General features: G+C 43.6%; 3 protein-coding genes and 2 non-coding genes across 5 annotated transcripts; 2 read left to right on the plus strand and 3 right to left on the minus strand.

The window, feature by feature from the left end:
- The first annotated feature begins 14,793 nt into the window (after nt 1-14,793).
- On the plus strand, nt 14,794-61,679 carry LYN (LYN proto-oncogene, Src family tyrosine kinase). Its single transcript, XM_052651415.1, has 12 exons — nt 14,794-14,925; nt 18,508-18,553; nt 19,694-19,799; nt 21,945-22,043; nt 22,166-22,269; nt 22,658-22,807; nt 24,214-24,366; nt 33,829-34,011; nt 36,269-36,345; nt 54,967-55,120; nt 56,960-57,091; nt 60,290-61,679. Exons 1-12 carry the CDS (start codon nt 14,794-14,796, stop codon nt 60,490-60,492), a joined length of 1,539 nt encoding a protein of 512 aa, XP_052507375.1. The 3' UTR covers nt 60,493-61,679.
- Nucleotides 61,680-94,095: 32,416 nt separating this feature from the next.
- On the minus strand, nt 94,096-95,637 carry RPS20 (ribosomal protein S20). Its single transcript, XM_052651755.1, has 4 exons — nt 95,480-95,637; nt 95,198-95,297; nt 94,867-94,940; nt 94,096-94,313 (listed from the first exon to the last, which is right to left on the minus strand). Exons 1-4 carry the CDS (start codon nt 95,480-95,482, stop codon nt 94,131-94,133), a joined length of 360 nt encoding a protein of 119 aa, XP_052507715.1. The 5' UTR covers nt 95,483-95,637; the 3' UTR covers nt 94,096-94,130.
- On the minus strand, nt 95,011-95,077 carry LOC128059674 (small nucleolar RNA U54). The gene has a single exon (XR_008200605.1). It is a non-coding gene; the product is annotated as a small nucleolar RNA U54 (small nucleolar RNA).
- A 14,167-nt stretch (nt 95,638-109,804) lies between the features above and the next one.
- Nucleotides 109,805-109,969, plus strand: LOC128059675 (U1 spliceosomal RNA). The gene has a single exon (XR_008200606.1). It is a non-coding gene; the product is annotated as a U1 spliceosomal RNA (small nuclear RNA).
- A 5,560-nt stretch (nt 109,970-115,529) lies between these two features.
- On the minus strand, nt 115,530-116,552 carry MOS (MOS proto-oncogene, serine/threonine kinase). Its single transcript, XM_052652061.1, has one exon. It carries the CDS (start codon nt 116,550-116,552, stop codon nt 115,530-115,532), a length of 1,023 nt encoding a protein of 340 aa, XP_052508021.1.
- Between the last annotated feature and the right edge of the window lie 27,627 nt (nt 116,553-144,179).

Consider the following 144,179-nt stretch of genomic DNA (forward strand, 5'->3'; position numbering starts at 1 on the left):
ATAACCGTCTACATGATTGACATTTCATTTCCAAGTGATCTTAGCAAATGTAGATGGACGATGGCTTCAGCTGGAGTCTCCCCAAGTTCTTTCCTCCTACAGATTCTCTGGGTTTAAAGGACCTTAGGTTATGGGTTCAGATTCTCTTGTTTTAAAATTTCCATCCATTTTTGTACAAGTTTATGTATATGTGTGCATATTATATGTTATATATATATACTTATATATAATAGAGACATTGCATATGTATGTATAATTTACACAAAATAAAAACATCTTTTAAAATTTTAGATTAAGGGTAATTAAACACATGACCTAAGGTTCTTCAAACTCTGATATGTGTGTGTATGCATATATATATATGAATAGGAAATTATATATATGCCCTATATATATATATATATATATATATATATACACACACACACACACACACACACACACACGTAGGGCTTCCCAGGTGGTGCTAGTGGTAAAGAACCCGCCTGCCAGTGTAGGAGACATAAGAGACACAGGTTCCATCCCTGGGTCTTGAAAATCCCCTGGAGGAGGGCATGGCAATCCACTCCAGTATTATTGCCTAGAGAATCCCCGTGGACAGAGGAACCTGGTGGGCTATAGTCCATGGGGTCACAAAGAGTCAGACACGATTGAAGCAACTTAGCACATATGTACACATACATGTAAATATATATACATATATGATAAGAAAAAGGCAAACCCCAAAATACCTGCAAAACTCATCACCTGTAGATGAGCATTGTGATATTTTAGGATATTTCTTCCTAGACACTTTTCCTACCTGTTTATATCATTTCTCCTCACAAAAAAAATAGCATCTGGCTATATGTGTTGCTTTTTAACTTAAATATATTATGAATATCTTTTATGTCAACAGATATAATGTACAATGTTTTAATGACTACTAGTATTCTTTTTTGTTGAGGTATCATGTTCTAGACCAGTTTTACAAAACTCAGTTGCCTGAAGGCCAGTTTGATGAACTTATCAAATGTTCTAATTTACCAGAAGACATGCTTCTTTGAACTATTTGAATATTCTTTCTATTTTTAAAGAAACTTTAAGCATTTTAATGTTCTCCTGCTAGTTCTTCAAATGGCATATCAACTCTGAGAGTTGTGAAATTAAAAACTTAGAATTTTAAGTTTAAATTTAAATTTAGAAGGATCAGAAAGTAATTGGAAGTGATCAAACATTCTCAACACAGGGACTGCCCTGGTGGTCCAGTGGCTAAGACTCCTCATTCCCAATGCAGGGGGCCCAGGTTCGATCCCTGGCTGGGAACTAGATGCCACATGTCACAACTGAAGATCCCGCATCCCAGAACTAAGACCTGGTGCAGCCAAATAAATGAATGAATATTTTTAAAAAAACATTCCCAACACATATGGCATGATAAATCTCTGGATTCTAAGGATAAGTAAGGCTGTGTTGATCTGTCTGCTGTTTGTAAAATCAGTTGACATGAAAGGATAGAAGAATCTTGAGATATGGAAAGGAAGTGAGGATGTATAGAGGAATTTGTAGAAAGAAGCAGAAGACTTGAGCCTCAGACAGCAAAAAACATGCCACTATGACCCACTCCAGTATTCTTGCCTGGAGAATCCCATGGACAGAAAAGCCTGGTAGGGTACAGTCCATTGGACTGAGCAACTTCACTTTCACTTTCACTTTCAAGGGCTTCCCTTGTAGCTCAGTCGGTAAAGAATCTGCCTGCAGTGCAGGAGACCCGGGTTTGATCCCTGGGTTGGGAAGAGCCCCTGGAGAAGGAAATGGCAACCCACTCCAGTATCCTTGCCTGGGAAATCTCATGGACAGAGGAGCCTGGTGGGCTGCAGTCCATTGGGTTGCAAAGAGTTGGGCACAACTGAGTGATTAACACTTACACTTATATAAGTTAAGAAATGAAGTAGGAAACTACAGAAAAATCACATCCCCTATTGTGTGTTAGTTGCTCAGTCATGTCTGAAAGAATTTTTAAAAGTTAGCTTGTCCTAAAAGTTAAGAAATGAAGTAGGAAACTATAGGAAAATTCGTATCTCCCATTGTGTGTTAGTTGCTCAGTCGTGTCCGACTCTTTGCGACCCCATGGGCTGTAGCCCGCCAGACTCCTCTGTCCACGGGATTCTCCAGGCAAGAATACTGGAGTGGGTTGCCATTCCCTTCTCCAGTATATCTCCTATTACACTGAAGCTAATTAGTTTCCAAAATTACATCCATCAATATTTCAATTTTAATCTCTAAAAGATAAAGAATCACATTTTCAAATAAGTTTAATACCATTATTAAACATAAAAGTTATAATTCTTTATCATCAAATATTCAATAAATGATCAAATTTTTCCAGTTATCTCATCATTATTCTTAATAATTTGTCTACCAATTACTATTAATCAAGGCTAATATGGTAGCCCACTCCAGTATTCTTGGCTGGAAAATCGCATGAACAGAGGAGCCTGATAGGCTACAGTCCATGGGATTGCAGAGTCGGAGATGATTGAATGGTTGAGCACGCAAGCACAAGACTAATATAGTTCCACGAAGACTCAACAAGTCTTTGTTTCTAAAAATAGAACATTCCTTTAAAAAAGCATCATAGAAATCTTCAAAAGCTTTTAAAACAATTACATTGGATAATAATTATTATACCCTTAAGCTATTGAATACTAACACAAACCAGCAGTAAACTTTAGCTGTTAAAACATCACATCAAATATGAAATTATATACACTACACAAAGAGTTAAAAGATACAAAACTTGGTAAATTTGTCATCTTGTAAGGTAAAAATCTTCAGAGAATTGGTTTTGTGTGAAATGAATTTCAAGAGCTAGTCTCCATTTATTTAACCATTGACCTATTATCTGGCAAACAAATCTGTTTTTCTTTTTTTTTAATTGAAGTATAGTTAATTTACTATGTTGTGTTAGTTTCAGGTGTACAGCAAAGCGATTCAGTTATATGTAGTTTTACATACACGTACACACACACACATATATATATGGGCTTCCCTGGTGGCTTAGTGGCAAAGAATCCACCTGCCAACGCAGAAGACACAGGTTCTATCCCTGGGTCAGGAAGATCCGCTGGAGATGGAAACTGCAACCCACTCCAGTATTCTTGCCTGGGAAATCCCATGGACTGAGGAGCCTGGTGGGCTGCAGTCCATGAGGTCACAAAGAGTCAGACACAACTTAGCAACTAAATGACAGTGACATATAGTCTACATTTACATTCTCTTTCATTATAAGTTATTTCAAAATCCTGAGTATAGTTCCCTATGCTATACAGTAGATCCAGTTGATTATCTATTTTATATACAGTAGTGTGTGTATGTTACTCCCAAACTCCTAATTTGTCCATCACCTTTCTTCTTTGTTAACCATAAAGTGCGTTTTCTATTTCTCTTTTCCTGTTTTGTAAATAAGTTCATTTGTGTCCTTTTTTCAGATTACACATATAAGTGATGTGTGATATTTGTCTGTTTCTGCCTAGCTTACTTCACTGAGTATGATCATCTCTAGGTACATTTGTGTTGCTGTAAATGACATTGTCTCATGCTTTCTATGGTTGAGTAATATTTATTCTATATATATAATATTCCACTTGCATATATATGGTGTGTGTATATATATATATGCACATGTGTACCACATGTTCTTTATCCATTCGTCTGTTGATGGACATTAGGTTTCTTACACATTAAACAAGCCTATTTCTGATTGGATGGTATTATAATACAAACAGTCTCACAATAAAAATCCCTTTCTTAGAGCTTTGTGTAACTACCCAGTTATTTTCTTAGAAATCTCTTATTGGGAGAGGTGTGGGCGTTGTGTTGAGAAGTGGATATGTTTTAAAGGCCCTTGTTACCTGCTGTCAAGGTGAAGAGTATCACATACTCTCTCCCACCACACCCACCGATTTCATTTCATGGTGAGAAGATTAGAATCCTGAGACCGGCTTAGTCTTGTCCATATACAGGACTGTCCAGGCCAGACCTGCAGCTAGACACCCAGATTCCTAACTTCCCCACACCTTTGTCACTTCTCCACTCTCTTCCAGGCAAGAGCTAGATTTCTCTTCCACTTTCTCTGTGCTGGACACCAAACCTCCAAGTGTCTGAATTTCATCTACCTCTGAAACTGTCTTGCATTTCTTTTCTGGACTCACTCTAATTAATGTAGTGATAAAAATTGTACCAGGTTATTAAAGTTCCCAAAACACGGTCAGTTTGCTGTCTTTCGTATTTGACTGTTATTTCGAAAGATCTCTGTGTCAGGTTAGGTTCACATTTTTATGCCACACATTGATGTTATAGTTCATTGCCCGATCCCTGGGTCTTCCTGAAGCCGCACCTGGGTCTTAGAGCACAAAATAAAGAAGTGGTTTCAAACTGGATAAAGACATCAGCAAACGTGAGTAAATTAAAATAGGTCAGATTTTTATTTCAAAGGCTTGAAGAAGAGTTAATGAAGAGGGAATCAGCCGTAATGCACTGGAGTCTCTCATTTCAGTATGACGGGGGTGGGGAGGTGCTTTTTTAAATTGATTTTTTATTGATACACTTTTAGTATACTCATGAGTTGTAAAACCATCACCACTCTCTAATTCCGAAAACTGATGCATCTTCTGTGAAACAGGCTTGCAGATTTTGCACACTGCAGTTCAACTATGCAAAAAAAAAAAAAAAAAGGAAAGAAAGGAAAAAGGAGGGAAAAGAAATCTTCGCATTGTCTAACTCTTCTCTCTCCAGCGCTCTGAGTAGCAGTAGGTGGGAAAACAACCTTAAGTTGACCAACAGGGGTCAAATTATTTTCCATTTTAAACAGTCTGTTTTCCATTGTGACTGCACCTTCAAGATAAGAGTTGTCCTTGTTTCTTCTGCTCTCTTCCAAGATGTAGATAGATGCAGGTTTCTCTTGTGTTATTTGGGGAGAAAGAAGCCATCCCCCACCTCAAGCAAATGGTTGATATTAGAACACGTGGAAATGCCTATTGTTGTTTAGTCACTAAGTCATGTCCGACTCGTGGACTGCAGCACACCAGGCTCCTCTGTCCTTCTCTTTCTCCCAGAATTTGCACACTCATGTCCATTGAGTCAGTGATGCCATCCAACCATCTCAACCTCTGTTAACCCCTTCTCCTCCTGTCCTAAATCTTTCCCAGCATCAGGGTCTTTTCCTATGAGACGTCTCTTCACATCAGGTGGCCAAAGTGTTGGAGCTTCAGCATCAGTCTTTCCAATGAGTATTCAAGGTTGATTTCCTTTTGTTTTGACTGGTTGGATCTCCTTGCTGTCCAAGGGACTCTCAAGAGCCTTCTCCAGCACGACAGTTCAAAAGCATCAATTCTTGGGCACTCAGCCTTCTTTATGGTCCAGTTTTCACATCTGTACATGACTGCTGGAAAAACCATAGCTGTAACTAAATGGACCTTTATTCAAAAAGTAATGTCAGTCTAAAGTGATTTAGACCTTAGCGGGGGCTTTATAGTAGAGAAAGACAGCTACTTAAGCTGGAATTGATGGTGCTGGTCATGCAGTTGAGTTCTGATGCTCCCTCCTCTTCTGTCCCCCTCCTTCCCCAGGACACCCAGGAGGCTTTTCTGACCCCTTTCTCTCTTATAAGCAGTTTGGAGAAAAGATCCCAATGCCTCCCTAGGCTTTGCATCTCTAAAAAAGCCTCCAAAGTCTCATTCTTGAAAGTAAAGGAAAAAGGAAAACAGTCAAAGGGCATCTGAAAGGTTTCTATTTGGGCAGGCAAGGTACATCTCTCAGGCTACATAACCAGTACCAAGTGGCCCAGATAAGAATTGTCCTGGGGATGAGTCCCTGTGAATGATCCTGGTACCAAGCTCAACCTGCTTTGCAAGCTCAAGACCACTTTTGTCTGGGATCGTAGGTACCCATCCCTATGTTCCTGGGGCTTCCTTTCTCTCCTGAGGCTCCCTCACTCAGCTCTTCTGGAGGTGAGCTCCTTGCATGGTCAGGCAAGAGGCCTTGGGTGGTTGGAAGTGCAACTCCAAGGCCATTGGGCTCAGGGACCTTTGATCACTAGGCATGGGTCCATCTCTGGTAGTGTCTTCCTGGTCTGCACTGTGCCAGTCACAGAGCAAGCAAGTCCTCATCTTCCTCTCATTTCCCATGCTGTCTATCTCCTGCCCTAGAGATGCTTCTGGTCACTCCAGAATGACCACTTACATTTTGCAATGTCAGGCCAAAGTGGGCCAGGAGGGAGACTTCAGAACCTCTGGATGCGTTATTCACTAGCTCCTGGGAAAGCGCAGTGCAAATGTACACATTCAGTCTGGGAAGACGCAGTGAAGTGAAAAAAAAAAAAAAAAAAAGTTTTTGTTGAGTTTCTGTGTGGCTGCTGGAATAAAGGCATCAGTCTTTAAAGAAAGCAAATACATCGGTCATCATAAAAAGAAAATGCTGTCATAATAAAAACAAAACAAAGCAAAAAAAAACACAATTTCTTTGGTAGCACTGTATAAAGGCAAGAAATTTATGTTCTCAGGGGTTAAATTCTAGTAGCTTTGTTTTTTGATTTTAAGATCTAGGATTCTGAACATAAATGTGTGAAATAGCTGTTAAAATGTGGGTTCAGATTTTATAGGGGAAGTAGCAATCCAATTTCCTGTTTTTATTTCTTTTAGCTCTCAGAATAGGAGAAATTGGTGATTTAAAAATCTTTCTATAGCCGAGAGGTGAATTTATATGAACTTCAGGCTGAAATGGACATGATGGAATATCTTTTAAATTTGTGAAACTTATGGTGAAAAACAAAATATTACCTGAATGGTATATTATATAAATCCAAGCTCAGGAACCTCTTTCATTGCAGAATTCCTTCCCCTCAAAGGTCCATCTAGTCAAAGCTATGGTTTTTCCAGTAGTCTTATATGGATATGAGAGTTGGACTATAAAGAAAGCTGAGCACTGAAGAATTGATGCTTTTGAACTATGGTGTTGGAGAAGACTCTTGAGAGTCCCTTGGACTGCAAGGAGATCCAACCAGTCCATTCTGAAGGAGATCAACCCTGAGATTTCTTTGGAAGGACTGATGCTGAAGCTGAAACTCCAATACTGTGGCCACCTCATGCAAAGAGTTGACTCGGTGGAAAAGACCCTGATGTTGGGAGGGATTGGGGGCAGGAGGAGAAGGGGACAACAGAGGATGAGATAGTTGGATGGCATCACCGACTCGATGGACATGAGTTTGAGTAAGCTCTGGGAGTTGGTGATGGACAGGGAAGCCTGGCGTGCTGCAGTCCACGGGGTCGCAGAGAGTCAGACATGACTGAGCGACTGAACTGAACTGAATACACACATTTATGTTCACATCATCATGTTATTAAAGTGGACAGCAGGGCTTCCCTGGTGGCTCAGTGGTAAAGGATTCACCTGCCAACGCAGGAGACATGGATTTGATCGCTGATCAAGGCAGATCCCACATGCTGCGTAGCTACTCAGCCCGTGCACCACAACTATTGAGCCTGTGCTCTAGGGCCCAGGAGCCACAACTACCGAGCCCTCAAGCTGCAACTACTGAAGTCTGAGCACCCACAACAAGAGAAGCCACCACAGTGAGAAGCCACCACAGTGAGAAGCCCGAGCATGGCAACTGGAGACTGGCCCCAGCTCCCAGCAACTAGAGAAAAGCCCATGCAGCCACAAAGACTCAGCACAGCCAAAACTAAATAAATATAATTTTTTTAAAAAAAGTAGACAACAGAGTGACCTGACGTCTAGGTTACCTTGCCTAACAGAGGGGAGGAGGGAGAGGGGAGAAAAGCTCCGTTTAGAAGGTGTAAGTGGAACTCCAGCACTTTGGCCACCTCATGCGAAGAGTTGATCACTGGAAAAGACTCTGATGCTGGGAGGGATTGGGGGCAGGAGGAGAAGGGGACGACAGAGGATGAGATGGCTGGATGGCAGCGCTGACTCGATGGATGTGAGTCTGAGTGAGCTCCGGAAGTTGGTGATGGACAGGGAGGCCTGGCGTGCTGCGATTCATGGGGTCGAAAAGAGTTGGACACAACTGAGCGACTGAACTGAACTGAACTGAAGTGGGGCATGTGCCAGCCAGAAGCTGATTTGGGAAGTGTGCTGCTGTGGGTCCCTCTTTGGGGTGAAATGGGGTTTCCTTATGCTTCTCATCATGAATTCTCTCTCTCCCAGTAATGGAGGGAAACCTAGCCTTTGGGCTACATTTATTTATGTATTATTTAGCAGAGATGTATATAGCTCTTACTATGCGCTGCTTAAGTACACTTCAAAGCACTTTACAAATATTACTGATTTAAGGCACGTCACCCTCATAACAAACTGATGAGCTAGATGAAGTGATCTCCATTTTTTTCAGAAGGAAACTGAAGCCCAGAGGTTAGGTTGCTTGCCAAGATCACACAGTTATAATTGAGGGGTGCAGGATTGAGTTTAGCAAGCTGACTTCACAGTTCTTTTCTCCAAAATATTTTGCAAATTGTGTTGTCTTCCTTAGGAAATTTTAAAACTATATATATTTTGGCTGTACCGTGGGGTTTGTGGGATCTCAGTTCCTGGGCCAGGGATGGAACCCGAGTAACTACAGTGACAGCACCAAATCCTAACCACTAGGCCACCAGGAAACTCCCTTCCTTAGACATTTTTAAGAGAAAATTTCTTTATGGGCTGTTGCATCTTACAAGTGAACTTCAGAACCTAAGCAACATGATGGTGGGATCCTTTCAGACTATTTTCTGTGCACATTAATTATATATGGATGTGTACACGTGCATGCACATGTATGTGTATGTGCTGATTGATTACATAAATTGATGGATATATGAATTTTTTTCAATTCATAATGATTGGTGGTCAAGAGCATCCAAGTTATGCAAATCTCTCTTTTTAACCCGCCTCACTCTTATAATATGCTCAGTTCAGTTCAGTTTAATTGCTCAGTTGTGTCTGACTCTTTGCGACCCCATGTACTGCAGTACACCAGGCTTCCCTGTCCATCACCAACTCCCAGAGTTTACCCAAACTCATGTCCATTGAGTTGGTGATCCCATCCAACCATCTCATCCTCTGTCATCCCCCTCTCCTTCTGCTTTCATAGGGTTCTCAAGGCAAGAATACTGAAGTGGTTTGCCATTCCCTTCTCCAGTGGACCACATTTTGTCAGAACTCTCTACCATAACCCATCCATTTTGGGTGGCCCTACACGGCATGGCTTAGTTTCACTGAGTTAGACAAGGCTGTGATCCATGTGATGTAATATGTTAGTTTGGCTTAATTTAATGAACTCTCCCCTATCAGGCTTCCCTGGTGGATCAGATGGTAAAGAATCTGCCTGCAATGTAGGAAACCTGGGTTCATTTCCTGGATTGGGAAGATCCCCTAGAGCAGGGAATGGCAACCCACTCCAGTATTCTTGCGTGGAGAATGAAATAGACAGAGGAGCCTGGCAGGCTACAGCCCATGGGGTGACAAAGAGTCAGACATAACTAAACAACTAACACACAACAACACAACCCCTATTGATGGACATCTAGATTGTCTGTGTGTCTGTCATATAAATAACACCAGTATGAACATCCTTTTGCTCTGTGTAAGCATATCTAAAGAACAAATTCTCTACAAGTTTTCACCATAAAAAACAAACAAACAACAACAAAAACCCCTAAAAATGTGAAGTGATGAATGTGTTAACTGTTTTGAGGTAACCGTTTCGCAATATGAAAGTATATCGAAGCATCACATTGTACACCTTAAGCTTATACAGTGGTATATGTCAATTATATCTCAATAAAGCTGGAGAGAGAGACTTTCCTGGTGATCCACTGGTAAAGAACCTACCCTCCAATGCAGAGAACGGGGGTTTGAGCCCTGGTCGGGAAGCTAGGATCCCACTTGACACAGGGCCACTAAGCCCAAGCACTGCAACTAGAGAGGCCCACATGCTGCAACGAAGACCCAGCAAAGCCAGTAAATCAATAAGATTGTAAAAAAAAAAAAAAAGCTGGAGAGAGAGGAAAAAGAACAGCCTTTCAGAAGTGCAATTCCAGGTGGACAGCTGCTTCCTTGCTGAGCATGTCGATAACTGTGGGACATTATTTGGTCTGACCATGAGCAGCCTGATGATAAACGAGGAGTCATAATTAGCCTTTTATCCCAGAGTTTCTTCCGGTTTTTCTTTTTTAAACAAAGATTTTGGTATTCGAAGGCCCTTCAGTGAGGATGAGGCACCACTAATGGATATTTGCCCCAGTGAACGTCTGTACAGAAAAGTCGCCCAATCCTGATTTCTGGATATGTTGGTGGAGGTCCCTTTGTGACAGAGGGTCACCTGCTGTCTGTGTCTGGTTAGATCATCCACTTGAGCTTCTATGATGAACAACATCCTAGGGGTGTATTTGCATGTGAGGCCCTCAGGTATTATCATGATTAATTCATATCTGCTGGGAAAGATTGAGAGCAGGAGGAAAAGGGGTCAGCAGAGGATGAGATGGTTGGATGGCATCACTGACTCAATGGATATGAGTTTGAGCAAACTCCGGGAGATGGTGAAGGACAGCGCAGCCTGATGTTCTGCAGTCCATGGGGTCACAAAGAATCAGACATGACTGAACAACTGAACAACAACAGAGTCCACATGTAAAATGTGCTTTCATTTACTGTTAAAAAAGAAATATCGAAGACATTGCCAACAGCACTTTAAGTGAAGCCCATCCTATGAAACTTTAGATATTTATGCCGGGGCGTGCCCGTCCACTGTGGACCCAGGTCGGCTTCCTTTCTCCCAGGAGAGCGCCCTGTGATGCTGGCTCTGGCTCTTCCTGCCAGAAAGCTCCTGCTGCAAATCTGGGTCCACATTTGCCTTGTCTTCTTTTCCTCGCCTAGAGTTTTCTATTTCCAATTTGTTAAACTCACTTTTTGGTAAAAGCATTTCAAATCCTTTTTGAGAAAGAAGCAGGCTATAAAGAACAGTGTCTTTAGCATCATTAATAATGAGATAAAACACGTTTCAAAATAGCCATTGTTTGGCAAAAGGGTAAGGAAAAAAAAGCACGTACTTCAGGTGAAAGCTGTGTGAGTCCACCGTTCCCTTGTGCAATGGTTTGAGGCCAGCCATGTAATCTCTGCATGCCTCCATTTACTCCTCTGTAAAATGGGATTAATAATACCTGGGTCATGGGGTTTCTTCAAGGATTAGATGAGATGCTCAGAAAATTACAGATATTTAATTGAAAAATAAATACTAAGGTGTAAATGCTTATAAAGCGTAGCTCCTGTCACTTGCAAATGTGTAACTGGGCTCTTAGTTTTTGTTGGGAGTGCACTGGGTTTTGTGTTTTTCTGGTACCGTGGCTCAGTGAAAAGAATTGAAGACCTGGCAGTGTTTATCCTCTGATGCAACAGGATGCTCTCTGAGCTCTTTTGCTGGAATGTTTGAACTGCAGGGACCCAAACTCAAAGCTCAGTGGTAGTGAGTTAGGGTTTTTGTCTCCAGTGTGCACATGGGTGTCTCAGTTATCTGTGTGATGAAAAATGAAAGTTACTCGGTGGTATCTGACTCTTTGTGACCCCATGAACTGTAGCTCACCAAGCTCCTCTTTCCTTGGAATTTTCCAGGCAAGAATACTGGAGTGGGTTGCCACCCCTTCTCTACGGGGGCTTCCCAACCCAGGGATTGAACCCAGGTCTCCTGCACTGCAGGCGGATTCTGTATCATCTGAGCCACCAGGGAAGCCCATGTGATGGGGAGAGGGAAATCATGAAATATGCATAAATAAATAACACTGCAGATTAGACAACCCCTCACACATCCTCCCACTTTTTATTTTCATTCTCTGTTTTCCTTCCCACGGCCACGGCCTTCAGACGATTGCCATCACCCCTTCAGAGGACCAAAGCACCAATTCCCCAATCTGTGCCATATCACTAACACCTACAAAGTGACTTTCTAATCACATCTGCCTTCACACACAAATGTGTGTGCACACACACACACTACAGTGGTAGCTAATATTTTCCTGGGAATTTTTTGGCATTAAGTCGTTTATACTGTCCTTCTATGTTCTCCCTTATCCAACTTTTTATTTTGAAAATGTCAAATCTACAGAAAAAAAAAAATCCTCACCTAGAGTCACTAATTTTTTTTAAAGCTATTTTGCCACATTTGTCCTCTCCTCTTGCTCCCTTGTCCCCCTTTTTTCTTTTTCATTTTGGTGAAAATGTTGACAGCTGGCAGATACCCCGAGCCCACATCCCTACCCGCCTCATGAGCATCCTCTCAGATGTAGACCTTCCCCTGCATGACCACAGTACCATCATCACATCAATGAAATGTGTAATCCCCCGGGATCAAGTCCACATGTATTCAGATATCTCCAATGATCCCCACCACGTGTCCTCCCCCACTCACCTATTCATTCAAAGCTCATTCACCTTTTGACACATCATGGACCTGTCTGATTATTTTGACCATTTAACCTCTGTTTCCTATGAACTAGTAGTTAGTTCTACAGGTCTCTATGCCTCTATCTCCAATACAACAACAACGACTGGGGCAGGGATGTCCCCTTTCCCTTTCCTTGTCTGTCTTGAGCGGGAGGGGCTGGGATGAGCACGCTGGAAGCCCAGAGTGCAGCAGCCTGAGCACTTGGTGCATCCCTTCTTTCCAAGAACCCTCGTGGAGCACCTGCTCGGAGTGGTATTACAGAGAAGAAACAGGCTGGGAGCCCGGCCTGTCTGCTTCAGAAGATCTGAGGAGGCAACATTTGGGTCCAGATCTGGAAAAAAGACAGAACTGGAGTGTGTTAGAGTCTGGGAGGGTCTAGGGAGACAAGTGGGCTCCCGGGAAACATCCTGGGGAGAGGTGCACAGACGAGGGATGTGTGTGTCCTGGGGACCCGCTGGGATGCTCCTTTCACAGTTCAGGGAGCCACTGGTGTCCACTAGGGTTGGCCTTTTCCAATACCAACTTCTCTCCTTCATGCAGCCCCATTTTAATGCGAATGAGTTAAAAACACATTTTTTTTGAAGGGTAGGAGTAGGAGTAGAGGTGGGATGGGTCAAAAAAGAGCTCCCCTGGTTATTTACAGATCAACTAGAAAACCCATCCCATTTCAGAAACTTTAGCACATGAAAGAAAAAAAAAATACTGTGCTGTTTTGAGTCAAAGAAGTACTTGCTTCCCCTTTATTTTGGGAACTACAGCTCGCTAGTTTCAGCAAGAGGCATGACCATCTTCAGAGGCTTCCTATGTCAGCCAATGAGAAGATAAACAAGGCGGTGGTCGCCGATGCCTGTGGGACCAAAGGCAGGCCGAGCCGGGGCAATGGGGACAAGCTTCTGAGGCTTCTTTGACCCATTCCTCCTCTAGGAGGAGTTCCTAACTCCCATCACCCGCCTTCCCCACGTGAAACCGTCCTTGTTCTGTGATGTTCTGGGCAGGGGTCCCCTTTGGCAGTGCCTGAGAATGACAGTCACATTGGAGTGCCCACCCCACTGTGCCCCTGGAGAACTTCCAGGACTGTGTCCAGGGAATCTGCTCTGTGAACCTAGGCGATTCTTGGGTGCCTTTAGGTTTGGGAACACCACCCGCCCGAACCTTGTAGTGGAGTGCATACAGATTTTGTTTTGTCTTTAATATATCAATTTGACCATGAGGCTGTGCTGTGAGGAATAGTCATATCCAATTTCAGTTTTAAAGTCGCCTTTAGATCTAAGTTCCCAGTTTGCTTTGGGTGGCACTCTACACATCCTAGTATAACTGAATAGACAGATAAGAGTTTAGCCTTTAGAAGGGTGGTTCCGTCTGTCTCACTGGTTGTGCTCAAGCCCCCTTCTGTCGAGGTGTCTCTCCTGAAGCCTTAAGCTGGCTGGCGGCACCCTCTGTGCCTCTGGCTCTGACATCTCTCCTGTTTTCCACACTCACACGTCTCACTGGGACGTCTACAGATGTGATCGTGTGGGTGTTCCTACAAGCATCTATTCTCCATACCTGTGTCTCCTCTTTGATTTCCAGTCTCCGTGAAGGCCACCACCATTGTCCCAGACCCCAAACCACATAAGGTTGGAGCCACCCTTTATGCTTCCTGGCTCTTCATCATGTTTGCCTTTGAAGCCCCAGGTCCCCTCACTTCACCTTGCACAGTGACATTCGTCTTCAGCCATGCCTCCCCCTCCAGCCCAACTGTTGGACTTCCCTACTTGTTCCCTGAAGGGTTTGACTTGAACTAGTTCCCCGAAGGGGCCGTGTTCCCGGGGCCAGTACTTTGCATGTGAAGTTGTCTCTTCCTGGAATCCCTTTACTGACTCTGCCACCTAGCTGACATCACTCCCATTCTGACTCGAAGCGTTTCCATCAGGACGCTTCCCCTGCCCACATCCTTTTCCTCTTGCCTGAGGTCAGTGTCCTTTCCTATGTCCTGTGCATCCTCTGTCGTTGACCTGCCACGTCACATTGTTGTTTTAATTCACGCATCTTCACCACAAGAACAGGAGCGTCTGTAGGGCAGGAATTCATGCTGACGTAAAACTGATGCTCAATGAATGGTTGTTGAATGACTGAGTGAACAGATTATGAACAAGCACCTGGCTTGTGAACGGTCTTCACCTCTTTGACCTGGTTAAATCAGCAGCGATGAAGACTGGAAGTGTGCTTGCTGTTGCTGAGTCGCTGTTACCTTCTCTCTGTTGATGGAGAAGCTTCGGTGGCTGGAAGCCAGTTCTGGAATGGTAAAACGATGCCGTTGCTTTTATATTCCAACAGGAACTATGGGATGTATAAAGTCAAAAAGGAAAGACAATCTGAATGACGATGGAGTAGATTTGAAGACGCAACCAGTACGTAATACTGACCGAACTATTTATGTGAGAGATCCAACGTCCAATAAACACCAAAGGCCAGTAAGTAGATAGTCTCAGGGGAGCGTTCCCACGGCAGGATCAAAACATGGCTGCGTAATTTAAACTCCAAATCTGTACCATGTGCATGCCAAAAAAAAAAAAAAAAATCATGTTAATTACTTGGGCCTCAAATAATTTTTGATATACTTTGTAACTTAATCCTTTAAAGAGTTTATAAATATATTCGAGACAACCAGGCCACTTAATGTACAATAAAGGGGCCTTTGGTCACCTTCTTATGTGTGGCGATTATCACCTTTCCTGTCACTGGTACAAATACCCTCTCTTTATATGTAAAGACATGTATACGAGCTTGTGTGACTTAGGATGGGCAATAAGATTAGTGGTCTGGAAGCAGAAGGAAATGCTGAATTCTAGTCGGAAGCCAAAATAGGTGCTAATATGCCCTTTGGTAGATGTTATTGTTGTTTAGTCGCCCAGTCACGTCCAGCTCTTCGAGACCCCGTGGACCATAGCCCACCAGGCTCCTCTGTCCATGAGATTTCCCAGGCAAAAATACCGGAGTGGGTTGCCATTTCCTTCTTCAGAGGATCTTCCTGACCCAGGGATCAAACCTGTGTGTCCCACGTTGGCAGGCATATTTTTTACTGCTAAGCCACCAGGGTAGCCATCATACTTTATTCCATCATGTTGTTCTTCAGTTAATTCAAACTAGTATGAACACTGAAGTTGTCATGACTTATTATAGAGAATTAAAAGATTTAAGCCTTCTAACCTAGGACAAATATCTGTACCAGCATTTTTACATGATGGATGTGCTCTCTGATGTGTTTGAGAAATGCTTGGCAAAGAACTAATACCACATTTCATGGAAGAAAGGAACAGAGCTTTGGATAATTACAACCTTAAATGCACTTTACTTCAGATCTTAGGTCCTTTCTGTTTGCTCACTGTATATATGTACATCCCCCATTGCCTGGTTTTTATGGAAACCAGTGTTTTAGCGTTTAAGCTGAAAGCAGCTTATTCCACATGAGTCCAAATGCCTTCATTAAGAGTTTTTATTGTTTCTCTAATCTGACATGTTTTTAAATGCCTTGGCATTCTAGAAGTATATCATTGTTGTCGCTCCCTGTACCAGCCCCCTCCCCCACGTTCGCCCTTATCCTGCAGGTATGGTGTGTGTCAAGGTCACATGTCATTGTTGAGATTGGTAAGTCGGTGTTGGCATTCTTGCAAAAAAGTAGAGATGAAAAGTGAGTACAGTATGCTATTAATTCCCTACATATTTCTAGACAGATAAATTAATGTTAATTTTAGGAACTTCCCTGGCAGTCCAGTTTTTAAGACTCTGTGCTTCCAATGCAGGGGGCAAAGGTTTGATCCCTGGCTGGGGAACTAAGATCCCATAGGCTGTGGTGCACAAACAAAAAAGAAATTTAAGAAAAACATTGTGGACTTCCCTGGTGGTCACTGGTTAAGAGTCCTCCTGCCAATGCAGGGAACATGGATTTGATACCCTGTCCAGAAGGACCCCCATGCCACAGGGCAGTTAAGCCTGTGGGCCTAGAACCTGTGCTCAAGAGAAGCCGCTGCACTGAGAAGCCTGTACACTGCAGCTAGAGAGGAACCCCGTAACTAGAGAAAGCCCATGCACAGCAATGAAGACCCAGCACAGCCAAAAATAAAGAAAAAGATTTTTTAAATGTTGTAATATAACAGAAACTCAAAATGTACAAGATTATTAATAAGTTTTATAATTTAGTTATAAATACCTATAAATATAATATTCAAAAAGACATCACATAAATAGGTATAGATGTGGAGCTATGCTATGGAAATATGACTAACAGAAAATGAAATGATACAAGGACTTGGAGTCACAGATAATTTTCTCATTATAGACTTCAAAGGCGTCATTAAAAAGGGCCTGACTTTTTCTAGTGTTGTGTGCTATAGATTTTACATGGTTTACAGTCCCCCATTTTTTGTTAATGTAATGAAAGAAGATGTCCTTCATTCAGAAAAGCAAAGGAGACCAGTACAAACTTACACACCATTTTTCCTCTTGCTAAGAATAAAGGAGGTTAAAAGATAAGTTCAAAAGCAGAAGTAGGAAGCATGTTTGAAATCTCTCAGTTCCCTCATGCACCCCCGGAGCGCAGCACACTCCACCTTCTCTGGTCACAGGTGCCCTGGTTTGTAACTGGGCAGTTGGGCCTTATTCCATGGATAACATTCAGTTCCAGCCAGATGAACCCGAAACACACCCCTGGATTGATTACAGGCTGTATTGTGTGACAGCAAGGCTGAACTGACACAAATTCAATAACACTCTAAGGAAAAGACATTCAGAGAAGGAGAGTGGTGGCAGATGAGGTCTATGCATATGTTTTGGCCTTCTGAAGAATGTGTTCAATCATTTGTCAATTAAGGACTCTTTGACATTTGAAAATCAGCTTGCTTCTCTCAAAATGATTTAATCAGTCTCTCATCTTCTAATTGTTTCCTCTAACTCCTTTAAAATTGATCATACATTCTAATTATGCAAATCTGAATGAATTTAAAAATCAGTGTAGAACTCCTTGAAATAAGTATTGAAAGATCATCTGGAGCCAAGAGTTTCTGAACCAGAAAAACGTAATCCCCTGCTCCCCGCCCCTGGAGATTTGATGGGCTGACTTCCATCAGAAATTTAAATTTCAGGACAAGCTGCTTTGGTTCATATTCCATTCAGGCACGTTAATCAAAGAGAAACACGATAAAACCCGGGAAGTCTCACACATCCTCCCCATGTCAACGAAGGAAAAAGGAATTTGATTTCCAAGGTGATTGGGGTGGCCTTTTGTACCACCAGGCCCTTCCTGATCATTCAGCTCCAAGCTAAAATAACAGGGATACCATCTGTCCCCATAGCAGAATCGGGGTCAGCCACAGGAAGCCTGGATCTGTTAGGACTTGTTCTCAGCTGCCAGTGACCAAGCCCTTACAGCAGCTTTTAAAACAAGTCTGGGAAAAGTGAAGATCAGCAGTCCTGGCCTGGGTGGCACTTCCACAAGGTCACCAAGGACCCAGGTGGCCCCTAGGACCGCTCTCCATCTTCTGCTCTGCTGTCTCTGGTCACTGGTATCCATGGCTGCTGATAGCCCAGCTCATCACTTGCTTCTGGGCAGAAAGAAGCAGCCCAGGGAATAAGAAAGCCAATCCCAAAGCCCCATCACCTGCCTGCAGGTCAACTCCTTGCCATCTGCATAGAAGGCTGGAGAATTGGGAAGCATCACCATGGAGCTGGGCAAACCGCCACTCCTAAGGATACTTGGGCTCTGGTACTGAATCAAGGGGAGGGAGCCGATTGGCTCAGTAGCGGCTCAGAATGTCCTGTCACCCCCAGGCCAGTGGCTGCTGAAGAAGGAAAAGCCCTTCAATGGTTGGGGCGGGGGGCAAGGATCGGAATACAGCTCCTCAGGACTGTTCCTCTGCACTCCTCTTCTTTCTGGCTTAATAAATTAACAAATCTAAACCCTATTTACTTCTGTTCAAAAATGACATAACATACAGTGTGAATGTAAGCATAAAATGCTAAACATAGAAAATATTTTTCTAATGAATATTCTCTCTTAGGTTCCAGACTCTCAGCTTTTACCAGGACAGAGGTTTCAGACTAAAGGTATGTTTTCATAATGCCATGGTAGTTTCTTTTCTTTACTGTTCAAGTCTCTGTAAAGTAGTTGTCCTGGGTGTTTTTGTTGATTTTGGGGGAGCAGGTGACAGGGTGAGGTAGAAAATGATACTTTTATTGCTTTGCCAGGCAAAGGGAGACACACTAGGCTTCTGCCTTGAAGAACTATGTGTCTCCGATTTTTTTTTTAATTGTGGAAAAATAGACATAACATAGAATTTATCATTTTAGCCATGAAAGTGTTCGGGTCAGTAACATTAACTACTTCCTCATTTTTGTGCAGCCATCACCTCCATCCATCCATCTCTCCATCTGGGATGATGAACTTTCCATCATCTCAAACAGAAACTCTGTGCCCATCAAATGCAAACTCCCATCCCCCATCCTCCCGGCCCCTGGTACCCCCTATTCTACTTTCTGTCTCTATGAGTTTGACGGCTCTGGGGATCTCGCCTGAGTGGAATCAAATGGTATTTGTCCTTTGCGGCTGACTTCTGTCACTTAGCATAATGTCTTTAAGGTTCATCCATGTTGTAGCAGGTGTCTGAATTTTGCTTCCTTTATTCTGTGGTATGTATACACAGTGTCTTCGGATGGTTTTCCCCTTCTAACGTTTGTAAACAATGCTGCTATGAGCACAGGTGTATCACATTTTAAACCTAGAGCTGGAAGTCATTGAGGTCATAGGTCTCTATGATTTGAGATGACAGACATTGTACCAGTGTGTACAGTGTGTGGCCAACCATGGACCATGTGGACCCCGAGCCATCTGGGAGGAAAACAGGTCCTCTTTCCAGCTGCCTGTTTCCTCAGTATATCCCTGCACTCTGTGCCCCATGACAAGCTGTTACAACATTTCTGCTGTGGATTCTTTTTTTAAAAAAAACTTTATATTTTGTATTGGGGTATAGCCGATTAACCATGTTGCAAACAGGGAAGGTGAACAGTGAAGGGACTCAGCCATAGGTATACATGTATCCATCCTCCCCCAAACTCTCCTCCCCTCCAGGCTGCCACATGACATTGAGCAGAGTTCCCTGTGCCATACAATCAGTCCTTGTTGGTTATCCATTTTAAACATTCTGCTGTGGATTCTTAAAGGTCTTTGCTTGCCTTGTTCATTTTCAGATCCAGAGGAGCAAGGGGACATCGTGATCGCATTGTATCCGTACGATGGCATCCACCCAGACGACTTGTCCTTCAAGAAAGGGGAGAAGATGAAAGTCCTGGAGCAGTAAGTGCAACCAGATGTCTCTCTTCTATGGCACCAAGTCCCGAAGCCTATCCCCCTCCTCGGGCTTGGCCGCCAGTGGCACAGCATGGCAGACACCCCTCTGGGGGTGGGCATGGAACTCCAGCCTTGTTGCTGCCAAAAGGAGCGCGGCCAGAGGGATTTTCCTCCTCGGCTTTACTGTGAGCAGTTCCCAAGAGTTTTTCCTTTGAAACCAAACACCATTGTCTTTCCTTATCCATCTGTGCTGCCTTAAGAGGCTTAGATCTATGTAGAATTTGCATTTCTTTTTTTTAATGTTTTTAAAATTTATTCTTGACTGTGCTGGGTCTCTGTTGCTGCTCTCTGGCTTTCTCTAGTTGCCGTGAGCAGGGGCGACTCTCTAGTTGCAGTGTACAGGCTTCTCACTGCAGCGACTTCTCTTGTTGCAGAGCATGGGCTCTAGAGTGTAACAGGCTTCAGTAGTTGCAGGATACGGGCTCTCTAGTTGTGGCGGGTGGGCTTCATTGCCTCCAGGCACGTGGATCTAAGTTCTTAGACCAGGCATCCGCACTGTGTCCCCTGCATTGGTGGGTGGATTCCTAATCGTTGAACCACCAGGGAAGTCCCTGCATGTTCTTTTAATGCCATTTTTACTTTGTTATTTTCCTCAAATTCACACTGAGTGTATGGGTCCAACTGGGTGTGAGTCATCAGGGTGGGGCACCGAGGCAGAGGTCATCTCTGGGAAAGCCCCTGCTCAGCACTTAGTGCTTCTGTGAAGATGCTTGGACATCATTTTCTTGACCCCTCCAGGTTGACTCACAGGGCTCAGGACTGAGCTGAGAATAAGGAACTTCAGTAATTCTACTACTCTTCATATAGCATCACCTTGGCCTGCCAACAGGAGACCCTTGGTTGGCTGGAGGAGAGAGGCCCTTATTAAGTATAAGGTGTTGAGTAGCTGAGAGGGGTTGTCCATTACTGGCTGAATGTGAACTTGAGCCTCATTCTGTCCTTGCCACTTGATCGCTGTGTGACCGTGACAAGTCACTTCAACTCTGTATCTTAGTGTCTCGCTTGGAAACTAGAAATGGCTTATGTGTGTGTGCGCGCCTTTTTAAATATGGCACAGGCATGTAGTGTACCACAGCCGAGTGCCAGTTGTAATTGTCCTTCATGTCTTGCCAGATGAGGGTCCCATCTGGGTGTGGGAACCTGACGGGGACACAGCTGAGGCTCATCCATTGGCTACCCATCCGTTCCTCCTTCCCCAGTTCCTTCCCTGGCTCCATGCCTCTCGCAGGAGATGTGAGGTGGTAATGAGGCTCATCTGCTTGGGACTGATTTATGGTTTTCTTTTTTTTCCCATGGCATCAGCCTATGGACACTAGCTATTTCAACAAAGGCGTTTATAACTTAAGAACTATGACCTTTTATTTCCTTGACTCCCATTTTTGTAAGTGTGAAAAGTCGTTCAGTGGTATCCAATTCTTTGTGACCCCATGGACTCCTCTCTCCTTGGAATTCTCCAGGCAAGAATACTGGAGTGGTTTGCCATGCCCTCCTCCAGGGGATCTTCCCAGCCCACATATCAAACCCAGCTCTGCTGCATTACAGGCAGATTCTTTACCCTCTGAGCCACCAGGGAAGCCCATTTTGTAGATATCCCCGGGGGAGTTAAGAACTCTGTTTCTGCAAGATGGAAACCATTTTCACCAACTCTTATGCAGCAGCTCTGAGCACAGAGACCCACACTTCAGTCCTGAGGCTGTTTTCCTTTGCATCCTTCACTAAACATATTTGTATTTCATCAGGACACATCAACTTTCCCCCTGCATTCTGGGGTCCCAGGGTCTTCCCCACTGTCCCACACCCCTCAAGACAAACACCTTAAGACAATTGCTCTTGTAGTTCTTGAGTCGTTGAATACAAACCCTTTTTTTCTTTTTTTTAATACATATTTATTTGGCCACGTCGAGTCTTAGCTGTGGCGTGTGGCCCGTTTCTTGGAGGCACAAGCACTTGCTTGGCTGCCCCATGGCGTGCAGGATCTTAGTTGCCTGATGGGGGATTGAATTCACATCCCTTGCATTACAAGGTGGTTCTTAACCACTTTACCATCAGGGAAGTCCAACAAACCCTTTCTGATGCGGGTTTCTATTCCAGGCATGGAGAGTGGTGGAAAGCCAAGTCCATTTCGACAAAGAAAGAAGGTTTCATTCCCAGCAACTATGTGGCCAAAGTCAACACCTTGGAAACGGAAGAGTGAGTCCCCTCCTGGAGTGGTCTGGAGTGGTTCTGTGTGACATGCTGGATCTCTTGCGTTTTCTTCATCTTTTTTCTCCCCGGGATTACAACAGCCATGGGATGTTAATATGTCTTCACAGGTGGTTTTTCAAGGATATAACCAGGAAAGATGCAGAAAGGCAGCTTCTGGCCCCAGGGAACAGTGCTGGAGCTTTCCTTATCAGAGAAAGCGAGACATTAAAAGGTAGGAAGTGACATAAGGCCTCTTATCAAATGCTGTTTAGGAAATCATTCTTAGAAATGATTCTAGAATTCTGTTGAAAAAGAATTGTGGGCAGACCTTGTTTTATTGAAGTATAGTTGATTTACAGTGTTGTGTTAATTTCTGCAGTATAGCCAAGTGATTCTGTTATACATATATGCCTTCTTTTTCATACTCTTTTCTGTTCTGGTATATCACAGTTTACTGAATATACTTCCTTGTTCTATACAGTAGGACTGTGTTGTTTATCTATCCTATGTGTCATAGTTTGCATCTGTTAATCCCAAACTCCCAAAACTTCCCTCCCCATAATGCCAATCTTGTTTACAAAATAGAAGTGTAATCTTTGCTTGTACTTCTTTCTCTGCAGGAAGTTATTCTCTGTCTGTCAGAGACTGTGACCCTGTGCACGGTGATGTGATTAAGCACTACAAAATCAGAAGTCTGGACAATGGGGGTTATTACATCTCCCCACGAATCACTTTTCCTTGTATCAGTGACATGATTAAGCATTATCAAAGTAAGTGAAAACACAAGGTCAGACAAGAAAAGAAAGATACATCTGTTACGATACATATATTATGTCAAACTTATATAAAAAATTTTTGTATCCTGAAACTTTACAGAATTCATTGACGAACTCTAGTAGTTTTCCTGGTAGCCTCTTTAGAAAGAAGAATCATATTTCTTTTGGATAAAGTTGCAGGATCATATTCTGTAACTGGTCCTAAAGTAACCTATAACTATACATTCAACAGTGGTACCAGTGGTAAAGAATCCACCTGCCAATGCAGGAGACACAAGAGACACCCATTCAGTCCCTGGGTTGGGAAGATCCCCTTGAGGAGGAAATGGCAACCCACTCCAGTATTCTTGCCCTGAAAAGCTCATGGCCTGAGGAGCCTGGTGGGCTATACAGTCCATGGGGCCACAAAGAGTTGGATACGACTGAGCAGCTGAGGACACACAAGCATTCAAAGTCAGATTTGATCTTTGTGTATAATTATCCTAGTCCTTCCCACCTAGCCTGTGCTGTTTAACAGTTAATGTTCAAAAATTACAAAGATAGAAATGACTATTATTTTCATATAGTGCATGATTTTACAACACATCTTTTAATATCCAGGCTAGGAATGCAGATCTCTAGATCTGTGTCTAGTGTAGACATATGTATGTGTGTGTGTAAAAGTAATACATACCCTTGGTAAAAGAAAACAGAAATTACAACAATAACACCAAAACAATTAGAAGTGGCCAGTCAATGGTCCTTCGTCCCCGGTTTGCCCTACAGCCTTGCTAGGCTGATCCCCTGGATAGCCTTTAGGTACATTCCCTTTGTGTTTGAGATCAGTTGTAGTGGGAAGCTGTTACTGCTTATTTCTTCAAGCTGCTCTAAGGTAATACACATAAAATTTGCTTATGTCCCCAAGCATGGAGAGAGCAAGTACTCTAGAGTAGTAAGTCCTTCCCTCTCTGTACCCCCATCAAGTTATTCATCTGGCACATGTGTTGATTACTTGTGGAGCCCTGGCTCTGTCGGGAGGTGGGTGGGGGGGGGGGGGTGGGTGTCCCCTGGTGACCTGGACCAAGTTCCCACCATTGTGCCCTAAAGAGTTTACATGGACTCAGTAATTAAAACTATAGTCTATTAAGTGTGGCAACCTGCCAGCCTATGTTTGTCTATTTGTTTTATTGTTTTTATTTTCATAGATTAGTATTACTGATAAATCAAATCAAGTGCATCTTACATTGTCTTTCATTTAAGAAGTTCAAGTCATGGTTTCACAGAAGATACACCCATAAACATTTTAAGTTTGTAGACCTTGGCGAGTTGGAAATGATAAAACTCATAGTCCAGATTTCTCTGTAGATACTGGTAAAATACAAAGGATGACTTTTCCACATTTACTTTCTCTTTGAAATTAGAGCAGTCAGATGGCTTGTGCCGGAGACTGGAGAAGGCGTGCATTAGCCCCAAACCACAGAAGCCATGGGACAAGGATGCCTGGGAGATCCCCCGAGAGTCCATCAAGCTGGTGAAGAGGCTGGGCGCCGGGCAGTTCGGGGAAGTCTGGATGGGTGAGTGTGTGGCTTTGGAGCCTGAGTCCCTTCTGGAGAAGTAAGGGCTCCAGCTGATTTCTATCAGTTTTCTCAGAAGCATTGATGCTTTCATTTCCCTCTGTCCACCCGGTGCCAAGAACAAGCCCACACAGTCCTCATGATTAGACTCTTCATCTTCCCTGAGACTTAGGCTTTCTCTTGTTGGATGAATGTTTACAAGGAAGGGGCAGTGGGCGCTTATCCTGGTTTATCTGTCTACTCTTTCTGACTCTCTCATCAGCAGATTCTTTGGACATACGGTTAAGTGCAGGCATCTCGGGGAAAGGTACAGTTGGGTGCCTGTGCTCAGTCGCTCAGTCAAGGCTGACTCTTTGCGACCCTATGGACCGTAGGCCACCAGGCTCCTCTGTCCATGGGATTCTCCAGGCAAGAACACTGGAGTGGGTTGCCATGCCCCCCTCCAGAGGATCTTCCCAACCCAGGGCTCGAACCTGCATCTCTTGCATCTCTTCTAATGGCAGACAGGTTCTTTACCACCTGCACCACCTGGGAAGTCCATAATTAATTCTTACCGTGCTGTAATTCTCTGGGAACATAATAATGGAATCAGGCTAAATCATGAGTACACAGCCTCACCTTGCTCACTGGGGTCTGTGTGAGTACATGGAACTCTGTTTCCAGTCGGGTCCACAGACCGGGGGCGTGATCTTGCTCTGGGTGTGTCTCTGTCCCCACTCTGCTGCCTAAATCATCACCTCCTCCTTGCTCTGTCCACCTTTCCTTTCTTATTGAAGTAAAATTCATGTAACATAAGGTCAGTCATTTTACAGTGAACAATTCACATTCATGTTGTACAGTCACCACTTCTATTTAGTTCCAGAATATTTCCATCAGTCCAGAAGGAAGCCCTGTACCCATAATGCAGACACTTACCCCCACCCCCACTTCCCCAGCCCCTGGACACCACTCTACTTCCTGTCTCTATGACTGTAATACTCTAGGGCTCTCACATCAGTGGGATCCTACACACATTTGTCCTTTTGTGTCTGGCTTATCTCCCTCAGCATGATGTCCTCAAGGTTCACCCGCATTTGTCAGAATTTCTTTCTTCTATGAGCCAACACTATTCCATGTATGGGTATGCCACAGCTTATCTACTTATCTGTTGGTGGACCTTTGGCTTGTTTCCATCTTTGGGCTGTTATGAATAATGCTTCTTCAAACATTTATGTGCAAATTATTGTGTGGATAGGTGTTTTCATTTCCTTAGGGATATACATTCTCCTAGCACTGAAATTGCTGAGTCACATCATTCTGTGCTTAACTTTTTAAGGAACTGTCTTAACTGGGATCTACTCATTTTTTAAAAAATTGTCACCTCTTTCTCCCCTGAGATATTTACATTTATTTCTTAATATAGTTTTTCCAAGTCCACAGAATAGGAGCAGGTATAATATACATTGTATCTTCTTCACCTAGATTCACCAGTTAATATTTGGGGATATTTCCTGTATCATTTCTATACATACGCACACAGACATGTTTTATTTTTGCGGAGCCACTTGAGAGTAAGGTGCAGATGTGACACCCTTCACCCCTGAATGCTCATGCAGGCATCTCCTCAGAGGACTGTGGTACCAGGCCGCACGGTGGTCACATTCAGGAAGTTCTGCATTGATCTGCAGAGTCTAGTGTAGAGTCGACATCCTAATTCCCCTCGTTGTCCCAGTGATGTCCCTGGGGCTGTTGGAATCTAGAGTTTGCTTTTAACTGATCTGTCTGTAGTCTCCTTGAATCTGGAAGAGTCCCTTGGCCTGTCTCCATCTTTCATGGCAGGTTTGTCGTTTTGTAGAACGTCTCTCATTTGAATTTCCCAATGTTTACCGTGACTTCATCCAGATTATGCCCGGGTCACGAATAGCATCTAAGTACTAAGCGATGCTGTGTCTTCCTGCATCCCTCAGAGGCACAGAATGATGGTTGGTTCCATTATTGCCTACAGGCCAAGGAGGGAGGGCAGAGTCCCTAGTTCCCAGACTGAGCCGGAGGTTGGAATAACCGTGTTTGGGGTTGGGTGGGGGGGCCGGGGAGGGTGGAGGCGGGTCAGAGGACAGACGGCTGCCACTTTTAGAGAGGTGATGGCCTCTAAGAAGATTGAGAACCAGATGAGCACGTGATGCTGAAACCATCTGGGGAAAGCGCTTTTGGATATTTAAACAATTTTAAAGAATCTCCCCTAAGGTAATGAATACATCAGTTACAATAGGGAATTAAAATGTTACATTTAAAATAGAGAAATCTGGTAGACCTCCTTAAAATCAAACAGAACAACAGCAACTTACTCTCAAGTGGCTCAGCAACAATAAAATAAGGATGGTGTAAAAACAAGATGAGGTGATGCAAGTAATCATTTAATATAGTTGACAGCATTTAAGAACTATTGTTATTATTTTAAATAATTATATTACGAAGATAGTCTGATAAATTAGAGCAAAGACTATGACATAGAGGGGAGAAATTGCCCAGAATGTCCCCCCTCAACATGAGCTGTTTCTTGGGTAGTTTCAATTAAACTTTTTATTTTGAGATAACTATCGATTCACACGCAGTTGTCTGCAATAATACAGAAATGAAAATATCTGTTCACATAAACATTTTTATACAACTGTTCATAAGTAAGAGTATTATTCATAGTAACCGAAGAGTGTAAACAACCAAAATGTCCATCAGTTGATGAACGGATAAACAAAATGTGGTGTTTCCTTGTGATGGAATATTCTTTGGCAATAAAAAGAAAGCCCTGACACATGCTACATGGATGACTCTTGAAAACACAATAATAAAGAAATGAAACCAGACACAGAGGACCATGTGTTAGATGACTCCCATTTATGTGAAATGTCTGTAAAAGGCAGTTCTGTGGAGACAAAGGAAATGAGTGGTTGGTTCAGGTGCAGGGGATGGCAGTGTAATTGTTAATAGGGACCATTTTCGGGGGGTGGGGACATGAAAATGTCCTTATAATTGATTGTGGTGATGGTACCACAAATCTGAATATACCAAAACCAATGAATGGTATGTTTTAAATGGGAAGGTAATGTGGCATATAAATTATATTTCAATAAAGCTATTATAGATGTAAAAGAAATAATACAGAGAGGTCCCATGTAGCCTTTACTCAGTTTCTCCCAAAAGTAACGTATTGCAACACTATGGTATAATATCACCGCTGGAATGTTGATGCTGAAAGTTGTTTGTTTTTAAATGGTGCTTTCCCCCTAGTTTTGTATTAAAGAAAGAAAAGAAAGAGAGGGAGGGAGAGAAGGAAGGAAAAGAAAGAAGAGGAGAAAAATAGTTTTGCTCTGGGGTCTTGTGCAAGTGTGGTTCTGTGAACCTGGCTGCCAGCCAGGGAGCTCTTCCTTCGCTGCTGAAATTACGTCAGTTTGTTGAATGCATTTAGCAGGGGAATGCTGGAAACAAAACCAAAGGAACAGAGGGGAGTGATGTGCTACGAATCAGGTCAAAGGATGTGCCCCTCCCTTGTGTGTCTGCACGTCTCATTCTGATCAAGGCTCTGTGTAAAAGCAAGGTCTGTCTGTGCAGCTTAGAGCTGCTGGCAATTAGCTTTAACTCCTTGAGGGATAAGTAAGCTGGCTGCCTTTGCTCATGGATAGAAAAAGGACAGCAGATTAAAAATTGCATCCCTGTTAATCAAGTAAGTGAACATTATTGTGAAGCATGAGAAATGACTCAGAGGCTCCCAGGCACACTTTATGGTCTGGATTTTTTCGTCCGAAGCACAGTGGACAAATACTAGGAAATGCCCTGATCTGGGGGGAGCAGGGGTGGGGAGAAAAGAGAGAGGGATTTGTCCCTCCAGCTGTTTCCTCTGGTCCGTGTGATCCTCGGCCGTCTGGTTCGGGGACCCGTTTTCCTCTTCAGGCTGCTGGACACTGAGGGAACTGACCCATGAGTGACACAAAGCGTGACATTTCCTGTTCCCGCTCAGTCTCTGAAGAGACTTTGGGAAAGAAAGGAAACTGATTTTGCGTTGAAGTTTGCTTGATCCATCTTCATGGGACCCAACTGCACTGAATGACTCACCAGCCAGCTTCTAAAAGCGACTGCAGTCATCTTTTTGTATTAACGAAGCCACCTTCGTCCTGTGGTGTAGCAAGGCAGCCATACCTGCATTGGAGCGCTCTCTGCTTTACCTATGGCAAAGCAGCACCCACAAAAAATTATTTACTTCCTTCAAAAGATTAAAAAAAATTTTTTGCAGCTTCCTTTTATTTATTCATTATTACAAATTTATTTTTTATTCAAGTACAGTTGATCTACAGTGTTGTGGTAGTTTAGCAAAGCGATTCAGTTATATATAAGAATCTTTTTTCAGATTCTTTTCCCGTACAGGTCTTTACAAAATATTGAGTAGAGTTCCTTGTAGGTCCTTGCTATTCATCTGTTTTATACATAGTAGCATGTGTATATTTCCATCTATCATGCCACTCTCTGTGACCCCTGTGAACCTGCCAATACCAGGCAGTGTATTGGTAAAGTACAATTTGATGCTTAGCGCTGAGTAAAACTCATGCCTTTGGTGTAGATGGAAAGCTGCCCTGCGTGCAAACGTCACAGCCCTAAGCAGCCATGAGTGGAAGCTGCTGTCCTGCACTCAGCTGGGTTTGACACAGCTGTTTTAATCGCTGCTCTTCTCAAACTCCTTATCAGCATTTTTAATATCTTTAGCAGCTGCAGTATTTCCTGGTGATTTTTTTCCCCTACGCTTGGAGAGCATTTTTTTTTTTCCTCATCCTTGACCCATAACTTCATGTTCTGTGAAAAGTCTCGGTGAGTCCCATGGCTTTTGTGATGACAAAAGGAGACCAGCTAGCCCTGCTTCTCTCTCTCCTGTCGCTGTAACATGCAGTATAAGAAGCAGTCGGAAAAGTGCCTACCACACGAGCGTTCGCTTTCACAGCTACTGACAGCATGAAAACCTGTGTGGTGACCACTGAATCACACCCGAAGCCCCTGTTCTCCCCTTCCCGACCACAACCCCACCTGTCCCCTGAAGGCAGCTGCCATTCTGGCTTTTGTGATCATTTCCTGACTTTTCTTTGTAGTTCTGCTGCTTTTGTGTATGGGGCTGTGTGCACCCAGAGTTTTCACTTTTGCCCGGTTTTAAACTTTATATAAAAGAAACCCTATCATTTATCAATGGCATTGGAGTTACTCCCATGTTCTGGCTATTAGGAACGAGGCTACTGTGAACGTTTTTGCACTGGTTGGTGCCAGGGTACATGAGTTTCTCTAGATGAGCGGGGTGGATTTACTGGATCACAGGTATGTGAATCTTCAGTTCCAGTGCTCGGCCCCTCAGTCATGTCTGACTCTTTGAGACCCCACAGACCATAGCCCACCAGGCTCCTCTGTCCATGGGATTTCCCAGGCAAAATTACTGGAGTAGGTTGCCATTTCCTCTTCAGTGGATCTTCCTGACCCAGGGATTGAATCCTTGACCACTTGAGCCATGTGGGAAGCCCTCAGTTCCAATAGATGCTGTTCTGGGTTACACGCTCCCCACCAGTGTACACAGGTTCACGGTCAGGCGGGCGGTCACTCAGTATAACTGCTCTAGAAAGGAGCCTGCTCTGTCAGCATCCTTCCAGGGCCATTGAGGATACTGTTGAAGATAGAAGCTTTACAACTCAGTTTCAGCGATGCTCAGACGAGAACCCAGAAAGGACCTGCAGGAATTGCCCCAGCTGTCCTGCTAAGGGGCTAGCATTGCCAGCGCTCAAGATTGTCAGACTTTGTCATTTTTGTCTTGCTGGGTGGTGGTTTCTTTCTCCTGGAGATTTTTTTTTTTTTTTTGGCTTCTCTAGGTCTTCGTTGCTGCACATGGGCTTTCTCTCATTGCAGTGAGGGGGCTACTCTTGTTGAAGCACGAGGGCTCTAGACCACAGGCTCAGTAGTTTGGCACACAGCTTAGTTGCTGCACGACACGTGGAATCTTCCAAGACCGGAGGTTGAACCCATGTCCCCTGAATTGGCAGGTGGATTCTTAACCACACCAGGGAAATCCTCTGGAGACCACCATTGTTGGTTTTCACTGAGCGTGAGCTGTGTGTGTACTGATAATCGTGCGACCTGAAAAGGGACTGGACGTTTTCACATCACCGTTTCTGAGATGTTTGTCTGTCTTGGGCCTGGGGCTGTCAGGCTGTCACACACCAGGTAGAGGTGACCTTGAGGGTGATTCGTGGTGACCATCTGCCAGTCCATCCTCACCTTTTCCTGTCCTTCCAAGAGAACTAGGGAAACAGAAAGAAAAGCTGCATGTGATTGCCTCTATTCCTGCTTTCCAAACCACCGAGAAAAGGCTTTTCCAGGAGAAAATCAAGCTCCAAAGTAAGCACATCATTGGAAACTTCCCTGGCAGTTCAACGGTCAAGACTTCACCTTCCAATGGAGGGGGGACGGGTTCGATCCCTGGTTCGAGAGCTAAGATGCCACCTGCCTCACGGCCGAAAAACCGAAACAGAAGACAGAAACAGCATTGTAACAAATTCAATAAAGACTTTGAAAATGGTCCACATCAAAAGTAATCTTAAAGCAAGAAAAAGTAACCACATCATGGAGGCAGGTCCCAGAAAATCAGTGCCTTGGGGGAACTATATTAAGGAGGCAGTGTTTCCTGAAATGTGTTCTGGGAGATAAAAGGTACATGAAGATGTGTTCTGAGGTTGAGATAGCGTGGGAAATGCTGTGGTTAACCCAGCCAGACGGGCATCTTCCATGCTGGGCTGTCTGCACTCCTGCTGTGTCTCCTGGGTGAGATGGCGTGGGGCAGGCAGGGGTTCCCAGGTGGCTCAACCCAGAGCCCTTCCTTTGCATAGAATCACTGTGTCCAGTTCTCTTTGAAATCTTTGAGAAATAGTTATTTGACTCCTGTGTATTCTTTGTACTTTAGAGTTAGTAAAGTTTTTTCAAGGGCTGCTGCTGCCGCTGCTAAGTCGCTTCAGTCATGTCCGACTCTGTGCGACCCCATAGATGGCAGCCCACCAGGCTCCCCCGTCCCTGGGATTCTCTAGGCAAGAACACTGGAGTGGGTTGCCATTTCCTTCTCCAATGCATGAAAGTGAAAAGTGAAAGTGAAGTCGCTCAGTCGTGTCTGACTCTTAGCGACCCCATGGACTGCAGCCTACCAGGCTCCTCCATCCATGGGATTTTCCAGGCAAGAGTACTGGAGTGGGGTGCAAAGCTTTTCCTTCTGATTATAAAAATAATGCATATTCATTGTAGTAAAGTTGGTAAAGAGTTAAAGGTATGGTGAGCAAAATTTAAATCACTCATAATTAAGCCAGTACTCAGTGTATTCTGGTGTATTTTCTTCCAGACAGTTGTCAGTGTGTGTGTGTGTGTGTGTGTGTGTAAGAGTATCTAATAGATTTATGGTGTGTGGGCTTTTTTGTCTTGGGATAAAAACATTTTATCAATTAGAAAAAATCTAATGAAATAGAGAAAATCAAATTAATTAGAGAGAATGGTACAGTGCATATGGAGCTTTGTTTACCATTGTTTTATAAAAACCTTTTCATTTTAGAATAATTTAAAGTTCTTTGGTAAAGATAATACGAAGAATTCTCATATGCCCTTTACTCAGCTGCCCCTAATGTTAGGTGCTGTTCTGTGCTTAGTCGCTCAGTCATTTTGCGACCAATTTCATGGCCGACTCTTTGCGACCCCATGGACTGTATGTAGCCCACTAGGCTCCTCTGTCCGTGGGATTCTCCAGGCAAGAATATTGGAGTGGGTTGCCCTTTCCTTCTCCAGGGGATCTTCCCAACCCAGGGATTGAACCCACATCTCCGGCATTGCAGGCTGATTCTTTGCCATCTGAGCCACCAGGGAAGCCCAAGAATACTCAAGTGGATAGCCTGTCCCTTTTCCAGGGGAACTTCCTGACACAGGAGTCAAACCGGTGTCTCCTGCATTGTAGGCGGACTCTTTACCAGCTGAGCTGCTACCAGGGAAGCCCCCTAATGTTACATATATAGGTTTTGTTTTTCTTTTTATTATTATTTTTAAGCACTGATTTATTTGTCCGCACCAGGTCTTCGTTGCAGCATGCGTGATCTTTTTAGTTGCAGCATGTGAGATCTTCAGTTCAGTTCAGTTCAGTTGCTCAGTCGTGTCCGACTCTTTGCGACCCCATGAACTGTAGCACACCAGGCCTCCCTGTCCATCACCAACTGCCAGAGTCCACCCAAACCCATGTCCATCGAGTCAATGATGCCATCCAACCATCTCATCCTCTGTCGTCCCCTTCTCCTCCTGCCCTCAATCTTTCCCAGCATCAGGGTCTTTTCCAATGGGTCAGCTCTTCACATCAGGTGGACAAAGTACCGGAGTTTCAGCTTCAACATCAGTCCTTCCAATGAACACCCAGGACTGATCTCCTTTAGGATGGACTGGTTGGATCTCCTTGCAGTCCAAGGGACTCTCAAGAGTCTTCTCCAACACCACAGTTCAAAAGCATCAATTCTTCTGTGCTCAGCTTTCTTTATACTCCAACTCTCACATCCATATACGAACACTGGAAAAACCACAGCCTTGACTAGACTGACCTTTGTTGACAAAGTAATGTCTCTGCTTTTTAATATGCTGTCTAGGTTGGTCATAACTTTCCTTCCAAGGAGTAAGCTTCTTTTAATTTCATGGCTGCAGTCACCATCTGCAGTGATTTTGGAGCCCAGAAAAATAAAGTCAGCCACTGTTTCCACTGTTTCCCCATCTATCTTGCCATGAAGTGATGGGACCAGATGCCATGATCTTCGTTTTCTGAATGTTGAGCTTTAAGCCAACTTTTTCACTCCCCTCTTTCACTTTCATCAAGAGGCTCTTTAGTTCTTCTACACTTTCTGCCCTAAGGGTAGTGTCATCTGCATATCTGAGGTTGTTGATATTTCTCCTGGCAATCTTGATTCCAGCTTGTGCTTCCTCCAGTCCAGCATTTCTTATGATGTACTCTGCACAAAAGTTAAATAAACAGGGTGACAATATTCAGCCTTGGCGTACTCCTTTTCCTATTTGGAACCAGTCTGTTGTTCCATGTCCAGGTCTAACTTTTGCTTCCTGACCTGCATACAGGTTTCTCAAGAAGCAGGTCAGGTGGTCTGGCATGCTCATCTCTTGAAGAATTTTCCACAGTTTATTGTGATCCACACAGTCAAAGGCTCAAACTCTTAGTTGTGCCATGTGGGATCTAGTTCCCTGACCAGGGATCAAACCTGGGTCCCCTGCATTGGGAGCTCAGCATCTTAGCCACTGGACCACCAGGGAAGTCCCTAAAGGTTTTAGATAATGTTAACACGATAGGGTTTATAGAAGTTTTTTCTGTCTATAGCTAAATATTCTTCTAAGTCTGTGTGAAGTTTTTGATGAATCACAACCTCCCTTCTGTTCCCTCTCTAGGTTACTATAACAACAGCACCAAAGTGGCTGTAAAAACACTGAAGCCAGGCACAATGTCTGTGCAAGCGTTCCTGGAGGAGGCCAACCTCATGAAGACGCTGCAGCATGACAAGCTGGTGCGGCTGTATGCCGTGGTCACCAGAGAGGAGCCCATCTACATCATCACTGAGTACATGGCCAAGGGTGAGTGCCCGCCCCCACCCGGGCTTGTGGCCGCCCAGCCCTCGGAAAGGACACCCAGGCATGTGATGGCCCAGCCCTCGGAAAGAGAACACTTCAGAGACTCCTCAGATAATTCAGATTATCAGCAGCAGGCTCACTCCAAGGGCTTCCCAGCTGGCACGAGTGGTAAAGAACCCGCCTGCCAATACAGGAGACATAAGAGATGTCAGTTTGATCCCTGGGCTGGAAGATCCCCTGGAGGAGGAAATGGCAGCCCACTCCACTATTCTTGCCTGGAGAATCCCATGGACGGAGGAGCCTGGTGGGCTAGAATCCATGGGGTCACTAAGAGTCGGGCACAACTGAAGCAACTTAGCACACAGGCTTCTTACAAAAACATCAGAAAACACAGGACAGTGAAGCCCTTTCATAAGCCACCTCCCTGGAAGTCATCTGCTGTAAAATGAATATGTTGTCTTCCCAGTTTCTGTGCACTTATCTCAATGTACCTGCTGGCCTCAAGAATGAGACCCTAAACCTAGACGGCCCCCTGGACATACTTGTCAAATAAGTAAATACCGAGTATTATTGTTTGGGGTTCCAATTGTGAGTTCTCAAAACTGAAAACCAGTTCCTTGTCCTCTTTAGCATTATCTAAATGTTTGGAATGACACTTTAAAACGTAAATATTTGAAAAACTTGGCAAGGTCAAGTTCCTGCATCATCACAGAATCCCTGAAGAAGAGATTTCAAGCAGCCATCTTTTCTCCCACTGCTGTCCCCTTCAGATCAAGGATCTTAAGTCATCATCCTTCTTCCTCCAGCTCAGGAGAAATGCTAATTAAACTGCCCGTGATTTCTAAAGAATCTTCAGAAGGAATGAAGATGATACCTAAGCCATCATCCAGAATTAACAGTGACCTCCTGAGAATGGAGATTATAGTGTGATGCCATAACTGAATAGGTTAGAAAGATGAATATTGCATTTTCTTATTTAATATATGTTAATATTTCAGAATATTAATATCCCCCAGAGTCCTTCTAAAAAAGAATATTTTTTAAAGCCCTATCAGGGCTTCCCTGGTGGTTCAGTGGTAAAGAATTCTCCTGCCAGTGCAGGAGACAAGGGTTCGATCCCTGATCCTGAAAGAGCCCACATTCCACGGAGCAACTCCGCCCATGCGCCACAGATACTGAGCCTGTGCTCTGGAGCCCAGGAGCCACAGCTGCTGAAGCCCATGTGCCCAGAGCCCATGCTTCACGAGAAGCCACTGCAGTGAGAAGCCCGTACCGCAGCTAGAGAGCAGCCCGCATAGCACAGCCAAGAGAATGAAGATAAAAAGATAAATACAGTTTGGAAAAGCCCTATTACCTATTAGGTTGCTGCCGTTCAGGAGCCAGGCTCAGGATCAGACGCTTAGGCAAGAGTTCACAGATACTTGTGGGATTGATTAATAGTTTCTTAACCATAAATGTAAATGGTAGCAGTGCCCACCTGGTATTGAGCAGTTACTATATGCCAGATGGCGCTTGGTGTCTTCCCTGAGAAACGCGCTCATCTTCCTTGCAGTCTAGGCTGAGCACTGCTGTTCTGTGTTACGGATCCATTGAGCGCTTACTACCTGCCATCACCCTGGCACATGCTTTAAACCCCTCCTCCTGTGGACTGTGGCAGAGTTCCTGGGAACTGCTCACTTGACAGGGGCTCAGACGAGGTATAGAACTTGCCCAAAGTCACCCTCAAGTTGGTGCTACAAGTTCTAGAAGAAGGAGCAGGGCGTGTTTTAGAGATGAAGTCCGGGGATGCTGGAGACGATGCCGGTGGGCACACTTGCTCCCTTTTAAGTGAGATCTTACTTTCCTCCAAAGCACAGTTGGTTCATCACATCCTCACTGGGCACCTGGGTGGTGCCTGAGAGCCGTGCTGGGCACGGATGAGTGCCTGCTGTGGGCATGGAGCGCGCAGCTGGGAGGACAGGCTGGTTTTTGTCCCAGAGAGGCCCTGTAGGACGCGGGCCACGGTGGCAGATACAAATGCTCCTTTCTTACCTGGAGCTCGTGTACCATCTCACAACAAGTCTGAGGGGACAGGTAGGAGGGGACTGGGTTTGACCAACGCCAGGAAAAGGCACTGTGACCACACAGAATGGTGAAGCAGTCATTTCACCTGATCCCTCCTCCCTGCGCTGCCAGTAGGAATGATCATTTGAATTTTGTTTGGATTTCTTTGTGTGTGTGCATGTTTGAACTGCACTGATTTTCTCTTCTTCATCAACAGGCAGTTTGCTGGATTTCCTGAAGAGCGATGAGGGGGGCAAGGTGCTGCTTCCGAAGTTGATTGACTTCTCTGCTCAGGTGACGTATGAAAAAGCAGCTGTAAAGTACTGTAAATGTCCCCCTGCTTCATACTCGGGATGGAACTGCACTTTCAGGGGGAAGGCATTAGGGTTGTGTTTCCTAGTAGACCTTCGAAGGACAGGTCCTTGGAGGTGGAGATGGGTGTTTCTCTTGGAATGTGTGTGTACGTGTTGAGTGGTGACATGGATCCTCTTGTGTCTGACCCAGTCCACCTCTTTATACTTGTATTCATTTCTGCATGAAAGATAGAAACAGCACCACTGAACTATCACTTTCGTGCATTCTGGAGATGAACTCCATGCAATATAAGCATGGCACCTTCTCAGTGATGTATATGTAGTGTTTAAGTTACTAAGTTCTGATGCCTCAGTGTTCTGGGAAACAGAAGAACTGTTTTCCTTCCCTCTCTAACCCACTTTCACTCCCTCTTGTTGGATGTGTCTTTAGGATTCTGAGAAATGTTCATTTGTAACACTTCTAGTACTAGCCTCGGGCTGCCTAGGTGGCAAGGAGAGGTGTTGAGGGTAGAGTCAAATGAGCTGGCGTGAACTGGGTGCTTCAGAGCCAGAGGGGGCACACTGAAGAGACTCTGGGGGCGACTGTCCCCCTTCCTGCAGTAAAGGCGAGTGAGGAAGTCATCCTGCTTAGCCCTCTCCTCGTCTGCACAGCTGGGGCTCTTTACAGGTTCCTTATCGCAGTAGGCAATTCAGACGGCATCTGCAACTCCAATATCTAGTGTGGAAAGAAGCAAAATCGTTGTGGGGGCTGGGGAGGCAACCTGACTTTTGAACCCTCTTCTCAAACTCTCTAAGCTGCCCCTGTGTGGCTCTGTGGGACCCCAGGCTCTGGGCCAACAGTTTTTGTTCGTTTGCTTGTTTTTAAGATTTTTTGATGTGGATCATTTTTTGTCTTGATTGACTTCGTTACAACATTGCTTGTTTTATGTTTTGGTCTTTTGGCCGAGAGGCATGTGGGGTCTTAGCTCCCCTACCAGGGATTGAACCTGCACCCCCTGCATTGAAAGGCACAGTCTTAACCACTGGACCTCCAGGGGAGTCCCCAGACACACGCTTTGAAAAGCACTGCTGGGCAGTGAGAGGAGAGATGACTTGGGCTCAGCTCTGCACCCCGCATGGACGGGAGTCAGGAGACTGAGAAGGCAGAGTCTCAGGAGCCTGTTTCACTCTCGGCACCATTATACGAGGCTGGGGAGCCCTGCCAAGGCTGGTGACGTGGGAGTCCCCATTGGATGGGGACATTGAGGGGTGTCGTAAGAGCTTGTGCACCTGCTTCTCAGAAGGGGAAGGGGGCTGTGGAGGAGAAGGGCACATGGCCTGGAGGCCTGGATGGTCATCCCTGTCCAGGTTCTCAGGGTCATTCTTGCCTGCCATTCTGTAGGGTGGAAATTAACACATCGGGTTGTGTGCTATGTCTGGGTAGGACTTATCTTGTCACACTTATCTTTGTATCTGGTTTTGTATAGCTTATCTTATAAAACCTTATCTTGACTTAGTTCTTAAGGTTCAAGTCAAGGCCTCCTTCTCTAATCTTTAACTTTCAGATTGTGGGTTCCAGGAGGGGCCAGGGAGCAATCGAGGTGCCCACCCGTGGTCACCGTCCAAGCCAGCGTCCTGCATCCAGCTCACAGGATGATGCTCTTCTTCATCCGTCTCAGGCTGGCTCTCCCAGCAGTGACTGCTGGGAACCACGTCTAGCTTAAGAGCAGGAGAATTGAGTGTCTGTGGAGGGTCGGCAGCACCAGGGAGCCCCTAGCAGGCGAGGTCAGCACAAAGCTCAAGGTCCTTGTAAGGACCCTCCACAGACACTCAATTCTCCTTGAGACCATCTTTGTTCACGGGTAAACCTCACCTCAACTGTCCCCCAGCCCTCCCCTCTAGGGAGAGCTACTGAGATCTGTTGTCTGTTATTAATTGTCATCCATTTCGTCTGCTCGTGGCTTTTCTTATTGTAACACTGGAGGGACCTGCACCTTGGCAGTGAGGGTGGGGCATATATGCCTCAGTTTCGGTTTGAAATTCTACACCGCACGCATCCGATCGCTGTCGACCATGCTGGCCACCCCATCCCTCTGTGATAGTCAGTTCCCTTTATTTATGACTGGCGTTCCCCACACTCCTCCGTCTTCATGGGCTTTTCTGAAACCATCTCTGTACAAATAAAGTCATCTCTGAATTGTTTCTACTTTTCCCCTCCATCGTGTGCCAGTAATGAACATTGCCACTTTCCCATAGTGAATAACTTGAGAAGAGTAAATATTCATAAAGCTGCCCCAAGGTGACACGTGGAGAAGGAAATGGCAACCCATTCCAGTATTCTTGCCTGGGAAATCCCATGGACAGAGGAGCCTGACAGGGTGGCAAAAAGTCGGGCACGACTCAGTGACTAAACACCAATAATCAGTAGGGTGACTCGGGACAGCCAGTGTCCTAGTAATCCAGTCTTCTCAACCCTTACCTCCACTAGACTGTTGAAAGTGGCAAGTGGGCAAAGCGGAAGAATTGTGAATCTGAGTGGTATTTGAACTCAACAATCAGTAACCTATAAAATACTTTTACACTTTATTTCTTCCATTTGCACTGTCAGTAGCATCAGAGATCTGGGAAACTGAGTGTTCACAAGAGGCTATGGTTAAATTCAGTAGTTTTTGCAATGGGAGACTGAGAGCAGAAATCAACCAGTTGACTGATTCCCAGCCCCAGAAGAATAAGGAAACGCGGGTGGGGGTGGGGCATGTGAGGGGCAGTGCTGGGACTTTTCCCAGACTCTCCTCTCAGCAATTCTTCCCTCTCCCCACCAGCTACTTCCCCATGCTCCTGTCCCCTCCGCAAGCTCCCTCAGGGCACATCAAGATAGGAAGTGAGTTGTGAGAGCTGATTTCATCACTTCCTGTCTCAGGATGAGTTCTGAAAGGTTCCTCGGAACCCCAGTGTCATCGACCAACCCACCTCTCTAGCCACCCATCTTCCTCTCCACTTAGTGGAGATTAAGAAATCCCAACTGAGCCATATCCAGTGCTTTTCTTGTATTAAAACCATCTTGTGCTGAAGTAGAAAAATGACCCCTTTGCAAAGGAAGTTTGATACTTTCAAACCAGAGAGACTTTGTCCAACTGCTTTCCAGCCCTTGCCTCATTTAAGAGAAAAAAATGAACTTGGAAAGAGGAGTGGGTGAAATCTGTGGGAATTTCCTTCAGCGGAGATGGAAATGGGCTTGCAGACTCCTCAAACAGAGAAGGAAAGGAAGTGGGGACTTCACAGTTGCAATATGGAGGTCAGATAAATCATCTTGAAATTCAGGGGAATCAAGGCATTTCTTGAACTTTGGGGGGTATAAAAAGTACCAAAAGTCAAAGAACACACAGTTATGTGTGAGTAAAGCTGCAATACTGTCCATGGCATTTTCCAGGCAGGAGTATTGGAGTGGGTTGCCATTTCCTCCTCCAGTGGACCATGTTTTGTCAGAACTCATCACTATGAACCATCCGTCTTGGGTGGCCCTGAACAGCATGGCTCATAGCTTCGTTGAGTTACACAAGCCCCTTCACCATAACAAAGTTGTGGCATGCTGCAGTCCATGGGGTCACAAAAAGTCAGACAGTGCTTAGCGACTGAACAACAACAAAACTGCAGTAAGAATGGGAAAATCAAAGTTGCTGTTATAATCATGGCAGCAAGTAACATTCCTTTAACTCCTTCTGGATGATAAACTGTTCTACCTCCATCATTAACTTAAGCCCAACAACCCTGAAAGCATTTATATCGTTGTTTAGTGGCTCAGACGGTAGAGCGTCTGTCTGCAATGCAGGAGACCCGGGTTCGATCCCTGGGTTGGGAAGATCCCCCAGAGAAGGAAATGGCAGCCCACTCCAGTATTCTTGCCTGGAAAATCCCATGGACTGCGGAGCCTGGTAGGTTACCGTCCATGGGGTCACAAAGAGTCGGACCCGACTGAGCGACTTCACTTTCACTTTGATACATGTTACACATGCAGGGGTGACCTTGGACTCCAAGGTCACAGCTAGTGGTAGAATTGCTGGGCTCCACCGTGGCTCCTCTGACTCTCAATAACTGGTCCTTTCCTCTGCACCCCACCGTAGTTTCATGATCAGAGTTGCCCTGTGGTCACCTGCACCTGACATTTTGCTGATGTGTATTTTCCCCTTTTATAGATTCTGATTTTCAGAATTAATAATATCTTTAGTGTTTTTTTCTTCCCCCCAAAGAATCTCTATTGCCAAGATGCAGGTCTTTGTGCCACATAGTGATTATGCTCAAGATACGTTTTGGCTTCTCGTGTTAAAGGGTAGGACACATTTAAGTTGGAAATTGAGGAACAAGGCAGGTCAGATACCTCAGTCTACTATCATGTAATTCTCAGCCTGTTTAGTACAAAAGTCTTTGACATTAGAGTGTCTGAGTCTGTCCTCACTGAAGTATCTACTGATCAATAAAATGGGGTATAGACAGGGCATCCCTTGTAATAACTCTGAGTTGGAACCACCAGTCTGCAGAGATGGTCAGTTCCACAAAATCATCTGGACGGATGCCACCAGCAACAAGGAAGTCCCCCGGTAACAGCTGGATGGTTTCCAGTGATGATTCCAGTGGAAGCTAAGCTGGGGCCTTGTCCCCTTCCCTGTTTCGGGGTCTCCTCCTCTGTCCCTGATTCCTGGAATCCCTTCCTTTGCCTCCGGAGCCTCCTCCCTGGACCTGACTGCTCCTCCTCCCTGTGCCCACCCCACTCCCCTCCTGGCCTCCCTCAGTCATGCTCTCCAAACAACTGATACCTGGTATTTCTTGAATGGAATCTTTTGGTCGTTGTTTTTAAAAGCAGGTTCATGTTGACTTTTTCTATGCAGGAAAAAATAGTGGAAGAAAATGACTTCAAGTGACCTTTACATGAATGACCTTTACCCAAAACCTTTAGATGCTTTTAGAAGGACACAGATGAGTCCTTCCTTCCCCACCCCTGGAATACCTGCTTTAAGACCCTTGTGTTACCTCACTCCCTGGCTTCATATAATCCAATAGAAGACTTAAAACTGAGTCGCCAAAAGTCACTCCATCCCCAATTTAAGAGGAGTTTGTTGTCCTTGGCATTCATTCTGAGGTCAAGGTGGAGCTGAAGGCACTTTCTCCAGCTTCACTTTCAGCCTGGGGTCCTGCTCAAGGGCCAGAAGGACAACTCTGTGACCACAGGGCCACCAGAGCAGAGAGGTGATGCCCAAGGCCACATGGTGCCCTGTCATGGGTGCCACCCTGCAGCCTTGCCCCCTCCATGCACCAAGACCCATTCCCCAGCCTCCAGCCCCCACAGAGCCCTGCCCGAGGATGTAGCCCCAGATGGTGGGCTCGTAGGTCCTGCCCGGCCCCCTACCCTAGTGGCAGTGGGCTTATCCTTGAGCAAGAATACTGGAGTGGGTTGCTATTTCCATCTCCTGGGGATCTTCCCGACCCAAGGATCAAACCCAGGTCTCCTGCACTGCAGGCAGATTCTTTACCATCTGAGCCACCAGGGAAGCCAAAAAATTCCTGATGGCCTGTGGGCACACGGCCCCAGCCTTCTTCAGGTTTGGAGCCCACCAGCCTCCTATCTCAGTGTCTCTCCCAAGCCCACTTGGAGACCACCCACTCTCTCTTTTCTGTTTCTTTCAGTGCACCTACTGCAGTGTGAATATTTGAGCAGTTTTGGATTATCTCTGTGTCCCAGACACTTAGCACAGTGCCTTGCATGCAATAGGTACTCAATAAATATTTGTCGAATGACTGCACTGACCCACGCGGGGGCTGCCCATGTTCAGTTTAAAACAACAGAGCCTGCTTTGCATGGCTCTGAATGAGCAATTAGAAGAGCCTGTGTTTCTGGTGTTTTGGGGGCCACTCTTCATGTGGATTTACCCATGAAACATGTTCCTGGTACATTTCTTTCTCCCCTCCCTCCGACCGTGCTGACTTCCCTGTACCAAGCTTACATTATTGGTCAAAATCACAGTGAGAGAAAACAGAAAGGAAGTGGAACAGAAGTAGCCGGGCCTTTCTGGAAAGACAAAGAGCTGCCTTGTTTCTACTCTGTGGAGTAAAGAACGCCAGGGGGGTGAGAAACTGTAAGTGAAATGTTGCACACAGCAGCCAGTGGCAGATGCTTTTAATCGGGAAAACACTTTTAAATGGACGAGTTTTTCCTCTCTAGTGCCATTCAGATTCCTTTGAGGCTGGAATTCAAGGGGTGAAGGGGCTGGCAGGCTTTTCTTAGCAACCGGGGTTTCCAGCCCTTGTTACCTGTTATACACACACACACACACACACACACACAGTCGTGTCTATGACATCACTATCTGCGCTGCTCTGAGCTGGAGAACCACCTGCACCTTGGTTGGTAAGCATCATATTATACTCAGGTTGACAGCCCTATGTTTTAGCTGATCTTCATCGTTTCCACACCTTCCATCTGCCCCTCTCTGGACCCCCTGCTTTGAGATCCGCCAGCCCACCGTCCATCCCAGGATCCCTGGGCACTGCCTCTCAGCGCAACACTCACCCAGGCACCCCCTCCATCCCCCGGAGCCCCAGCCATTGTTGGTGGCCACCCAGGCATGTAGACCCTCACACTCAGTCCTTCTGTTTCTTGACTTCCTCTCCTCCAGGACTCTGTTCTCACCTGCCAGAGCCCCACCATGGTTATGACCAGAGGCTCTGCCTGCAGGCCGCCATTCCTGCCCTTCGTCCCCCACCCCCCATCTGCCTGGCTCCTGCTCCAGGCCTCCATGTTTCCTCCTCTGCACGCCCCCCATGTTTCTCTTCTCTCCTGACCTGGCTTCTGTGCACCACCTGACCCCGCCTTTATCACCGATGCTTGCGTCAAGCCCAGCCCTTCGCCTGTTCAATGTGCGCACACCAGCCGTGACCACTGCTGACGGCAGGCGCTGGCTCTTCTGCTTCTAGACGAGAGTCGAGCTGCCTAGGGACCCCACTCACACACACGTGTGCCCAGACCTAAACCCTCCCCCTCCCGCTCTCTTGGGTCACTTGCTGTCACTCCCTGAGGAGAAGCCAGCACACTCACTCTTTCCTGACTGAGGCCGCCTGCACTGGGCACCAAGTCCTGACCCCTTTTCCTTTCAAGATGTACGTGCGCGTTTAGTCACTTCAGTCATGTCTGACTCTGTGACCCCATGGACTGTAGTCTGCCAGGTTCCTCTGTCCCTGGAATTCTCCAGGCAAGAATACTGGAGTGGGTAGCCATTTCCTTCTCCAAAGGGTTTTTCCAACCCAGGAATCAAACCCACATCTCTGGCATTGCAGGCTGATTCTTTACCACCAAGCCACCTGGGAAGCCCTCCTTTCAAGGTATTGCCCTTGAAATTCTGCCCTGCCGTTTTCCCTTTATTTCTGTGCCGTTCCCATAGGAACTATGATACAGCGCCCCTTCTCCTCCACACCCCTCTCCGGCTGCGTCTACCTCCAATTCACTCCACCCCGTCATGACAAAGGGCCTTGAGGGACCATATTCTCTCTTCACAATTCTTCCCCTCCGGCTCTTGCTCGAGCCCACCAGCTCTCGAGCAAACAGCTCTAGACAAGTCTTCCTCGGTGACCCCACAACGCAAGTCCAGGGGCACTCCTCAGACTCAGAGCGGCGTGCTTGATCTCTCTCTCTTCCCAGACATTCCTCTTCACTTGACTTCTGGGACACTGCTCTCTGGGTTTCGTCCCACTTCAATGGCCGTTTCCTCCTCGGCTCCCAGCATTTAAACACTGGAAGATCCCTGAAGTCAGTTCTTGGACCTCCTCTTTCTCCAGATTCACCTCCTGAGTGATCTCTCGAGAGCACTGTGTACTTCCCTAGGACTGACATAACCAGTTACCACCAACTGGATAGCTAAACCATCAGGAATTTTTATCCTCTCACAATTCCGGAAGCCAGACGTCCTACCTCAGTGTATCAGCAGGGCTGCGCTCACTCCAGAGGTTCTAGTGGAGGATTCTCCTGCCTCTTCTGCCTCCTGGTGGTTCCTAGAATTCCCTGGCTTGCGGCAGCATCACTTTTTTTTCACAGGCCTTCTCCTCTCTGTGTGTCTCTCCATGTATCTTCTCTTAAAACAACACTGCTCATCGGTTTAGTTGTTGTTCAGTTGCTAAGGCATGTCCGGCTGTTTGCAACCCCATAGACTGCAGCATTCCAGGCCTCCCTATCCTTCACTGTCTCCTGGAGTTTGCTCAGATTCATGTCCATTGAGTCAGTGATGCCATCCAACCATCTCACCATCTAACTCCCCCTTCTCCTGGCCTCAGTTTTGATTTAGGGCCCACCCTAAATGCAGGATGCTTCCCTGATGGCTCAGACGGTAAAGAATCTGCCTACCAATATAGGACACCTGGGTTTGATCCCTGGATTGGGAAGATCCCCTGGAGGAGGCTATGGCTACACACTCCATTATTCTTGCCTAGAGAATTCTGTGGACAGAGGACCCTGTCAGGCAACAGTCTAGGGGGTTGCAAGAGAGTCAGACATGACTGAAGCAACTTAGCAGGCATGCACTGTTTCTTTATTGCCAGTTGTGTTTATTTAGTATAGATGAAATCATGCATCTTTTCCTATATTTATTCTTTGTTTGCAGTTTATTTTTCTGGGAATTCTTTAAGCTTTTAACCATTTTTCTTGTTGTTGTTATTAGTTCATCATTATCCATCCTTTCTAACTATTCTTTTCATTGCATATCAGCTTTGTACCATATGTGCTGTGTTGTATGTATTGAACTGAATATTACAGTCTTTCATTTAATTAAAAACTCTCCAGGGACTTCCCTCGTGGTTCGGTGGCTAGGCCCCATGCTCCCAATGCAGGGGGTCCGGGTTTGATCTTTGATCAGGAAACTAGATCCCACATGATGCAGCGAAGACCCAACACAGCCAAATAAATAAATATAAACTAAGCCTTTTTTTAGTTTTAATTCTCCATCAACATGTATGTACCTATTAAAGTATAATATTCTATTCCTGTAACTGTATCGTGATTTCCTTACCATTCTTTGGTTTATGTTTGGGGAATCTCCACTTTTCCATTAATACAAGTAACAAAACCTTTCTTTACTTACTGCACCTGTTTCATTATGCCCCAGTTGCCACATAATAAGATCAGAGTAGGAATGTTTTCGAGTCATTGACAGTTTCAGTTTTCATTGAGCAGATCTGCATGTTTGCATCCTGCGACTTGTCCCTCTGCTGGAGGTGTGTGGGGTAAACCCTGTCAGGCCACATTCCTCCTAAGAGGCAACACTGATCCAGCCATCACACCTCTTCTCTTCTGCAAAAGCTTGGGCAGAAGAACCAGTGGCTTTTCTCTCATTCCTCCATCCTTGGGATAAGTTGAGAATGTTTTGCTTCCTTCTTCTCCTTCCAAGGTGATAAGCATGGTTCATTAGCCGCAGGTCAGAGTATGTCGTCTTGATAACAGTAGCAGCAGTGAAACTGATGCAGAAGAGAGGACAGTGAGCGAACGAGATTTCTGATCTTAGTGTCGGTTATTCACTGCCCTCTCCTGGGGATACAGAGTGGGGAGTCCCTGACCTGACTGGGAGGAGGTGATCCTCAACAGGTCATCCCTTTTCAGCCTCAGGCAGCTGATACCAGGGAGCCCATCAGTGGACATGGAGTCCAGCTCCAGATCCTCCCAAGGGCTGTGGCAGCCACTCAGCAGGGGAGGCAGTGTGCGCGAGGCTGCACTCAGGCACCTGTGGGTGCCCATTTTCCCAAAGTAAAAAAAAATTGGTTAAAAAAAAAGGAAATCACTACTATTTGCTATGATCCCATTTCATCTTTTTTTTTTAACCATTTAAACTTTTTATTTTATACTGGAGTATAGCCAATTAACAATATTATGATAGTTTCAGGTGGACAGCAGAGGGACTCAGCCATACATATATGTGTATCCATTCTCCCCCAAACTCTCCTCCCATCCAGGCTGCCACGTAGCACTGAGCAGAGATCCATGTGCTATAGAGTAGGATGTATTAATGTTAGGAATCATTCATCTCCATCTTGCATTGAGTGGTCTTGCATTCTCCTTTTCAGTCTCATCTGGACGCTCTCAGGTGATGCTATTCTTATTGCATTTCATAGAGTGGAAAAGTTGAGATTCTGAGAAGAAACTTGCCCCTCTTTTGTATAAAACCCAAGATGACTCCTTGTGAGTCTCTGACCCATAGTCACAGCCGGCTGACTATCTTCTGAGGCGTCACTGGTCTACTTCCTGCTGATCCTGCTTGTGTATTCACATCACGGCCGGGTCTATTTGAGGTTAGATTGAGGAGTGGCCTGGGGAGGAAGTGGTATGGGAGGAGCCCTGACCACTGCCCAGTTTGACTTGGTCCCCGCAGGTGTGCATGGGCGTCCCTGGTGAGGGTGCCGCCACAAGCCACAGAATGCACTGCACAGCCTCTCTGCTGCGTGCAGCAGGCTCTCCGCCTTCTGTTCCTGCTTTCCTGCAGCTGGAAGCTCCCTGTTTTATGTTTCAACTGTGATAAAATACACATAACGTAAAGTCTACCATTTCATCCATTATTAAATGCACAGTTCGGTGGCATCCGGTTGGCAGTGGCATTCCCACTGCTATGTGGACGTCACTGCCATCTATCTTCAGAACCCTTTTCATCTTGCAGAACTGACACTGTGCACCCATGAAACGTTAATTCCGCTCCTCCCTCCCACCGGCCCTCGGCAGCCATTATTTGCCTTTCTGTGCATTTGATCCTCTAAGTACCGTGCGTGAGTGGAATCGTTCAGTATTTGCCCTTCTTAATGATTTATGGCTTATTTACTTCTCTTAGCTTACTGTCCTCAGGGTTTATCCATGTTGTAGTCTGTGTTAGAATTCTATTCCTTCTTATGGCTGAATCATACTCCATTGTTTGTATAGACTGCAAATTTTTTTTTTTTTAATTTTGTCCACTGACGGACACTTGAGTTGTTTCTACCTTTTGGCTATTGTGAATAATGCTCCTATGATCGGGGGTGCATCTGTCCAAGATTGTGCAAATATTAACTATTTACTTTTGGTTCTTTGTGCTTTATACCCAGTAGTGGAATTGATGGATTGTGCAGTAATCCTATGTTGAATTTTTTGAGGAACATTCATTCTGGTTTCCACAGTGGCTGTGCTATTCTACATTCCCATCAGCAATAGCTAATTTCTCCACTTCCTCAACACTGTTTATTTTCTTTTTGTTGTTGTTTGACTGTGTTTATAACAACCATCCTAATGGATGTGAGCTGGTCCAATAAGTATTTGCAGGAGAAGGTCTATGAGAATTAGTTGACAAATGGTTCTTTCTTTTCTGCTAATGAAGGTAAATCTCTTTGATGGAAACTTACTGCTTTAAGTATGATTATTTTGTGATGTTGTCTGTGTGGAAATTGTGTCTTCCTGAGGCTTTGTGGGTCCTTGCATGCTTTTGGATTGATTTTTTTTTTTTAATTTGGCTTAACTGGGTCTTCACTGAGGCATGAAGAATTCTCTAGTTACACTGCATGGGCTGTCTAGTTGCCCCATAGCATGTGTGATATTAGTTCCCCAACCAGGGATCAAACCCTATCTCCTGCATTGGGAAACACATTCTTAACCACTGGATCACCAGGGAAGTCCCTGAACCGATTAAATTTTGATCTATCAGAGAACCTCACCAGCCCTGAGTTTGTGTATGTGTTAAACTCTGCCCTCATCTTTCAGCTATGAAGATATTACAGACGGCACACTTTAATGTGGCCACTTGTTAAATGATCTAGTTATTATTTCTCCTTTCTCCCCTTTCCCCTGATGTCAACTTGCAAGCATTCTACTGTTTGTAGCCCTTTTAAAAGGAAAAAGCTAGTACAGATACATAATTAAGGGCAGAGGGGGTAGGACCAGCTTTGGATTCAAATCCAAGTCTGTGTAGGAAAAAAATCTTAACTTCTCCAAGACTCCGCTTTCTCATCTTTACTAGGAATCTTGGCGGCTTCACAGGCTTATTTTAGGGATTATAAATGCCTGGCAAGGTGCCTGGGCGGAGTAAGCAGCCAATACTGGTAGCTGTCATCATCACCGTCACTATTATCATCATTGCCGTCACTGTCCCCACCATCCTCCTCGTTGCCTCCATCGTCATCACCATCAGCATCAAAGCCATAGTTTCCAGTATTTCTTAGAAGTTTTGCTGGAAAAAGAGGAATACAGAAGAATATTTTAATAACCCAATAAAGCTAAAGCATAATTTCTAAGAAATGTGATGCTCCAGCATAGCAAGGAATGAGCTCTCTAAGCCATCGCTTCCTTCATCCAAATTATGGACTAAAGAGTGCAGGGATCCAGTATGGAGGCTCAGTGAATATTGATAGAAAAGTACGTCTGTGGGAAGTATCACCTGCCACAAAGCAAATGCTGGGCCGTTTGGAGGACCAAGGAAATGCGTTCTTACTTAAACTTTCTTTGTGAAGACGCTTTTCTCTGCATTGTATTTTCCTTTTGTCACGAAATGGTCTTTTCAGATCCATTTAGGATTAACCCCAGGGTGATGGAGAGAACCCTTCAGAGAGGCTTGAGAGGCTTTTACCCTTTGGTTCAGTTCCAGCTTATTAATATTAACACTATTATTATTTTGTAATCTCCCTAGGGTTTTTGCAAGCGATTAATTATTTGAATTCCGTTTTTCCCAAGTGTAGGAAGAAAATATGTATCTAGAGAGTAAGGCAAACAATGCCTCATGGGACAGTTGCCACGACATGCCACAAGAAAACCAAAGTTCAGTCTTTCCTGCTTTCTGGCAGACTTCTTGCTCTTTCTCTCTCACTGCTCATCTAAGTGACAAATGTTTTCCAACTGGCCGATTCGAAGACAGGCTGGGTTTTCAGTTCCAGTTTTCTTTCGGGCTGGAATTTCCTGGGGCAGATTTTAGCTTTGCTCGAGAAATCACATCAAGTCCGTCATTTAGGTTCCTTTATTCCATCCGCTCTGTTTCGTGTGGGCTCTGCTCATTAAAATTTTACAAATCACTCATTGAGAAGATAACCTGTTACTCGCCCGTTTCTCAGAACAGTGGCTTCCCGGTATTTGGGGTCAGAGCCTCCTCTCTGGTCCTGTCTGGGAAGCTGATTGGCAGTCACCCAATGGTCACACTTTTCCTTCTCACAGCATGTTGAAAGGCCTCCCTGGAGAGCAGCCAGAGGCTGGGGTCTGCTTATTTAGCACCAAGGTGAGATTGGGGCTTTCCTAATGGCTCAGTGGTACAGAGCCATTGCAGGTCTCCGCCTGCAATGCAGGAGACCCAGGTTCGAGCCCCAGATCGGGAAGATCCCCTCAAGAGGGAAATGGCTACCTGCTGCAGTCGTCTTGCCTGGAGAATCCCATGGACAGAGGAACCTGATGGGCTACAGTCCATGGGTTCTCAAAGAGCTGGACATGACTGAAGTGACTGAGCATGCATGCATGCAAGATGAGATTGACCTCTAACTCAGGAAGCACCATTTTTAATGTCTTCTCAGTGCCTAGAACTTTTGCTGGGTACCAGATGCCTGGGAAATGTTGCCAGAAGCTGCTGGGTTACTGCTCAGGTGGGGGTCCCAGCGGTTCACTTCCAAATGGTTCCTCCCTGTCTTCTTGGGATACTGTACACGCACGTGCACACACACACACACACACACACACACAGAAACATTAAAGAGAGAAAATGTCACCATATATTTCCACTGACGGTAGAAAAAGAGGAACTAGACATGTACGCCTGCCACGCTGTTTGACCTCAGGAAATGGCCAGCCCATGTGACCGTCAATCAAGGTAGCTTTAAACCAAGAGTCCAGACACATCACCAACTTTGTCTCCTTGTATGAATATTCTCATTTTAGGTCATAGGGGAGGTTTTTACTTCAAATTTCCACTTGCTTCATACACAGACACTCTAGTACCGAGTTGGAAATTAGCGCATGGAGAAAGAGACATTTTTAGTTCTTCTTTAGTGTTGGCAGGTGGTTCAGAAAGGCAAGATTTTCTCATGTTTGCACATCACTGAGCCTGATGCTGGCATGATGCCGACGTGGCTCAAGAGGTAGAGAATCCCTTCCGACTATTTAAAGCCGAGAGGTTAAATCAATTTTCTAAGCCCTGTCAATAACCGCCTGACCCCAGAACCTTGATGTGCAGGAAGGGTTCCAGTTTCCCTGCCTCTGAGCTGTGAGCCTGGTGTTCTCCCTAAGTAACAAAAGAAACAGAAGCTCAGGACACACGTTCTGCACTGCCCACCACCTGGGCCATCAGCCCCCGTTTGGCACCCTAGCCTCCCCGCCTGGGCTCTTTCCTGCCGGCTATGCTCATCTTGCTCCTTATTTCTCCTCAGTTGAGTTGTGGGGGGACCTCCTTTACCCAGCCTTAGGAGGACAATCGTCCGTCCATTCATGAGGCTGAGACTGGGATTTCATGCCAGTCCGTGTAGAACTTCAGATCCTAAGACAGCTGAAGTTGAAAAGCACTGGATCTAATGCAGTGCTTCTGCAAGTTCAGTGTGCAGACAAAGAGCTTATTAAAACCCAGGTTCTTACTGAATAAATCAGGATCGGAGTCAAGCTCCCGGAAAGTGACAAGGGCCAAGGCAGTTCTTCACCTGGACTGCACATCACAGCCAGCCAGGGAGGCCTCACTCTTAGGGGTGCAGGTTTAGGTGGTTTAGGGTGAGACCTGGATTACCATAAGATGCCCAGGGACACAGCCAGCCAGAGTTAAGAAATATGGTCTTAAGGGTTAAAACTGAATTTAACCATTAAATGAGCAGAAGAGAAATTAAAGTCACTTCCAAACCATTGCGCTAACCTGTGGCATGACTCTAGGAAAATAATTTCCTTTCAGCCTTGTCGAATTTTCTGAAAGGAAAGATAGTTATTGCTTTTTTCACAATATATAGGGCTACTTGAATGAAAGAATATTTTCCTGCTTAATTTTAGCCTGGTTATTTTCATTCTGACAGAGTGTTAACCTCATCCAAGCCAAGAATATATCATCATCCATCTTATTTGCCACTTTTGAGTCATAGGGAAAAATGGGCTTTATACCTTCTTTGCTTAATTTAGCTTCCAGACCAAGAATTCAAAATGGGGCAAGATTGCCCCCACGGGAGTCAGAATTCATTCATGGGGGATGAGGAAAGTTTAGATGTTTCTGTGGCCCTCCACAGCTCAGACCTACTGGACGAAATCCTATTTCTTAGTATTTATTTTTGTTGTTATTGTTGTTCAGTCACTAAATCATGTTCAACTCTTTGTGACCCCATGGACTGCAGCATGCCAGGCTCCTCTGTCCTCCACTATCTCCCAGAGTTTGCTCAGACTTATGTCCATTGAGTCAGTGATGCCATCCGACCATCTTATCCTCTGTCATTCCATTCTCCTCTTGCCCTCCAATTTTTCTCCTTAGAGGGTGATAATGAAAAAAGGTTGAGAAGCACTGCTCCAGACAAAGACAGCCCATGCGTGTCCAAGCTTGTATGTCCTTCCTGAGCTCTACTTGGGGAGGGTTTGTGATAGCGTTTCGGAGCTGTGAAATTTGGGCTTATCAACAATGAATTCTAAGAGGAAATATCCAAAGCATTCTTTCCTCTTCTCAGCGAAATAGTTTCCTCTTGATAAAAAATTTGAGTTCCAGAAGCATCTAATTGTGAGCTTTCTTGCTGATGGGACATTCTGGGATGTGACCTGGAGGTCGGCCCTCCTGGGTGTCAGTCCTGGCTCTCTCCCTCCCTCTGTGACTTTCAGGAGGTTCCTGTGCCTTTTTAAGTCTCATTCACATGTGTATAATGGAAATAAAACTTTCCTGATAGATTTGTTTTTCAGATGAAATGTGAAGTAGGTTTAATGAAGGTAAAACCGAGTCTGGTGCATAAAAAGCACTCCTTTAGTGCTGGGAGAAGTGATGGTTATTACCATCTCTCTATATATCTATCTACCTGTCAATCAGCCACCTTATTATTATTATTATCATCTATGTAAAATACCTCTGGGTGCAAAGGAATCTTCCTGAATCAGATTCTGTCCTCATCAGACCTGAGCAACTCCACCTAATTCCTTCACAATTCACCCTTCCCAAGCTGGTGGGATTAACAGATACATGCTGTGTGCATGCCTGCGTGCATATTGAGTCACTTCAGTCGTGTCTGGCTCTTCACGACCCTAGGGACTATAGCCCACCAGGCTCCTCTGTCCATGGGATTCTCCAGGCAAGAATACTGGAGTGGGTTGCCATGCCCTCCTCCAGGGAATCTTCCCGACCCAGGGATCAAACCTGCATCTCCCCATTTCCTGCATTGCAGGCAGATTTTGTACCCACTGAGCCACCTGGGAAGCCCCAGATCCATGCTACTATATATAAAATAGATAAACACCGAGGACTTGCTGTAGAGTGCAGGAAACTATATTCAATATCTTGTAATAACCTATAATGGTAAGAATCTGAAAAAGAATACACATGTATTGGGTTGGCCAAAAAGTTCATTCAATTTTTCCGTAAGCTCTTATGAAAACTGGAATGAACTTTTTGGCCAATCCAATATACAGGTATAACTGAGTCACTTTGCGGTACATTGTGACTGGAACATTGTAAATAAACTATAATTTAATTAAAAAGAAAGTGGGAGGTGAGCACTGCCCCTCCCTCCTTGGGTCCCAGCAAATGGCTGAGCCTGGGGGTGATGTATTTATGCAACAGCTCTTTCTTCCGTGCTGACAGCTGCTAGACTAAGTGGCCCAGAGGAGGTAGAACATATTCACGCAAGGAAAGTTGATCCTGGATTCCATTAGCCAGAGTGGTCTCTGATTTCTTCCTGGTGTTGCAAAATAGAGAAATAGAGCTGGTTTTACTTTAGTCAAAGTAAATACAACAACCAAGAAAAAAAAAGATTAAGGTTTAAAAAAAAGAAAGAAACCCAGAAAGACCAATGCATACAGACCAGGGAAATAGTACATTTTATATAAAAAGAGAATTGTAGTCTTTTGTGACCTCAGAACAAGTCCTATCCAAAAGCTTTTGTTACGCTCTCATATCCATTGTTTATTCCACTTGGCGAATGCTGTTGTTTCGAATCTTTGTCTCAGTGAGCGCCATTATTATTATTTGCAATATGAGCTTCTTAACAAACCCTGAGATGAAAAAGAAAGCCAGAATAAGCTAGACTTGCTGCAAGTCTGTTGTTATTTCAGAGAATCATGTTTTTTAAAAATGCATTCAGGTTTGTGTAAATGCAGAACTCAGTGAGTATGTAAGAAGAGCCTTACCAACAAGTTCCCAGGATGCTTTTCATAAGCTGAGCATTCAGATCCGTCACCGAGAATGAGAGAGATGTGAGTCCTTGGTGCCCGTGGTTAGAGATTCAGCCTGTGTCCCTGGGCTCCTCGGAGTGGTGGGTCATGTCCTGGAGACGTGTCTGGCGAGGGTCCCTGATGCAGTGTCCAGCTTGCGTTGGAATCACAGCAAACCTCGGCTCTTCCTGGTTCCCAGTCCAGTCTTTGGAGTCTATAGTCCCAGTCTGTAGTCATTGGAGTCAGGAGAAGCATCGCATGTAGTAAGGAGCTAAGCCTTTGCTGAGCTGCAGCGCCTGGCTGAACTGGCCTTTGATGAGTGATAAGGAGGATGCCGTTGAGGATGGAGTTAGGAAGGAGTCAAGTCCGCCACCCTGAGCTGCCTGGAATTCAAGGTAGAATCTGCAGAATACACTCATTCCTGTGTGAAGTAATCCTAATTAGTTTTCCCTCTAACTGCTCACCAGACACAGCACCTTGGTCCTTCCCTTCCTCCCGCCCTCCCTTCCTTCACTCATCCCTCTCTCTTTCCTTCCTTTCCCTCCCTCCATCCCTCCCTTCCTTTCTTACTTTTTGATTCTTATCTTAATAATTTGGTAATGTTTTCCTAAACAACCCTGTTTTAATTCCTTAACCCGATTTTCCAGTAAGTGCTGCGTAGCAGTTTCACCTCCCCTGTTTTATCTTTGGCTCATTGCTTCTCTCCTGCCATCCATCAGCTTTGTGTCTGGGTGACTCTTTTGCTCATCCTGGAGGGATTGTGCAGAGATAGCTTGAAGCCTGGGTCCTGTGGGCAGTCAGCTACCTGGACAGCAGGGAGGTGGTGACAGGGACACCAGTAAATCCAGCTCTGTTTCTCTATTTTGCAACAGCAGGAAGAAATCAGACTACTCTGGCTAATGGAATCTAGAATCAACTTTTCTTGCATGAATGTGTGGTGACAGGTCCAGCCTGCTCTTGGGTCTGTTAGCGCATCACTCCCCCAGCTCTGTTTTCGCTTCTGAAAAGCTGGGACAATGACGTCCTCGTATCTACAGAGTCTTCAAAAGGGCCTCCACACATTCAGAAAGGTTGAGACAACTTAAAAAATCATGTTGAGACTGATTGTCATCATTGGAGATTTGGAGGAGCAGTTATTTTAGAGAGGACTCAAGGGGGCGATTGTAATTTACCCTCTCTTTGAAAAACTTGAACCTTCAGAATATCATACAAGAACTCAGAAGCTTTCTGACTTTCCTCTCTGGGCCTAAGTAGAACGTCTAAAGGAAAGCCTTGTTCTGTTTCCAGATCGCCGAGGGAATGGCGTACATCGAGAGGAAAAACTACATCCACCGGGACCTACGAGCCGCTAATGTGTTAGTCTCCGAGTCTCTCATGTGCAAAATCGCAGACTTTGGTCTTGCTCGAGTGATTGAAGATAACGAGTACACAGCCAGAGAAGGTATGTTCCCAGAGCCATCTTTAGGTGTTTGGTTATTGTTTACTTTTGTTTTGTTTTTGCCTATTTTTAACAAAGCAATTACAATAGGCATCAAAAAAAAAAAAAAGAATTAATTTGGTACAATATTCAAAATGTACCATAGTTTCAGTTTGTGGTATATCCTAATTGTTTTCTTTTTAAAAAATTACCCTTTCGATTGTCTCTGTACGATACTTTTATAAAATTTTAAAATGCTGTCATTTGTATTTTAATTAAGCAAGGCAAAACAAGAAGAGGCTTGGCAGAATCGTAATTCTTTGTTCATATTACATGTCAGAGCTTTTCACCCAATGAGGTACACTTTGCTTCACTGTAGAAAAAATATTTGTAACGATAATTCTATACTATACTATTCAAGGCTGTATTCTGGCCTTTTAACTGTCGTGTTGCCCAAAAATTTCGTTCCAGTTTCTCCATTGCATCTTGTGGAAAAACCCGAATGAACCTTCTAGCCAACCCAATACAAATTAAAACATGAAAATTATCACACACACACAGAAGTAAATGTAACACTGCAAAAACACACTCCTTTATTTCCCCACGTTCCATATTATACGTGGAAACCCCGAGTCCCTGGCCTGCCGCTTCGAGGCCGGCCTGCCTGGCGCTGCACTGGCCTCTCCTGCTGGAGACTGTTCTGTGTTGTTTGTGATCTGAGGACTACGACAGTCTCATTCCTGAAAGTTCAGTGGGTAGTGTTTGGGGGTTTTTTGCAGTGCTTTCTCTACTGAAAGAGTCAAGCACTTCCTCGACATTCCTAAGACTTGTTAAGGATTAATTTAACGACATGTGTGTTATTTCTGGAAGGTGCCCACAGAATTCATAGCTGTGACAAACAGACTGAAAACATTGTTTTGATGTGCGAAACATCTCTTGCATTTGTCACGCTTAAGGTGGTTCTCCTGCCTCAAGTTTCGGCAACTCTTTAGTGGACTATCATTTATCCTTGGCCTTAATCACCTTCAGCAAAATGGCAGGTCAGGGAAAACAGTTGGAGAAGAAGTAGGTAAAAGGAAAAGACCTTAATGCTGAGAAAGATTGAGGGCAGGAGGAGAAGGGAGTGGCAAAGGAGGAGATGGTGAGATAGCATCACCTATTCAGTGGACATGAGTTTGAGCAAACTCTGGGAGGTAGTGAAGGGCAGGGAAGCCTGGTGTGCTGCGGTCTGTGGGGTCGCAGATGGCCAGACACGACTGAGCAGCCGAGCAACAGCGCCAGCAGTCGGCCGCAGCAGGCGGTGGGGCAGCTGCTGTTCTAAGTGCCTCCCGTACACTACCTCATTTATCTCTACGGTAGCCCTATGTGATAAGTAGTGTATTGTTCCCTTCTTGTGTGTGGGGAGAAAGGAGAGGCTCAGAAGCTTCTGAAGCCATACAGTAAGTGGGAGAGCCAGGATTCAGACCCAGGAGATCAATTTATTTCACTGGTTTTGGAGAATTTGACAGGCCTCTGTGTGTTTGTGTGCTCAGCAGCTTCAGTCCTGTCTGACTCTTTGTGATCCCATAGACTGTAGCCTGCTAGGCTCCTCTTATCCATGGGATTTCCCAGGCAAGAATATTGGAGTGGGTTGCCATTTCCTTCTCCGGGGGATCTTTTCGACCCAGGGATTGAACCTGGGTCTCCTGCATTGACATTCGGCTTCTTTATCACTGAGCCACCTGGGATATGCATGTGTTACCCATTCAAAATAAATCATCAAAACTTTCCCCCTCAAAGAAGGAAAGTGTGAGAGTCACACGCCTGTGACTTTTTCGTTTCAGCTCAGAGACCCAAGTAAAGCCCCTGTGTCTTCTCCCCTAGGTGCTAAGTTCCCCATTAAGTGGACAGCTCCAGAGGCAATCAACTTCGGATGTTTCACCATCAAGTCTGATGTGTGGTCCTTTGGGATTCTCCTGTACGAAATTGTCACCTATGGGAAAATTCCCTACCCAGGTACTGCTTACTTACCTATTTCCATTTGCAGGATATATATGAGAAAAAAGCCGGGTGGTATGAGACATAAAAAAGATGAACAAATATCCAGAGGAAAGACAAGGGTGTGAGAACTTTGTCTTTAGTGGAAGGTATTGTAAAATATGCTTAGACACTTCTCCGCCTTCGTGTCTGAGTGCATATCTTTCGCTCCACTAATGAATTCCACCACTAGCAGCCTAGAGTGTGCCTGGCGCGGTCACAGATATTGCTGAAGCAACATGGCTGGAGGACTAGACACGGGGCTCCTCCCGAGCCCCGCGCCGGACGGTGGAGGAAACGGACATAGAAATGATGCTGTGTGATTCTTGCTTGGTCAGTTCTGAAACAGAGATTTGTATAATGTACTTTGGAGTCTCTGCCACTTCAAGAGACAACCACCTCTGTCTGCAAACAAATGATTCTTCACATCCTCAGCTTACTGGCTGTGGGGACGTCATTCAGTATTTCCAGATGCCTAACATCTTCCCAGCCAGATTCTGCCAGCCCTCCCTTTTCCAGAACATGGAAGCAGAGGGACTTTTCCCCAAAGCCTTCTCTTTCTTGTTAATGTTGGGCTTTCCACAAAATCAATGGATATGGCCAGTTTAAAAGTAAACCTTTAATGTTTAAATCATTCCCTCATTCAAAAATCTGAGGGTGCTAAGCATTCCCAAGGTGCTGGATGGAGCAGTCCCAGCTCCTCCCTTGAGAGCTAATAGTTGAGTATTGATTACAATCATTTATAATAATCACTGATAATAAGGACCATATGTAGGATGGGAAGTATGCTGTTGGGGGAGGGTGTGATGGTTTAGGGATTGGGATAGGGGGGTGGGTTGCAGGTTCTAAAAGCGATCCAGTAGCAGCAGGGACTCAGTGCCTTGACAGAGAGCCCCAGGGGCTGTCCGGGGCTGGGTGTCCCATGGGGGAAGCAGCCAGAGCACAGGTCCCGAGCAGGGGCAGGAGGTGTGGGGATGACGTGGAGCGGATGTGAGCCTCAGAGGCTGCCCAGGGGCTTCACCTCTGACTTTGCAAGAGATGGGAGACTTTGGGGCGGAGCAGTGATGTGGCCTCCAGGCTCCTAGTCACCTTTGCTGCTGTTGGGCCTGGAGGGCTGGTGGGAGGGGGAAGCCTTTGGGTGGGGCCTACACAGTGGGCTGACGGTCCCGTGAAACCCTCCGGTGCCAGATTTCATATTCTGATGGTTGCTCTGCTCTAGACACCGAAGTTAATGAATAAAACCACCGCAAAATGGGGACGGTATTTCTGAATCAGCCCAGATATCTATCTATAATCTACAAGCTATAGAGAAAGATTATATACTTTGCCTATATATGACACCTGATCAGTAAACATACAACCTCACAAGTGTTGTGTGGTAGGTATTGCACGCTCCACAGTGATGTGTGGACGAGGCTCTGGGGCTCAGAGAAGGAGATTCTGGCCCAGAGCTGCATCACTGGCTCCTACGGAATCCTGGCCACCTTGCCCTCACCTGCTGGACTTACCACCATCATTCATTTCCAGAACGTCTTCATCTTCCCAAGTTGATACTGTACCCATTAGACCCCAACTCCCCGACCCACCTACCCACCTCCAGCCCCTGTTGTTTTTGTTGTTGTTTATTCATTCAGTTGTGTCCAACTCTTTGCGACCCCATGGACGGTAGCCCGCCAGGCTCCTCTGTCCATGGGTACTCCAGGCAAAAATACCGGAGTGGGTTGCCATCCCCTTCTCCAGGGGATCTTCCCAACCAAGGCATCAAACCCAGGTCTCCTGTATTGCAGGCGGATTCTTTACCACTGAACCGCCAGGGAAGCCTCCTAAAATGGCTGAATTAGCATGTTTTATTATCCCATTTTAATGATGGAGAAAAATACTATTAAAATGACCTTTTTTTCCCCCTTAAAGCTCTTCTCAGTGTCAAAGACGGACAGTTCAGTGTCTGAGCTAACCTGAGACAAGTGATTAGAGTAAAAGCCATCCTCCACAGTCAGCAATCCTGCAGAGCCCGGCAGGAATAGTGGGTGCCCTGGGCTTCCAGGTGGAGCTAGTTATAAAGAACTCATCTGCCAGTGCAGGAGATGTTTAAGAGACACAGGATGGATCCCTAAGTCAGAAAGATCCCATGGAGAAGGAAATGGCAACCCACTCCAGTATTCTGGAGAATCCCATGGACAGAGGAGCCTGGTGGGCTACAGTCCATGGAGTCTCAAAGAGTCGGACACAACTGAAGTGACGTAGCACGCAGACATGCTGGTTCCCTCCCCAGAGCCTGCCGAGCTCTGCCTCTTCTTGTCCTGAGGACAATTTGAGGAGTGGAAATGAAACAGTTGGTCTAGCTCACTTAAGGATCCTGACTTCTCTAAGTAAACTTGCAATGAAAAGCTGATTTTGAAAAAGTATTGGGAGATAATGGGTGAGAAAATGATGGTTTTTTTTTTTTAAATTAATTACCATTAGAAGCTGGGGGGAAAAAATAGTGCAAAAGACAGTGAGATGAAATGTTAGAATTGGGCTTGTTTATTCACAAGATCTGTCGGGTCCAACATCCTTTTGTCGTTAAAGAGAACTCGCTCTGTCTTCTGCTTATCACGTTCACTGGTTTTTACTTTGGCAGCTGAATGCTGCCTAGAGCCTCTTTGTACTGCCCTCCTTTATAGGATTACGTTGCTTACAGAAATGTCCTTAGCCCCTCTACCAGTTTTGAGAGCTGCTGTAACAAAATACCACAAACTGAATCGCTTATACAACAGAAATGTATTTTCTCACAGTTCTTCAGGCTAGGGGTCCAAGATCAAGGTGTTGACGGGATTGCTTTCTCCAAGGTTCATCCTCGGCCCTTGAGACAACATCTCCATCTGTCTTCTCTCTGGCATCCCCATGTTCTAATCACCTCTTCTTATAAAGACACCAGTCAAATGGGGCTTAGGCCCACCCTAAAGGCTTGGTCACCTCTTTACAGGCCTTATGTCTAAACGCAGTTCCATTCTGAGGTCCTAGGGGCTAGGTTTTCAGTATAGGAATTTCCAGGAGAGCGGGGACTGTGGGAACACAGTTCAGCCCGCAGCATCCTCCGACACTCGCTCCAACCAGGGATGAAGGAGGTGGGTACCACTGCATCACGTGACCGTCGGTCAGGCTTCTAAACGGTACCTGTGGGTTTTTCACCTCCAGGGAGAACGAACGCGGACGTGATGACCGCCCTGTCGCAGGGCTACAGGATGCCCCGCATGGAGAACTGCCCGGATGAGCTCTATGACATCATGAAGATGTGCTGGAAGGAAAAGGCAGAGGAGAGGCCGACGTTCGACTACCTACAGAGCGTGCTGGACGACTTCTACACGGCCACCGAGGGCCAGTACCAGCAGCAGCCTTAGTGCCGAGGACTCAAGCCGTGCACGGGACCGCCACCTCCCTCCAAAGGGAAAAACAACAATCCCCGGTCACTAGTTATTTCCTGGGCTGGCTTCCCCGGCTGTCCTTGCTTCCTTCACACAGGGCTAAAACTCAGGAAGGACTTCTTCCACGGGAAAGGAGTCTCCTCTCAAGGGCAATATGTCCACCAGCCTGCACTCAGCAGGCACACTGGCTCTGCGAGTCCAACACCCGGACATGGGTTTCTGAGAAGAAAACACCTATCCCACCAAAGTGCACCCACATCGGCCTCTTGTTTACAAGGGGGCATGTGACTCAGAGGTTTGGAGGCCATTTCGGTAGATCACAGACAGGAGCACAACTGAAATAACCAGATGTCTTCATTGCACTTCCTTGTATGTTCTCTGTGCTTGAGCTAATTTGTTAAAAAAAAAAAAAATCTACTAATCCAACCTGTTAGATTTTTCAGGTGAAGTCAGATGCTTCCATGTCCTTCCCAGATTTCTGTGACCTCCCACCCCCTGAAATCTGGACTGGTCAGCACTTCCTTCCGTGGAGATCACTTAGAACCCCAGCTGGGCAGAGGAATCTCTTTCCTTGAAAGAGTCATCAGCAAGCAGGCAGGGCCACTGTGTTAAGCCACGCAGATTCCCCAGCCACCCAGGTTTGCCCAGCTCCCCTGGAAGGGAGCTTCAGGAACTGCTCTCCCAATAGAAGGAATGTTTTTTAACAGTCCAGCTTTTCAATTCCACAATTTCCTCTATCCAGACTTCTTTGGACCTTGTAGTTTGGACGAACAAGATGATTCTAATCTCTGCGGAACTTCTAGGGCCTTACAAAACATCAGAGCTTTCTTTACTGCTTCAAATGATTCTGAACATTATTTTATTGATCAAGTATTCATTTTAGTTGTACTCTAGGAAGTAAAAATGCCGTATTCAGGGGCTATTTTTGTGATTCAGCAATCTTTTCTAAATTTTGTGTGGTCTGTGTGAGTCTATTTATATGAGGCTATGCTGGAAACTAAATGAGTGAGGAGGCTTTTCTGAATCACTGGAGCAATTAGATAGAGGTTTTGTTTGTTAAATTTTTCTACTGTAGCTTGAATGGAAAAGGCTATGTCATATCACATTTCACCTATGCTGTTTGTGTATATACCTAATATTTCTATTTTTGATCTTATTTTAATACACCTGGGTCAGTAACATCTCAAGTTTTTCACTGATGTTTAACATTTCCAACTGTCAATATAAAAATGGGTACCAGTTGGTGGGGGAGTGGGGGTTGGGAGGTGATTCCATTGATTACATCATTTGAAAAATGTGTACAAGTTCTGCCTCCATCCTTTGAGTGTTTTCAGATTGGAGAACTGAGGAGTTGGTGGCCTGGACACCCATCATCCCTGTCGGGGGGCCCAATAGGATTTGTTTTCAAATAGGCTTAGTAAAGTATATGTGTGTGTGCTCAGTAGCTCAGTCCTATCTGACTCTGTGCGACGTCATGGACTACAGCCCACCAGGCTCCTCTGTCCATGGGATTCTCCAGGCAGGAATACTGGACTGGGTTGCCGTTTCCTCCTGCAGGGGATCTTCCCAACCCAGAGATCAAACCCACATCTCCTGTGTCTCCTACACTGGCAGGTGGATTCTTTACCACTGAGCCAGCAGGGAAACCGGGCTTATCTACCAAGCACCATTACAATTTCACTTTGTATGTGTTGCCTAGGTGTTGGGTGCCTGGAGAAAAGGATGAAATATTCTGCTTTCCCCTAACTTTTAACTTCCTTTCCCATATAATGTTTTTTAAATGTCCATTGTAAAGTATTCTAAAATTCTCAACTCACAAGAGCCACCTTCACAAAGGTGAACTGTTATCACCATCTAATGTCTGCAGAGCTGGTGACGTGACTCACCACGCTGCATTTTTTTACATACACACACCTGTTCACACTCCATTTCAGAAGCTCACACGTGACCCAGCATCAAGAAAGCATAAGGAATGCCCAAAGCAAAACAACATCTCTAGGAAGTGACTAAATTCACCTTTACCTCGTTTTTCTCCACTCTGCTTCCTCTGGCAGTTTTACATTCAACTGTCCCCCCACCCTTCACCCCACCTCCAGGTCAAGTCTGAATTCCTTTGCCTTCAGCGTCTCTGCTGTCACCTGGGCTTCCTCGCTTGTTCTCGACGTCCAACTAGGTGGTGCTCGGCAGACAACACGCACTCTTAGGGTTCCTGACTGGCAGAACCAGGGCCTGGGCAGGTTCTTGTTTAATCTCGGGGTCCACAGAGACGTGCAGGCTGGTTACATCTTCATATCCCAGGCCATTATTGAGAATTTGAAAAACAGAATGGCCACCCCACTTCCACCCCCAAGAGCCCGACTCTGTTGTTCTCCACTGGGTGGGGGAGATACAGGGGTGTCAGTGAACTTAAAAGCTTCCCAGGAATCTAAGGTGAGCACAGCGCATGCCCAGGTTCAAGAGCCAGCCCCAGCTTTGACCTGTACTGCAAAGTGATCTGCTCAAAAAGAAGACCTTCTGTTTCCCTAGATGGCTTGCCTTCCCAAAGGTGGCTGCAGGAGTAGAGGAGGAAGACGGAGGAGGAAGTGTGGCTTTTTCCTTTCTTACGAACAGGAAGCTCGCTGAACCTAAAGCAGAGCTCGTAGCCCTGACGTGTCCCTGGGAGGAGGGGACACTCGGTGCTTCCATAGGCCCTCCAGAAGGCTTCTCGGGGTGCTGTCAGAATCCTGCCAGTAAAGCATATCTGGGTCTGCCTTTAGGGGACACACCACACCCAGGAGCGCAGAAGAGGGTTGATTAGAGGAGGGGCCATATTTGCTTACACAATGTGACAGATCGAGGGCACTGAAGTTAAATGTGAGCTCGTTTCTCATCTTGCCTGTGCTGAAGGCTTTCCTTTTGCTCAAACCAACTATAGCCGAGGAAGCTGCAGCTAAAAGGACACGAAGCACCAGCATCTAATAAATTCAACTGAATTAAAACAATTGCTCATCCTATGGGTCAGCCCCCCACCCTTCTGATTTTAAAGCCACTCTCCATGCCCACGCTTAATTCCCATCAGAGATTCTCTCACACCACCCACCTTTTCCCCAATTCTGTACCTGCATTTCTACTTCTGCTGGTTGAATGAGACATCAGTTCTCTATCTCTGTGCTTTGACTACATGAGGTTTTCTGATGAACTGGGGGTGCCTTGCCTTTCTTCCTGATGGCAGTAATGACTATAGGTACACAAAGATACCCATACACCCACCATTCTCTCCATTCAGTGCTTTGGCACTTTAAAAAAAAGATCACTGTGAACTCACACAGTCACTCTGGAATACCTGGACATTAGGGTCACTTATTCACGGCTGAGAAATCAGTTGCATTCAGGGCCACAAAAGAAACAGAGTGGTTTCTCTTCGTATTTTCTTGCAAAATAAAACAAGTGAAATTTCTTCACAGTGGCATCTTCGTGACTCAGCTAGATGTTCTAAGCAGGTAAAGGAACTACTTATAAGATGCCCCACTTGAAGTCCAGACAGATGTGAGAAAAAATTTCTTCTAAAAATTTTAATTTGGGGAGAAAAGTCATGCAAGTATTTAACTCACCATTCACTCTTTTTAAAAAGACAACTTATGGAAACTATGCTTTTGAATGAATTGCTTTGATAACATTTGTACTCCATTTCATGACATTGAGGTTGTATTAAACTGATGAAAATTTATCCCAGAAAGTCCTAATCTGAGAGATGTGTAAGAGGGAAGCCTTCCAGTTTAATTTCCTGTATTCTTATGAATCTAAATACTTGGAGTAGGAGCAAATGCCAAAAATGTCACAGGGTCCTCAAGATGGTCACCAAGTGATCGCGAATGTTTCCCTTAAATCTGGAAATGATAGGGGCAGGCTTGGGCCTCCATCTCTAGGCCACTGATAAGATTTTTCAGATATAATCTGGATTGGTCATTGTGCCCTATTAATATAGAACTTCTAGAATCAAAGGTGGCTTTATTTACAGCACTGAAAGTCAATACCATGTCACAAAACAAAAAAATCCGTGCATTTTTAAATTACACTTTATGCTGGGGCTCACACAAGTTCTTAAGCCCTCATCTGCTAACCTCAGGGTCAGATGTGTTTCTGATTTAAGGTTTGCTTTTTTGTCTTTACTTGAAAGGCTTATACAATAAATTGGAAGAGGAAATGGCAACCCACTCCAGTTTTCTTGCCTGGAAAATCCCATGGATGGAGGAGCCTGGTTGGCTACTGTCCATGGGGTCGCAAAGAATCGGACACGACTGAGCGACTTCCCTTAATACAACAAATATACTTAATATTTGGTGGATTTCTCTCAGTGAACACTGGAGAAGAAACCACTAAACAAATAAAACATTTCTGTAGGAAAAATGCCGGAGTTCATAGGAAGTGGAGCGAATATAGCCTATACATAGCTTCAGATCGGGTTTTACCACCAAATGAGTTCTTTAAATATGCGTGGTTTGGGGTATTTTGGACGTCCGGGGCTAAGGCGATAGCCTTAGTGTTAGAGAAGTGTCCAGTTCAAATTGACCAACATGGGGGTTGTGGTTACTCAAAACTTATTTAATGCAGCTATGTTGCAAGATGCAAAATATTTATGCATCTCTTTGAAACAACACGTGTGTGTATTAATTGCTCTGTCATGTCCAACCCTTTGTGGCCCCATGAACTGTAGCCCAACAGGCTCCTCTGTCCATGGAATTCTCAGGCAAGAATACTGGAGTGGGTTGCTGTTTCCTCCTCCAAGGGATCTTCCCAACCCAGGGATCAAACCCCAGTCTCCTATTTTGGCAGGTGGACTCTTTACTGTCTGAGCCACCAGGGAAGCTCTGAAGCAACATAGTCATTAAAACACTCTCTGATCAAATGCACTTCAGGGAGGCCTGGGACTTCGAAGTTCAAATGGGAAGAAATGTCTAGTGGTTTTAGTGACCACAAAGATGCCAGTGAACTGTGGTTGCTGAAATAGATAATGGGCGCAGTAGCGGGCAAAGACCGCAAACAAAAGGAGATGCTCTTTCACAAAAGACCACAAGGGGGCGTTCCGTTCAATTCTGATCACTGATGGTGGACTCCCAAATCTAACTGCCCTGGAAGTCACTCTGATGTGAGCAAGGGGATACAGGTGACAGATGTTAAAACACTTGCCCTGTCAAAGGATTTGAATCCTTCTTTGTAAGGCACTTCTTCCCCAAAGTGGATCATCACTCCTAATTTCTTGTCAATGTATTTAGTTTGAAAGAACCTTATTCTGTAGTTACTAGCGGTCATTCATTACAGTGCTTCACTGAATTCAGTTTCAGGTGGCCGGCTTTAAGGGGACAAGGGCAGTGATGATCAAGCAAGTGTAGGAAAACGATTATAAGGGGGGGGGGGGGGGGGAGGTGAAGAGGCTCTTTCTGTGGAGAGGTGGTGGGGCTGGTAACAAAGACAGACCTGGACAAACAGCAAAAAGGCTTTGTAAAGAAGTGACCTTCAGGATTGGCTTAGAGGAGGGACAGGGTGCTGGCAGCAGAAGAGAAGGCTGCAGGGGGTTTCAGAGAGAGGCTGAAGCGAGGGGGGGAGGAGGGCAGCAAAGTGGGGGGTGGATATCAAAGGACAGAGCCCCCAGACTGTAGAGTTAGGGCATGACTCTCAGTCTCAGAGGCCTCGGAATCGCCTCTTCATCACAGGTTCCTGGCCCACCCCTGAGTTTCTGGTTCTGGGACAGAGCATCATCTTCCCTTCTTGGGATCCCTCTCTGGGACCACCCTTGGCTCCAAGAGAGGAGAAGGAGGTGACAGAGGACAAGATGGTGGATGGCATCATCGACTCAATGGACATGAGCAAACTCCAGGAGGCAGTGAAGGACAGGGAAGCCTGGCGTGCTGCAGTCCATGGGGTCACAAAGAGCTGGACACGACTGAGTGACTTAACAACAACCACAAGATCTCAAGCTCGGGAATCATATCACAATACAATACCAGCTATTCGTCCATTTATTCAGTCAACAGGTAGGTGTGGATCACTTGCATGTGCCAGGGAGCATGCCAGGTGCTGGCTGGTTGGAATGCACTTCATTCTAAGGACACCCCAACACAAATGCCCCCCGCCACACACACACATCCACAGTTATTTGTCACTTAGCTCTCTGAACAACAGCTCCCCATCTGTCAACAGCTTTAAAAATATCCCAATCATATTCCAGAGAGCTGCTCACTCTGTAATAGGAAATAAAGAAAAGGACAGTGTGAAAAACTTAAAAATCAGATGAAAACCCTCAACTCCAGAGAATCAAATAAAAAATAAATATTTTTCTTCTTATCAATCAATAGTATAACAAGGAAGTCCTCTGAGAAGAGAATTCACACATACACAAATTTCTGGAACAAGAGCTGTGGATGAGAAAATAGGAACCCCCAGCTCCCCAAGGACAAAGCTGAGACAAGATGAAGTGAAAACCCTGTGAGCTCCTCACGGGAGAATTGGGGGTGAGTGGGGCAGTGAGGATTCCCCGCCAGACACACAGATGATGTGCGTGAGGTTTAACCTCTGAATGTGAAACCCGAGAAAGAAATTCCGTGTTATTATGCCACATAATACAAAATGAGGGCTGAACTCTCTCCTTGGAGAGAAAAATAATTTTAAAACAAAAAATGACAGAAATTGAATTTCATTCCTTTAATGCACAACCTCTGGTTAAATGTCTAAGAGTCTAGCCTCTGGTGTTTTCTGTTTTCAGTCACCTGTGTTAACTGTTTAATGAATATTTCAGATAGCATGGTGGTGTGATTAAGCAGAGATCTTAGGGAAAAATACAAGTTCTAACTGTTCTGCCCACTTAGGAGAGCTCCTGAGGGGATAAGGTGACTAGTACCACCCAGGATGTGGAGTCATCTCTTCCTGTATTTTCTTGAACTATGTGGAATTGAGTCAGTTGCATAATTTCTCAGTAAAGGAGTAAGAATTTGTGCTGAGAAGGTCAGCACCCAGGCTCTGAATTAGACATCATTTCTATGAAAAGCCTGTTTCTTACTAAGCAGCTCATTTTGCTTAGCTTCTTGGCTGTTGATCCCTGGCTTATTTGCGTAGTCTGGACGACATCTTCCCCTTCCTTTTCCTAGGCTGCCCTCATACAGCTTGCCCAATTTTGTAAAATCCAAACATGAATCAAGGGCTTCAAAAATATGGCTGCTCTCCTTGGACCTTGCTCAACTCTTAGCAATCTTAAATACGTGAAATAAGGAGAAAGTGCTTAAAGAACTTGTAGGCTCAAATGTACGCATTTTATCACTATAATTCTAAAACGTTGAAACAGATAATTTTGAGAGATAGTTTATTCAGTCCCTATGTGTTAAAGGTCGGTTCTGCATCCAGAATTGCACACTGAAGAGACTTATGAGCCAATTCAACTCTAAAGGAAAGGTTAATTCGATGGAGGACATTTCAAGTAAAATATATGTAATAACATGGGAAAAGCATCCAAGATGTATTGTTAAATAGAAATGATCAGGATATGAAATTATTTACAAAGAATGAGTAAACCTGTTTTTTAAAGAGGAAATGTAAGAAAAAAAGTATGCAAAATAATAATGAAAAAAGAAACACTTTCGGAGAATACATGAATAGTAACAAAGATTGACAAAGTAACGAAGGCTTTTTAAACAAAGTGGACTGTTTCTTTTTCTTTCTATTTTCATCTATCTTTCAGTTTTCATTATTAACATATTACTCTAGTAATGGAAAAGTCATGCTCACAGAATAATGGTGTGAAATCCCATTTGTAGACTGAACTGCTTAAAAAGAAAAAAAAATACATTGATGGAGGTATGTCAAAGGTACACAGAAGCCAACTGAAAGATCCCCCAAGGGCCAAAGCTGGAAAAATGTGAGTAACAAAATAAATAAAGTAGTATTGAGTTATAACCCAGAGGGTAAAATAAATATTCATGAGTCTACACTGTTATAAATAAATAAACTAGTGAATAAATGGAGGAGAAGAGAAATTTTTCCATTGCAGAAGAATTCCAGATGATTAATATAATAGATACTTCACTTTCCAAGAGGTGAATCATCACACCCACCTCCTCAAGTTCTCACTGTGCAGTGACTTCCTTCCAAGGAGAAAAGTATAGAAAAGGAGGGGAAAGGCACGTTGACGGTGGGGAAACAGGAAGCCTGACAAGCACCCCTCAGCTGGGAGAGGAAGGTCAATGGACACAGTGATTGATCACATCGATAGTGTGACTTGTGGACACTTATGAATTGGGAAAGCAGCACGGAAGAATATACATCACCATATATCCAATAGATAGCAGGTGGGAATTTGCTGAATGACATGGGGAGCAGCGCTCTGTGACAACCTAGAGGGGTGGGATGTGTTGGGAGGTGGGAAAGAGGTTCAAGGGGGAGGGGACATACATATACCTGTGGCTGACTTATGTTGATGTATGGCAGAAATCAATACAATATTGTAAAGCAATTATCCTCCAGTTAAAAATAAATTAATGTTTTAAATAGTGTGCACCCTGGAAAAGGAAATGGCAACCCACTCCAATATTCTTGCCTGGGAAATCCCGTGGGTCTGGTGGGCTACAGTCCATGGGGTCTCAGAGTCAGACATGCCTGAGCACACTGTGCACCCTGACACTAGGCGAGGAGGCGGCCTGGCACCTGTGTGGTCTTCCTCCCCTAAATCCATAACCAAAGGAGCACCAGACACTCACCAAGTCAGTAACCTGGCAACCATCACGAGGAGCTCGAGGGGACAGGGTGGCAACATGGCCAGCAGTCATCTGGAGGGGATCCTGGGATGGGAAAAGGACATGAGGTAACAACTAAGGAAACTGGATGAGGTCTGAACCTCAGCTAATAGTAAGTTAACATCACTTCATCGGCTGGGACAAGTGTGCCTCACTAAAGTAAGGGAGCGATAATGGGGACCTGGAGGCAAAGTGCATGAGAGCCCCCTGTACTAGCTCTGAGATGCTTATGTAAACCTGAAACTGTTCTAAAGTTCATTAGCATCAACAGCAATGGAAAAGTAAACCAGTTCCAGGAGTCTTGGTTCCCAGAAGCCATAAAGAGCTACCAACCCGGCATTTACTCAGTTACATTATTCAAACAGTCCGCTTTGTCTCAAGTGTAGAGGCTTATTCACAAAGGTAACACTTCATTAAGAACAAAGTGAAGGGAATATTTTTATCCGATTTCTGGAAAACACAAAAGAAACATATCCCTGACAAATGGACTGAAAAAGAATTCTGATCAATCCCCGAGGAAGACAGTGCCATCTAGTGTTCTGTCACATAAGTGAACCAGAGGCGGTCTGGTTACTTCATCAGCTATACCTTACCTTACATCCGAATACAAAACTGAAAGAAAATGAAATGCAAGCACTTTCCCCCACCTTCCCCAGAAGTCCTTTTAATACCAAATGGCTTGAGCCATCAATTGCGATAACTTGGTTTCACTTACAAGCTCGCACTAGAATCTTTGTTTATAAAATATTTTAAATATTCAGTCCAATAATAATGTGTATGAAAGGATCTCATCAGAAATACAAAGTGATGAAAAAGTCAGTAAGAGCCACTTTAAAAAGTTACGAAATAAGCCTTCTAAGATAGCAGAATTGAGATCTCTCAATTCCAAGTGTCTGTTCTAGAAACCATAAAGCTATATATTAATATTGTGTTATTTAACTTTACCCTAACACTTACATAAAATTCCCTTGTTTAATAAGTCCATGCTTATATTAATATCGGATTGTTATTCATAAAGTTATACTTTTATTAAGAATAAAGACTGAAAGAGGAAAAATGAGGTCAATTATGGTCTAAAACATCTCAAGAGAAAAAATTGAAATTATTAACTAACATATATTGGTTATAAACCTGAATGTTTTTTCAAAATATGTCATTAAAAAAGAAACACAGCTGAAATAACTGGCACATTTCAATTGCAAATAATCAAAGTAGCAGATTGCCTAGAATATAAATGGCAAAAATTTATTCCCCTCCCCCATATTTTCCTATATACTTGGCATATGGAATAGATGGAAAAAATCACTTCAGTTGTTAATTTGATTGACACTCTTTGTAGTCTTCTAACCACCAAGGCATGTTAAGATAGACCCCTGGAGAGATTATGTCTGTAAGATGTGTATCCGTTGGTTAGGAAGTCATCTTCCATAACGGAAAAGAATCTGAGAAAGAATATATATATATATACACATATATATGTACAGATATAAAGGCTTCCCTGATGGCTCAGAAGCTAAGGAAACTGCCTGCAATGCAGGAGACTGGGGTTTGATCCCAGGGTCTGGAAGATCCGAGGGCACGGCAACCCACTCCAGTATTCTCGCCTGGAGAATCCCATGGACAGAGGAGCCTGGTGGGCTACAGTCCATGGGGTTGCAAAGAGTCGGACACAACTGAGTAACTAAGCACATACAAGGATCTCTTAGCATCAGTTTTGGGACTTCGAAAGGATGGGAAAGCCCCAGGGAAGCCGAGGAGAGGCAGCTTTTCTAGGACGAAGCACCAAGAGGCACAGCTGCCACCATCATCTCCAACAGATACAGAAGGACTAGCTGGAGCTCAAAGAGGAGCAGGCTGGTGTCTCCGGGGTGCTTGGAAGGAGTAGTGTTTGGCTGTGATAAGATGGTCTCTTGAAGGATGCTGGGTCCTCAGGGAGGAAGAGAGATTGCAGTGGTCTGTGTTCTCCAGAGAGAGTGAGGTTTCAACAAAAACACCCCCCGCCCTGCAACTCCCAATAGCGAAAGGGGCCGTGACGTCAACTTTAAAAAATGCACAACGTGAGAACTGTGAGTTAAGTTTTATTGGGGGCAAAATGAGGACTGCAGCCCGGAAGACAGCACCTCAGATAGCTGTGAGAGACCACTCCAAAGAGACAGTGGGGGAAGGTCAGTATGTGTGTGATTTTGGTGATGGGAGAGTACATGCAATCAAGCACAAATTTTCCCAGAAACTTTCTGCTAGTCACAAGGAGCAGTGGTCTCCATGAAGGGTTTTAGTGCTTTTCTAGACCCGAGGAGATATAAGAATTGGGCTCATAAAATCGGCTCCTGAAAATACCAAACTACCTGAAGACCTGTTCTGCCAGTTTTTCCCTTCTCCCCTCTGCCCTAGCACAGCGTTCCTCATTTCTGCTGAGGTGTTGAAAGTCAGCAGCTGCAGTAGTTCATGATTTCAGCCTTGTAGAGGCAAGTGCCTATGGCGAGTGCCCATTTGTAGTTGACAGTGAGCTTAGTCAAATTTTCTCTGAGAAACATCCATTTACAGCCATTATAAGTTGATTAAAAAAAACAAATGAAAATCAGAGATGATACAAGCCTTTCCCTGTTGACTGAACGAAGTAGGATTTCAGTTTTCATGTAACTCTGCACCATTTTGCTATATAGCAATTTCAGGAGCTGTTCACTGATTTGCAGAACTGGATACGTCACTGTAATTATAGACAGGAAGCAGATCTGCCCATTCAGTGCCATCTGTAGGTGAGTTGAGGTCTCCGAGATTTGTAATTGAATCGAGTCTGGAGTACACGTCACTGCAGGTGTGAACACAACTCCCCATCAACTGGCCAGGCAGATTCATGACCAAGGGGTTGTTTGATTAAATTTTCAAGTAAAAAAAAAAAAAAAATCCCTAGGGAATGTCTTCAAAGTTGCAGTGAAATTGTGCAATGCTTTAAATTTGCTGTAATAAATTTCATGCCAATCTTGAGTCCCTGGAATTAATAAAAACACATAAAGATATATTGGGCTGTGAGTTCTGGAACATTGTGGAGAATGGAAGGGACGTTCTCTAGGAAGCAGGGTTGGGAGGGAGGGCAGAGAGGGTCCTGAGGGCTGGTTTAAATCTTTCTGCCAGTTTGGGATCCCCAGTTTCTGCTCCAGGGACTTCTCTGGTTGTGATAGACCCTCCAGATTCAGTGTGGGGTTCAGGGGGAGGGTGCCCTGTGGCTGCAGTTCTAAGATGAGTACAGGGAAATCCTCTGATTCTCCGTTGGTCAGCTTTTCTTATCACAGGAGGGAATGACAACGTCTGAGCTCTTTACCTGTCAGAGCAGAAACCGCATCAGCGTGTTGGATCGCTGGAAATATGCTCTTAATAACCCCGCAGCTAGGAAATGAAAAAGAAAGAGAAAAACCCACTCTTCTGGCTGCAATTGATTTTCATAAAGCCCATCTGAAGCCACTTGAGAACCAGATGAAGAATATCTTTGAAGTGGGTTTGGAATTAAGCAAAGTAGAAAAGAATCTACTAACAGTAGGGTGCCCTTCCATCTTAGCATCCAAACTGGGATATTTTGAGGGGGTAAAAGGGAGAGGTTTCATTAATTACATGGGGAAAGTTTGTGCATCTCCTGGGATTTTCAGTACTGCATACATTTATTTAGGGCTTCCCACATGGCAACATGGTAAAGAATCTGCCCGCCAATGCAGGAGACAGGAGACATGGGTTCGGTCCCTGGGTTGGAAGATCCCCTGGAGTAAGAGATGAAACCCACTCCAGTATTCTTGCCTGAAGAACTCCATGGACAGAGAAGCATGGTGGGCTACAGTCCATGGGATCTCACAGAGTTGGGCACAATTGAAGCAACTTAGCACCCAATTATGTACATTTATTTAAAGGTGAAAAATAAGTTAGTGTCTCTTATTTACTAAAACTCCGTTCTAACAACAAAAACAAAACTTGTTTTATTGAATGTTACTAGATTCTTTGCTGTAGCCACTTTAAAACAAAAATCCTGGCACTTCTCCAAGCACATCAATGCCAGTATTCTCAGATCTTTAGTCAGAATTACAGCAATAGAAAGTCCTCTTGTAATTAGCCATGGGAGGAAGTTCGCATCACATTTGTTTACGATCAGGAAAAAACTATTTCTCTTTAATATAATCATAGAATTGTAGAGTTCAAAGCTGAGATCTCACTTAGCCTCAACTTGTATATACTTGGCATCCGAGTCCCAGAGAGGTCAAACCACTTGCTCAAGGACAAACAAGAAGGAAGAACAGAAGTGAGGCCCATCCCTCCCAGTACTAAGTCCTGTGCTCTTTCAGCTCTGCCTTTGTGCAGGCTTGCACGTAGGCACGGTCACGACTCACCTGCTGCTGTAAGAGGCTCATCATGCGCTCTGGCTTCCTTTCATGCTGACTGGACGTAACAATCTGAATCTTTTTCTGTTGCACATCCTCCCTTTCGTTTGTAGATTTCTTGGTCTATCACATGGTAATATTAATTATAGTAAAAAAAAAGACCCTACATGAGATCTACCCTCTTAACAGGTTTTAAAGTGTCCACTGCAGTATTATTATCTATAGGTGAAAAAGAATGTATATAAATGAATCACTTTGCTGTAGAGCAGAAATTATGGATGTAAATCAACTATACTTCAATTAAAAAAAAAAAAAACAGCCAGAGAGCTATTTTCCTTGCTCAGCAGAGAGGTTAGCTTTCCATTTTAAACTGTGGTATCTTTAGGTGTCATTTCCTTTGCCACCTCTATAAATATAAAAGCCCATTTATTCTTCTAACAGAATTTGTCAATAACTATTTCTTCCTCACACGGATGTTTGTGGCTGGATATATATCTTTTTCTGTATAAAGACAAGGCCTATGGTGTATGAAGGCAGGATTCTATTTATTTATTTATTTATTTATTTATTTTTGTTCTCCATTGCTGAGCAAGCGATCTCTAGTTGGCAAGGCAAGCAGGGGGTACTCTCTAGTTGCACTGCACAGGTTTCTCACTGTGGTGGCTCCCGGGCTCTAGAGCACAGGCTCAGCAGTTGTGGGACTTAGCTGCCTCGAGGCATGTGGAATCTTCCTGGATTAGGGATTGAACCAGGATATGTTGGAGATGGGAATACCAGACCACCTAACCTGCCTCTTGAGAAATCTGTATGCAGGTCAGGAAGCAACAGTTAGAACTGGACATGGAACAACAGACTGGTTCCAAATAGGAAAAGGAGTACGTCAAGGCTGTATATTGTCAACCTGCTTATTTAACTTCTATGCAGAGTACATCATGAGAAACGCTGGGCTGGAAGAAACACAAGCTGGAATCAAGATGGCCGGGAGAAATATCAATAACCTCAGATATGCAGATGACACCACCATTATGGCAGAAAGTGAAGAGGAACTAAAAAGCCTCTTGATGAAAGTGAAAGAGGAGGGTGAAAAAGTTGGCTTAAAGCTCAACATTCAGAAAACGAAGATCATGGCATCCGGTCCCATCCCTTCATGGGAAATAGTTGGGGAAACAGTGGAAACAGTGTCAGACTTTAATTTTTTTGGCTCCAAAATCACTGCAGATGGTGATTGCAGCCATGAAATTAAAAGACACTTACTCCTTGGAAGAAAAGTTATGACCAACCTAGATAGTATATTCAAAAGCAGAGACATTACTTTGCCGACTAAGGTCCGTCTAGTCAAGGCTATGGTTTTTCCAGTGGTCGTGTATGGATGTGAGAGTTGGACTGTGAAGAAGGCTGAGTGCCGAAGAATTGATGCGTTTGAACTGTGGTGTTGGAGAAGACTCTTGAGAGTCCCTTGGACTGCAAGATCCAATCAGTCCATTCTGAAGGAGATCAACCCTGGGATTTCTTTGGAAGGAATGATGCTCAAGCTGAAACTCCAGTACTTTGGCCACCTCATGAGAAGAGTTGACTCATTGGAAGAGACTCTGATGCTAGGAGGGATTGGGGGCAGGAGGAGAAGGGGACATCCGAGGATGAGATGGCTGGATGGCATCACGGACTTGATGGACGTGAGTCTTAGTGAACTCCAAGAGATGGTGATGAACAGGGAGGCCTGGCGTGCTGCGATTCATGGGGTCGCAAAGAGTTGGACACTACTGAGCGACTGAACTGAACTGATGTTGGTAGATTCTTAATCGTTGGACCACTAGGGAAGCCCTGAAGGCAGGATTTTAAAGTCTTTCTGTTGATGAAATGCAAAGCTTAATTGAAATTGCTGATCTTATTCCAAAAGTATTTTTATTGAGATATAATTAACATAGAACTTTGTATTAGTTTCCACCATCTCCCCCGCCCCTGCCGTGATGATGTCACCATCATTGCCTCGTCCTGTGTGTTCAGCTCTCACCTCTCTACTGCTTCCTTCCCAGAAACCTTTAAACATCCTTTAAGTTCATCTGAGAAACACAAAGGTCCACTCTTGACTACACGCTGCTGCACTCTTGCTGTTTGTCTATTTTATCTCCTTTAGAGCCTAACTTTTCAGATTTGTCTGTGCTCGAGGGTCTCCATTCTCTCACTCTCCTCTGTAATCTACCTCACATTCCCATCACCTTTGTGAAACTGTCCTTTATCAATTTTTGCTAAATCTAATGGACTCACTTGACTTGTGTCTAATCAGAACCAATCAACACCTCCCTCATTCTTGAAATATTGTTTTCGCGTCCCCCTCAGTCTGGTCTGCTGGTTTTCTTGATCCCACGTATGGGTTCCCTTCCTTTCAGGATCTGTCTGCTCAGGGCTCTGTCCAGCTCAGCTCACCGGTCTCACACTCCCTGGGCCATCTCACCTATGACTATGGTTGTGATTATCATCTTTATGCTGAGGTTCCCAGGTCCACCTCCCCACCCAAGATTCCTCTCCTAATCTTTAGATCCACATTGTCCAGCTATTTATCAGTTTCTACACATGGAAGGCACACGGCCACTTCAAACATGTCAGATCCAGCCCTACAAACCCTTCTTCAGAATTCTCTGTAAACACTCTGTCAGCCGTTCACCACTCAAGATCCTGCCTCGCTCTTTATTTACCCTTCCTCCTATTCAGCCTACTCACAACTGCAGTAGCATTTTCCTCTGAAACCTCTCATAGTGATAGAACTTCCTCTATCCTCAGTCCCTCTATTTTAGTTCAAGCTGCATTCGTGCCTCGACTGGACCCTTTCAATCACCGGTCAGCCTCCAGGCTTCCCCCTCCCTGCAGTCCACTCTTAATAGCAGGTCCCCTCATCTTACACGTCTGACCAAACACTCCGATGTTCTCCCCTTTGCTGGAAAATAAATGCTACATTCCTTAGCTTAGGGTAAAGTATGACCCAACCCTTCTTACATCACCAGTCCTGTGTCTCTCCTCACATGAACCCAGCCTAGGTATTTCATCCACACCTGACTTCTCTCAGCCCCTTTACCATGCCATGCTCTTTCTCAGCTGCAAGCTGGTCCTTGTTCCTGGAATGTCCCTTCACCTGTTCTCATCCTCTTTAGTACTTCCCTGACCCCCTCTACCTCTGGCACCCATCCACAATCTAGTTTATTCTGACCTTTATTCCCAAAATCTGAGTTAGGTGAAACATCTAGCTTTGCAGATAATAAAACAAATATGTATTGAGTTGAAAGCGTGATTTTATCATAACCATGTTGAAATTTACAGACAAACATATGATTTACCAAGGCTTGCCTTCAACACAGAGCTCAGCCCTTCACCTCTTATGGAGCCAGATTCCTAATAAGCTCTTAAAGGATCAAGCACACATTAAAAGAAATAGACTAACTTCCAAAAACCTGCAGGGAGATTATTCACGGAATAAAATTCAAAGTTTGCATTTAAAAATCACAGCCCGTTTGAAGTTTTATAATAGTTTTCACTACAGGACATTAGATTATTTTTCTATAGATAATAATGAGATCTATGGTTACAACAAAGCATTCTTTACTTTAAAAAAAAAAAAAAACTATGATGATTGCTATGAGCATTTCCTTAAGTAGGTTCATAGTCAACTTAAGTTGGGGTCATGTTATAGAAGTTTTGACCTCTTAATCTGCTCTGTTCCTATTATTTCCTGGAATATCACTTCGGGTATTAATAAATCTTTATTCAGTGCATCAGTGCAATGTTAGTCTTTTGGCAGTTAACTTTTCTATCAGATTTCCAGCTGACCTTAACAGACCCAGCAAAAAATCATTGCAAAGAGAGAACAGAGACATGGACAATTTGTCCTGGAGCAGGGTCAAATCACACATCCATTGGTGAAATGGAAGCTGTGCCTCTAGCACTCTGGCTTCTCACTTGTAACACTTCATACTCTAGAAAGATTGTATTTATGGGGCAAATGTGAACATACCTTCCACGGAAGAAGAAACACAGATAATCCATAAGTAAATGAACACCTTCCAGAGAATAAACACCAAGTAAAAGACATAGGTTTCACCTTTCATTCAGGAAAATGTCCAAAAGATAATCACAATATCCTGTGCTGGAAGGGAATGAGCAAAAAGATACTGTTATATGTTGTGCAAAATCATATGTACAAAGATCTGCAGGGTAGCACTGTTTATGACCAAAAATAACTAGAATAAAAATCATAAATATCTATCCATGAGGTGCTAGATAAATAAATTGCAGTATAGCCATACAATGGAATCCTATGTAATTATTTTTAAAATATTAGAACAGATCTATAAACAAAAATAAAATGATGTCTATGGTATGTAAGTGAAGGCAACCAGGACCTTGTATAGACAGCTCTGTAATTTGAGTTCCATGTGCACACCTGGCTGCCTTGGGGCCTCAATCCACGAAGGTTACTCTGGCAATTTACTCATCAGTTTGCTTATACCTGCTCAGCTCAGACCAAACCTGTTCAGAAGACTAATGACCTCCCTTCATCACTTCCTCTTCTTAGGAGTAAGATCCCAGCCCATCTTAGGAGTAATATCTCAGCCCATCTCATTCCTTCTGAGAATCTGATGACACTGTTGGATCTTCTTTCCAGAAGGGTCAGGCATAAGCCCAAGCAAAATTCTGTCTGTAATTTCAAAGTTAATTCACTGAAGTCCATCCACAGATGTCCAGCAATCCGAAGCTCCTAAGAAAGGAAAAAAGCTCTTTGTTAAAGAAGAGCTCACCATAGGATAACACAGAATTTGAGAATGGCATTATAGCCAGACCTGGATGGGGGCTAGGGGCACTCTCTCTGGAGTTCAGTGGGTGTGTATCACCTTATACTGGGCTTCCTAGGTGGCTCAGCAGTAAAGAATCAGCCTGCCAATGCAGGAGACTCAAGTTCGATTCCTGGGTCAGGAGGATCCCCTGGAACAGGAAATGGCAACCCACTCCAGTACTCTTGCCTGGCAAATACCATGGACAGAGGAGCCTGGCAAGCCACAGTCCATGGGGTCACAAAGAGTCAGACACGACTTAGTGACTGAACAACAAACAACAAGCACCTCACACGGGCTCCTGGAGCCTCAGAAGGGCAAGTGATGCAATCACGTGGCTATAGGACCAAGCAGGGACCTAGCTGTGTTCCAGTCCATTTCCACTCAGCCTTCTGGCACCTTGCTCACTCTTTCCGAAAGATAACTTTTCTAGTAAGCATGATGCCACTGGGAAAGAGAGCCTTGAGAAGCTTTCCTGGAAGAGGGGAACAACTAGAGCAGCAGCTCCTCAAGTGAGCTCAAGAGCCCCTCACGGTGCCACGGCCCTTGAGGACAGACAGTGTTCTAGCACCTGAGGTTCAGATGGCCCTCTAGCAGATAAGGCCTAGATAATCGGTACACCCTATATAATACCGCAGGGAACAGCATATCGCATATTAGAAGAATCCCCCTGAGAGTGAATAATGAAAAAGCTTTGGAAATTAGAGGATTAAATTTCTGTTGTTGTTTATTCACTAAGTCGTGTCTGACTCTTTGCAACCCCATGGACTGTAGCCCACCAGGCCCCTCTGTCCATGGGATACTCCAGGAGTGGGTAGCCATACATTTCCCCAGGGGATCTTCCCAACCCAGGGATTGAACCCTGGTCTCCTGCATTGCGGCCACATTCTTTACCATCTGAGCCACCAGGAAAGCCCCTATGGATGTGGGCAGACCTACAGGACAAGGCAACAAGCAAGAGATCAGGAGCACTGAAGGTTTAGGTCCAGACTGAGCGCAAAGGCCTAGGAACCAGGGAAATCTATGGAATGACTTTAGTCTGAAGGCCAACAGGCTAGAGACCAGGAAGAGCCAGTGTTTCAGCTCAAGGCTGAAGGCAGAATAAAGCCACGTTCAGGCTCAGGCCTTCAGCTGATTGGCTGAAGCCTTCTCATGTTAGGGAGGGCAACTTGCTTTACTGTCTGCAGATTTAAATATTAATCTCATCCAAAAACACTTCACAGAAACCCCCAGAAAACTGTTTGGTCAAATACCTGGGTATCTCATGCCCTAGTCAAGCTGACATATAAAATTAATCATCACAGACGTCAAAGAGTCGTTGGGGGTCGCAAAAAGTCAGACATGATTGTGCTACTAACACTTCACTTTCATAATCACGTGAGATGACTTCTAATAAATTTCATACATTTCAATAAATTTCATACAACATATATACATACATATTATTGATTCTATTTCTCTGGAGAACTCTAACATATCACTGCAGAACATAAACCCACATTTCATAATAACCTCTAACTATTTTAAATGTTTTAGATAATAATTTACTGATTTCATTTTTCAGTGTGGGCAAAATAGATTGAATATCATTCTGGGGTACATACATAAATGTTTAAGACCATGTGAATTCTCTGTATGCATTTTTTAAATAATCATAGTTAATTATGACCACTTCCTAACCCCTCAAAATATTCCTCTGAGATTCATGACATAAATAGAAAGGCATTTTGTTTAAAATCTGTGATTCTGCTTAAGATGACTTCAGATCATTGACTGGATCAAAGTTTTACCTGCTACAGTTCACGGTTAGACCAACATGAAAACGTATTTCTCTAGACTGTTAGAGGCCTCTTCCTTTTCTTTTATTTCCCCTTTATCCTTTATCCCTCTCTCCCTGAGCATCTCAGCATGGGTGTGATCACCCCCAGAGGGAGTGGGAGGGCAGTGGCCTCATTGCAGGGTGTCAGCACCCAGCGGGGGGAGGTGGTGGGACCAGCCACTCACCCCAGCCCAGGACACCGCCCGAGAGGGAAGGGCTCAGTGGAGAAGAAGGGCAAGATTGCAGGAGCGAGCCCTGAGTGGGACTGCAGCCTGAGCAGGTAAGGCAGGTATCCAAATTACAATGCCTGTAACCCTCCAAAGTGCCAAGGTCATGAAGGTCGAAGGAAGACTGAGGAATGGGTGGGTTAAATCAGGCAAAACAGAACTTCAATGCAGTGCGATGCCTGACTCAGCCTGATACTGAGTTAGGACTGCTGACAAAACTTGAATGAGTCATGAGGATTAGACCAAGGTGAGCATCCTTGGTCTAATTTTGGTGGCCGCACTATGGTTGTCAGGGGGCAGGGCTGAAATACACATAGGGAAATATTTGAATGATGGTGTCATGTTATCATCTTTATCCAAATGGGTGACAAAATATGTTTTGTACTGTTCTTACAGCTCTTATGTAAGTTTGTGGTTACAAAGGAAAAATAAAAGAAGGAATCTTTAAGGAACATATGTTTGTCAACATTATTTTCTGACACGGCAGCAACAAGTTTTGGGATCCCAACAAGAATTGGGATCAATGAGGCTTCCTGTTCGTAGTATACTTGTTGATTTCTCCTTCCTATTTTAAAGAGACAATTTACTTTTTTTTTTTTGAGACAATTTACTTCTTGTTCTTGTGGGTTTTCCATCATTTTCTTTAAACCAAAGTTTAATGGGATTCGTATTTGGAAAAGATTCCAGCTCAGTGTTGACGCTTTTAGAAATGAAAACATCTGAGACTTGATAATGTACAAATGTGCTCAATCATAAGTGAACAAATGATAAATGATTGAAAACACCTGTTGAATGCTCATAGGAAAACAATGTCCACAGTTCTTTTTTTTTTTTAATTGCAGTTTTGTTAGAACTTGATCTTTTGCTGAATATTTCATTGTGGTCTTTTTGTTGGGCTTTCAATAGGTAGTGTTTTTGCTTTCCTCGAGCTTTGGCTGAAGTATTGTGAGGATGCAATGATTACCAAAAATAGAAGCAAACAGATGTTTGGAATCCTGTCTTTGAGCTTCCTTTGTCAGGCTGCGTCTCCTCCCTGTTAGTTGTTCGTATGGTGAATTCATTTCAGTTGCTACTCTGATGCCTGTGTGTCCTGTCAGGGATACACTTAGTCCTTCAGACTTACACATTTACTTCTTATGAACTGCTTACTGCTGCTGCTACTGCTAAGTCACTTCAGTCGTGTCCGAATCTGTGTGACCCCATAGACAGCAGCCCACCAGGCTCCCCTGTCCCTACTTAACTGCAAAAGCAGTCACCACTGAACCTAAGTGATTTTTAAGCAGGAAAAAAAATTTTTCTTAAGCCTCCTTGTATTCAGGGAACTCTGTTCTAAATGTGGAGACAAGAAATTAAAAGGGCCACATTTTCAGATTCATTTTTCATCTCTTGAAATTCAAAGCTATTCATTTTCAAATACTTAAATAGTTCTTATTCTGTGCTAACCACTGTCCTAAGTACATTAAAAATATTAACTCACTTCATTTTCAAACAATTCCATGAGGGATTTTCTTATTTTATTGATGAGAAAGTGAAAGTGTTAGCTGTTCAGTCATGTCTGTCTCTTTGTGACCCCATGGAATGGAGCCTGCCAGGCTTCTCTGTCCACGGGGATTCTCCAGGCAAGAATACTGGAGTGGGGTGCCATCCCCTTCTCCAGGGGATCTTCCTGATCCAAAGATCGAACCTGGGTCTCCTGCATTGCAGGCAGATTTATTTTTACCATCTGAGCCACCAGGGAAACCCTGGATGAGAAAAGCAAGATACAAGAGGATAAATAACTCAAAGTTTCAGCTAGAAAAGAGCAGAGTTGAATTGCGAGCACAGACAGCCTGGCTAGGAGCCCCTACTCTCCTTACTACACTACTCCACTGTTCTTCCTAAGGAGATGTGTCCCGGACAGGTAAGAATCAGCTAGACATCAGCTCAGGAGTGCAGACTGAGCCAAGGAAGTTGCCTCACCTCTGTTTAGAGACCTCACTGAAACTATCGTAGAGGAAAACAAAGGATTAAATCGGTAACAAGAAAGAGAACGGGACAGACTTTTGAGTTCAACAGCTTTCTAGGATTCAGAATGTATGAGAAGAGACAGAATGGAGGAGGCACGCCCTAGAATATGTTCCTGGTAGGGCTGGTGGTGGGAACTGCCCTTCCTGGGGCTCTGGCTAGGGAGGAGCTGGTGCACCCCTGGGTGCAGGATTTGAAGAAGGCTACCAACAGGGGGCTTAATTTTTAACTGAGAGTGTGTTGTTGAAACACCTATACCTGTCAGCCTGCCCCACAAGCTTCTGCCTCACTAAGGACAAGAGGGAGATTGTACCTGTCTATAACCTGAATAACCCCTGGGAAGAGATAAAAGCACCAAACGTGACCGAGTGTTGCTCTTCATTTAAGTGGTGTCTGTGGTGAGGGTCCCCAGTCTAGCAGCTGGCTGCCTATACGTGTACCTTACAGGGACTTCCAGGCCTTGAAAATCCTTCAAATGGTAAAGAGCCTATTAGAGAAACAGGTCTCCCCCCGCCAGTACCAGAAAGAAAAGCTTAATTACGATTCTTAACTACAAAGAAAAGAAACCAAAGATTCCCCATAGCTTCAAAGGAAAAAATCAAAATAAATAGACCATTGCCCCTGAGAAATCAGAGATAATTCCAAGACAAATGTGGGTGGTCTTTGCTTTGCCAGGTTCTGATAAGCACGAGCTTTATCACGGTTATCACAGTAGAGGCCTGCACCACTAGGCCCCCACTGATGTAGTTCCTATATCAGTTACCACAGTACATCAATTGTGAGAGAAGCTGCAGAGAAGATAAACTCTGTGGCAAGCACGTCAGTCTACAAATCATCAACACACACATAACAACATCACTTCTCTCCAAGTCTGGTGATGGCTCATGTTATTCAGTCCTCACAGAGGCAGCAGAGACAACAAAGCATGGAGCCATAAACCCACGTGCTGTTGTACAAAAATGGAGACTTAAGAACAGGAAATTGGCACATAAAGACAGAAGAACAGCGAAGAAGCAATATGAGAATGCTGGATGTGAAGTCCGAATCAAACGTAAACAGGATTGTGGAGCGAACAGTGGACCCTGGGCCTGTTGACAGTGCAATGTTGAGAGACTCAGAAGCACAGCCAAAGGGATTCAGTGAAGACAGACTTACTGAGGTGAAGGATGAGCGTGGCTGTGATGAAAAGGGTGATGATGTCCTAGAGGGGGGATACCATTAAGAAGCTATACGTTAAAAAGAAACTAGAAATACTTCATGACCAAAGTCAGAAATATGACAGCTCACCAAGGCATAGGAAAAAAAAAATGCCTTAAGTTATGGAATGAGAAAGCAAGCACTGTTCATACTACTATTGATGAGCTTGGGTTTTTGGTTTTTGTTCTTTTTTTTTTAACAAAGGCATAGAATTTTTTCTTAATATTACTAATGTTTTAGATGATAGTACACTAAATATCAGGCTTCACAGGTGGCACTAGTAGTAAAGAACTGGACTGCCAACGCAGGAGATATGAGACATGGGTTTGATCATTGGGTCAGGATGATCCCCTGGAGGAGGGCATGGCAACCCACTCCAGTATTCCTGCCTGGAAAATCCCATGGACAGGGGAGCCTGGTGGGCGTCAGTCCACAGGGTTGCAAACAGTCAGACACAACTGAAGCGACTTAGCACAGCACACACAAACTGAATATCAGTTCTACCATTTTATATTTTCCTTTACATTTGTAACTGAAAGCAAAGACTTAATTTTTTGTAAAACTTTATAGGTAACAGAACAACCATAATTTTTCCTGTTGATTATTAAGACCATTTTGCAAGTTTTCAGCTTGCATGTTTGCTTTCTCTGGTCCCATGCTACTGCTTAAAACGGGGCTTGTCTGTACCTAAACAATTTCTTAGATGGAAGAGGAACCACTAGATTAAAAGAAATTTGAGAGACATCAATCAGATCCTTATTCAAATAAATAAACAATAATAATACTTGAAGAAACTTGAATACTGCTGGATATTTAAGGATATTAAGAGGTTATTTTTATTTATATTTGATTATATTTCAAAAAGATTCATTAGAGTGATGTCAGAGAGACAGAGGAATAGGAAGCCCCAGACCTTCTCCTAACACAGATACCAACCTAACAGTGATACACATTGTGACACCTCCAGGAACCAGGCAACAGGCTGCAGCAGGAGGAGAGCACAAAGCCAAGAAGGGTCACAGTAGGTAAGAAAGCTCCTTGCGTTTTGCCTGCCCTGGTCCCACCCACACCCCCGTCCAGGACAGAGACCAGAAGAAAGCTCCCAGCTTCTCTCTTGGAAGGGAAAATAGAGTGGAACATGAGTCCAAAGTCCTGGCTTTTTGGGGGTCTGCCTAAGGGACTAATTTCAGTCTCTGGAACTCAGGGCACTGATGGGAAAGCAGTATATTGTGTGGTTGCCGGACTCGAGGCCATTGAGAACAAAGGCATGTTCAGTTGGAGTTATACTTTGGCCACCTGATGCGAAGAACTGACTCATTTGAAAAGACCCTGATGCTGGGAAAGACTGAAGGTGGGAGGAGAAAGGGACGACAGAGGATGAGACGGCTGGATGGCATCACCGACTCGATGGACATGAGTTTGAGTAAGCTGCCAGAGTTGGTGATGGACAGGGAAGCCTGGCGTGCTGCAGTTCATAGGGTCGCAAAGAGTCGGACACGAATGAGCGACTGAACTGAACTGAACTGAAACCACAGAGAATGCAGTACCACAGACAGACACCAGAGGGAGTAAGAGATTACAGGCTCCTGAGAAGGAAACAGGCAAGTCTGTCTCTAGTAAATCATACACCCAAGCCCAGAGAGACGTACCCCCAGAAAAGGTATGAGAGGTTCCCAAATCTCCAGCCAAGATGACTTCCCCTACAGACTAGACTTCCCCTAGAGACTGGGCTTCCCTAGTGGCTCATTGGTAAAGAATCTGCCTACCAACTTGGGAGACGCGAGTTCAACCCCTGAGTCAGGAAGATCCCCTGCAGAAGGAAATGGCTACCCACTCTGGTATTCTTGCCTGAAGAATTCCATGGACAGAGGAGCCTGAAGCTACAGTCCAGCCCATGGGGTCGCAAGAGTCAGGGACAAATTGGTGAATAAACAACAACAGACTGGGAGGGATGGCCATTTTTCACATGCCCAAATTTTAACAAAGGATCACATGGCTTACAAGAAAAAAAAGCCGGGGGGCGAGTGGGGGGGGGGGGCACACTACTCAATCAACTGATCAAAATAAATTTCCAGAAACCAACCCTAAAGAAACAAGAGGTCTATGAATTACCAGACACAGAATCCAAATAACCACTTTAAATGTGCTCAATGTGCTAAAAGAGAGCACAGACAGACAACTAAAGAAAATCAGGAAAATAGTGGATGAACAAAATGAGAATATCAACAAAGAGACAGAAATTATATTAAAAAAAAATTCTGGAGCTGAAGAATACAATAACTGAATTAACAAATTCAATAGGAGGATTTAGTGGCAGACTTAATCAAGCAGAAGGAAGAATCAGCAAATGACCTGAAGACGATCATTTGAAATTATTAAGTCAGAGGAGCAGAAAGGATAAAGAATGGAAAAATGAAACAGTTTGGGGGTTCTGGGACACCATCAGGCAGATCAATGTAATAATTATAGGCGTTCCAGAAGGAGAAGGGGTGGGGTATGCAGAGAGCTTACTTGAAGAAATAATAGCAAAAAAAAAATTTTTTTCTAAATTTGAGGAAAGAAATGAACATACCAAATGACTGCAATGGAATGAAACTAGGGCTCAATAGCAAAGGAAAAATTGGAATATTCACAAATATGTGAAAATTAAACAATACACTCTTGAAAAATAAATAATCTAATTTTACATCTCAAATAACTAAAAAAAGAACAAACTAAACTCGAAGTTAGCAGAAGGAAGAAAATAATAAAGATTAGAGCAGAGATAAAACAGAGAATAGGGAAATAACAGAGAAATTCATAAAACTAAGAGCTGAATTTTTGAAAAGATAAAGATGACAAATTCTTAGCTAGATTAACTAGGAAAAAACTAACTAAAATCAGAATTGAAATATAAGACATTACAACTAATGCCACAGAAATAAGAAGGATTATAAGAGAATACTATAAATGCTTATATGTTAACAAATGGAATAACCGAGAAGAAATAGATAAATTCCTAGCAATACAGAACCTCTTAACACTGAATCATGAACAAATAAAAAATTTGAACTAGTAAGGACATTGAAGTATCTTTAACAAAGAACAACAAAGAAAAGTCCATGATCAGACAGCTTCACTGGGGAATTCTACCAAACATTTGAAGAAAAGCTAACAACAATCTTCTTCATACTCTTACAAAAAACTGAAGAGGTGGGAAGAATTCAAAATTCATTCTGTGAGGGCAACATTATTCCAATACTAAAACCAAACTCTACAAGAAAACTACTGATTATATACAAATATCAAATCATTACATGGTACACCTGAAACTAATATAATGCTATATGTCAATTATGGTGGTTTGGTTTAGTCACTAAGTCGTGTCCAACTCTGGGGACCCCGTGGACTGTAGCCTGCCAGACTCCTGTGTCCATGGGATTTCCCAGACAAGAATACTGGAGTGAGTTCCCATGCTCTCCTCCAGGGAATCTTTCCCAGCCAGAACCCACGTCTCCTACATTTCAGGCAGCCTCCTGCATTGCAGGTGGATTCTTTCCTCCTGAGCCACCAAGGAAGCCCTCAGTTAAAAAAACTCACACCATTATCTCTGATGAATACACTGAGGCAATCCTCAACAAAATACTAGCAAGTCAAATTCAACAGCATGATAAAAGGATTATATACCATGACCAAGTGGGATATATTCCTGCAACACAAGGATGCTTCAGCCTTGACTGAAGGTCAAGTGATCTTCAGTAAGGATGCCAACTGATGCTTCTGAATTGTGGTGCTGAAGAAGACTCCTGAGAGTCCCTTGAACTGCAAGGAGATCAAGCCAGTCAATCCTAAAGGAAATCAATCCTGAATATTCATTGGAAAGGCTGATGCTGAAACTGAAGCTCCAATAGTTTGGCCACCTGATGCAAAAAGCCAACTCATTGGAAAAAAACCTGAAGCTGGGAAATATTGAGGGCAGGAGAAGGGGATGAGACAATTGGATGGCATCACCAACTCAATAGAAAAGACTTTGAGCAAACTCTGGGAGATAGTGAAGGACAGGGAAACCCTATGGACAAGAAGTGCTGTAGTCCATAGGGTCGAAAAGATCCGGACGACTTAGACTGAACAACAAAGATGACAAGACCAAGCAGCTGGGGAAAAGAAGTCTCTTCCAGCCAATGGTGTTGGGAGAAATACAGAGATATACTGCAAAAGAATGAGTTCAGTTCAGTCACTCAGTCGTGTCCAACTCTTTGCGACCTCATGAATTGCAGCATGTCAGGCCTCCCTGTCCTGAACTCCCGGAGTTCACCCAAACTCATGTCCATCGAGTCGGTGATGCCATCCAGCCATCTCATCGTCTGTCGTCCCTTTCTCCTCCTGCCCCCAATCCCTACCATCATCAGAGTCTTTTCCAATGAGTCAACTCTCCGCATGAGGTGGCCAAAGTATTGGAGTTTCAGCCTCAGCATCATCCCTTCCAATGAACACTCAGGGCTGATCTCCTTTAGAATGGACGGGTTGGATCTCCTTGCAGTCCAGTGGACTCTCAAGAGTCTTCTCCAACACCACAGTTCAAAAGCATCAATTCTTCGGCACTCAGCTTTCTTCACAGTCCAACTCTCACATCCATACATGACCACTGGAAAAACCATAGCCTTGACTAAATGGACCTTTGTTGGCAAAGTAATCTCTCTGCTTTTCAATATGCTATCTAGGTTGGTCATAACTTTTCTTCCAAGGAGTAAGCATCTTTTAATTTCTTGGCTGCAGTCACCATCTGCAGTGATTTTGGAGCCCCCAAAAATAAAGTCTGACACTGTTTCCACTGTTTCCCCATCTATTTCCCATGAAGTGATGGGACCGGATGCCATGATCTTCGTTTTCTGAATGTTGAGCTTTAAGCCAACTTTTTCACTCTCCTCTTTCACTTTCATCAAGAGGCTTTTTAGTTCCTCTTCACTTTCTGCCATAAGGGTGGTGTCATCTGCATATCTGAGGTTATTGATATTTCTCCTGGCAATCTTGATTCAAGGTTGTGCTTCTTCCAGCCCAGCGTTTCTCATGATGTAATCTGCATATAAATTAAATAAGCAGGGTGACAATATACAGCCTTGACATACTCCTTTTCCTATTTGGAACCAGTCTGTTGTTCCATGTCCAGTTCTAACTGTTGCTTCCTGACCTGCATACAGATTTCTCAAGAGGCAGGTCAGGTGGTCTGGTATTCCCATCTCTTGAAGAATTTTCCACAGTTTATTGTGATCCACACAGTCAAAGGCTTTGGCATAGTCAATAAAGCAGAAATAGATGTTTTTCTGGAACTCTCTTTGCTTTTTCCACGATCCAGAGGATGTTGGCAATTTGATCTCTGGTTCCTCTGCCTTTTCTAAAACCAGCTTGAACATCTGGAAGTTCACGGTTCACGTATTGCTGAAGCCTGGCTTGGAGAATTTTGAGCATTACTTTACTAGCATGTGAGATGAGTGCAATTGTGCAGTAGTTTGAGCATTCTTTGGCATTGTCTTTCTTTGGGATTGAAATGAAAACTGACCTTTTCCAGTTCCTGTGGCCACTGCTGAGTTTTCCAAATTTGCTGGCATATTGAGTGCAGCACTTTCACAGCATCATCTTTCAGGATTTGAAATAGCTCAACTGGAATTCCATCACCTCCACTAGCTTTGTTCATAGTGATGCTTTCTAAGGCCCACTTGACTTCACATTTCAGGATGTCTGGCTCTAGAAGAGTGATTACACCATCATGATTATCTTGGTCATGAAGATCTTTTCTGTACAGTTCTTCTGTGTATTCTTGCCACCTCTTCTTAATATCTTCTGCTTCTGTTAGATCCATACCATTTCTGTCCTTTATCAAGCCCATCTTTGCATGAAATGTTCCCTTGGTATCTCTAATTTTCTTGAAGACATCTCTAGTCTTCCCCATTCTGTTGTTTTCCTCTATTTCTTTGCATTGATCGCTGAGGAAGGCTTTCTTATCTCTTCTTGCTATTCTTTGGAACTCTGCATTCAGATGCTTATATATCTTTCCTTTTCTCCTTTGCTTTTCACAGCTATTTGTAAGGCCTCCCCAGACAGCCATTTGGCTTTTTTGCATTTCTTTTCCATGGGGCAAAAGAATGAAGCCATCTACAAAAATCACCTTATACCATATACAAAAACTTACTCAAAATGAATTGACATGAAGAGGCAACCTACAGAATGGGAGAATTTGCCAATCACATATCAGATAATCAGTTAATATCAGAATATACAGACAGCAGTTTAGTATTCTCACACACTTATTTTTTAAAGAGATAAATTTCATATGGCTAAAGAAAAAATACTGACTAGCTTAAAATCACATATACTTGTATTTATAAGAAAAGTTCTGAAGATTTCAATATTAACAATACCTTTTGGTGTGGGTGGGTTTTAGGTAAAAAAAAAAAAGCACTTTATAGGACAAAACATACAGAAAGATCAAGTTCTCTTGTTCTAGAAGTCTAGAACTTATGAAAGTGAAAGTAGTATACCTAGAATGAGAATTAGTTCTTCTTAGTTTCTAAAGGTTAAACTTTGGCTTTGCCACGTTCTGCTTTAGAGTTGGACCTGTGTACTCACTAGTTTGGTGAAGGAGGAAGCGGTTAGGAAAGCCAGGTGCTGGGCTCAAATGCCCCTGTAAGTAATCTCACCTAACACCATTGGTCAGCAGCACCACACCCTGTGGGAATCGAGGTCGCCGTGGGAGAAATCTATGCACTTAGCAAACCAATCTTGATTTTGTTAGAAAATGTCTCCCAGAGAGACAAAGTGACCCCTAGTATGACCTTGAGATAGACACAAGTACCTTCATTTTGCACATGAAAATTGAGGCTCCAGGAAGTATTTTATTAAGCCTGCATATCCAGGTAATTAAGATTGAAACAGATTTGACAGCACAACCAAGAATTTCTCCTCTCTTGCCCGTTTACCTTACATCCCAGATCCTGAACCTATTTAATACATACTTTAGGAGCATCAGGTAGAAAAATCTGACCTAGCAATGCATAGCTGTTGTCTCTGGTTTAGCTGCATGTTTAAAACAAAGTAGCTGTGAATCTAATGGGAATGTGGTAAGGACTGGAGAGCCTCCCATTTTCAACCTTCCTCTGCCTTGGGCTTAATTTGTGGCTCAAATGGTAAATAATCTGCTTACAATGTGGAAGACTCAAATTTGATCCTTGGGCGGGAAAGATCCCCTGGAGAAAGGGAATGGCTACCCTAGTATTCTTGCCTGGAGAATTCCATGAACAGAGGAGCCTGGCAGGCTGCAGTCCATATCCCAAAGAGCTGGACATGACTGAGGGACTAACACTCTGCCTCCCTAATCCATACAAGCTGGCGTACAACCCAGACTCATTGATATCGATACCACTATGTAAACTACTATTATTTTGTTACTAATATTTGAAGGCCCAGTAGGGATTTTACTTTTAAGTAGCCATCTTTGAATGTTTAAGAGTGTATTAAAATGTAGAGACATCACTTTGCCAGCAAAGGTCCGTATAGTCAAAGCTATGGTTTTTCCAGTAGTCCTGTACAGATGTGAGAAGTGAAATGAAGTCGCTCAGTTGTGTCTGACTCTTTGCGACCCCATGGACTGTAGCCTACCAGGCTCCTCTGTCCATGGGATTTTCCAGGCAATAGTCCTGGAGTGGATTGCCATTTCCTTCTCCAGGGGATCTTCCCAACCCAGGGATCGAACTCGGGTCTCCCGCATTGTAGACAGACGCTTTACCGTTTGAGTGCGTGAGGTGGACCATAAAGAAGGCTGAGCGTCAAAGAACTGATGCTTTTGAACTGTGGTGTTGAAGACTTGAGAGTCCCTTGGACAGCAAGGAGATCAAACCAGCCCATCCTAAAGGAAATCAGTCCTGAATATTCACTGGAAGGACTGATGCTGAAACTCCAATAATTTGGCCACCTGATGTGAAGAACTGACTCATTGGAAAAGACCCTGATGCTGGGAAAGATTGAAGGCAGGAGAAGGGAAAGACACGAGGATGAGATGGTTGGATGGCATCACTGACTTAATAGACATGAATTTGAGCAAGCTCTGGGAGTTGATGGACAGGGAAGCCTGGCATGCTGTAGTCCATGGGGTCACAGAGATGGACATGACAGAGTAACTTAACAACAAATGCATTTTTATGTGTATTTTCTCATTTGTCCTTTTAAAGTCCTCTGAGGTAGTGGGCAGATGTTTATTACACTTTAGTTCATTCATGTTAAGTCAATTTCTGAAGGTCTCAGAATTTCTTTATTTTTAGGGGGAAAACATCAATGTTTCCTTTGGGGAAGAGGGAAAAAAATCTTACCTGGAAGTTTACATTTAAAGTCATTCAGTCGTGTCCAACTCTGTGACCCCATGAACTATACTGTCCATGAAATTCTCCAGGCCAGAACACTGGAGTAGGTAGCCTTTCCTCTCTTGCAGATGAGAATTAATGACCAAAGAGCTTAAGCAAGCATGTTTAAGGTCACCTAACCAACCAGCTGTGGAACTTGCAAGACTAAAAACCCAGTTAGTTCACTGCTATCTCCCCTGTGCTACATTGTCTGCAGTTAGTCAGGATAGGGAAGCCTGGTGTGTTGCAGTCCATGGGGCAAGAGCCCCACAAAACTTAGTGACTTAACAAAGGAATTGAAGATAATAGCAGTTCCTGAATTTTAAGTGCCAGGTTTTAGCTGTATTTCAGGCCCTATGAATTGCTTATGGCTTAACTGCAATTATCCTTGTGTCATGACAATTGCTGAACCATTGGTCACCCTGGCATGTGTTGGTTAAATTTCAGAACTGTATGCAAGCATATTTTTTGATTTAGGAAGGCACGTTTGGCTTAACAACCTACTCTAGCCATTAATGATCTTAACTGCCCCTGTAGTTTTAGAACTTCCTAGTGCAGAGAATGTGGAAAATTGGGCTAGAGGGCAAGTCAGTAGCTCACTGCCAGGCTGATTTCCTACCAACTTCTTCAGTTGAACTGAGAACACCAGCTCCTTTAGGAAAAGGTTAAATCACTGCTGGCCTCAGAAAGAGAACTATAAGATTCTTCTCATGCAATGAAATTTTCTTGTTTTCCCAAGCTAATTAGTTGATCTGGCACAATGTTGTTATAAATGGGTTAACACAGGTTACCTTAGCATAGCATCTTTGCTAAACCTTAGCATTAACACCTTCCCAGGTTCTGCTCCACTAAAATCCCTTTTCAACATCTGGTGTTTTGGAGACCTACTAGGAGAAAAAAAAACAGAATCAAAAGGACTTGGATGTTGCAGAAATGTTTAGGGATGAGAATTCCAGTATCAGAATGACTGTGTGGCATGTGCTGGACATGGGTTGAAAACCAGGTGTGAGGGGCTTGTCAACTTACAGTGAGGTTCTGGCATCTGGCACGTAACTGGATATAGAGAAACCTGAACAGTTCATACCTAACTGAAGCCACTGGACAAGGTAATCCAAAGTGGGCTGGGTTCCTGGGAGGAAAGGCAGGAATTTCATTACTGCAATCCTAAGAGTGGCAAATTTTATCATTTGTAAAATGCTTACACACCTGTCTTATCAATGGGACATCAAGATGGATCCTCAACCCATGGACACACTAAAATTTCAGCTGTGCTATTACAGCTCAGGACACTAGGCAAATTAAAACACAAAAACCAATTTCTATGTCTACACAATGGGAATACATGTATAAGCAGGGTCTTGGAGCTAGGCAGTGTTATCCAGTAATAGAGGTTTGGATAAATGGAATTTGACCTAAGATGTACTTTTCAGCCCTAAACATAAATGCTTAACTTAGCTTCATACTGAATGACCTATATACATTAAGTGAAAAGTGATTCCAAGGTATATAAAATATGTATCTATAACATAACCTAAATCTAAGTACGATTGTTTCATATTTTATTGTATATTATCTCATCTAAAATATAATTAAGGCACCAGTATCTATAAAAGTTTCCACAACTTACTGAAATTTGCCAAGTTTGAAAGGAGTTATGACAAATGGCAGGATCAGGGTCAGGTAAGATCTAGCTTCTGAGTTCCTTGCCTTTCATCAGGCTAGGTTTCTAACCACAGCTGGTCACATTAAAATCATCCCAGAAACCACTGACAGTTCCAAAGTTAAACCCACACACATGTTCAAAAACCCCAATATTCATCAACAGCAAGATCTCATGTGGCAGTTAACACAATTCCATTTTCAAATGCTGTCATGTGTAAACTAGCTTACAATGGAAACAGGGTCAACCACCACAGGCTATCCATCTAATTCTAATTATTCTACTTAAAAAGTGGAATCAATTCTATAACACAACTCTATTCCCAAGACCTGTCAGTATTATGAATAAAAGTCAACAAGATTTAACAACTGATTATCGATTTATTAAAAAGGTTGATTTTAGGCATCGGCAATGGTGACTTCCACCTCGACTCCTGGCTCAATACTGATGGAAGTGATCTGCTTGACGATTTCAGAAGGGCTGTGTAGGTCAATGAGTCGCTTGTGGATCCTCATTTGGAATCGATCCCAAGTCTTAGAACCTTCACCACAAGGAGTTTTCCTAGTAGTTATTCTCAGAGTCTGCGACAAGAAAAAATGGAAACCAAGCGTTTTATGGTCTGTTGTGCTTCCCTAGGACACTTACAGAATCATTACAGATTCCATTTGAAATCTTCCCAGGGCCTCAGCCTGCACATACCAAACACCAGCAGCAAAAGCCTTCAACCGGTTTACCTCCAGAAATTACATATTTAACACGAACCAGATTTTACCAACATTTGACCCTGGGTGTGTATTGTTAGCATAAGTACATAAAAGTCTTTTAGCAGCCAAATCCCCCACCCTAAAAGGCAAAAAATGCATCCTGATATCCAAATGCACATCAGAATTATCTTGGAATTTTTTGAAAAATACAAATGCCCAGGTATTGCTTTTTTTCACCAAAGCTCCAGATGTTTCTAACGAGCAGCCATGTTTAAAACCAACTGGACTGTAACACATTCTTTTACCTAGTTTGCTTCACTTTTTCTATTTCATATTCAGTGCTCCTATTTCACTTAGTTTATGTTTTCTAATTTCTCTATCTTCTCTCCAACTACCATCTTCCACCTCCTGCCCAGGACACTTTTCTCACCTTTGTAGGCATCCGAACTGGTCCTTTCACTTTGAGATTCTTTTCCTTCGCGCCTCTGATCAGGTCAGCACACACTGCAGGGAAGTGAAAGCATCCTTCAGTTGGTTCCCTTAACGCACAAGAGCCGGCTCAAAGTCGAACCGCCGCGGGCTCAGAATAGCGTATAAGACGATCACCTTAAGTCAACACAGCAATTCTCTCCTCACCGCCAACACGGCATACCCCGAGTGTGGACCACTCTTAACTCTGTCTTTTGAAAGAGGACACTGGCCCCCCGAGAGCCGACCTCGCTCGGAACAAGCCCCGAGACCCCCGAATTCGCCGCACTGACCCTTCTCCAGAGACTTCACGTTGCGGCTGGTGAGGGTGATCCTAATCCGGTGAATGGCCACCTCTGGCTCCACGGGAGTCTTGCCGGTGTCTTTAAAGGCCTGTTACCACACAAGTGAGAATAAAAAACCCTTAAGAAGCTTGTCAAATCCTGGGACCAGGGCGCTCGGAGCTTCACACTTCCTGGCGGCGTCTCATAAGCCCATTCCCTGGAGAAACGAGTCCCGTTCCCTGCCTCCCGCCCAATCTACCTCCAGGACGCGACCGGAAGCCCCCGACTCACCATGGCTGCGGCGTGGCTTCCTGACCGACTTGTTCCTCGGCGAGAGCGAACAGCGGTGAGTCAGGAGCAGGAGCGGGCGGCACACAGAGCCGCTGCAACGGCGACCGCGTCTTCCTCCAAGAGGAAGGCGTGAGGCCTGTGGGGCGCTTATATAGCCGCGCTCACGTTTGCATCCGGGTCCCGCGCGCCTCTCTGCGCTGCCCCGGAAGAGGAATCGTCCGGCGGGCTCTAAGGCGGCTGCGTGAGCCGGGGATGGGGTTCCCGCGAAGGGGCAGGCTAGGCGTGGCTGCGCGCGCCCCCTGTCGGCCAGGCGGAGTCCGAGCGCCGGGAGGCGGAGTGCTGGCGGCGCGGTCCTCGGGGTCACCTGGCGGAGGTGATGGGGACACTACAGTTTAGTTCAGTCGCTCAGTCGTGTCCGACTCTGCGACCCCACGAATTGCAGCACGCCAGGCCTCCCTGTCCATCACCAACTCCCGGAGTTCACCCAAACTCATGTCCATCGGTGATGCCATCCAGCCATCCCATCCTCTGTCGTCCCCTTCTCCTCCTGCCCCCAATCCCTCCCAGCATCAGTCTTTTCCAATGAGTCAACTCTTTGCATGAGTTGGCCAAAGTACTGGAGATTCAGCTTTAGCATCAGTCCTTCCAATGAACACCCAGGACTGATCTCCTTTAGAATGGACTAGTTGGATCTCCTTGCAGTCCAAGGAAACTCTCAAGAGTCTTCTCCAACACCACAGTTCAAAAGCATCAATTCTTCGGCGCTTTGCCTTCTTCACAGTCCAACTCTCACATCCATACATGACCACAGGGAAAACCATAGCCTTGACAAGACGGACCTTAGTCGGCAAAGTAATGTCTCTGCTTTTCAATATGCTATCTAGGTTGGTCATAACTTTTCTTCCAAGGACTAAGCGTGTTTTAATTTCATGGCTGCAATCACCATCTGCAGTGATTTTGGAGCCAAACAAAATAAAGTCAGCCACTGTTTCCCCATCTATTTCCCATGAAGTGATGGGACCAGATGCCATCATCTTCGTTTTCTGAATGTTGAGCTTTAAGCCAACTTTTTCACTCTCCTCTTTCACTTTCATCAAGAGGCTTTTTAGTTCCTCTTCACTTTCTGCCATAAGGGTGGTGTCATCTGCATATCTGAGGTTATTGATATTTCTCTCGGCAATCTTGATTCCAGCTTATGCTTCCAGCCCAGCATTTCTCATGATGTTCTCTGGATATAAATTAAATAAGCAGGGTGACAATATGCAGCCTTGACATACTCCTTTTCCTATTTGGAACCAGTCTGTTGTTCCATGTCCAGTTCTAACTGTTGCTTCCTGACCTGCATATAGGTTTCTCAAGAGGCAGGTCAGATGGTCTGGTATTCCCATCTCTTGAAGAATTTTCCACACTTTATTGTGATTCACACAGTCAAAGGCTTTGGCATAGTCAATAAAGCAGAAATAGATGTTTTTCTGGAACTCTTGCTTTTTCCACGATCCAGAGGATGTTGGCAATTTGATCCCTGGTTCCTCTGCCTTTTCTAAAACCAGCCTGAACATCTGGAAGTTCACAGTTCACGTATTGCTGAAGCCTGGCTTGGAGAATTGTTAGCATCACTTTATTAGCGTGTGAGATGAGTGCAATTGTGCGGTAGTTTGAGCATTCTTTGGGATTGGAATGAAAACTGACCTTTCCAGTCTTGTGGCCACTGCTGAGTTTTCCAAATTTGCTGCCATATTGAGTGCAGCACTTTCACAGCATCATCTTCCAAGACCTGACCTAAAACCCCAGAAACTCCCCCGTTTGGTGGGCTAACCGCCGGCCTCCGTGCTTGTGGCTTCTGCCCTGCAAAGTCCGCTGCCCGTAGAAACCGAATCACTCGTGCTCTGTGAACCGGTATCTTTCCTGAGCACAACTCACGTGGATATTGGGGAAAATCACTGGTCATATTGTTTTTTTAAAATTAGCGGTTATTTTTCATAGCCTGGAACATCCTTTTGTGGTATTTCATCCTCTGACTTCCCAGGCCGGCAGAAGCATCTGCAGTCTGTTTCTAGAAAGTACCTGAGCAAAGTTCTACTCTCTGGACCTAAGGGCAAACGCTTCCTGCGCTGCCTGCTTATCTGGGGGCGTGTCGTGCATCGGAGGCCCCCGCCTGGACACCCAGGCCCTCCACCTGATTCAATTCAAAAGCGTGTTATCTCCTCTGTCGGGATAAAGTGAGGTTGGCCGAGATCCCTGAGGACTTCCCCAGTACTAGCGTCTGTCTGTTCATAGTCAGATATGGGACAGAGAACAGTGGACACCCCGAGAGTGGTCGGCTGACCTGGTGGCCAGGAGGTCACACGTGCTTACAGATGACGGAGTGGTTATGCGGGACGAAATGGGTGAGCTGGGTTTAGATACAGGGCAGAAGTGAGGGTCAATAACCTCCTATTATTTTGCAGGTGAACCTGAGTGCATTAAGAGTGATTTGCTGTGACTCAAATCTGATCCTTCCAGTTTGGGGCCTTTCTTGAGCCTTTCTCTTCTGTTCCTTGGAGGGAAATTATACTTGAAACAGATTGAATAATCTCATTGATTTTTTTCCTGGATAATGGGGCACAGCTAATACCTGGCTATCTTTGGCTCACAAAGAATATGTTCTAGATTTTGCTTCCATTTAACAAGTAATTTAAGTGTTAAAATTTGGGACATTTTTCAGTTCAGTTATTTTAAAATGTCATCCATTGGCTGTAAATACTTTATTAATAGAATTTGCAGCAGAAAATCCAAAAAACTGCTTTCTTGGTTTACTAGTTGTAACCTAAATGAGGCTTCATAACTTTGGGCTTTCATGTCTTGGCATGGCTCATGCTCCGTCACTCAATCGTGTCTGACTCTTTGTGACCTTGTGAGCTGTAGCCCACCAAGGTCCTCTGTCCATGGGATTCTCCAGGCAAGAACACTGCAATTCTCCAGGCTTGCCATTTTCTCCTCCAGGGGATCTTCCTAATCCAGGGATTGAACCAAAGTCACCGGTGTCTCCTGCATTGGCAGGTGGGTTCTTTACCACTAGCACCACCTGGGCATGACTAACAGCCATAAATAGACAAAAATACAATTGCCTAAACTCCCCTCGTAGTGATCAACCACAACTGCATTAGTACTGAGTATGCATCTGCAGAGAAAGCTTACAGCTGCATTCAGGTTTTCCTAGTGCTCAAAAGGGACATGAATTTGAGCAAATGCCAGGAGATGGTGAAGGACAGGGAAGCCTGGCGTGCTGCAGTCCATGGGGTCGTGAAGAGTTGGACACGACAGGAAGATTGAACGAACAACAAGTGCTTAAAAGACGGGCAGACATTCAGTGGTGGAATGCTTGAGACATTTGTGATTGTGGTACATCTATTCTTAGACTTCCTGACTATAGGAAAAGAATTTCAGTATAGGAAAAGGCAAAATATGGCCCAGCATTTATGGGGAAAATTATTTGATGTCACTGGTACTAAGGAAATAGCTAGTTGAAATATTAGATGAATGCAATGAAAAAAATCAGTGTTTTGAAGTTTATAACGTTTAGTTTCAAACATTTTGTTATATTTTTCTCTCGAAAGTTGTCAACTGCTGTGGTACCCAAATTTGTGTTAAAATTGTAATATTCTAATATTAGTAAGATGTTCATTGGAGAAAAAGTAAAGATTAATGATAAGCACAAAGAAGAATAAAATACAGAATGCTACGTTCAGAGATAAACCACCTATTTACACCCTCAGCTGTGTATGTAGCCCTTTAAAATGTGGGCTCGTACTGCATATACAGTTCAGTAAGCTTTATCCACAGAATATTTGTCACAATAATTATACTTCCGCAACATTCCTTTTAACAACTGTCTTGTATGGATGGGTCATTCGTCATTTTTTCAGCTAGTCCTCTGTTTTGGACATGTTTTCACTGCTTGACTCTTACAAAAACAGTAACGAGGCACATGCTTCTTCTAGTCCAGGGTGTCTCAGTCTCAGCACAGTTGACATTTGGGGCCACATGAGTCTCTGTTGAGGGGGGCTGTCGTGTATGTTGTAGGATGTCTAGGGTTACCCTGGCCTCTGCCCACTGGATGCCTGTCCCAGCCCCTCCCCTCCAGTTGTGACAAACATGTCCCTAGATATCATCAAATGTCCCCCCACGGGACAAAACCACCCCAAAATGAGAACCACTGCTGTAGACAGATTCTTTAGCTCAGGCTTACTATCTTAGATCAATGACTAGGTATATTTATTTTTTGATGGCTTCATTAAAAAAAAAAAAACAAATACTTTGGCATTAAGTAAATTTCCCCTGGAAAGGTTATACCCCAATAGATACTTCTGGCAGTGTGACAAAGATTTTTCTGTGAAGAATAGAATTAAATTTTTGTCTCAAATGTAAAGATATTCTTTAAAAAATTTTTTCTAAGAGTTGGACACGACTGGGCGACTTCACTTTCACTTTTCATTGTCATGCATTGGAGAAGGAAATGGCAACCCACTCCAGTGTTCTTGCCTGGAGAATCCTACGGACGGCAGAGCCTCGTGGGCTGCCGTCTAAGGAGTCGCACAGAGTCGGACACGGCTGAAGCGATGCAGCAGCAGCAGCAGCAGCAGCATTGGAGTATAGTTGATTTAGAATGTGGTGTTAATTTCTGTTGTATAGCAAAGTGATTCAGTTGTATACATGTATATCCTTTTTCATATTCTTTTCCATTTGGTTTATCACAGGATATTGATTGTAATTCACTGTGCTATGTAATGGTACCTTGTTGTTTATTCATCTACATATCATAGTTTGCTAATCCCAAACTCCCAGTCCATCCCTCCCCACCCCCCTTTCTCCCTTGGTAATCAAGTCTGTTAAAAAGTACTCTTAAGACCGTTACAAAGTCTGTGTTTTCAATATTGACATCCATAGCTTTCTTGCACTAATTTTTGCAGTTCTTTGGAAACTATCTTGTAAAGCCTTTTACTGCAGGTATTTGTGTGTTTTTGTGGACAGCCATCTGCTGGTCTTTCGCTGCAATGACAGTGTCATCAAACTACTTCCAAAAGGAAATTAACAACGGTTCAAAATGACTCAGTTCATGGTACCCGAGTGTACATGTGGAAAGAAAATAATAAAAATAGATTGTCGAATGTGGATGACTCTGCTTAGACACTATTTTATTTAATTTTTGATCTAAATAAAATTTCTGTGAAAACTCCTCACTCTGAAACTTCAGAATAGAAACCAGAAAGAGAAAGAATAAAAACTTGGTCTCGTGTCCACCTATGTTGTGTGGAAAGGAGGCTCCCGCTTTACTGGGATTGCAGGTGAGGATCAGAGCACCTAATGTGTCACCTACATGATAGTAGCCGACACTGCTGGAAATGGACTACCTGTGTGAACATCCATTTGTTTGATCCTCACGTCAACCTTGGATTCATATTCTATATATATGAGAAAGCTGAGCTTAGGTGACCTGCCCAAGGTCACAGGGAAAGCCATTGTCTGAACCCACGCTGTCTAGCTTGAACTCAGAGGCTGCACCTTGGCCACTATCCTGCGCTATTTCTCTCTGTGCATGTGTGCCAAGTAGCTTCAGTTGTGTTCAACTCTGTGTGACCGCGTGGACTGTAGCCCACCAGGCTCCTCTGTCCATGGGATTTCCCAGGCAAGAGTACAGGAGTGGGTTGCCTTGCTCTCCTCCGGCGGACCTTCCCGGCCCAGGGATCGAGCTGGTGTTGTTATGTGTAGCCTGCATTGGCAGGCACCTGGGGAGCCCTGTTTCTCAGTGCACATTAGTCTAATCTTCATCACTAGTAGCGTTAGAGTGTCTGAGAGGTTAAAATCCTCTTGTGTTAAAGAAAGTGACATAGAAGGGCTTTATAGATTTCACTCTAGTTGAGGTCAGAAATTTCATTGGGCTACTAATATGTGTCCATTTTAAGATCAGTTCAGTTCAGTCACTCAGTTGTGACCGACTCTTTGTGACCCCATGGACTGCAGCACGCCAGGCTTCCCTGTCCTTCACCAACTCCGAGAGCTTGCTCAAACTCACGTCCATAGAGCTGGTGATCCTTGGTGATGCCATCCAGCCATCTCATCCTTTGTCGTCTCCTTCTCCTCCTGCCTTCAATCTTTCCCAGCATGGGTCTTTTCCAGTGAGTCAGTTCTTCACATCAGGTGGCCTGGTATTGCAGCTTCAGTTTCAGCATCAATCCTTCCATTGAATATTCAGGACTGACTTCCTTTAGGAAAATTGACTGGTCTGATCTCCTTGTAGAGATCCATTTTAAGGTAGAATCTACATGAAAAAAATTTTTGTGTTGCCATACAGTTGATCTACAATGTTAGTTTCCACTGTATAGCAAAGTGAATAAAATATAATTCATCCCTCCCACCTACTTAGTTTTCTACATCTGTGAGTCTATTTCTGTTTTATAAATCGATTCATTTGTACCTTTTTTAAGATTACGCGTATAAGAAATAATATATGGTAAGTGTCTCTGTCTGACTTACTTCACTCAGTATGACAATCTCTAGGTCCATCCATGTTGCTGCAAATGACATTATTTCATTCCTTTTCATGGCCGAGTGATACTCCATTGTATGATGTACCACATCTTCTGTATCCAAGAATCCTCATTTATTTAAAAACTCTCAATTTTTAGTTTGAAATTCCATAGACAGTCAGTTAACTCTATTTGCTCATTAACATTGGTTCTCAAAGTGAGCAGTGGAAAAGAACCAAGGACACAGGAAAGTCTTTTCACTGACAACTATTCATGTGCAGCCTGCTTCAGGGTTGGTAATTTTCAATCATATTGAACTGCTGAACTCAGGGAATTCTCTGTAGGGGTGGGGCTGAATGCCAGGCCCCCTGAGCCTCAGTACGCCCCTCCCTTTAATCCTCCTGTTCCTAGGCCTGCAGGCCTAGAAATGCTACTGTCCCTTGTTTCAACCTGAAGAATTACTCAGCGCCATTTTCTAGCTTTCACAGGTAACCTGCAGAGGATATCCACAGCCACATCTTGTGATTCCGATGTCCTGCACGGGAGCCAGGGATGTGTTTCTCTTATCAGTTACTTTTTCCCGGGCTTGTGCGTTTCATGTTATATAGAATTCGTACACTTTTTTCTTTGGCTTTGCCAGGTCTTGGTTGCAGCATGTGGAATCTAGTTCCTTGACCAGGGATCTAATCTCGCCCCCCCTCCATTGGGCCCGCAGAGTCTCTGCCACTGGACCACCAGGGAAGTCCCCACAATTTTTAGAAAAGATTTCTACAGCTTGCCTTCCTTTGTGAGAAGATTGGAGCCCCTGGCTCTCACCACGGGTGAATTCTGCCCCATCGCTCCTGTATGGGGACGCCCTCTGATAAGACCCCCATGCTGGCCCTCCCACTTGCAATTCCTATCCTTGTGATCATGCCCTCCTCTTCAGGGAAAGTGCTGGGCTGTCACCCTCCACGAATAGGTTAACTAAGGTGCTGATCCCTGGCCTGCTGGCCCCCAGTCGCTAACTTTGGTAGAGCAGCTGTCCCCACAGGAAACAGTGGATGGAGAGGCGCGTGTGCAGGGAATGAAGGCATCCTGTGGCCAGCAAGGAACTGAGGCTCCCAGTGCAACAGCCCCGAAGCACTGAGATGCTGCCAGTAACCCTGGGTACTGGGAGTCATATTCTCCCTGCAGGAGCCTACAGCTTGAGTGCAGCCTTCACAAGGGACCCTGAGCCTGAGCCTGCCTGGATTCCCGATCCACAGGAAGTGAGATCGCAACGGTATGCTATTTTCATCTGCCCACTGTGTGGCAGCTTTTCTGTTCAGCGACAGATAACATTGTGAATATACAGATTTATTCACTGCTATATTTTAAAATCTGTTACCATTTTTAGATAAGTAAATGTTTTAAAATTTCCCAATTTTTAGTCTCTATTATAACAAATATTGGCTTCCCTGATAGCTCAGTTGATAAAGAATCTGCCTGCAATGCAGGAGACCTGGGTTTGATCCCTAGGTTGGGAAGATTCCCGGCAGAACGGAAAGGCTACCCACTCCAGTATTCTGGCTGGGAGAATTCCCTATAGTTCATGGGGTCGCAAAGAGCTGGACACACCTGAGTGACTTTCACTTTCACTTTTCATAGCCAATATCTGTAGATATAAACCACATAAACAAAAGCTCTTGGGATTTAAGCATATAAAGAGTTCCTAAGACCAAAAAGTTTGAGAATCACTGTTCTAGAACATTTAAATTCCAAAACTGACCCAAGAAAAGAGAGACTGACACAAATCAACTACCATAGAAAGAAAGTATATAGTTAAAAAGTTAAAGTTTATAGTTACCTCTCAAAACAGCATGCATTCTACCAAATCTTTAAGGCACCCATTACCACAGTACTCCATCAACTTTTCTAGGGCATGCAGGAAAAACTTCCAGAGTTGCTACTTTGGCACCACATATTTTTATGAAAAATAAGGACATTTTCCATAACAAAAAAGTTTAGTGAGAAAAGTGGCACTGTTTTTACATTTTTGCAAATCTCTTTAATGTCTGGTGTAATAGAGGAAGAAATATCATATCTGCTTTCTGCATCCAGTCTGTCATAATACTCTGTTTTTGTAGAGGCACAGATATGTAGCTGGTAAAAGGAGGATAACTTTAATTATCTTTTCAGATATTCATGGGCAGTCTTTGATATACCAAAGCTGGATGAGTGGTAGTTTCTTCCATTTTTTTAAGTTTTATTTTATTTCTGTCTTCTGATTCACTGATTTCTGCTTTTATCTCAATTTTTATAACAGTCCCTCAGTTTTTTAATTTTTATCTTTTTGGTCACACCTCGCGCATGTGGGACCTTTGTTCCCTGACTAGGGATTGATCCCGCACCCCCTGCATTGGAAGAGCAGAGTCCTAACCACTGGACTGCCAGGGAAGTCCCAGTGATATTTTCTTAAAGACTAGTTACAGTCGGAATCTGAAACCATATCCCTGACCTTTTTGTACTCTCTTACATTAAAAAAACATCAGTCTCTAGTACCTTGCTGGAGAAGGAAATGGCAACCCATTCCAGTATTCTTGCCTGGAGAATTCCATGGACCGAGGAACCTGGCAGACTACAGTCCACGGGGTGGCCAAGAGTTGGACACGACTGAGCAACTCACACACACACACACACACACACACACTAGTTCCTTGAATGGATCTTTTACATTTACTCATGTATAATTTTGCTACATTGTGCATTGGTCCTTTGGAAAATATTGATTCACTGGCTTATGCGGCTCTTCTAAATGTTTTGATTATATAATATTAAAATGTCACATCTGTTAACATCACTACAGTAAAGTCGTTCTGTATTAGGATGCTGTGAAGTTCATGGTGGCAGCTACAAGTTTTCCAAAGTTCGAATTTTAGCTTGAAGCCCAGATTTTTATTATTGATAATTGACTACTGATTGTCTTCCTTGTTGATGGGCTCACTTCATTCATTCCCCAGGAAATGTCTGCCAAATGCTCCAATTTGAATAACAAGTTTGTCTTTCAATTTTTTTAATATATATTAGAAGTGGGACTGCTGGATCACATGGTAGTTCCTTTTTACATTTTTTTTAGGAACCTCAATACTGTTTCAGTACTCAATAGACGGGACTTCTCTGGTGGTCCAGTAATTAGGAATCTGCCTTGCAATGCAGAGGATGCAAGTTCAATCCCTTGTCGGGGAACTAAGATCCCACATGCTATGAGGCAGTTAAGCCCATGCATAACAGCTAAAGAATCTGCACCTCAGTGAAGATCCTGAGTGTCCTGAGTGCTGCAACTAAGACCCGAAGCAGTCAAATAAATAAATATTGAAAAGAATACTCAGTAGAGACCGCTGCACAGCTTTACAGTCCCACCCATAGTGCACAAGCATTTCAATTTCTCCACATCCTCAACACTTGGTATTTTGGGATATTTTGCTAGTAGTCATCCAAATGGATGTTAGGTGATACTTTGTTTTGGTTTGATTTGCATTTCTATGACGATTAGTGATAACGAGCATCCTTTCATATGCTTTGTATTTCCTCTGGGGGTGTCTGAATTCCTTTGCCCATTTGAAATTCAAGTTATTTTAGTTGTTGAATTGTAGGAGTTTGTCATATATCCTGAATATAACCTGTTATCAGATACACGACTTGCAAATAATTCCTTGCATTCCCTAGGTTGCCTTTTTGCTTTGTTTCCTTTCATGTGCACGTGTTTTGCTTTTGTTTCCTATTCCTTTAGTGTTGTATCCAAATTACTGCCAAGTCCAATATCGTGAAGGTTTCTTTCTATGTTTTCTTCTGGGAATTTTATAGTTTTAGGGTTTATGTTTAGATTTTAATCCATTTTGAGTTAATTTTTACATATAGTATAAGGGTCCCATGTCATTCTTTTGCATGAGGATATCCAGTTCCCAGAATCATTTGGTCAAGAGACAGTCCTTTCCCAACTAAGTGGTCTCAGCACCCTTATCAAAAATCATTTGATGATGTAAGTGAGGGTTATTTCTGGGCTCTTTTATTGTATTCCATTGGTCTATTTCTCTGTCTTTATGCTAGCACCATGAAACTCCAGTACTTTGGCTACCTTATGCGAAGAGTTGACTCATTGGAAAAGACTGATGCTGGGAGGGATTGGGGGCAGGAGGAGAAGGGGATGACCGAGGATGAGATGGCTGGATGGCATCACTGACTCGATGGACATGAGTCTGAGTGGACTCCGGGAGTTGGTGATGGACAGGGAGGCCTGGCGTGCTGCGATACATGGCGTCGCAAAGAGTCAGACAGGACTGAGTGACTGAACTGAACTGAACTGATGCTCTCTTGCTTACTGGGTCTTTGTAGTGTTTTGAAACAGGAAGTGTGAGGCTTTCACATCTGTTCTTCTTCAAAATTGATTTAGTTATCAGAGGTCCCTTGAAATGCCCTATGAATTTAAGGGTGAATTCTTCTATTTCTGAAAAATTCCCATCAAGGTTTTGATAGGGATTATGTTGAATATGTAGATCACTTTGAGTAGTACAGGCATTTTTAACAATAAAGTCTTCCAATCCATGAACATGAGATGTCTTCTATTTATCTATATCTTCTTTAATTTCTTTCAGCAATGTGTTGTAGTTATCAGGGTATAAGTCTTCTATGTTGTTGATTAGATTTATTCCTAAATATTTTATTCTTGTTGATGTATTACAAATGGAGTTGTTCTCTTGATTTTCTTTTCAGATTGTTCATTGTTAATGTATAGAAATGCAAGTGATTTTTGTGACTTTTCATTTTTAAATGAATGTTTATGTTATAAAGAATTTTTAGAAATTTGAAAAAAGAGAAAAGTTTTAAAAAAAGAAGAAAAGAAACATTCATAGTTCCCCAGACAACCAGCCCCAAACAAACAAAACTTCTTTCAGTCTTTTTGCCTGTATATTTTATGAAAAAATGTGTTGATTTTTAAAAGGTAATAATCAAACTAATACAAAGTTTTAGACTTTTCCTCATTCACTTAACGATGTAGTACAAGTATTTTCATATTATCACCACCATCATAACATTTTGAATCAATTGTGTATTGTAATTTATTTAATCATTTTGGATGTTTACCTTGTTTTGAATTTTTCTCCAGAATAAATGGCCCTGAGTGAACATTTTCATTAAAATGCTTATTTCATGTTTTAATTAATATTTGGTAAGATGGATTTCCAGAGACATAATTATTGAATCAGTGAATATAAATGCTTTGGAGAATCTTGATATACATTGCCAAACTGCAAGTACTTTCCAAATTATTGTATCCTATACTGTCACCAGCAATGCATGGAAGATCCTGTTTTACCACAATTTCATTAGCAGTAAGGATTTTGTACATGTATATATTTTTAAGACACTGTATTTTTAATTTGCAGTTCTTCAGTACTTGTGAGATATTTTCCTTTTTTAATATTTGTGTCATAAATGTATTTTCTTTATTATGAATTGACTTTTCAAGATTTTTTTCTGTTTCCCTATTAGGGCATAATAATTTTTTAGTTTTATTTTTGTGTGTTCTTTATATAAAAAAAAAAATTAACCTTTTTTCCCCAGTCACATTTTGGCTAAATATTTTTCTCAGTCCCTTGTTAATATTTTATTTATTCACATTTTAATATCCAGAAGTTATAATTTTTATATAATTAAACAATCTCCTTTATACATTTTTTTTCACTGCTTTTATAAAAACTTGGAAATCTCCTCCTCCTGCAAATTTGTATTAACTATTAGATTCTATTTTCCTCCAGTTTTACAGATGCTCTCTAATCCATCTGGAAATGATTTTGGTATGTGGTATGTAAAGTATTTATTAAAAAAAAAAAATATATATATATATATAGTTTTAGTAAAACTGTTGGTGGAAGGCTAAAAGCTCCCTGAAAACAAGAAGCATGATTGATTCACTCTTTGGTTTCCTCGACTTTCCCAGACGGTACAATCACCAAACATGGCTACAGTCAGGAGAGATGGGTACCCTCTTCCCTCTGCTGGGGACACTGCCTGCCTGTCCTGTGAGTGTCCTGACATCTCCACAGGCTGCTGCCCTCTGTCCTTTGAGGACTTTCCACTTGGCAGGCAGGGAGAAGCGCACCCCAGCAGTGAGCCAGCAGCGCCCCCTGGCGCCTCCTTCCTTCCAGTATTCTCATCTTGACTCCACATAAAGCCTCTACCGGCTTCAGGGGCAAATTCCTGGAAGGAGCCTCAAAACAGCTTTCTCCTCCTTCTCTAGAGCAACACTGATATCCTCTTCAGGGTAAATTTATTTTCCATTTGAACAGTTCCTCCCCAATTAAAGAGAACTCATTTTTTCCTGGTTGCAGTTGTGTCCTTTTGATGGGGGGAGAGTCAGAGAGATTGTGGGGGGGGGGGGCCAACTATTAATAACAGCCCCAATTTCTTAGTGGTCTCTTCCATGAGGCCTTTGAGCCTCTGTATGGGCTTCCCTGGTGGCTCAGCTGGTAAAGAATCTGCCTGCAATGTGGGAGACTTGGATTCGATCCCTGGGTTGGAGAATTCCATGGACTGTATAGTCCACTGGGTCACAGAGTCTGACATGACTGAGTGACTTTCACTTTCAGTTTCACAAATAAAACACCAGTCATGGGGGTCCCTCTACTCATCAGGTACCTGCCGGGTTGTGAGTTCCAAATAAAGATCTGACTCTGGGACCCTCTTCAGAGAATTAGGAGGAAAAAAAAACTTCTTTAAAATTAGATTTTTGTTGCCTAAAGAGAAATCTGTAAAATATGGAGAGTGGGAAGAATGCTGATAAATGTAATCTAAAAGTTGTCCTCAAATCTAATTAAAATCGATATTGGATAGTAGACGTGTTGTTGTTTGGATGCTGAGTCATGTCCGACTCTTTGTGACCCCCATGGACTGTAGCCTGCCAGGCTCTTCTGTCCATGGGATTACCCAGGTAAAAATGCAGGAGTGGGTTGCCATTGCCTTCTCCAGGGGATCTTCCCGACCCAGGGATGAAACCCGCATCTCCTGCACTGACAAGCAGATTCTTTACCACTGAGCCACCAGAGGAATCCACGATAGCAGGAAATTCAGAAATAATTGTGGAAAGAAACATTCCAGGAGACAGTGAGTGATGGTCACATGATCTACCCAGAGTAGACGAGCGTGACCCTTGTCATGACATTCGCTTGAGAAATAGGGGAGAAAACAGGTTATTTTTTCTGTCTTTAAAAAAGATTCTTATTCTCCATCTTGTGGCAGAATTGAAATTTCTTAAGGACTTCACAATTACTCACTGTTTGACAAATATTCGGTCAGACGGACAGTACAGTGTGTTCTAATATGATTTACCGTTCCGAAAAGGGGCAAGGTCTACTTCCAGTTCTGAAGCCAGGGAGACTCTGTAACTCGACTCCTCTGTAAGAGGACTGGCTTCTGGCATTGGTTGCCATTATTCTGTCAAGGTTTTTTTCTTTCTCCTTTCCCTTTAAATTTCTTCTGGCTGCACTCTATTATTCCATAGACCTTTAGGTTTTCCCTTTTTGTAATCTGATGCCCTATCCAGCAGTGTTCAGGAAGCTGTCTTGCTTTAGTTCAGTCCTTCTCGGCTGCTTCTGCTTTCCTTAGCTGAATGGGTGGCTTGTGTTTTTCTTTTAGTCTTTTGGGGATGACTGTCCTGTTTTATTACTCTATTATAAAGAAAGTATGTGAGTTGATACACATGTATCAGCATAATCAAAAAATATTTAGTTCAATCACTTTGATATTGTTTGTTTCTTAAAATTCTTTTCATAGAAAAACCACATTAAAATATGTCCCTATCATACTTACCTGGCAGGAGAGAGAACCATGATCAGGAAGGTGGTTTTCCCAGGGTGCGGCTCACCCATTGCACTCCTGATGTGCTGACCTCTGTGACTTTCCCAAATGTGGGAATCTCGACCACATAATTTGTGGTAGTAGGGGACTGTGTTCACTCTATCCCCTAAAAAAAAAAAAAGTCCCTATCGTCCATCTTCTCCTAAGACCTAGCCACACACTCAATTTTTTTTTATTTTTGAATTTCGTCTTGATTTTCATCAGTTATACATGCACATCAAAGAGTCAAATAGTTGCACTAGAATTATTACCACCACCCACCCCACCCCCAAATCCCTCTAGGATGTCACACAAACTCTTAGCCTCTCCCAACCACTTTTAACTTTTTGCTATCAGTTTTGTTGTTTAAGTCAGCACCTCTAAATAGTGTGCTTATGTAGACTCTTCTTGATTTGTTTAGTTTCAGTTATTGTTTAGTGACTTCTCTCTTTGGAAACTTAGGATCACTCCTGTTCCTGTTCTCTATAGTCATCATTCTTTCTCCATTCTTCCTTTCATCATTTTTATGTTATAGCTCTGATTAGATCAACATACTGTATTACCTCATTGGAACTCTACAAGGCTATTTTGAACTGAATCATTTCTTATGAAAACTGGCTTTTCTTGTGTTGCCCAATATTTCATGCCCCCTAAAGGCTAATAAACTTTCTGTTTTATTTGCTTTGTTTTCTCTGTACTCATCATTAAGTTAAATCCAGACTCTCTTCAAATTATGGAAGTATTCTTTCAGTCCATTCAAACACGGATATTCATTTACTTTATCATCTTTGAGTCTTCAGACCTGCTCCAGGCTGCTTGTGATCTTTACTCACCATCAGCTTTGCCCTTTGTCTCTGTATTGTACTGATTTCCTGGATCCTATGTTTTCTTTTTCTTCTTCTTTGGTTTATATACTCGCTTTTGGTGGAGTAAACCCTCAAGTAGTTTCCTGAGAAAAGGTGCACAGAAGTCAAATTGTGAGATCTTGCGTGTGTGAAGAGGCCTTTGGTCAGCTTGTCCATTCAGTTGATTGTTTGGCTGGGTATAGAATGCTACGTTGGAAATGATTTTCCCTCAGAATTTTGTAAGTAGTAGCCTCCATTATCTTTCAGGATTCTTATCTTTGGTATGTGATCTGGATTTTAAATAAAATTCCTGGAGGTTTTCAGGACTTTCTCATTGGCCCTACTGTTCCAAAATCTTATGGTGATATGCCTTCTTGTAGTGTGTTTTCATTCATTGTCTGGGAAATCATCTTTTCAATCTGGAAGGTTTTGTTTTCTAAATTGTTGATACTTTTATCCTATTTTCCATGTTTTTCTCTTTCTAGAACTTCTAAAATTTGGATATTAGTCTTCCCAGACTGAGCCTCCCATTGCCTTGTCTTACTATTTTCAATGTATTTTGCTTTTCTCCTGGTTTCTGAGAAATTCATTTATCTTTATATATCAATTTTCCTAATTAATTTTAATTTATTACCATAGCTTTAACTTCAAAGCTCTCTATACTAGGTTAAAAATTTTTTTTTCTAGTTAAAAAAAAAAAAAAAACCTTGTTTTTTTCAACCAATAGTGCCTTTTATATAGGTCTCTAAAGATAAATTTTTTTCTTCTTTCATATTAAAGGATTTTTTATAAAAGAAATAAACTGAGCTGTCTGCTCCCATTTAATGCATGCATGCTCAGTTGCTAAGTTGTGTTCAACTCTTTGCAACCCCATGAACTGTAGCCCACCAGGCTCCTCTAACTGTGGAATTTTCCAGGCAAGAATACTGGAGTGGGTTGCCATTTCCTTCTCCAGGGGATCTTCCCAACTCAGGGAGTGAACCTGCATCTGCTGCATTGGCAGGTGGATTCTTCACCACTGAGCCACCAGGGAAGCCCCAAGTATACTCTATATCTGCCTCCTCTGTCAGCACTGGGCACCATACTATTTTTCTCAGATAGCTGTTTCCCTTTAAAAACCATCCCCAATGATGCTGTCCTAATGTTGTAGCAAGTAATGCCTCCAACAGCAATTTTCTTGGTTGACTTCTGTGAATTAGATTAAATACATTTAAACATTTGAAATCATGAAGCTAAGAGCAGGGTATTCCCTGAGTGAAGTAGAATGGTTAAGGACATGGGTTCTGGCCCATCACTTAGCTGTGTGACCCTGGGAAAGTTTTTCATTTCTCTGTGTTTATTAGGGGGCTTCTGTGCCTGTCTTGTGTTTCCTGACCCCATACCCAGTGACCCTCTCAGTTAACTGCTTTCCGAGCTCAGCAGTGGGTAGACCCTCCTCAACACTCTCTGTTGTCTTTTGCTCTCTCATAACTCTTGTAAGCTTAGCTCTGTGTGATCTCACCCCTATTATCAGGAGTTTCATCCTCAACTTGTGCCCTCTACATGGCCACCTGCTCTTCAGAGCATGCATTTTTGCAAAGTCTTTCAGGTATCTACCATGACAAGGTCCTCCCCTGAGCCACCCGCCATGGCTCGCTGCTTTCTTTCCTGGCAAGCTCTTCCAGTCATTAGGCATCACTGCTGACATTTGGAGTCTATACATTTTCTCTGTCTTTTAGTGTTCCTGACCGTGGGGTTTACAAGGTCCCTCATGTATGGATGTGAGAGTTGGACTGTGAAGAAAGCTGAGCGCCGAAGAATTGATGCTTTTGAACTGTGGTGTTGGAGAAGACTCTTGCGAGTTGCTTGGACTACAAGGAGATCCAACCAGTCCATTCTGAAGGAGATCAGCCCTGGGATTTCTTTGGAAGGAATGATGCTAAAGCTGAAACTCCAGTACTTTGGACACCTCATGTGAAGAGTTGACTCATTGGAAAAGACTCTGATGCTGGGAGGGATTGGGGGCAGGAGGAGAACGGGACGACAGAGGATGAGATGGCTGGATGGCATCACTGACTCGATGGACGTGAGTCTGAGTGAACTCCAGGAGTTAGTGATGGACAGGGAGGCCTGGTGTGCTGCGATTCATGGGGTCGCAAAGAGTCGGACACGACTGAGCGCCCCTTTTCTCTGTGTCACTCTATGTGGTTCCCAGGAGCAGGGAAGATGTTTGGATCTGAGCTGTGGCCATGTTCATTTGGGGAACTGAATTCCAGAATTTATTTAAAAATGCTTTTAACAGGTATCTTTCCATGGCTTGTCTGAAATAAGGTATTTCAGCATAGTTCAAATCTTGTTTTAACACATCTGGCATAACAAACTGATCCTCTGTAATTTCTTCAATCCACTGTATTTTAAACATGCCAAGCATGAACTCCTGTTGCTACCATGCACAGAGGGAAGCTTTTGTTGGTATGGGTCTGTGGCTGGTTTGTCCCCAGCTTTGTAGACAGAGCCCACAGCACTGGACCAATACCATGCAGTTGTAGACAGCTTCTTTTTGCTTCCCTGGAGAATAGTTCTAACTTATCACCTCACTCTGTGGACCCCCTACTCTCAATCTCTCTTAACAGAAGAAAGTGGAAGTCCACGGATGTGAACCTCCCCAGTCCCTCTTCCTCCTGCTTAAAGTCTCATCTGTGGTGGCAGTTGTCCTGCCCTCTGCCCACATCCAGAAAGAGACATTCTTCCTCTCCAAGGCCACAGTCTCTTTCCTCTGGCATTCCTTTTCATTTCTTCCACAAGTTCTTAAAATCTCACTGGTCATCACTGTCTCCTCTTGCTTCTTTCACAGATAAACTCACTTATCTTATCCTAAAAGTAAACTCAACCAAACCAGCAATCGCAAAACACTTCTGTGCATCTCACCCTTTCTAAAGGTTTCTGCTTCTCCCTTCTGCCTCAACAATCCAAGCATAGCTTCTATATCAAGCTGTTGCTCAAAGTGGTGTTGTTAAAGGCAAGTCAACTTTGTCCTAATGACCTGATCCAGTCACTTCATTCTTTAAAGACCAAGCACAGCTCCTACGTCATAGAGACATCACTTTGCTGACAAAGGTCCATATAGTCACAGCTATGGTTTTCCCATTAGTCATGTATGGGTGTAAAAGTTGGACCATAAAGAAGACTGAGCACCAAAGAATTGATGCTATTGAACTGTGGTGTTGGAGAAGACTCTTGAGAGTCCTTTGGACTGCAAGGAGATCAAACCAGGCAATCCTAAAGGAAATCAACTCTGAATATTTATTAGAAGGACTGATGCTGAAGCTCCAATACGTTGGCCATCTGATGCAAAGAGCCAACTCATTGGAAAAGACCCTGATGCTGGGAAAGACTGAGGGCAAGAGGAGAAGGAGGTGGCAGAGGATGAGATGGTTGGATAGCATCACTGACTCAGTGGACATGAGTTTGAGTGAACTCTGGGAGATAGTGAAGGACAGGGAAGACTGGCATGCTGCAGTCCATGGGATCGCAAAGAGCTGAACCCAACTTAGCTACTGAACAGCAGTAGCTCCTACCTAAAGCCCTTGCTGAAAGTGTTATCGCTGAACAGAAGTCAACTTTGTCCTAAAAACTGGGTTCACTCACCTCATTGTTTTAAATCCATCTACCAGCAACCATGGCCTTGATTTCTAGGATGGGAATCTGGTTTTCCTTGTCTGCTTTCCTCCATCCCAATGTTAAATTTTACTATTCCTCAAGGTTATTATTTCTTCTCACATCATGTAATCTTTCCTTGTTGTCTCATGCAGATAACTGGAAAAGGGACCCAGTTCAGAAATATTTTAGCAAAATTATAGAAGTTCAAAATATCACAAGAAATCATTTAACATATTATTCCTACAAAACTAAATTTATCTCAATTCTAGAGTTTTATGTGTGAAGGTCATTAGAAACAAGTAGGTTTTGGAGGAGGAAGGAAAAATTAATCTTTTTTTTTAAATGTTTTCACTTATTTAATATGAGAACAAAATTAACTGTTGGTAGTTTAAATTTAGGTGGTGGGTATGGAGCATGTTATTTGAGTATCAAGAATTTTGGCATTTTCTAATTCAGTTCTGCTTTGGAAAACCTGGTTTTACAAATAACAAATTTGAAAAAGTGCAGTACCATGAAACTGTTAAAGTAAGCACAGTAACCCTGTAAGGAGATAAGGTAGGTCCTGAAACCACCAGGGGGCTTCTCTGGTGGCTCAGTGGTAAAGAATCTAGCTGCCAATGCAGGAGACCCTGATTCCATCCCTGGGTCCGGAAGATCAGGAAGATCCCCTGGAGGAGGAAATGACTACCCACTCCAGTATTCTTGCCTGGGAAATCCCATGGATAGGGGAGCCTGGTGGCCTACAGCCCATGGGGTCAGCAAAGAGTCAGACACTAGTTAGGGACTCAACAACAACAGCAAATACAAACAATAGCCATTTTAATGAAAACAACAAGAGTAATGAGCTGCTGTCCTCTTTGTTGGGGTTGCAGACAACTATTTTTTTTTTTTACAATTTATTCAGGAATACCTGTTACTGCCTGGAGGAGGGCATGGCAACCCACTCTCCTATTCTTGCCTGGAGAAGCCCATGGACAGAGGAACCTGGCTGGCTGTAGTCCATGAGGTAGCAAAAGAGTCGGACAAGACTTAGCGACTAAATAACGACAAAGAGCACCACTACCGCTCTGCGGTTTGTCTTAGAAAAAGCATTCGAGATAAAGGGAGTTTTTAAGGGACTTTATTTTCTAAAAATCCATCCTACCTATATGATTTTTTCCCCCGCTAAATGTTCACTTCATTAAAAACGATCAGAAACAAAGACACTTATTTGGATCCAGTCTCAAGTCCTCCCAGCTCCTCTTTCAGAGCGTGGAGGTCCCCCAAGAGAAGTTCGGCGCTCGGCCTCTCGGGAGCAAGGGCCGCCCAGCAACGCTGGACGATGCCCGCCAGCGTCTTCCTGGGGACCGAGTCGGTGAAGACTGGTGCCCGGAGGGCGGGCCGGAGGTGGTAGGCCACCACGGCATAGAGCACGTGCTGCCGCTCCCCCGAGAAGGGCGCCTCCCGCGTGCTCATCTGCCAAAGGGTGATGGCGAAGGAGTAGATGTCGGCCTTGGGTGTAACAGGCTCTCCTTTGAGGAGCTCCGGGGCTCGGTGAGTGTAGGTGCCGCCCAGGTGGTGAGGCGTCCACGGGCTCCGCAGGTCTTCCAGCCTCACGGAGCAGCCGAAGTCCCCGATCTTGCAGACATCCTGCTCACTGATGAGGATGTTGGCCGGTTTGAGGTCCAAGTGCACAATGCTTTGCGCGTGGAGGAACAGCAGGCCGCTGACCACGTCTAGGGAGTACTTTAGACACCTCTCCAAGCCCAGCTGCGCGCTGGAGTCCCCGGGGCAGCCGGTGGGGCCGTAGATGACCTGGTGCAAGGTGATGTTGCCCCCGAACTCCATGATGACAGTCCCCAGGCTGTCGAAACCCGGTGGCGGGCGCGTGCTGGCCGCCACCACGCGCACGATGTTAGCATGGCGCAGCCGGGCCGCGTTGAGCTCGGCCCAGAAGCTGCGCCTTGACGCCCGCGGGTTCTTGGAGCACCGGCTCACCTGCTTGACGGCTACGCGCACACCGTGGTAGGTGGCCTCGTACACTGAGCCGAAGCCCCCCGCGCCCAGCCTCCGTAGCAGACACACCTGCTCCCAGTCGATGGAGCACCAGGCCAGCCGGCGCCGGAGGCGCGGGGCCCGCGGCAAGATGCCCCCCAAGAGCTCGCAGGGGCTGCTGCAGGGCCGCGAGTCCCCTGACCACGGCGAGAGGTCGCCGGGCAGGTGAGGGCGCCGCGGGAGGGGCGAGGGCATCTCTTCTGCAGCGCAGGTGAGCCGGCCTGGAAGAGGGGACCCCGTCGGCCTGCAGGCATCACTGGCTGCTGCCCCTCCGCTCCGCCCCGTTGTTTGTCTCCTCTGCCTTCATCTTCCCCAAAGGAGCCACATCTGTGCGGTTCCTTAGCGAGGACTTTTATCAGCTGAGGAAACCATGTGAGCGCAGGCAGCACCGCAACCCCATTCAGATAAAGGCATTTCCCTTGGGCACTTAGAGTGAATTCTTATAAAACAAGCCCTGGAAGAGGGTTCACCGGATAAACAGTTTAACTTGCCCCAGGAATCACCCTCTTCTACAAGTTCTTTAATTATTATAAAGCAGGCTTCCCCCCTACCCCTCCACCCCCACTCCAAGTCTCATCCGCTGGGCGTCATCGGTCCTCAGATCACAATAGTGCAATGAAATTTTTTTCACACTTTGCAGGCTATAATGATTGTCAGTTTATTCTCCAGCTGTATTAAATCACTTCCAGCAGTTATTGGCAGAAAGAGTTGAAACATGAACAGCTGACAGTTGTTGAACCGATTACAGGGAAAATTAGGTGCAACGTTCACGGAGGGATGAAAAATGGTAAGCTGAAAGTGATCGATCCAAACAGAATTGCTGATACAGGTCACAGCACAAACACTCTGAGTTCATAAAGGAAAAGAAAATTCTCTGACACCCCATTCAGCTGATAGAGCAAATTAGCAAGACTTCTTAGCAACATATGGAGTCCTTAGCAGTCTTTGGGGTCCATGGCTGTCTGGTGCACCCAGTAAGTTCACTTGCAGAAGAGATTCTAGACTTCACAGCAAATAAGTTACAGAAGTTTTGAAGCAGAGTTAGAGGAGGAAAAAGAATGAAAATGATTCAGAGCTACAACCAGAGCGTCAAATAATAACAAATACGAGAGATCTTAGGAGAGGAAAAATCTGAAGAAATAAAAAGAGTCAATGTCATATACTGTTCCTCCATATACTGTGGAAAATCAGATGTTGAGATTAAATCCAGGATCTTGCTGTTCAGCCGTGAGTTCTTCTGTTCTAATTTTTATTTAAAAACAAAGACAGTTTTCATTTCATACCTTTGGGGAAAAAACCAACAATAACACCCTGTTCATGAAAAAACACAGGAAGATGTTAGGATCTATGTTTTGAAAAGTCAAATGATAAAGTTCTATCTTTACTTTATTTCTGCACTCAGAGCATATAGGTGATGTGTAAACACATTTTTCTGAAGATAGGTCTATGCTTCTGAAGTATATTTGTTCCAAGAAGATATGTTAATAAACAGTCCATTTATATAAGCTGTTGGAAGTCTTCTGAACCCTAGAATAAGATTTCTATTCTATATTACCTCTGTGACTTACCATGTGATATCATGTATAATATTTAACCTGTTTGAGCCTCAGTCTTTTTATTTAAGAAATCAGGATAATCATTAAAATAAACTTCTAACATTTGGAACAAAATTTGGGGAGCCCTATCTGAAGTAGTGGAGCTTCCCTGGTGGCTCAGACAATAAAGAATCTACCTACAATGCCAGAGACCTGGATTTGATCCCTGGGTAGGGAAGATCCCCTGGAGAAGGGAATGGCAACCCACTCCAGTACTCTTGCCTGGAGAATTTATGGTCAGAGGAGCCTGGTGGGCTACAGTCTATGGGGTCACAAAGAGAAACGACTGAGCAACTAACAGTATCTGGAGTAATAACAACAGAAATTGAAAAAATGTAAACTATTAAATATTATAGTAAAAATGCAGATATGTCAAACCTGAAATATAAAAAAGAAAACAGTGAATAGAGTAAACTAAGAAAGTACAATTATATTCTGTAATAAGTCTATATTGCAGAATCTATTTCATTGCTGTCACATCGTTGGAATTACACTCTAGGGCTCTGAAACTGTTATATGATATCAGAAATGCTGTGAAGATTGGCCAAGTGAGAGCAGTACAGTGCCTTAAGTTGAGCATTACACATAATGCAAAATGATGTGACTTTCTATAATGTAATCTTTATTATTTTAAAGATAATAAATAGCATAAACTACTTATTCTTCACAATTTGACTTTATCATTTACATAAAATATAAGGTAATAATGAAAATATGGTACTCTACCCATTCACAAACCCTAAGTTCATTAGATCCATCATCTGCTGATCTGCCTAAGAATATTTATCTGGGTATTCAGTCTCTCAGGCCAGATGACCTGGGTTTCTTGCCCCTAAGTTTCCTCATCTGCAAGGTGAAGAACATATGCCTATCTCAGGATCATATACCTATCTCTTATGTGAAGATTAAGAGAGTTTCAGTTACCTAGATCAGGGCCTGCTAATTATTATTTATGAAACTCATAAAAATGTATTATGGGATTACACCAATAAGATCTATTACACAGTATTGGTTTGGGGGTTTTTGTCTTTGTTTTTTAAAAAATAATACCATAGTGTGGCTTTTATTTGATTTTTTTTTTTTTTTTTAGTATTTATTTACTCGGGTGCTCATGATCTTTTGTTGTGGCACACAGACTCTCTACTTGCCCCACGTGGGCTTAGTTGCCCCACAGCATGTGGGATCTTAGTTTCCAAACTAGGGATTGAACCCCTGCCCTCCCAATCCTCCAATCTGGAGGAGGACCCCAGTTATTAGAAGGTCTTTAGGGCTTGTTGAGATGGGGAAGCTGGGGTACAGTCTCAATGGGCCATGTTCAGGCAGGAAATGGAGAAAGAACCTTCTGGAGGGCTTCCTCTCAATATTTCCTTCCCTGTGTTTACTGAGGTTTGGGCCACTTTCTCAGTAGCTTTCTATCAGAGCTTTCTCTCCCTTTTCCTAGCATCAGGATCTTTTCCAATGAGTCGGCTCTTCGCATCAGGTGGCCAAAGTATTGGATCTTCAGCTTCAGTATCAGTCCTTCCAATGAATATTCAGGATTGATTTCCCTTAGGATTGACTGGTTTGATCTCCTTGCAGTCCAAAGAACTCTCAAGAGTCTTCTCCAGCACCACAATTCGAAAATATCAATGGATATGTGGATTTTTTTCAGTACATACGTTCTGCAATACTACACAAGTCACAGTTGGTTGAATCTGAGGATGTGAAACCTCAGTTATGGCGGGACAACTGTAAAGTTGTATATGGAGTTTGAACTGCTTGGGGGTCAGTGTCCCTGACCCCATGTCGTCCAAGGGTTAAATGTCTATGCTGTCTTATTCACAGAAATGCTTGATTTTAGGCTTTTGTATGTCTCAGATCACTATTGTATAAATTTAAAAAATTGTTTATGTGTGTTTTTTATTTTTGGCTGCACTGGGTCTTAGTTGCTATGAGCAGGCTTTCTCTAGTTGCTGTGTGTGGACTCATTGTGGTGGCCTCTCGTTTCAGTACACAGGCTCCGGGGCAGACAGGCTTCAGTAGTTGCGGCACCAGGCTAGTGGAGTAGTGGCTAGTTGCTAGTGGGAAGGTTCCACTGTGGAACCTTCCCAAACCAGGGATTGAACCCATGTTCCCTGCATTGGCAGGTGGGTTCTCACTACTGTACCACCAGGGGAGTACAGTATTATATAAACTGTGTCAGTGGACCGATCGACTGGAGGCTGATTTGGGATTTCTATGTCCCAATTAACATCGCCACATTTCAAAGACCATTAATTTACAGATTACCAGAAAAGAATAGCATGGTCTCTTGCACTATTGAGTGTAATCCCATATGACCTCGCTCTCGCCTGCAGACGATAATGTCCAATTATATGACCAGATGTTATTAATAACTGGCCTTTGTATTGGTCCCCACATTCAGCCCAACCCAAGGAAGGAGGTAGCCACACAGTAATTTGCCCCAGATGACCCCACAGGAGATAGCAGGCATTCTGTAACTTGTGTCATTTTCCACCAAAAGGAATGGTGTTGAGTTGGCACATTAGGAAGCTTGTTTGTCCAGATGAAGTGGAACTGTGGCTCCATCTTTGAACAACACAGCTAACGTCAGAAGAAGCAGGGTCCAGGAAGCATGGTAGAAGATATGAAATTACTATAAATCTTCATTTTGAATGGCTTTAGGTTTGAGGTAGCCCTCTGTTCAATTCTATGTTTCCAGGACTTTTAACTTATACTTTCCTATTATTTGGTTTGTTTCTTGCATAATTAACCTACACTCTGTTTTCCATGTATGTACAGCCCCATGGTGGCGCTCGTGGTAAAGAATCCGCCTGCCAATGCAGGTGATGAGGATTCAGTCCCTGGGTTGGGGACTACCCCCTGGAGAAGGAAATGGCAACCCACTCCAGTATTCTTGCCTGGGAAATCCCATGGACAGAGGAGCCTGGCGGGCTCCAGTCCATGGGGTCAGAAAAGGGTCGGACACACCTGAGCACAGATGAGCACGTCAATATATTATCACTGTGATGGCTCATTATGATACTTGGATCTACTGTAGGACATAAGCTTAAATTCCATGGCACCATGTTTGACATAAACTAGGAAATGAATACATCAGATTATCATTGCTTTCAGTGGTGTTCAGGGAGAGAAGTCTGCATTGGCTGGATTCATAAAAGCTTATAAAAATTAGGGGGATTTAGGATAATCTTTCAATACAGAAACAAAATGAGGCATAGCATTGACACAGCAGGAACAGCCTCATTCAATTTACTATAATCCACGGTTAACCACTGTATTAGTTAGGCTTCTTAGGTTCCCCCAAAGTAGTGGAAACCAACTTAGGCAAGGAAAAGTTTATTGGAGAGATTTTGCAGGATCACAGACTTGGGAACCTGAAGAAATACACTCAGAAGTGGGCAAGACCTGAGCATTCATGCATGCTAAGTCACTTCAGTCATGTCCAACTCTTTGCGACCCCATGGACTGCAACCCACCAGGCTCTTCTGTCCAGGGAATTTCCCAGGCAAGAATACTGGAGTGGGATGCCATTTATTTCTCCAGGGGATCTCCCCGAGCCAGGGATCAAACCCATGTCACTTCTGTCTCTTGCATTGGCAGGTGGATTCTTTACCACTAGCGCCACCTGGGAAGAACTGAGACCAGAAAACAGGAACCACTGAACCAATCTGGACAGAAAAGTATGGCCAGGTTGACAGTTGTTGGACTGAGTGTCCCACGGTCATTATTTTCATCTCAGATGGAGTGAGCTGCAGGCCTATTTCATCCACCGTTCTCCCTTCCTGGTGGCACCGCATGGGGAAAGACAGTACGCGAAGCTTTGGTTCCCCTTGCGGAAAGTGGGCACCTGGATATACTATCTTAACCAGACCACGAACCATTGTAGGGAGAAGTAATTTCTGAAAAGAAAAACAAGGCATTGTTAGGAAGTGCTAGATATTATGCAGCCAGAGAGAGACTGTTGTCCTCTACACTCACCAGGGGACTGGCCTCTGGCAAAGCCAGGGCAGTAAGGGGGACTTGGAGTGTAAACTTCCCTGGTGTGTCTACATCCTGAGTCCAGCTGTGATGATGTCCTGTCCCCCGCACCCTCATGCTGTTTCATGTTTATTGTTAGGGCTGTGGGCTTGTGCATGTGTGTTCAGTTATGTCCAACTCTTTGTGGCCCCATGAACTGTAGCCCGCCAGGCTCCTCTGTCTATGGGATTTCCCAGGCAAGGATACTGGAGTGGGTTGCCATTTCCTCCTCGAGGGGATCTTCCTGACCCAGGGATCGAACCCATGTCTCCCACATTGTCAGGTGGATTCTTTACCACTGAGCCACCGAGGAAGACTTTGGGTTGTGGGAGAGGATTCTGAAGACCCTGCTCTGCCTGTCCTGAAAACAGTCCTTCCCAATTGTGCTCTGCACTCATGCAGACGTTCCCAGGGTACTTTCCTTCTTCTTCAGAACTGTGATGACTCGATTCTTGTGGCCTTCTTGGGAAGGGGAAAACCATCACAGGGTAATCACCAGGCATGTCTGAGACACTTGGAGTGTTAGCACAGTTTAATTATTTTGGACACTAACTTCTCCGTAAGTTCCAGTGGTTAAGGGGATATTTTTATTGATTAGGGTCTCCAGGTCTATCTAATCATCATGTTTTCCTTCTCTTGGCCATAATGATTGATTCAATAAGCCTCAGTTTAGGGAATTTTCTAGGTCAGTGAAGAACCAGCACTTTTAGGAGACTGCTTACCTGAGAGAGAAGTGAATACAGAAGAAAGCACAGCAAAGATCTGGTAAAAGAGAGATCGGGAGCTGTTAACAATGTGTGGGGACTTCCCTGCTGGTCCAGTGGCTAAGACTTCGAGCTCTCACTGTAGGGGGCCCGGTTCAATCCCTGGTCAGGGAACTAGATCCCACATGCTCCAACTAAAGATCCCATCCAAGTGTAGCCAAATAAATAAAATAAACTTTTTTTTTTTTTAAAAAGACCCCAGTGTTTGGACTCTTAGGACTAATTCTGCATGAAGTAAGAACTTCTCATGAGCTCTGACTTCCCTGGTGGCTCAGACGACAATCTGCCCACAGTGCAGGAGAGCCAGGTTCAATCCCTGGGTCAGGAATATCCCCTGGAGAAGGAAATGGCAACCCACTCCAGTATTCTTGCCTGGGAAATCCCACGGACAGAGGAGCCTGGTGGGCTACAGTCCATGGGGTTGCAAAGGATTTGGACACGACTGAGCATGCATGCCTGCATTCACAGTGGCTGCTGGTGACTCGATGGAGGTAGTGGGGAAAACAGGAAATGTGAAACTCGGCGGTTACAGAGGGTGTTCTTAAGAGCCCAGCATTCATTTTGTAAGAAGCATCCCAGCATCTCTCATGATGGAGATTGGAAGTGTTGGGTCTCAGTGGTGCTGGATTATGTACTTACATTGGAATTTCCCAAAGGGATCATGCAGACCACTGAGGAGCTGATGCCACAATTGCTCACCCAGTGGAAGAGGCATCTCAATAGTACTGGCACCCAGTGGAACAATTCTCAACCCTTGAAGACTGGTGACCCGGTAGTGAGGCCAGTGGACAGTGCTAGAGGTCTGGCTGTCCAGCAAATCCAAACAGCCAGTTCTGGAAGCAACTCTTCCTGTTCTGGAAGCAAATGCCCATGGGGCCTTAGAGGCTGAGCAGGAGTCCAGACCCAGGACTCTGACTTCAGAAAATCTCTGGTTCTGAGGAATGGAAGGAGACTGTAAAGGAAACACTTTTCTTTATTTGTTGGCTGCACTAGGTCTCCCTTGCTGCGTGCGGGGTTTCTCTAGTTGTGGTGAGCAGATGCTACGTTCTAGTTGCGGTGTGTGAGCTTCTCATTGTGGTGGCTTCTCTTGTTGCTGAGCACAGGCTCTAGGGCTTGCAGTCTTCACTAGCTGCAGCATGTGGGCTCAGTAGCTGTGGCTCCCAACCTCTAGAGCACAGGCTCAGTAGTTGTAGAATGAGCTTAGTTGCTTCACAGCATGTGGGATCTTCCCAGAGCCTGACTCTGGCAATGAGGAATTCATGATCTGAGCCACAGTCAGCTCCCAGTCTTGTTTTCACTGACTGTATAGAGCTTCTCCATCTTTGGCTGCAAAGAATATAATCAATCTAATTTCAGTGTTGACCATCTGGTGATGTCCACGTGTAGAGTCATCTCTTGTGTTGTTGGAAAAGTGTGTTTGCTATGACCAGTGTGTTCTCTTGGCAAAAGTCTGTTAGCCTTTGCCCTGCTTCATTCTGTACTCCAAGGCCAAATTTGCCTGTTATTCCAGGTATCTCTTGATTTCCTACTTTTGCATTCCAATCCCCTATGATGAATAGGACATAATTTTTTGGTTTTAGTTCTAGAAGATCTTGTAGGTCTTCATAGAACCGTTCAACTTCAGCTTCTTCAGTATTAGTAGTTGGGGCATAGACTTGGAATACTGTGATACTGAATGATTTGCCTTGGAAATGAACAGAGATCATTCTGTTTTTGAGACTGCACCCAAGTACTGCATTTCAGACTCTTTTGTTGACTATGAGGGCTACTCCATTTCTTCTAAGGGATTCTTGCCCACATAGTAGATATGATGGTCATCTGAATTAAAATCACCCATTCAAGTCCATTTTATTTCACTGATTCCTAAAATGTTGATGTTCACTCTTGCCATCTCCTGTTTGACCACTTGCAATTTACCTTGATTCATGGACCTAATGTCCCAGGTTCCTATGCAATATTGTTCTTTACAGCATTAGACTTCCATCACCAGTCATATCCACATTCTTTCTGGAGTTATTTCTCCACTCTTCTCCAGTAGCATATTGGGCACCTACCAAGGAATGACTTTGCCAACAAAAGTCTGTCTAGTCAAGGCTATGGTTTTTCCAGTGGTCATTTATGGATGTGAGAGTTGGACTGTGAAGAAAGCTGAGTGCCAAAGAATTGATGCTTTTGAACTGTGGTGTTGGAGAAGACTCTTGAGAGTCCCTTGGACTGCAAGGAGATCCAACCAGTCCATTCTGAAGGAGATCAGCCCTGGGATTTCTTTGGAAGGAATGATGCTAAAGCTGAAACTCCAGTACTTTGGCCACCTCATGTGAAGAGTTGACTCACTGGAAAAGACTCTGATGCTGGGAGGGATTGGGGGCAGGAGGAGAAGGGGACGACAAAGGATGAGATGGCTGGATGGCATCACCGACTCAATGGACGCAAGTCTGAGTGAACTCTGGGATTTGGTGATGGACAGGGAGGCCTGGCGTGCTGTGATTCATGGGGTTGCAAAGAGTCAGACACGACTGAGCGACTGAACTGACTGACCAACCTGGGGAGTTAATCTTTCAGTGTCCTATCTTTTTGCCTTTTCATACTGTTCATGGGGTTCTCAAGGCAAGAATACTGAAATGGTTTGCCATTCCCTTCTCCAGTGGACCATGTTTTGTTGAACTCTCCACCATGACCCATCCGTCTTGGGTGGCCCTACATGGCATGGCTCATAGTTTCTTTGAGTTAGACAAGGCTGTGGTCTATGTGATCAGTTTGATTAGTTTTCTGTGATTGTGTTTTCATTCTGTCTGCCATCTGACAGATAAGGATAAGAGGCTTATGGAAGCTTCCTGATGGGAGAGACTGACTGTGGGGGAAACTGGGTCTTGTTCTCATCTGACTAGTTCAATATAAATACTCTTTTCAATAGCCCTTTATCCCTGGATCCAAAAACAATGCAGTCAACTTCAAAATTTGGTCTTTTAAGTTATAATTTTAAAAAATAACACATTTTTTAAAACATTAAGTGAATGCAAATGAACCTTTAAATATCAATATATAAATCCATTTATCAAGTCTCCAGCACACAGAGAGAAGTACTCAGTGGTCAAAAGTTCCTCTATGATCAATGCAAAGAAATACAGGGAAACAATAGAATGGGAAAGATTGGAGATCTCTTCATGAAAATTAGAGATACCACGGGAAAAATTCATGCAAATATGGGTACAATAAAGGACAGAAATGGTATGGACCTAACAGAAGCAGAAGATATTAAGAAGAGGTGGCAAGAATACACAGAAAATCTATACAGAAAAAATCTTCATGACCCAGATAACCATGATAGTGTGATCACTCATTTAGAGCCAGACATCCTGGAATGTGAAGTCAAGTGGGCCTTAGGAAGCATCACTACGAACAAAGCTAGTGGAGGTGATGGAATTCCAGCTGACCTATTTCAAATCCTAATAGATGATGCTGTGATAGTGCTGCACTCAATATGCCAGCAAATTTCGAAAACTCAGTAGTGGCCATAGGACTGGAAAAGGTCAGTTTTCATTCCAATCCCAAAGAAGGGCAATGCCAAAGAATGTTCAAACTACCGCACAACTGCACTCATTTCAGACCCTAGCAAAGTAATGCTCAAAATTCCCCAAGCCAGGCTTCAACAGTGCATGAACTTCCAGATGAGGAACCAGAGATCAAATTGCCAACATCCACTGGATCATGGAAAAAGCAAGAGAGTTCCAGAAAAACATCTACTTCTGCTTTACTGACTATGCCAAAGTCTTTGACTGTGTGGATCACAATAACCTGTGGAAAATTCTGAAAGAGATATGAATGCTAGACCACTTTACCTGCCTCCTGAGAAATCTGTATGCAGGTCAAGAAGCAACAGTTAGAACTGGACATAGAACAGACTGGTTCCAAATTGGGAAAGAAGTACTTCAAGGCTGTGTATTGTCACCCTGCTTATTTAACTTATATGCAGAAGACATCCTGTGAAATGCTGGGCTGGATGAAGCACAAACTGGAATCAAGATTGCTGGGAGAAATATCAATAACCTCAGATATACAGATGACTCCACCCTTATGGCAGAAAGTGAGGAAGAACTAAACAACCTTTTGATGAAAGTGAAAGAGGAGAGTGAAAAACCTGGCTTAAAAACCAACATTCAGAAAACTAAGATCATGGCATCTGGTCCCATCACTTCATGGCAAATAGATGGGGAAACAAAGGAAACAGTGACAAACTATTTTCTTGGGCTCCAAAATCACTGCAGATGGTGACTGCAGCCATTAAATTAAAAGATGCTTGCTCCTTGGAAGAAAAGCTATGACCAATCTAGACAGCATATTAAAAAGTAGAGACATTACTTTGCCAACAAAGACAATACTTTGCCTACTAGTCAAAACTATAGCTTTTCCAGGAGTCATGTATGGATGTGACAGTTGGACTGTAAAGAAAACTCAGTGCTGAAGAATTGATACTTTTGAACTGTGGTGTTGGAGAAGACTCTTGAGAGTCCCTTGGACTTCAAAGAGATCCAACCAGTCCATCCTAAAGGAAATCAGTCCTGAATATTCATTGGAAAGACTGATGCTGAAGCTGAACCTCCAATACTTTGGCCACCTGTTGCGAAGAGCTGACTCATTGGAAAAGACTCTGATGCTGGGGAAGATTGAAGGCAGGAGGAGAAGGGGATGACAGAGCATGAGACGGTTGGATGGCATCACTGACTTGATGGACATGAGTTTGAGCAAGCTCCGGGAGTTGGTGATGGACAGGGAAGCCTGGTGTGCTGCAGTCCATGGGGTCACAAAGAGTCGGACATGACTCAGCAACTGAACTGACTAAGGAAAGATGATTAAGTCTAGGACTCAAGAGATCTCATTAGAGAGTGATCAGCTGATGCTAGGAAGTGTTAAACTTAGAGACTTTATCCATCCCCCTCGACTTGCATGGTGGTAATGAGGAAGGATCAGAAAGTGACAAGTGACTAGGAGCCTAGTTAGTTAGTTAGTTCAGTCGCTCAGTCATGTCCGACTCTTTGCAACCCTATGAACCGCAGCACACCAGGCCTCCCTGTCCATCACTAATTCCCGGAGTTTGCCCAAACCCATGTCCATTGAGTCAATGATGCCATCCAACCATCTCATCCTCTGTCGTCCCTTTCTCCTCCTGCCCTCAATCTTTCCCAGCATCAGGGTCTTTTCAAATGAGTCAGCTCTTTGCATCAGGTGGCCAAGGTATTGGAGCTTCAGCTTCAACATCAGTCCCTCCAGTGAACACCCAGGACTGATCTCCTTTAGGATGGACTGGTTGGGTCTCCTTGCTGTCCAAGGGACTCTCAAGAGTCTTCTCCAACACCACAGTTCAAAAGCATCAATTCTTCGGTGCTCAGCTTTCTTCACAGTCCAAATTTCACATCCATACATGACCACTGGAAAAACCACAGCCTTGACCAGACGGACCTTTGTTGACAAAGTAATGTCTCTGCTTTTTAATATGCTGTCTAGGTTGGTCATAACTTTCATTCCAAGGAGTACAATAGGTGAATCCATTGTACCTCGTTGTTAGTCCTCGGTATTGGACTTGATGACTAGGTAGTAACTAACATCTAAGGCTGAGGAGGGCAAAGCCACGACTGTCTTCAGTGTCCTCTGTGGTTTAGAAACATTTTTTTTAAGAAAAAAAGTTTATTTCTCATTTAGGGAAAGTCCAGGAGGCTCTCAAAGGTAGCTTTCCTCCTTCCAGGATGTTTCAATATTATGGCATTAAAAAAACTGAAGTCTAGTTGATGTATAATATAATCATTTCAAGCAGACAGCAGTGTGATGCAGCATTTTTACTGCACATACTCCATTAAAAGTTATTAAGGGACAATGACCATAATTCCCTGTGCTGTACAGCGCATCCTTATTTCTTACCTATTTTATATACAATAGTTTATATGTCTTAATCCTATGCCCTTAAAGTGCCCCTCTCTGCTTCCCTCTCCCCTTTGGTAACCACTGGTTTGTTTTCTGTGAGTCTATTTCTATTTTGCATGTATATTTGTTTTCTTTTTTAGCTTCCATAAATAAGTGATATCACAGTTTTGTCTTTGGCTGTAATCTCTAAGCATAATATTCTCTAGGTCCATCCATGTTGTTACCAATGCAGAATTTCACTGTTCCTTTTTTTAATGCTAAGTAATATATAATATATATATATATATATTATATGGCTGAGTAATACTAGATACATAGGCATATATGAACAAGTTTATATTAATAGTAATACTCAATATGTACATGTTTATATTAGTATACATTACAGTAATACTAATATAAATATGTATGTATGTAGTGTAAACTATATATATATGTATCTAATATTACTCATACTCGGTGTGTGTGTGTGTATATATATATATATAGTTTTAATTTTGAATGAAGTCCCAAGGTATTTCTGGGGTATCTGCCAACATTTAGAAGTTAATGGAAAAGTAATTGGGGCTATCCATTATCTAGAGCTGCCGTTTTAGCACAAGAAGCACAAAGATTGAGGAGCTAGGTTCCTGAGGGTGAGTGCAGCAGGTATGAGGCTCTCCCTGGACAAACGCTGATTCTGTCAAACATCCATGTGATGCATGAGGTGTGAGTGCTACTCTACTGACTAACCCTGAAAAAACACCACCACCATTAACTGGTCCTTAGTCCTATTAATTACAGGAAAATTAATAGGACTTAAGAGCAATTATAAGCGGTTTAAAAAGGGTTATTCCCCAACTTTTACGCCACTCAGAACTTCACTGAGAGCCACCGCAGGAAGGTGGTGGCATTACACACACAGCAGTGCAACCTCACGTCTGCTCCTGGGCCCGGGGCTGGGGGACAGTGGGGGAGAACGCTACAGGACACTCAGGGCCCTGTTCTGTTGCATGCAAATCCTGCATTTAGCCTTCCTGACGCTGAAGTCCTTATCACCCCCATGGCCATTGCTTTGAGGGGTCTTAAGATGAGGAGTATTGAAAAGCAGAGACATTACTTTGCCAACAAAGGTCCGTCTAGTCAAGGCTATGGTTTTTCCAGTGGTCATGTATGGAAGTGAGAGTTGGACTGTGAAGAAAGCCGAGTGCTGAAGAATTGATGTTTGAACTGTGGTGTTGGAGAAGACACTTGAGAGTCCCTTGGACTTCAAGGAGATCCAACCAGTCCATTCTGAAGGAGATCCTGGGTGTTCATTGGAAGGACTGATGCTAAAGCTGAATCTCCAGTACTTTGGCCACCTCATGCGAAGAGGTGACTCACTGGAAAAGACTCTGATGCTGGGAGGGATTGGGGGCAGGAGGAGAAGGGGACGACCGAGGATGAGATGGCTGGATGGCATCACCGACTCGATGGACGTGAGTCTGAGTGAACTCCGGGAGTTGGTGATGGATAGGGAGGCCTGGTGTGCTGTGATTCATGGGGTTGAAAAGAGCTGGACACGACTGAGGGACTGAACTGAACTGAACTGAAGATGAGGAAGGAGAAGGAAGAGAAATGTAGTTCACCCATTCAGAACTGGGCAACTCCAACATTAGAACTCCTGTCCTTTCCAGAGAGAGGAATAACACGTGACAAAATAACGGTATCTCTGTAAAGGTTATATGGGTCTTCACTGTACTTGGAAACCTTCTGTAGGTCTGTAATTTTCAAAATAAAAGCTAAGAGAAATAAATTTAGATCTACCAAAAAACAAAATAATTCCTGTCCTTTGGAGGATTGTGACCTCCCTGTTCCCAAATGTGTGAGGTCATGTATCAGTGTGGAATGGTTTCTATAACAGGTCACAGAATAGCTAACTAAGATCGGTTTAAGTGATGAAGGGTTATTCCACGTAACATGAAATATAGAAGGAAATGGTCGGAGCTGTCACAGGACTTAAGGTTGAGTTGGTGTGCCAGCTTCAGCATCATAGCTACATCGCAGGCAAGATGCTAGAAGAGCCAGCCACGTCTGTGCACTTTACTAGGGACTGAGGAGTTTTCCTAGAAGGAGCTCAGCCATTATCCTTGCATTCCTCTCAATGTGCCCCAACAGAAGTGCCTGACTACCGTTACCTGCAAGGAGAAATCCTCCCCTCAAAAAAATAAAAAATAACGCCTCCCCCCCCCCCAACCACCATGGATCCATAGTTGGTTTTTTTTTTTTTTTTTGCCTCTACTCCAGGAATAGAGCTTTTATTTGTTTAATAAAAAACCAACTCTTTTGCAAAGAAAAGCAGTTTAGTGAGAAGAGTGACACTGTTTAACATTTTTGCAAGTACTTTTAACTATAGGTTGGGGCTTAATGGAAAGCAACCAGCTCCTCACACCTGTTTGAACATTCAGTCTGTTGTGATATGTTGTTGTGGATGAAATATCTGAAGGAAACTGGTGTCGCAGAGATAGGCACAGCTGCATTTTTTTTTTAATGTTTTCAAATAATTGTGGCTATTCTACTTTGAAACTATATCCAAACTTGGCAAGTGGCGGTTTCTTAAATGTTAGTTGCCATGTAGAATTTGAAACTGTAACAATGTGCTTTTTGTATTGTATAATATTAAAATCCAATGGTCTCTCTTGAACACTGAATGGGTCTTTTACAGAGCTATGAATTTGTAACATTGGTCATTTGAAAAAAATAATAATTCCCTGAGTTATGCAAACCTTCCAGATGTTGACACATTTCATTACACAATACCAAAAAATTACATTCGTTGATATTACCACTCATCTCATCAGAAAGTAATGAGAAGCCACCACATCAAGGTGTGGATAAAAGTTTCCAAAATTTCACTTTTCTCTTGGAAGCAGATTTTTATCAGAAGCTACAAATGCTGTCAGCGGTTTCTTTCTGGACGTGACAGGCTTGCTTCATGCAGCTTTTGAGACCAATGTCTGCCAAACACCCAGGATCCCACACAGGACAGACACATTGCATGTTGTTGCCACAGGCTCTCAGGCTCCGCTTGCCTAGGGCAGAGCCTCTGCCTGTCCTTATTTTTGATGACCTGGACAGTTCTGAGGAGTCCGGGTTGAGCATTTTACAGTGTCTCCCATTCGGGGCCTGTCTGGCGCTTTTCTCGTACTAACCCGGGGACGATGGTTTTCCGGAGGAAGACGGCACGAGTCGACTGCCGTTCTCATCACGCCATGTGGCGGGTGTGTGACATCAGCACAGCTTACCCTCACTCATGCTGCACGTGCCCTCCTGGCTAAGGCTGTATTTGTCAGGTTTCTCTATGGTAAAATCTCTATTTTTACCCCCTTTCCATACTGTCCTCATTAGAAAGAGGCCCTTATGTGCAGCCCTTACTTAAGGGGCAGGGAATTATGCAGGTGTGTGGATACACAGATTATTTGGATTTTTCTGCCCAGGAGATATGTCTATTCCTCCTCCATTTATTTATATCAATATGTAGTCGCGGATATTATACTTCGGGTTATACTTTATCTTCTTGCTAAAATTATACCCAGCTTTGGCCATGGAAACTCATTCAATTGGCTACTGTTTCCCTTTGACATACCTCATCATTATGGGGCTTTTATTTCTACTTTAAACACTTCTATACTTTCTGACACAAAAAGATGCTCTAGGCTCCTTTTATATATTTCCCGCTCCAGTCCTAGAATTGGCCATTTAGCCAGTGCAAAAAAAATTGTTTTAATCTTTTTAACTTTAAAATATTCAAAAAATAAATGTACAGCGGAGTGAATTATTGTAAGGAACACACCCTTCCAGTGTTGCCCTGGCGCCGGCTCACACAGCCCCTAAGAGCTGTTTGTGTAATCTCTTCCCAGCTCCACAATGACATCATGTTGGTAGACTGAAATTGGCCACGGTGGTAGTATTTACATGATGTAGACCAGGAACCTCTACAAGTCAGGGCTTTCTTTCCCCCTTGGAGAGTCAGCTGTTACACACCAGCCTACCGCTGCTTGTAACTGGCACCCAAGGAAAGAAAGAAAACCACAAGCTAATAAGTAAAACCTTGCCAGCCACCTCAGTAACCCCTCCATATTGTCCATCCCAGTCCTCTCTCTCCAGAAGTCACTGCTACTCTGACTTGACGGTAATCACTTCCTTGTGTGTATTTTGGTGTTTTTTTATCACCCATGTGTCCATCCCTGGACACTATGGTTAATATCATACATTATTTACGCTGGTGTATATTTTAAGCCTTTAATCTACAGGCTGACTTTCCATCCCTTCTTTGTCTTTACAATTTATCTATTGATGCACGTGGACCATTTTATCTGTAGACGTTCCCCCATCTGGATTTTTACTGATTGTATACTTACAGGAATCCTAAAGGAAATCAATCCTGAATATTCATTGGAAGGACTGATGCTAAAGCTGAAGCTCCAATACTTTACCTGATGCAAAGAGCTGACTCATTGGAAAAGACCCTGATGCTGGGAAAGATTGAGAGCAGGAGAAGAGGGCGACAGAGGATGAGATGGTTGGATGGCATCACTGACTCTATGGATATGAGTTTAAGCAAACTCCAGGAGATAGTGAAGGACAGGGAAGGCTGGTGTGCATCCGTCCATGGGGTTGCAAAGAGTCGGACACGACTGAGCAACTGAACAACAACAAATACTTATGGGTGTATTTCAGCATGTTTCCCTGTTCTCCATTATTTACCATATCAAATTGACATTGACAGAATATTCCACCTAACACATTCTCTTCAATAGTCCATGAAACGTATCAAGACAACCTGCATAAATTTCGACCCCATGAACTGTAGCCCACCAGGCTCCTCTGTCCATGGAATTCTCCAGGCAAGAATACTGCAGTGAATAGCGATTCCCCTCTCCAGGGGATCTTCCCAACTCATGGATCGAAACTGGGTTTCCTACATTGTAAGCAGATTCTTTACCATCTAAGCTACCAGGGAAGCCCCTCCATTAAAAAAAAAAACCAAAAACCAGCAAATGTAAAAGAATTGAAACCAAACAGAGTGTGTTCTCTGATCACAATGGGATTAAACTAGAAAGGAATAACAGAACGATAACAGTAAAAATCTCCAAATACTTGGAAGCTAAATTACACTTTTCAAAATATTCCATGTGTCAAATAGGAAATCTCAAAGGAAATTAAAAACAACAACAACATAGAACTAATATGCAAATAGCATATGAAAATTTGTGAGACAGAGCTAGTGCAGTGCTAAGAAGGCAAATTTTAACCCCAAATTGTCATGTTAGGAAAAAAAGGAAAGTCTCAGATCAATAGTCTATACCCTCACCTCAAGAACTTAGAAAAAGAAGGGCAAATAAATTCAAAAGAAGCTTAAGGAAGGAAATAATAGAGATCAAAAACAATGTGATTGTAAGCAAGGGAGAACATCAATGGAACAAAATCTAGGTCTTTGAAAAGATCAACAACATTGACAAACTTCTAGCAACATTGTCATTTATCAAGAGAAAAGACAAATTCCCAATATTAAGACTGAAATGAGTGTTATTACAGACTCTGCAAACACAAAAAAAATATTACAAACAACTCTATTAATATATGTGTAAATTTGGGAAACTAGATGAAATAGATCAATTCCTCAAAAAATATGAATGACCATAATTCACTCAATAAAAAGTACATAATTTGAATTGCTCTTTAAGTATTAAGAAAATTGAATTTAAATTTAAAAACTCTCCCAAAAGAAATCTTGAAGCCCAGATAGTTTCACTGGAGAATTCTCCCAAAGGCTTAAAGAAAAATTAGCACACACACACACACAAATTAAGATTCTACAAAATCTATTCCAGAAAATAGAAGAGGAGAGAACACCTTCCAACTCATTTTATGAAGTTAGTATTACTTTGATATGAAAACCAAAGACACTATAAGAAAAGCAAACTATAAGACCAACATTCCTCACAAGAGTTAATGCAAAAAAATCCTTCACAAAATATTAATAAATAGAATTCAGTTACATATCAAAAAACTGTACATTAAGACCAAAGTGATGTTGATTCAAGGCATGCAAATGTAGTTCAGTATTTGAAAATCTAACAATGTAATCCACCATACTGGTCTGAATAGGAAGTCACATCAGCATATCTAACTAAGGACCTTTAAGTTCTTTGTTGTTGTGTTACTCCAAGTCCTGTCCAACTCTTCGTGACCCTGTGGACTGTAGCCCACCAGGCTCCTCTGTCCAAGGGATTTCCCAGGCAAGAATACTGGAGTGGGTTGCCATTTCCTCCTCCAGGGGATCTTCCCCACCCAGAGATTGAACCTGTGTCTCCTGCACTGGCAGGCAGATTCTTTACCCCTGAGCAACCTGGGAAGCCACAGAAGTCCTTACATGAGGGATAACTCTGCCTGCTGCCTGCTTCTGTAATAGTTTAGCTGCAGCACAACAATGCTGATTGGTTTACATTTTGTCTATGACTGCGTTTGAGTGGCAGTAGCCACAATGAGTAGTTATGACAGCAATCAGTTGACCCACAAAACCTAAATTATTTCCTCTCTGACCTTTTTCAGAAAGTGTGACAGAGCTCTAAAGCAATGTCCTGTGTGCTTCTTTATAACTGGGTCACTTCCCTGCCTTCATTCCAGCTGGTGCGGAGGGGATAGGAAATGTGACGTCAGTCCCCTGCAGCATGTAACACTGTCACTTATGTTTTATTGGTGACAATGTAGCTCCACGGCCAATTGAGCTGCAAGGGGGTCTTTGGGGTGCAGTGTAATTGGCCCCAGCTAGACATGTCATGAGCCCGGCTACTGTTCTTTCACAATGGCAAAGGAGTGGATTTGGAGGCTAGCCTCCAGTCTCCCCATAGCTAAAGAGAGCATTCTTTTATCTTCTTTCTCTTTCAATAGTGAAGAATTTTCAAGTCCTAATATTTTCCCAGCATAACTTAAACATTGACTTTGGAGGTTTAATATGACACATTCTTCTTTCATGGCCTTTTTTCCCATGTAATTTCAGTTTGGGACTTTTTGTTCATCCAAGGAATATTTAGGATGATGTTTCTTAGTTTTCCAGTAGTTACCTATTTTTTAAAGTCATAGCCTTAAAAAAAAAAAAAAAAAATATATATATATATATATATATATATAGTTTTTTTGGCTGTGCCAGGTAGGTCTTAGTTGCAGGATCTTAGTTGTGGCAAATGGGATCTAGTTCCCTGACCAGGGATCAAACCCACGCCTCTTGCAGTAGAAGCCCAGTCTCAACCACTGGACCATCAGGGAAGTCCCTGGAGTTGGTGCTTTTGTAATATATATGTACGTATTTTATTTGCTTACTTATTTGGCTGCACTAGGTTTTAGTTTTGGCATTCAAAATCTTTAGTTGTGGCATGTAAGCTCTTAGTTGCAGCATGTGGGATCTACTTCCCTGACCAAGGACTGAACCTAGGTCCCCTGCATTGGGAGAGCGGAGTCTTAGCCACTGGACCACCAGGGAAGTTCCTGAAGTCATATAAGAATATGACTAATTTATTTCTAATTTTATTAATAAGACATGGTCTTAACACTTACCCTTTTGAAAATGTGTTTACCTTATTTATGATCACACACATAAAAGATTTTGTAATACCTGGACATACATAGGAGTGTTGATGTATTCCTTCAAATGACAAAAGTTTTATTTACTATATGCATCAAGTTTGATTGTATTATTTAATTTTATGTCCTTTCTTATTTTTTTCCATCTCGATGTGAAAGGATTACCAACCTCTCTCATTTCCAGGTAGCCCAGGGGTAAAGAATCTGCCCGCCAATGCAGGAGACACAAGAGACACAGGTTCGATTTCTGGGTCAGGAAGATCCTCTGGAGAAGGCGATGGCAACTCACTCTAGTATTCTTGCCTGGAGAATCCCATGGACAGAGGAGTCTGATGGGCTACAGTCCACCGGGTAGCAAAAAGTAGGACACAACTAAGCACAAAGTGACTCTCATTGTGTGTAGAATAAGCAAACAAAAACGTTCTCCTTCTGTGGTTTTTCACTCACTGGCCTAACTGCTGAGGGTAAATGCAAACTAACATTTGAATAAGATCTAAGGAGACTTCCAAATGATAATCTGTTATGAGAACTTATAGTACTTGGTGAGACACCATCTTAAGGACCCTATCTACTTATCTGTAGATAGTCACTCAGCTTCCAGAAAGCTTAAACAGAGCCTACAATTTCACAGAGCTTTTGAAGTACAGTTATAAGAATTGGAATCATCAAAGGTTCTTCCCTAATTTTGGTCCATTGCAGTGAACGTGTTTAGAGTGGTTTATTTCTGAAGACAGGGTACACTATTATAGAATTAGCTTATTTCAGTGCAGGAGGGCAGAACAAAATGTGACGTTCAAGTACGATCACAGAGTCTTCAGTGTATCAAATAAGCCTTTACAAAGATAACCCGAGCATTACGACTGTCATATAAAATTTTTTCTAGGGTCAACTTTTGAAAGAGTACTTCTGTTAAGCTATATGTCCTAATTATTAAGATGGTTGAGAAAGGTCAAAGCCATCATTGCCCTTGAGGCAACAAATATGTGTTCATTATCTGCGGTATGCAGGAAACTAAGTGGACAGAGCTTTGAGTTCAGGGGCTTAAAAGAATTTAAAAAAACAGACACAGCCCTGAGAAGATCTAATAAAAGTTCATAGGGAAAATAAGATACTTTTCGTGGGTGAAAGCTGAGAAGGTATTGTGAATGGAAGAGTGATCATCAGGAAACAGCTAGAGGGAAGGCTTCCCTGGTGGCCCAGTGGTTAAGACTGTGCTTTCAAGTGCAGGGGATGTGGGTTTGATCTCTGGTCGAGGAAACTAAGATCCCATATGCTGCATGGTGCTGTCAAAAAAAAAAAAAAGAAGAAGAAGAAGAAAGGGCTCAGTTCAGTTCAGTTGAGATGCTCAGTCATGTCTGGCTCTTTGCGACTCCAGGGACTGCAACACACCAGGCTTCCCTGTCCATCACCAACTCTCTGAGCTTGCTCAAACTCATGTCCATTGAGTCGGTGATGCCATCCAACCATCTCATCCTCTGTCATCTCTTTCTCCTCCTTCCTTCAATCTTTCCAAGCATTAGAGTCTTTTCTAAGGAGTCAGTTCTTGGCATCAGGTGGCCAAACTATTGGAGCTTAAGCTTCAGCATCAGTCCTTCCAATGAATATTCCAGACTGATTTCCTTTAGGATGGACTGGTTGGGTCTCCTTGTAGTCCAAGGGACTCTCAAGAGTCTTCTTCAACACCACAGTTCAAAAGCATCAGTTCTTTGGTGCTCAGTTTTCTTTATGGTCCAACTCTCACATCTGTACATGACTACTGGAAAAACCATAGCTTTGACTTTGTTGGCAAAGTAATGTCTCTGCTTTTCAATATGCTGTCTAGGTTTGTCATAGTTTTTCTTTGTCACAGCCAAGTGCTTTTCTTTCAAGGAGCAGGTATCTTTTAATTGCATGGCTGCAGTCCCCATCTGCAGAGGATGGTGAGATTTTGGCATGTGGAATTCACAGGCATGCTCATGCTCAGTCGTGTCCCATTCTTTGTGACCCCATGGATTGTAGCCCACCAGGCTCCTCTGTCTCTGGGATTCCCTGGGCAAGAATACTGCAGTGGGTTGCTATTTCCTCCTCCAGGGGATCTTCCTGACCCAGGGAAGGAACCTGGATCTCCCGCATTGCAGGCAGATTCTTTACCAGCTGCGCCACCTGGGAAGCCCTGGAATTCAGAGGCAGGAGCAGAGAAAGCAGGCATATGCCAGGGAGGGATAAGCACAAGAACAGTGAGTGACTTCACATGAAAATGACAGAAAAAGTAAGAGGAGACGGGCAGACTGCTGTCAAGAGTGGGAAAGAATTTTCAGGGTCCCTTAAAGCACTGACTGGCACTAACCTGAAGCTCTTTTAGTAAATGTTGAGGTTAGGAATAACTACAGAAATAGCGTATGAAAGGATTCAGGACAGAAAATACAACAGTAGGTGCACTTCACTCCTGTGAAAGTTAATGTAACTTAGGAAACTGGGAATAGTTGAACTGGTCTGCCTGCATTCTGAAACAAAATGGTCTTGAAGACGTTTCTAAGGGTGTGTATTTATTACAGCCACTGATCACCACTACATAATTCTGGGGTGGGAAAAGCTGACATAGCTTAAAATCTGAAATAGGGCATGGTTTAGTCTGTTAACCTACTTACATAACGCACATTCCTAGGACATGAAAATCTGGTTACAGGAGCGATGTTAGAAATGTCACCAGGTGTGTGTAGATACAAACAGCAGATCAATTATGTGTTTTCAGAAACAGCATGAACAACACATTGAAAGGGGCTCCAAGAAAAAGATGAGAGTTCCCTACAGACTAAACCAAACGTTAAACCTTTGCAAAAATGCTGCCACCTTAAAACAGGACACTTCTGCAGCTTATGTGAGGCACCATTACATTTCCAACTCTCATCTCTCCCAGAATCTCAAGACCTTGACTGAGGCATTACTACAAATGGACCATGTTTTCAAAAGGATTTAATTTATGAATGTTTCCATGTGTGCATTAGGATAAACATTGGTTTACATGTCAAGTATGCCTCTACAGGGTAAAGGAAGATTAGACTGCTGACATGTTTTTAAAAGAAAACCAGTTCATTAGGAGAAAACCATTTTCATCTGCAATAACTGCAGTTATTAATAATGCAGTCCTACTGCAGAGCAAAGGAACTGTACTCAGTATCCTGTGATAAGCCATAATGGAAAAGAATATGAAGAATGTATATATATATGTGTATCTGAGTCACTTTGCTGCACAGCAGAAATTAACACAGTCAAATCAACTGTACTTCAATAAATATTTAAAAAATCATGGCAGTCAAAATACTAGTATGCAAAAGGAGAGCCTGAGGACTCCTTTATAGGTACAATCTCCATTAGGCACTGTGCTGTTAATCTCTTTTCTAAAGCAGTCAGAACTTGGGAACTTTTTTTTAACCAGTTTTTCTTTCTTTCTTCGTGTAATTGCTTTACAATGTCGTGTTAGTTTCTGCTGTACAGCAAAGGGCATCAGCTGTAAGTATACATCTATCCCCTCCCTCTTGGACCTCCTTCCATCCCACCCAGCCCCATCCCCCACACCCCTTCTAGCTCCATGTGGTATATAGCAGCTTCCCACTCACTGTTTCACACGTGTATATGTCAATCCAATCTCCCAGTTCGTCCCACCCTCCCCTTCCCGCTGTGTCCGTGTCCCTTCTTTATGTCTGTGTCTCTGTCCCCACCTTGCAAATAGGGTCATCTGTGCCATTTTTCTAGATTCCACCTATATGCATTAATATACAATACTTTTCTCTGAGAACCTGGGAATTTGCATTCTTTGCTATTACAGTGTATCAGAGAAAGATGTTGCCACTTCTTTTGAGGTAAAACCAGAACCTCTGAAGAACAGCAGTTGAATTAGCTGTGTTAGTGTTTTCCAGGGAAACTGAAGCCATAGGATACTGCATACATTAGAGATAGAGATTTACTACAAGAAATTGACTCACACAACTGTGGAGGCTGACAAGTCTGAAATCTGCAGGGCAAGCCAGCAGGTTGGAGACTCAGGGAGGCTGGGGACCCATGGAGAGCTGATGCTGCAGGTCGAATCTGAAGCCATCCAAAGGCAGACCTCCCTTTTCCTGGAGAATGGTTTTTTTCTCTTATGGCCTCCAACTGATGAGATGAGGCCCACCCACATTATGGAGGGCAGTCTGTTTTATTTAAAGTCAGCTGACTATAAATGTTAATCACATCTAACAAAGAACCTCCACAGCAACAGCTAGACCAGTGCTTGACTAGACCAGCATCCAGTCTGGGTACCACAGCCAAGCCGAGTGGACACATAAAATTAACCATCATGCTAGTCAGGAGTCAAACATCTTCAGTAGACAGATTTATTATTGACCTCTGTGTTGAATAGAAAGCAGGTGAAATCGAGACATTCTGGGCTTGGTTGTTTTTAGTTCTGGCCTGAAACCGCCAATATTTGATCATTTTTGATCTACAAAAAAGGGTACCTGGGTACAACTCAATACCGCATTTACACTTTTCCACTGTTGTAATGATGGTGTCATCTTCATTCCAGTGGTTCATCAGGGAACCAGCCTCTTTATAAAGCTGACTCCTTGGGAACAGCCCAGGACTTTGCACGAAGACGTGCCTTCTGCTTAAGAAATGCTCATTTAAGGAAAAGTGGCAGCAAAAACTCAAGCTATCGTCAGACTGAAGTTTTCCTCCCCTTAATGATAAATCATCAGTACGAACTTTTCACCTAACAAAAACCTGAATGAAGAAGTCTTTCAGCCCCACTGGATCTATGGTGCAATGCTTATGCTGAATGGTTTGCTTAAACTACACTTCTAATTGCTTTTCCATAAGGGAGAATACATCTTAAGTGAATTAACCCCAAACATCCTTTTTCAGAGTATTCTGACTATAAAAAGCAATAGCGTTTTCCCTTCTATAAATAGTCCTTGAAACATTTCATATGCGTGAATTTAAATAAAAATGTATGTAGTGTTAATGGTAAGAATTAACAAAGAAATGCTTTTAGATTTGCTGGAATTAAGTATGTGAAAAGAGGAACTGCCAAATGGGGAGTCACTGTGCGTTTTCTTTACCTCTCTGAAGGTAGAGAACCTTAGGACAGGAAAGTCAAAGGTGAAGACACAATTTCTCCTATCATAATGAGAGAGGTGCTATGAGAAATCAAAAAAAAATTTTTTTTTTCCTGCCACTGGTTCCTGGTCAGATTATTAACTGGATTTTCAGAATTAATCTCTTTCTTTCAAACATGCATCACTGTTTAACTGATGAATTTGAGACAAAATGACATCTGTGAGCTCGTCACTCTAGTCCAGGTGAATGGTCAAGGGAGGATTTTCAGCAAAGTTTTAGACAAGTAGCCCAAAGAGAACGTCTAAAATGATAATTTACAGGACTAACAGACAGTAAATGCCAAAGGAATGCTTAATGCCAATTTTATCTCATATGAATAAAAAACATGATTGATCTATACATTCTAACAGCCTTTGGGAGATTCTTTGAATTCTTGCCTGGATTAAAGTTTTGATGCACAACATTTTGACTTTTTTATTTACAATTTCTATCCTTCCTTTCAAGGTACAAAAGTTTTAAGACAAAACAAAAGAAACCCTAGAACTTTACATTTCAACAACCAAGTATTGTCCTAGAGGCAGCTATTAGAATCTTATATTTATCAAATGAGAAAATATTTCAAATTCAAAGGGAAAAAATGTTATACCAAATAGAAATTTATCATCTGTTATAATTTCAGGAAGATCTACATTATCTAAAGCCATTCTATAATTTTTATTCGTATATTTTTGTGGAGTTCACATATCTTTTTCTTACAGCAAACATAACACTGTAGGCCATGAGAAGCTGCAGTACTATTGTTTAATTAGCAGCAAATGAATATTTTATAACTGGGTAACTGGACAATAAATAGCCTGCTTCTTTGGATGTGTATGTTTAAAATGTAGTCTCGCTGCAGCTTCATAATGTGATTGCTATTTTACAGAGCTTATACACACACAGAAAATATGATCTTTGTCTATATTTTATACAAACACAACAGTAGTTTGTGAATACATTTTAAGTACATGATATACAGGATAAGCCACTTGATTTCCCGGTATCACAGAAGAGCGAATTTTAAATGCAATAAAAATATACAAAATGCAGCCTGGAATGCAGTTTCTCTCTTCTATTTTGACTCAAAACTTTATCATCAGAACATTTTTAGAGTACTAGTCCAAACACTTTTTCGTCAGCTAAAAATACAATTTCAGCAGTCCAGCTTATGTTCAGGCATGATGCAATCCATTTCCGAATGGATGCCCAGTTTTTGTTAAATTCAAAGGGCTGTTAGTAACGTACAGCACGTTCTTCACTCCACACCATATTATAAAGCCCATGTTTCTTTCCGAGTCACGGTCACCTTTGTGGACAAAGCTGGGTTTGTTCTGGTATAACATTTGCACGTCCAAGGTTTCCTTTCGCAAGTGCACATGAATACATTGTGGTGGGTGGTGTAAAAGTCTTGTTAAAGACAAATGAAGTCACAGTATAAAAATATATTGTACACCTTTACACCTAATGTAGTCCTTTTTTTTTCCTATGGATAAAAAAAAAAAAACGACTGAACGAGACAGAGAAGTCTGTAGCACCATGAAGAGTTGTATCCCAAGTTACATTAGCAGCATGATCCAACAGAATATTGAAGGAGTGTTTCTGAGAAGATACACATTCATTCTGGGTCATCTGTACCACTGAAGCTTATACAATGAAGTGTTTTACACATTAGCAATAGTTCTGTCCTTTCTAAGCTAGGTAACTTATCAAAAGACACTGCCTTCCATCCTTAGAGGTTGACAATATTGCAGAAGGGCCGGGGGTGATAGGAATGTGCCTTGCCCGTTGTGGGTCGTATCATTTGGATGTATATAGGATCAGAAAGGAGCTCTGCATAGGTTCTCAGCACAGAGCTACACAACACAGCTTAACGTGGATCTATGGGATCACCACAGATTATCTGTGTGATTGACATGGCTGCTGACACAGTGAGAGAGAAGTAAGACAAGGTCTCAACGTAGGCACTCATTTCTCAGAGGTTAACAGTCTGCCATTGCTAATGAAGAATACGTGACGTCTAAAAGATCTCCTCCAATGTCACCTGGATCTCAGTAGGCTGGAAGCAACTTGGGTGAATATGTTTTTTTTGTATTTTAACTTACATACTGGGAAGACAGTGTGTTTTGAGACACGTAAACCTTGTAAAAAAAATAAACCATTGTAAAACCTTATGAAAAGACACACACTGATTCTGTGCAATATAGCAAATTGATAAGAAAACACTGTAAAACTGTACCTGTTTAAAATACCGTCTACCATTCTTGAACACAAAGCATTATACATCAAAGGCCTATATATCTATCCTCTAATGGCACTTGAAACAAATTATAATAAGTCTTAAAATAAAAGGCATAACCTATAAGAAAGTTTTTCTGTAAAGGTTTAGATTCGTTTTGAAAGTGCTATATCTTGTAATATGTGTAGTATAGAGGTTGACCAAGCTCTATTTTTTAAAAAAATATTGGCCTATATATGTGTATTGCTTACTAGATGAATAATCCTGAAATATGTACTCTTTAACATTCATTATTAGCTTAATAAAGCAGTCAGCTCTGGCTCATGTTTTCAGTCAGTATATGGTTTTTAAAAACCGCTACTGTCCAAATTAACACAATATATCACTATGTTGCACAAGACTAAGAATAAAACACAAGCAACACATCGGCAAAAATACATAGTTTGGAAGAAACACCTACATGAAATTAACAGGTTGCACAAAGAGTAGCACGTGATCAGTCAGGACATGAACAACGGAACTTGGTAACAGGGTTTTAAGATGCACATTGTAGCAGTGACCAGTAGCTATCAAG

The sequence above is a fragment of the Budorcas taxicolor genome, chromosome 14 (assembly GCF_023091745.1).
Source record: "Budorcas taxicolor isolate Tak-1 chromosome 14, Takin1.1, whole genome shotgun sequence".
NCBI classification, from domain to species: Eukaryota; Metazoa; Chordata; class Mammalia; order Artiodactyla; family Bovidae; genus Budorcas; species Budorcas taxicolor.

Coding starts and splice junctions, on each gene's coding strand:
- LYN (XM_052651415.1), top strand. CDS start 14,794: ATGGGATGTATAAAGTCAAAAAGGAAAGACAATCTGAATGACGATGGA. Junction 18,554..19,693: donor ACAGAGGTTTCAGACTAAAG/GTATGTTTTCAT, acceptor GTTCATTTTCAG/ATCCAGAGGAGCAAGGGGAC. Junction 24,367..33,828: donor GTTCGGGGAAGTCTGGATGG/GTGAGTGTGTGG, acceptor TTCCCTCTCTAG/GTTACTATAACAACAGCACC.
- RPS20 (XM_052651755.1), bottom strand. Junction 94,941..95,197: donor CGTGAAGTCTCTGGAGAAGG/GTCAGTGCGGCG, acceptor ACTTCCCTGCAG/TGTGTGCTGACCTGATCAGA. Junction 94,314..94,866: donor CAGTTCGGATGCCTACAAAG/GTGAGAAAAGTG, acceptor TTCTTGTCGCAG/ACTCTGAGAATAACTACTAG.
- MOS (XM_052652061.1), bottom strand. CDS start 116,552: ATGCCCTCGCCCCTCCCGCGGCGCCCTCACCTGCCCGGCGACCTCTCG.